This window comes from Macrosteles quadrilineatus, unplaced genomic scaffold (assembly GCF_028750875.1).
Source record: "Macrosteles quadrilineatus isolate MER2022 unplaced genomic scaffold, UCM_ALF_1.0 Scaffold_7__1_contigs__length_78375512, whole genome shotgun sequence".
Taxonomy (NCBI): domain Eukaryota; kingdom Metazoa; phylum Arthropoda; class Insecta; order Hemiptera; family Cicadellidae; genus Macrosteles; species Macrosteles quadrilineatus.
Genome location: NW_026542600.1, coordinates 77435165 through 77579343, shown reverse-complemented (window position 1 = coordinate 77579343; position 144179 = coordinate 77435165). Strand labels below are relative to the sequence as shown.

The following is a 144179-nucleotide window of genomic DNA, read 5'->3' as shown; positions in this document are numbered from 1 at the left end:
AACTGGACAACCATCATCTTCTTTGAATATAGCAGCAACACCATTGGAAGTTGGTCGATTTAGCGTGTTTTAATGTGTTGTCTGTCAGTCAGAGTACATGCCCAGCATCAGCAACATTCTCACGAAGTTCAGTGGAGTTTCTCTTAATACCTGTCATAAAGTTTTGAAAGCTTTAAAGTATGGATTTATTTGTTGAAATAGGTTATATAACTCTTGTATAAGATTCGGATAACGATTTTCATTTTCTCTTATTTGCCACTCCTGAGTAATAAAAATAAACTTGACCGTGGCTACTGTAATTCCGCAGGTATAATTCCAGTTCTGTGATGAACTTGACCATAGAATACATACACAAAAGGCCCTTCTCAGTGTTTGGTCTAATATTGCCATTAAGACTTACCATAGCAAATGAGTTGTTGAATCTTCTTATTTTTGACTTGAAATGCTTTGATTGTTGGTGACTTACAGTAAATTAACTTTATATAATTAAAGGTATAAGTTCGTTTGTGTAACTGGCAACGTAACCTTGCCGTTATGACAGCAAGAAATAAACAATCTATTTGCATTTTTTCCCAATTGAAGAAGAGTGAGTAACCAAACGACTCACATTGTACAATAATTGGGCCTAGTCCCTAGCTATTTCGGGTTTATATTAGTTTTACCTATTACTGTACATTATTATCACTTTTATTATTACTTTTATTTACACTTTAACATTTACACGTTTACACTATTTTACACTTTTATTTTATTATCACCTGGTGAATTATTAGCCGGGCTCAATATCACCAAATCCCTCACTGAGTCCCCTCTTCTTCTATGTTGAATTTTAACATTTCCACATCCTTGCAATATCCATTTAGGTTAGTCTTAATCAGTTTAAAGCAAAATGAAATAAACATGATTTAAGAACCATAGCTTGAAGGTTAAGGTTAAAAGGTTATTGTCACGTCATTTTATAAAAAGGAAGGCACAACTCAATAATCTTCTCTTAATCTAAATTAATATACTGTATCACAACAAAATATTAAATCCACCACAAATTATTAAATTAAATCATAAACAAATTACAAAATACACACATAAGAAACCATTTACTCTATTCACTATAAAATAAAACATGTTTTCATTCGTTTTCATTAGGAACCCTCGTATTTCACATAATAAAACAATGGGTCAGCTTTGATATGTGCTAAATGTAAACAAATCATCTGATCAGCTGTTTTATTAAAACTGCCATTTATAAACAAAACAGAAGCAATTTAAACACAAATGTATTCCTCCATGTTAACCTTATGGGAGAAACCCCAACTTTGATTTAAGATCCTTTCCAAACCAATTAAGATTTTAAAAAATGAAAACCACTTTGTAAAACTACAGATCAGGGCAATATTTGACACTTTAATCATCAAAATCTGTCTAAAAAATGATAGAAGAGTTGACAGAAATCTGCTTAGCGTATTATATATAGATATGATAACAACAATGGAAATTTACGTTTCGTAGTTTAATGTTTTATGTTGTATAATGTTCTGTTAGGTGATTAATCCGTCAAACTTATTGTAAAAGTCGGTTACCAATGAATTTCTAAATATTTTATTTAACTTGTACTGCGAAGTCGACAGTAAACAATTTTGTTGTTACATTTTGTATATAGGAAAACTGTGAAACAGGTGATATTTGAATGCCTCACTTCTTGCCAAGAGGGAAGATACACTGAACGTCTCCTTGGCTTTCAAATTGTATAAAATCGCAATTCCGTTATGAAATTTTTGGGGCGAAACAACGTATGATTTCTAATCAAGAACCTCTTACTCATGGAAGACTCAATACCTCGATGAAAGGGGTGAGTAGGCAGTAGGATATACAGCAGGAAGACGTGTTAGCAAGTTAAAGACACGAGTCAAGAAGCATTAAAGAGTAATAAGAATTTAATCTATACCTAAACCTGACTGTTGTCCTGCAAAAAGATCATATGCGCAAGAGAAAATGTTCACTTATTTTTAAATTGATCCAAGAATGAGTTACTTTACAACAATACAATGTGGTAGAGTTAGAGTTACTGTAATATTTTATAGCTTCTTCAGTCAGTGCAGAGATAAAATATATACAGATGGTTACCGTTTTATAAAAGAAAACCCCCTTTCAGTTCATTGTACTTTAGTTACTTTGTCTTATAATCATAAAATAATAAAGTATTATTGAACATCTTTTTATTTTTTACTTAATTTCTTTTCATGTTGGTATTGACCAACGTCATAAGCCAGTTAAGTCCAGTTTGTCAAGTAGTTTTTAAAAGTATCCATAGTTTGTTTTGTGGAAACTGGGCAGTCTACCAGGAAGTGGCATCAAAGGGCAATCATCAACATTATGGATCTATGTCATACTCATTTCAGCTTCCTCCAGTTTTACGCACCTGTGTATGAAAAGTTTTGAGCTTTTTGTCCATTACGACCATTTCGAATGACGTGTTAGGTGCCAGAAATATATTTTCACCCTGGAAAGACTAGTGCGCATAGTGATGAAAAGAACTGTGATTTTGAGGCTTCAAATGACAACCTCGGTAAATAAGATATTTTAATGAGGGTTGATGTGTTAACATTAATTTGTATTATTCTCATATTCAAATGAATGGGTATCTAAATAGTGTACACGATATTGTTCAATTCCTTTAAGAATACTTCTTCGGTGTCACTTAGAACTATACTGTACAAACCCGGACACCAACAAAGACGAGTTTGATACTACTCTCATGAAACTTTATATGCAACTAGTATATTTATGTATCAATTATGACCTAGAATATTATCTTTAGGCTTCCTTCTTCAGGGATTACTTCAACTTCTGAAAAATCCACCCAGGTCAGAAACTCTAAGACCGTCACTGTTAGATGAGCTGCTTACTTAATCACTGGTGGTTTTCATAAGAAAGAACACATAAGGGAATTAAGGGGTCAGGAAGAGATGTGACTTGGAGAGAAGAGAAAGAAGGGTGGAAAGAGAATTAGAAAGAGAGGGAGAGGGTGGGAAGAGAGAGAGAGAGAGGATGACATTGGACCGACATCCTGATTCATGTTCCAGTTGAATTGACTGGTAACTAGGTAAGTTATTGGTATCGGCTGCGGCGGTAGGGACCGATAGGCTCCCCACTTTCATTACAATTCATCTGATGGAACGATACCGTGTATAATTGATCCCATATCACAGCATTATCTCCCAGATCCTCCCTAAATGTTGTTTCTATTGTGTTTCTTATTGGGAGGTTTAGTTTTGCTCTCTGAAACAGCTTTGCACTGATCAATAATGTATCGGTGTTAGTTTAGTGTAGATAATAATGTGTTTTATATTAGGATATTGCGTGGATTGGTAACATATTGTGTACACATTACTAGTAAAAATGTTTGAATTTGTCAAATAATGGCAAGATAAGTATTATTTCTTGTTTTAGTGTCTTCGCCGTGACAGTTTCTTTTAAGACATTTTTGTTGACAGCTGGGCAGCAGTCATTAAAATTGTTATGTAAATGTATCCCCCATTGTTTGTCATCTAACTCAATCCCGTAACTCTCACACTCGCGTCCAAGTCATACCAATCCCGTAACTCTCACACTCGCGTCCAAGTCATACCAATCCTGTAACTCTCACACTCGCGTCCAAGTCATACCAATCCCGTAACTCTCACACTCGCGTCCAAGACATACCAATCCTGTAACTCTCACACTCGCGTCCAAGTCATACCAATCCTGTAACTCTCACACTCGCGTCCAAGTCATACCAATCCTGTAACTCTCACACTCGCGTCCAAGTCATACCAATCCCGTAACTCTCACACTCGCGTCCAAGTCATACCACCAATAGACTAGGAACGTACACCAACATTTTACTCAGATATAACTGAAAATCAACAATTTGTTTTTGCTAGATTTAATTAGAATTTTTTTTTTTAAATTTGCATTTAACGTGAAATTACAATTGTCTTTAAATGGATAATGTTAAAACGTTTAAAACAAATCCTGTCTTAAAATTGAAACCTTTCTTATTATTAGAATGAAGAGGGTATTCAGACAACACTCACGATCCATTACGTATTGAAAATGGTACATTTGTTGTTTTACAAACATACTATTTTAAAATCTGATGTGTATTTTTTACCTCATCTTTATCGGTAAAATTTTCAACTATAAATCAACTCATTTTGGACGGTATTTCTAAGGACCACTAAGAAAAAATTAAATAGAACAAATAATTTATTAACTTAAATTAATAACATTTATTAACAATGTACTAACAAATTAATTAAACTGTAACTTGCATTAACAATGTAAAATCAGGAGTATTATAAAATGTCAAAGAGGTAAAATATTTTTGTCGAAACTCTGAAAACTTTTAGATTTTAAAAATATAAGGAAACAGTAAAGTAGTGTTTAACAAAGAAACACAATTGCGATTTTCATTAGGTAAGCATTATAGTTCTCTTGTATATTTTTAAACATACAGAGACATTTTTTAAAATCTATTCTTACAAATTTAAATTCTCTCTAGACCCCCTTAGACCAAATTTGAGTGAAGGATGAGTACAGAATTGAGTGATACGTTCTGATTGTAATCTTACTAATTTATAGTCAAATCCTTACATTTTTTACTGTTAATGTATTGATATGTGTTTAAGGATTTGTTGTCATTACAGCGAAACCAAATTAAATTGTTCAATGAAAGAATTCTTGAGCCCAACATAAGCCTTGTCGGTGAGCGCTGTGACCACCCCGCATCGGGCCCAGCTTGAATATTTCATTTGTTAGGTGTACACTCTCTTTATGGTCTTGAGGTGTAGAAAATTACATTGAGGCCAAAAATAAAACGTATTTTTCAATTCTGGCCAGATTAAATTCACATACAAATCAACCATATATTTACTTAAAGAATTTCAATTCGCATTTAGAACTTAAACTATTGACTTCACCTAGTTTCAAATTTAACATAATTCCTAGTTCAAATCCCGTATGTAGCGTATTGCAACAATTTCGAGATTTCATTATGCGCCAATTTATACAGTTTTTTTGTTCATTCCTTAGTATTGCTAATACATTACATCTTAATAGACATTTTTGTCAAACAAATTAATTCCCTGTGATATTAAATGTAATACCCCTAACGCAGCAAACTTGCAGACTAAGCGAATTTCCATTTACCTACCTAGATTTCCACTAAAATACCCCATAAAATTGTGAGATGTATTTCGTATTTCTACAACGGATATGTGTCCTGGCACTTCCTAACTTGGACTTTGAACCTTGTAGCTTGAAGCTGGTAATACCAAATGACTGTAGGTGCACCGACCCCTTCGCCCCCCTCCAGCAGGTATTCGGGGTTGGGATATTCGGACTTCAAAATATGTACTGTACGACATTAGCATTTCCAAATTACCACAGGTTATTCTAGGGGTTGCATTTGGACGGGCCAGTGCTAGGTTTTTCGTGGAAATTAGACGGGTGAGAGATCTAGAGAAATCTACTGTCGCGATTTCAGTATGGGTTAGGGTTATGATCGTAACAATCGTGGTATTTTCAGTACGCCCGGTAATTGTACAAATACTAATCAGTTACATATAAGTAAATGTCTTAAAACTATAAGATCGTGTATATTTATCATGTGTACCACGAATGAGAAACACTTTCTAGTCTTCTAAAGTCACGGAAACTATGTGATTCATTACCTAGAGCAATTTTGGCGCTCACCACGCAAAGCTACGCTTAGTAAAGTAATTTAGCGGTAAAGGGAGACTGGGCAATGGCGAGGCGGAGTAATAATTTACGAGGAAAGTAACAAACTAAGATGTACCGAGGTGTAAAATTAGGGTTAGTTTTTATAGCGGGCGGAAAGCAAATGTAATGGGATTACGATGTAAGTGAGTGCAGGCTTATAAAAGGTGCAGGGATTTACCCCCCCCCCTCCTTCCACGACAACGGTGACCCGGGCAGGTTACCAAGATATTGCGGTCGACCAATAGGGGCCGAGGACACGCAATGGCGAGGGGAGGGGGCAATCGATGTTGGGGCTTGTCACCAGAATCTTGGTCTGCGGCGCGGCGAGCCAAACACAAAACAAGTCTAATGGCTTGCCCAACACGGTTTATTAGGAATAATATCCCTCCGCACCTCACCACAGGTGTTAAACAAATCAAAACGTTGTACAGTTTATCTAGGTAGAATTCGATCTCAGTTTATAAACCTTTTTTGAACAATTGTTATTCGGACGTTATGATTTTAGAACTACAAGTATAAAATGAAATTATGTTGTACTGGTAGAGGTACTATATGACCCTGGAACTATATTACAGTATAATATATTTTAAATTACAATATTATAAGTGCATACAAATTCCTTTTTAGAGTGTCTATTGTTCTAATATACACAATATTGTTTTAAAAACTAACTCAGGTCAAAACGACTTCACGTATATATACAAAAGACAATATTATAATGGGGAAATGCAGACAAAATAAATACAAAAGAAAAAGTATTGATGTTTTAAGAGAACATTTTTTTTTCAATTATTAATATGAGATTGTGAAAGCTAATTAACCTTAGATTTCTGATGATATTTAGAGGGACGCGTCTATACAACCCCGAGCACAAATGGGAAAAAGGTTTTTCCTGAATGCTCGACCACAGTTATGCCTTATAGAAGTCCGGCCTCCGTTGGGAAGAGTCCTTCGCCCTGTCTCTCGGGAAGGTTGTTTTTCCTGAATGCTCGACCACAGTTATGCCTTATAGAAGTCCGGCCTCCGTTGGGAAGAGTCCTTCGCCCTGTCTCTCGGGAAGGTTGTTTTTCCTGAATGCTCGACCACAGTTATGCCTTATAGAAGTCCGGCCTCCGTTGGGAAGAGTCCTTCGCCCTGTCTCTCGGGAAGGTTGTTTTTCCTGAATGCTCGACCACAGTTATGCCTTATAGAAGTCCGGCCTCCGTTGGGAAGAGTCCTTCGCCCTGTCTCTCGGGAAGGTTGTTTTTCCTGAATGCTCGACCACAGTTATGCCTTATAGAAGTCCGGCCTCCGTTGGGAAGAGTCCTTCGCCCTGTCTCTCGGGAAGGTTGTTTTTCCTGAATGCTCGACCACAGTTATGCCTTATAGAAGTCCGGCCTCCGTTGGGAAGAGTCCTTCGCCCTGTCTCTCGGGAAGGTTGTTTTTCCTGAATGCTCGACCACAGTTATGCCTTATAGAAGTCCGGCCTCCGTTGGGAAGAGTCCTTCGCCCTGTCTCTCGGGAAGGTTGTTTTTCCTGAATGCTCGACCACAGTTATGCCTTATAGAAGTCCGGCCTCCGTTGGGAAGAGTCCTTCGCCCTGTCTCTCGGGAAGGTTTTGAGACTCAAAAAGCTTGGGTATGTGGATCAGACGACAGTCCTCCTCTATTCGATTATTTCGAGTAGATATACGCATCAAATGGCTTATTGTTAAAGTATAACGTTGCGGCTGAATTTGGGATTATTTGAAGCCTACCAATGTCCTCTTTAGAGTAGTTTCTTTTTATTTTCAGGAAATGTGCCGAATGTTCACAAGCTTTAAAATCAGTTTCTAAATTTTCCCAGACCAAAAAATTTGATAGGACAAAATGTAGAAAATATATCGCCAACGATTAGTTGCGACTTCTATGGCAAATTAACAGTTTTCGTACATCATACATAACAAACAATACAAACAGGTAAATGTTCAAATAATAATTTACTATATTTTTCCGTCATAATTACTGTCATGTGTTACGGCCAGTTTCGGGGCGTTTATTCTAAACTATTTTCGTTTGTAAAACAGGATGTTTTATAGAATTTCCCATATAGGTAATAAGCTTTTTACCGTAGGTCTCATGGTAAGACCTGGACCTGGGACCGATTTACTTTTTCGTTTTGACAAAATGATCCGATTTCCATGAAATTTGGTACAAACGCGTAAACCTACGTTTATTCGAACGAGTTCGCAAACCAACGTTGTCAGACTATGGGAACAGGGGTTTATGGGGGGATTTATTGGGTAAAATGGGGTTTTCTCATTGTTTACCCTCAAAACATATAATTTTCCAATTTCTCTCTAAACCATTTTCAAGAGCTTAAAAACAAATAATTTAGTATATTGAAGTGTTTTACGCTTATTAATTAAGGAGAAAACTAAAAATAATTGTAAATTTAAAATTGTTATGTTATTTATATGGAGAATAAGTAAACTTTTTGCTTGTTTATGGATATACAGGATGTTTTGTTGTTTAAAACAACATATGCATACAACACATATTGTTTAAGGATATTTTGATCAAACATGACAAATTTATTCATTTTACACTAAGCTATTTTACTAAAAAAACACACTAACTTAAATTACCCTCCCTGTAGCGAAAAACCTATGTACTCGTTAAACCAAAATTAACAATAATAATTAAGCTTATCTTAATTTTTGTTATTGAAATAGATTTAATTTCAAATCAATTCAGGCAAATAGAGATTCGCTTGGTCTGTAGGTTTACTGCGACATGGATATTTTTTTACAAAACTCACACAATCATTACAAGTACCATAAGACACTGTTCCCTGTATTCTTTATTTCATTACCAATTAGCTGATGTGCATTGTTGCAGTTATTTATGAGTTTTAGTGTAATTTGGAATTAATTGTAAATAAGTCTCGATTGGGCGTATTCACAAGCTCTATCTGAGCATACGAAAACCCCATATTACGTCTTAATTCCAAAAAAATACCAATAACACTAAACCTCATATACATATATATACAGGGTGAGTTTTAATTGTCCCCCCCCCAACTTTTTTCTACATTTTTTCAAATATCAATCCCAGACCACTTCCAAACATTGTTAGGTAGTAAGTACTTCATTTTGACAAGGTGGTCATTTCCGGTCGCCATCTTGGATCCGCCATATTGGATGCAAAATTTTTTTTTCAAATGTAAAGGTGGGGTTGTGACCCATTATTTCGAACTAGATTTTTACCCTGATTACAATGCCGCAAACTGTTTTTAAAAATCTTGATTCATTATAAAGTTATGAGGGCTTTTTAAAACTTTATTTTTAGCCCATTTGAACATTGTGCATTTACAAACTAAGACCATAATCTCAAAATAGTGCTAGATAAAGATAAGTATACACTACCAGTAATTGTTGACATATTTTCACTTGGTTATGACTGATGTATTTTTTTCGTTCGCCATCTTGGATCCGCCATTTTGAAACGTGATAAATTATTTTAAATATGAAGGGGGTGTTGTGACCCATCATTTCGAACTACTTCTTTAAGCTTAACTCAATGCCGCAATCCATTTTTTGTTATCAAGTTTCATTTATGAAATATTGCAATTTTTTTGTAAAAAATGTCAATATTTAAACATTAAAAAAATGAAAATGAAAAACGGATCATGGAATTAAATTCAGCTTAAAAAAGTAGTTCGAAATGATGGGTCACAAAACCCCCTTCATATTTAAAATAATTTATCATATTTCAAAATGGCGGATCCAAGATGGCGGACGAAAAAAATACATCAGTCATAACCAAGTGAAAATATGTCAACAATTACTGGTAGTGTATACTTATCTTTATCTAGCACTATTTTGAGATTATGGTCTTAGTTTGTAAATGCACAATGTTAAAATGGGCTAAAAATAAAGTTTTAAAAAGCCCTCATAACTTTAGAATGAATCAAGATTTTTAAAAACAGTTTGCGGCATTGTAATCAGGGTAAAAATCTAGTTCGAAATAATGGGTCACAACCCCACCTTTATATTTGAAAAAAAAAATTGCATCCAATATGGCGGATCCAAGATGGCGGCCGGAAATGACCACCTTGTCAAAATGAAGTACTTACTACCTAACAATGTTTGGAAGTGGTCTGGGATTGATATTTGAAAAAATGTAGAAAAAAATTGGGGGGGGACAATTAAAACTCACCCTGTATACTTGGACAATGCATATGAGCTGATTGGCAATAAAGTAATGGAAACAGGTATACCATCATGTGAGCTGAGTTTGTTGTTAGGAAGTGTTTTATTGCAGTTGAAATTATCTGGGTTGCGTTAAAAAACCCCCTGTATATAATGTAGCAATCACACACATTTGTAAGTCCGGTTGCAGTAACCACGGCATTGTGAGAGGTTTCGTTATTAACAACTTTTTAAAATGCCTCTTTCAATCAGCACTTTAAGACTAGTCTTAAAAAGTCAAACTCTACTTTAAGAAAGTGGTGAGTGTTTAAAGTTTTTATCATAAAGTAATGTCGGAAATGTTTTTAAAATAGTTTAACTGATGGTGGCTGAAATTTGATTATAGAGCTTGTGTGGTGGAACATATCAAGGCAGTTTTAAAATCCAGAAATTATTTCCTCGTCTAAGACCGATCCATTTCCCTTTCTCGATTGATCGTTCAGGTAAATGTGAGCTCCAAACCTTCGGATCACGGTTTATAAAAAAAATCGTAGTTAAATGCATTGGCGATTAACGGTGTTAGAACTTAAGAAGGACGTTCAGGACCTAACCCGATCCTGAACGATCTATCGGGTACGCTAGACCACCCGCGCCCTACACCTTTATGTATAATGTTACAGTATATGGTTTTTCAATAATTCATAAATTATAGTTGATTGGTTTTTTATTCCTAGTAAAAGATTTCTTGCCATCTTCAAATGATACTGTAGTGATTTGTCGAAGGGTTGGTAATGATGTAATACACTGTTAGTTTTTTTTTTTAGTTTAATTTAGTTTTTTCAATCCTCAAATTGGCTAGACATTTAATTTTTAACTGTGAAATAAAATGTACTTTCGATCTATGGAATCGATTCCACAAGGATATGCTATAAAAATTATTACAAACCATGTATCTGCACAATCATGTCTAATTAGTCAACAATATCTGACAAATCATATTTTTTTATTTCCACACTATTTACAAAAAGGTGAGTGACATATACTGTAGTCATACAACTGAGTATATCACTTAAATCAAAAAGATTCCTTAACTGACCTTTTCTTAAATACCAGATTCGCTAAAACTATTTTCTGTAACTGGGATTTTGCTTTGTTACGATTAGATGTAAAAAACATTAAATGTTGGTTGGTTAAAAACACAACTTAGAAATACACTTCAATCTAAAAATATATCCGATTTCATTCTTCTGATTATAAATGTAGTGCTCAAAAACTTTGTCACGCCAGTTTTAATTGAGTATATTTTAATACCATATATATTCCATCACGAATGTCGTAGGAAAGTATCAATTTACTTACACATAGTTTTTACATTTTAATGTATATAATTTCATAACAATATAAACTTTTCTCTTTGAAACCTCTCTGCTGGTAATAAACACATACAATCCCTCAAGATTTAACTATCGAAAGCTTTATATTACTGCAGTTCATTCTACAATAATTATGTTGATTTCAGTTACCGTATATTGACAATCTACAATGTACGATGGAGCAAGGTCTATTGTATTATTCTGGCTCCTATACATGTATGGTATACAAATATTAGATTTATAAAAGACATCAATACTGCTTAGTTGAATTTAAAATACAGTGTTTCCGCCCAGTCCTATAACTAGCATTGGCGTTTGTTAAGTACGAAGGCGCTAGACGCAATATTGAAGCTGTGGCTAGATTGCCGTTTACAGAATGCAGGCGCATTGCAAGATTTGACTCAAAATAGTTTCGCTATATTTTTTTGTTGCATTTAGATTCGCTGCTGTAACATTCTACAATTCTTTACAAGTATATTTCAGCCAATTTTTACTTTCTCCTCCTACACATAGTATATGGAGAAAGTATTGTTTTCGTCAAAATGTTTGAGTTGGTTTGAGACCCAAAAAAGTGGTTTTCGAAGTGATGTCTGTGTGTGTGGATGTGTACAGAGCTACAGACCACACTTGTAGTCAGATTTTGATGAAATTTGGTATTTAGGTACTAATCCTTGGTATCTCAAGGCATTTTTTTTTTATTTTTAATTTTTATTTTTAATGGGGATTTTCCCATTAAAAACCATAAAATAATGGGAAAATAAGATTTTCTCGAAAATTGCCCGAACGATTTTGATAAATCTAAGTATGTAATAGTCCTTTAAATTCTGTACACATTGGTAACAAATTGGTAATTGGTTATTTCCGTAAAATACGGTTCAAAAGTCATTGTAAGTTATGTTATTTTCCCATAAAAATCCCATAAAATTACAAAAAATCTGATTTTGGGAAAACCCCGGTTTTGATTAAAACTAATGTGTTGTGGTCCTTATAATTATAAAAAAATAATGCAACCCCCATTACTGTAACAATTACGGTTCAAAAGTTATTGAAGCTTTTATGATTTTTCCTACAAAATTATCATAGTTACTCCCACCGCTTACCCATGATACAGGTTGTTGACAAGCTTATGGGAGAAAGTATGTGTCAGATTGCTGATACAGTTTATTTTATGGTTGTAAATATGAGTTATGATTTAAATACTGTCTATGTTTAACCACAAGAACTGTTCTCCCCTTGGTTTGAATGATACAAGAGACATATGAAGCTGAAATAATCTTCTATAAATAAGTTTCAACATTAATAAATATTCAGAGTGGTTGTAAAGTGATCATTAGTTGTAATTGAATTACTGCCAATAACACAAGGCCTATATTTAATTAAATGCTTGTAGATTATTATTGTAACTAATCGAAATCAACACAGAGAACTGCTAGGTGCCGCATTGTGTGCCAAACATTCAATGGCTCGTGAAAATTAGGTCGATTTCTGACAGTGCTCGGACTTAATTAAGTTTTCACTTTTTCGTTAGAAAGTTACATTTATATGTGGTGAAATAGGTTTTTAATAGTGTTCCTTGCTTAGGATTTCGGTATATAATTACGAAAACTGTAGAAAATAGTTTTTTTTAACTTTCGTCTTTTGTATTATTAGACCTTCACATTTATATGTAGTGAAATTGATTTTGTAAAACGTTTCTTTCTTAAGATTCTTCTTAGTTGTATCAGCTTTACTGCCAGGGCAAGGAATGGACTGTAGAGTATTACTTGGATCAGCTTTACTGCCAGGGCAAGGAACAGACTGTAGAGTATTAGTTGGATAAGCTTCACTGCCAGGACAGGGAACAGACTGTAGAGTATTAGTTGTATCAGCTTTACTGCCAGAACAGGGAACGGACTGTAGAGTAGTCTTGCCACGGATGCGAGGGAGCGGACAGTAGGGTAACGGTATGGGACGCTCGGTTTTACAACCTACCCGTGTTTATTGGCCCCTATATTACCAACATGACAAGTCAACTTAGTGGAGGGTTTTGACAGATTCCGAATTGTAAAGAGTCCCCTGCTAATGGTAGAAGAAGCCAATAATACGGCTGGGCTGCCGGGCGGCACGACACAGACAGCTGTAATGCAATCACTGTTATCTTTGTTGGACTAACTGTTATGATTTCATTTCATATATGCTATTCAATTCATTTTTCTAATACAGTAGGTTTTTGATGAAATAAGGTATGCTACAAATTCAGTTTCGTCATACAGATATTAAAAGTTAGTTCGACATCTAGTTAGCACCAAAACATAACCACTCTAAAACTGGTTAAAATTTTAGCGATATTTATGTGCACAATGTGATACTGTGCAAGACTTTTTCACGATAAATGAAATTGGTGTATATACCTGCTTCGTAGTAATCTTGATTGTTGCTAGTGTCACGATAGTTTCGATTTTCTACAAAGTTATCTTCAGGCGTCAAGGATGTCAAAAGGGTGGTCACTACATGAAGGTCGTCATTACACACAATGTACATAAACACACGAACACGAACATTAAAATGGTAAATACCCCCGCCGCAGGATACCTGCAGACTAAGCGCATTTTCGTATGCCTAATTGGATTTACACTAAAATGTCTCCTTAAAAATATCACAGGGGAGGGTAAAAAAGCCTTTTGGTAAAATGTTAATAGTTAAGTATGAAATCAATGCATTTTCCAAATGTGATCAAGATATGCTCATAAACAAGCAAACAAAAACAGTTAACGAAAAATAAATCGGTTCCGGGTCTAGGTCTCTTGCCATAAGTACTACGGTTATAGCTTATTCCCTATATGGGAAATTCGCTAAAACGGCACATTTAACAAGATTAAAAAACGAACAAAACGGTAACCGAAGTAAAGAAAAAACTTGGATTAGAAAACATGACATTTGGCTTTTTAATAACATGAATGATGTTTCTGAAAACTATCGTTGATTTTTTTTTGCATTTTGTAGAATGTTGTTAGCCTCCGGATCACTTTGACAGTATAAGTATTTAAGCCATTATTTATTTTACAGAATTGGCACAGGCCCCTTGTAGATGTTCTAAATTACGCAAAGTTAGCAACCAGTAGGATACGTACTTTCCAATGTTTCGATACAGTCCTGAAAGTTTTATTATATCATTCGTGGAGTTACCCTGTTACATGTAAAACAACATACCCAATAGCAGCAATTTATTCACAAGCTCAATTTCAATCTATATTACTATTGGGTTGTGTTAGACTGCATGATACGGCATAATCGCGATAACTGCCCCATTAAAAGACCATAAAACATTTGGCCCTACCCATAACCCCCCTTTGTCAATGAATGAGCCTGAAACTGCTGTAATTGTGAGTTATTTTCCTATTATTGGACCGCAGCGGGAATGGCTCGGTTAATGCAGTGCCTTCAGCTCAAATCGCAATTTAACCAGTGAATTGCCAATTTAGGCTACTTATTTGTTTAGGATACTCATCGATGTTTCTATCGATGATTGTTTTCAAAATATAGTTGCCGTGCCACAATGCTAATGGTACTAAGGTTGTATAACTTATGCAGAACGTTTATACATTTATAGTTAACAAATCTGCAAGTAAAAATAATTCCAAACAGATTGTTAAGATATTCGCATTTTTATTTACAGCGTGATACGTTTTAAGTGTAAGGGTTTTAAGTAGGGGATCATAGAGCAGTAAAACCACACATACATATTTACCACGCACGTCTACATAATTATTACCAACCACTTTTTTTGAAGTTCTGCTTATTGTGGTGAGTTTATGTTAGGTAAGAGAGTTGTAATAAAACAATACTTTCAATAGGGTATACAGTAATTTTTCATATTGTATTTTCTAAAGTTTTCCAAACAACAATTTTATGTTACTCTAAATTATATGTTACTTAATTATATGTTACTTAATTCTGTGATTCGACAGGGTCACTACACCAACCTGAATGTCACAAAAACTATTATTTTGAGGGTTTGGTTGTATAAAAGAAAGTTGTACTGGATAAAATAACACAGTTAAACCAATCCAACCCGTAATAATCCATGATTTATAAAATAATATTCAACATACATTGGTCAAGGTTTGCTTTACAGCAGGTCTACTCCACGAGCAACATGTTAGTTCCGTCGGGCTTGTGTAGTAGGAGCGGTCAAATATAAAACAAAATGAACCTATAAGATCACAATACATTCAAACTAGTCCTACAGGTAATAATCAATCAACCAGAAAATAACATTCGTCATACACATACTACGGCTAAGTTTTTCTTGAAGTGGGCTGAAAATTAGGTAAAAGTTACAACTGCGCTTACCGTACATTTAATTAGAGTATTCAACATAACGCTGGTCTTACTTTACCTAATAATACGTTGTATGATTGCTACAGCAATGTATTCCCTGTGGCATGTATTCTATCCGACAAATAGTAGTAGATATAAAACATACGCAGATGCACCCCGTAGAAATCCGGATGGTGCCAATCAACCACAGTCAATTGATCAAGCTATCTGGGTGATGAATCAGAGGCCTAATCCTGTGTCCAGTAATCGGTCAATGCTATGGAAGTGTGCGGTTAAGCGGGGGAGGGCCATTGCCCATTGCCCATTGCCCATTTACGCGATGCCGATCACAATTGAATGGCCCATTACCACAGGCCCAGCTGGCGAACCGCATATGTTACCTGTTACCTCTATCTATTACCTACCCCATAAAACATTTTAATTAGTGACATCTGCGCCCCTGTGGGGGTGGAGCCTCAATTATCACACCCTTTATTGTCCTGATTGACAATGTTCTGTCGAGTTGACGGGTATCGAACGGTGGTGGTTTGAGGTTTCTAATTTTTGTTAATTTAATTTTGGAAATCGAACAATGAACACATGAAGTATACGAAATGTGATGTCAAATGTTTTTTAAATAATCCTATTCTACAATGAGTAATACAATATAATATTTTAATCTAATGTTCATCCGTAACCAATACATATGATCTAATGTTTCATCGTGTACAACTGTAGACGCAAATATATAAACTATTGTATTATATGTACATACAAGAAGTAGCCTAATATACGATACATACATTTTTTGTATATCCATGAGACCCAAACAATATACATACATACAGACTGCAGATAAAAATTATTGTGTTAGTTGTACACGCGAGAAGTAATAAATGCTACTGATAATTGTGTTCGTCGATTTTTAACACTATCTTTAAATATTATATGTAAAATTATGTGCAAGAAATTAATGTAGTAGTTGTGCATGCAAGAAGTAGTATTCAATATTTAAATGTCGTTTTCGTCTATGAAAACAAGCTAAATAGAATATACGCTAGTAGGAATATAATTATTTAGGACATATTGTATTATAGTTCAATATTTATTATACAAATCATAGTAGTTGAAGCAAGCAAGGGGTGATATTAAATATTACAAAAATGTTGTGTTTATATATTTAAACAACAGTGGAAGAATGTATGTGAGATTTGCGGAATTATTTTACTAGTGACAAAATTAGCACAGGGGTTTTATGAATTGTATGGACACATTATAATCTAAGATAATATTATCTTCATTACTGAATTTTTGAATTTAAAATTGTTTCAAACGTTCATATTTGTAACTTTAAACTCAGATGAATTGCTGGAGTGAATTTTGTTCTCATCAAGCCAAAGACAATATTGAATTGGTTCCTGACCTTATAAGGAAAAACCTTATGTAAATTTCCAATTTCACCAAAAGGAAGTTAAAATAAAGAATGCAATAGACTATCTACCTCAACGATTGGAGAGTTTAATCGCTTTTAGCAATCATTCAAACGATTAATTAAAAGGATTTTGCCTATCACGTCTCAAATAAATAGTTTTCTTTCATTTACAGGTACAAAATCAATTATTAAATTCACATTTTCAATTATCATTGCAAAGAAATAAGAAAATTATAACATCCCCTGATTATTGTTGATACTGTACTGTTTAATTCATGATCATATCACAAACATAGCTATTTAGCTATCTGATGGAATTTGCGTAAAATATCTTGTATTATGTCCAACAGTTTAGGGATTCAACATATAAACGCCCTTTAAGACAATCTTTGCTGGTAGATAAGCAAAATTAAATTTCCTATCTTTTGAATATATTAAACGTTTTCAAACCTCTCTCAGGAGAAATTTGGACCTGGCTAAACACATTTTTAATGTCAGCTACAAATACATAGATTTTTAATACATCACAGCTAGAAACCAATTTTCAAATGCGTTTAATTAATTGTACAAATCTATCCGTCGCGTTTTAGAAATAAGATACATTTTATCGAAGGAAAGACCGCGTGTAGTTGGTTTCGCAATTTACAAAACCTAAATATTATGGCTATACTGTAAAGATATTTTATTAGTGAATTTCACAAAAAGGGAATAAGCTATTACCGAAGGTCTCATGGTAAGACCTGGGCCCGGGATCGATGTTTTTTTTAGGTCCCCAGAGGCCAAAAACACCATTCATTTAAATTCATATGTATACCTATTTATATGTGTGTCCGTTAGCACGACAACTGGAGCAAAAATGGCCCGATTTCGATGAAAATTTGTAAAAAGTTGAACGTAAAATTCATCCAAGCATATGGAAACGCTAAGGCTACATGTTTGCTGCGGCGGGGGTATTTTATCATACAGCTACAAAGGTAAGCATGATCAAGGTTACTCGTAACTTATCGCTTGTACAGTCATGTCCAAGACCTCATGGGATTTGAGCTTGTTAATCTTCCCAGTGATTTAACTCTAACGTTTCAACAAGTTGGCGGTCTCTTCAATTAGATATTTTCAGATTTTCTATAGAAATTCCATTCCTATACAGGTTTTCAATGAATAGATAGATTTTACTTGTAATTTATCTTATTGATTGGCCAAAATAAAACAAAATCCTAGTGCCTTATCTCTACTTGTATCCGATCGCCGAAGTGAATTTTAAATATAAAGATATATAGATGGTAACAAAGATACCACGATGATGATACCATTAAAGATATCATTCTTGAACTTGATATATACCATACATAATACGTGTAACCAATGCATATGCTATTTTATTCCCATTAAAAATGGTCGGTTTTGATTAAATGTGTAGTGTTTACGGATTTTAAGACCTTTGATCCAGTTCGCGAACCAGCTCGATCCAAAACACACTAAATTAAATCAAAAAGAAATATTTTACCGTCGCTTTTATTTATATTAGTTCGAATCTCGCTACTCAGACAATTTTATTTTTATTGGCGCGTATCTATGTATTAACATCCTTTCATTATGGACCTAGCTTAATACAATTTTATAAATCAGCCTAAATTCACTGTGTTTGTAGGTATGCTGTGACGGGGGTGTTTCGTATTGCTATTTTACACTAACTTGTTGAACCACATTTCTCTACAACCCTGGTGCTAAGAATTACAACAGCTATATCGTGACATGTGACATTAGCTAAACCCTGTGGATGTGACATAAGCAAAGTGCACGGGGTGAAGAGGACAGATACAGTAGGGTTTCAGTCGGTTGGAACTACACGACAATGGCAAAAAAGTGCAGATGAAAGCCAAAGTCAGCCGAAATCATCCTGGATTTTGACAAGTTTCGCGTTTCTCGACAATAAAGTAAATTAGTACTCTAAAAACTCCCTCAGAGGAAATCACGTTTTATTGCGCTTATTTTTGGCAAATTAGGGGTGTGACTGACCTTCATCCCCTAGTGCAGTAGAAAGTTGGGAAGGCCAGCCTTTGTGCGGCAGGTAGGCGGTTCTAGGAAGAACAGGCTGGGCCTCGAGTTTAGGGCATCATATTTCCAACATGACAACCTCCCCAAGCCTTGTAAAGCTATTGTTTGTAAATAACACAGATTCAATCCCTCTGCATAGCTACTGTCCATTAGACACAGCTAAACACTGTGAAATGTTTGGTTGGAGTTAAGTTATTTGGGTTTGGAATGAAAGACGATGAAGTTTTGTGTAGTGCTTGGAGTACAACCGGAGACTGATTTGTGTATAAATTCTTAACCTTTTTTAAAATATGAGAAACATTTGTGCACCAAAAGGTTTCAAAAACGGCTCCAACTATTTCCTCTAAATTGTTAGAAATATCTTAGTTTTAGGCTAAAAACAATATTTATGCTAGGCTGTGTTCTGGGAAAATTCGTGTTTGTTAAACATTTATATGAAATTTTAATATTTGTAACCATTAGTCCCATGGATTGCCAAGTGGCCATGATAGTTTTACGAAAATGCAAACAAAGGAATTGTAACATTATGCATATACCAAACATCTACAGTGCAGAAGCAAATTATTGAATTCTGTACAAATGAAATAGCCATTTCGATGAATAGCATTGAACTTATAATACACTAATATAATATAATGTGTATTTATGTGAAATGGAATTAATATAATTGCTCAATACTTAGAGTATTTACAGCAAAACATTATACACTAATACTGAACTTAAGAGCTGTGAGGAAACGACGATACAATTTTCGACAGCGATTCCAGTGTTGCGACATTCCGCGATCTCAGTGACTAACGCGTTGCCAACAGACGATAAATATAACTAAAATAAAAGTTAAATTTAACTAAATTTGTTGTAAAGTTTTATTCTTGACATCTTACCGAATTTCCCATATAGGGAATAAGCTATTAACGTAGTACTCATGGTAATACCTGGACCCGGGACCGATTTACTCACAATCCAACAAATTTTACACAATCCGTTCAAATGTGTGTGTGTCCGTTAGCACGACAACTCAAGCAAAAATGATCCAATTTCGATGAAATTTAGTATAAATGAGTAAACCTACATTTATTCGAACGAGTCCGCGAACCAGCATGATCGGACTATGGGAACCCCCGTTTATGGTAGGTTTTATGGGCGTTTATGGTAGGTTTTATGGGGTAAAAATAAGGTTTTCCCATTTATGAACCTGAAAAACAAAAATTCATAATTTCTTTCCAAACCATTTTGTAGAGCTTAAAAAACAAATAATTTAGTATATTGAAGCGTTATTATGTGCCTAATGGTTACGGAGAAAATTCCAAAAAATTGACAATTTAAAATTCCCATGTTATTCTTATGGAGAATAAATTAACTGTTGTAGCTTGCTTGTCTATGGACATATTTTTATGAAATTTTGTTTACTTCATACTAAGCTATGAATATTTCAATAAAAACCCCATATCTTCTTACCTAAGTACTCATCAAAATTAAAGATATGTAGGCTAAATAAGGATAAAGTATAGTGGCTTTGTAAATGAAGTTTGTCTTTGGATATGTTTTGTTTTTATTTAACCATGCTAAAAAGTTCTTTGCTTTTTGTACGACCCACGTAAAATATACAAGCAGGCGTTGTTATAATACAAGATTAATAGATTAATTACAAATAACTGCCAATACTATACTATGAACTTACCGTCAATGTGTTCATATTATTCTTATGGAGAATACGTCAACTGTTGTAGATTGCTTATCGAACATATTTTGATCCAATTTGGAAAATACATTCATTTCTTACTAAACTACAGTATTAAAATTTTACAACAAAAAACACTTTTTTACCCTCCCTGTTTCAGCAAACCTAGGTTCTCGTCAAGCTAATTCTATTTAAATGGGGAATAAATCTGATATTTTTTAAGAGACATTTTAGTGTAAATCCAATCAGGAAAATGGAAATTCGCTATGTCTGCAGGTTTGCTGCGGCGGGGGTATTAAATATATGTAGATAGCTCGTCAGTATGAAAATGTTTGTTAGTCAAATAAAAAATGAAGACAAATATAAATTTACTCTCTAACTTTATTAAGTAAAACTGAACATGAAGATAATTTACTGGAAAACCCAATAAATTATATTTTTTAAATAAGTTAAAGCGTTCCAATCTAGTAATTTTATGTTTTTTTATATTTAGATTTATTCTTAATGTGGGTCAGTATAAAATCTTATCCTTCGACACTATTGTAACCAAAACACATAGCCTCTTTAGCTAAAAACATTTGTTGCCTCGCAGACCCTCAAATTTAGGCTTTGAAACTATATTTCCTAGCCGAGACCCATATCTTAGAGTAACCATGTTTAAGAGCAGTATTTAATAGGTACTGTAACTATTTAGAATTTTATGTTTATAGGTAGCCTACTAAATATGTATATTTACAAGAAAATATTTATAATCAGAATTCATTTGTTTCGAATCATTGTTGTTTCGAATTCATTTGCTCCTACGACCTTCCAAACAAATTAAACACCTCCGCTCAGGTACTACAGTTTTGTACAAGTACGAGTAGTATAATTCTCAACAATGGAATTACCAATATACATAATATTACCTTTACCTTAAAATCATTACGCGTCAAACAATTGAGACATAATTCCAATTTTAGGTAGCCAAAGTTGTATAAAATGGCATAACAAAATGAGGAATGTCTTCAAATTTTTTTTTTTTTTTTTTTTTTTTTTTTTTTTTTTTTTTTTTTTTAAAGAGGTTGGTGGCCTCTTCGCACATAAACGGTTTTTATGAATATTTTAATACCAGCACTTTAATTCGTTATATTTTATTTGTTAAATATGCATCTATTATAACATTGCCAAAATAATATTGACAACTTTCAAGTAATTTCTAAATCATTAATCACTTAAAGTGCCATACTGTTTACAATTATCTGTTCCTATTGAAAGAATAATATATAACACTTATTTCTCTGAAAATGTAAATGCTTTCGGAAACTCTTGAAATTATCTGAGTATAACTCTGCCTCCAATGATATAACTTTTGACATTTTGCCATCTTCAGCTTACTGACTTATACATTCCATTCCTATATTTCTATGAGTTTCTCCATTGCCAGTAAAAGAAAACTACAACTCAGCGGTATTAAAAATTATTAAAAGTATTTTTTTAAGATGCATATTATAGTGGGTTTTGTTAATTGTATGAAACTATAAAAACACACCAAGCAACACTAATTGATCTTAAAATAATCGCTATGTGATTTAATCAACAACCATTTATAATAAAAGTGTTAAAATGAGTGAAACTATGAAAATAGGTTGGAAAGATTAATTTGAAAGATTAATTAATTTTTAACTTTCTACAAAGATATCAAAAACCAAGTATAAATAAAGGAAGTAAGTTTTCAGCTTGCAAAAAAAACTGTGCCTTATGATTTAAAACTGATTAATTATAAGTTTTGTCAAGCTATAAAATTCAATAGTTTTAACCACTAAAATTATATGTTTTGTGTACAATCCAGAACCAACTAACTTAAATTAATCAGTTTGAATCAACACAATGGGAGAATTTAATGACACACATTATCTAAAATGTTTAAATTCTATATTTGCTTAAAAAATACAAGGAAACACATGATATTTACACGTAACAATACTAAAGCTAGTCTGACAATTTCATTAGGTGACTAAAGAGTTTTTAGAACCCAATACTGTATTGCACTTATCTTTGATTATACATATTTTACATAACTTGTAAGGGTATTTATTATCAGCAACACTACAAGTCATATCAAAATCACACATAGAATTGTACACTATCTACACACGTCTTGGTAATTCAGGGGGTCAACGAAATATCACACTTACAAAGCAGCTTTTGATTTAAACATTCAAGTCAGGCATGTCCTAGATTTATCAATATATCAATTGTAAGCCATATCAAAACAAAGATAACAAAAATAAAATTCTCAAGAGAATCCAGTATGTTTAACAAATATTGTGCAGTAAAAACAGGTCGAACAATAAGTTGTTTTTGTAAAGACAATCATTGGGTAAAAGTATTTAGTGATTCAATTTTGGAAGGAAATTGTACAAATATTTTGAAGCCAAAGCATCCACATTAACTATATACAATAAACAACAATGGGAAATAACTCCAGGAGTCATCATCAGCTGTTCGTCATAATAGTGAATAACTTCTGTATTAACATTATATAGTTTTCCACATTTTATCTAAATGTGAGCAAATGCCTGATTTTTAAAATCAAGGTTGTTAACAGTTTTAAGTTTTGAGGAAATAAATAAATATTCAATTCGTCCTGGAAATATATATAGCCTATATATATCTAATGTAAAACTACTGTACTCTTAAATTAGCTTACCACAAGAAAACAAAGAATGTAATAAGTACAAATCACCATGGTTTATAAAACTTCAGTACTTTTTACACTCTTAAGTCGAAGGGAAATCAAATATTCAAAAAATTAAAAAAATTAAACATCATGTTATTCAAATATGAACATTTTAAATACCATTAACTCATTAAATTAAAACCGGAGATCATGTAAAGTTAAGTAATGTGCCTTACAACGGTGAATTACAATTCCAGCCAATTTGTGATTTTCTGTATTTTCTCAGTGGCAAGAACTATAAAATGGAGTTTTTGTCACCTTTTTTAGTAGCCTAAGTTCTTGTAGGTTTTTAGGTGTGATTTTTAGATGAACCACCTAAAAAGCTTCTAGAATAAAGGCTACTAAAAAAGGCAACAAAAATTCTAATTCCAGCCAGTTACTCATGGACTTTGCAAAGAATAAATGAATGGATTAAATTAGCAATAGAAACATATGATTACTCGATTGACAAATCCATTACATTATAATAATTGCTTTAGCAAATTACGATCTCAGTGAATATCACATAGTTTGAGTATGAATGAAATAGGTTTATTACAATGTGTTCATACGCAATAACAAATTCTTAACTCAGATAATATAAAATTTTATACTAGCTACTGCAATTCATTTCAACAGTTATTGATCGTTTATAAAATATCTTAAAGATATCAAGAGAACCAAATTCAAGAATTTTTACTGACAAGGTAGAGTACGAATAAAATAATTTTAAAAGCATTAATAGAATAAAAATATATATTTTTAATAGTGTAAAATTTCGTACCAGCAACTGCAATAAACATTAGAACAGGGATTCGACGTTTTAAAGAGATTAACACTACAATTGTAACAAACGGGTTCAAGCCTTTTCACTGAGATCGTTTTTGTATGGTTGGAACAGTTTCCTGGGTTGTTCCGATAGTTTGAGCGTGTCTGATGGGACGGAGGGTGGGGGTAGCGACGTCGGTACAGGGGCTGGAGCTGTAGGATATCTCCCAGTCACACAGTTGATAATACCACAGCGGCAACTAGAGGAGCCGTCGCAGTTGTCGGGGGTCGGACTGACGCTGGTGTCGGAGTGAGAAGGGCTGAGATGACAGAACTGCGGGGGCGGCAGCAGCGGCGCCTCCATGTCCGGCATAGGGAAGGCGGGCCGCGGGTAGGGCGCGTACCTAGGAGGGTAGTAAGCTGGCGGGTAAGGGTAGTTGGCTGCGACTGCGGCCAGACCGCTGGCACTAGCCGCTGCGGCCTGCAGGATACTAGCGGCGAACGCTGGGTCTGTATAGACCGCATAGGGCCATGCCATCGCCATCCGTTGTCGTTTGTCCTTCATACGACGGTTCTGGAACCACACCTAGAAGGAAGAGAGACCAGACATCAGTCAAATGTCACAGGATTTTAAAATTATATCTAAAAAGTTTGAGATGGGCTGGGATAGTAAAAAAAGACAATAACTTCTCAATGACGAAACCAGAGGAAGGCCACAGTGAAAAAGGTAGAGCCAAGTTAATGCTGATATTGAGAAAATAGATAGGCGGAGGGGTGTTTAAGGTTTGGACAAATATCTACAAAGATATACGTAGCCATAGGAGTAAGTAGAAAGTTTCAGGCTTTTAATAAAATATTTCTGGTGTTAAACTTATTCTTAGAGACCCAAGGGTAAGAAAACACTTATAACCGGTGTTTCGAGGCTACATCGCAAATGCTCCACGTTGTAACGGGGTAGCGGATTTTTACCCCCCTGGGCAAACGTGATGTTGTGAACCAGGGGGTAAAATTCCGGCCGCGAACTTTTGAGTTTCGCGACATCAGCTCGATGGATTAAACGCGGAATTAAACAAATATTTTAACGGTTGTGAATTTAATCAGATCACATAAAATTATAAAAACCAAGAATGTACGGTCCGGATTTTTACCCCCGGAATTTTATCCCCTGGCCAGATATATAAATTAGTGAGAATGAATAATTATCTTCATTCAGTTTGAATTTAATAGTAAACATTTTATTATTAAGTAGCCTATCTTAATTTATTCGTAACATTAACTAATCGAACAGGTTTTTAATTTTAATTTTGAGATTCGAGTATCAGGATTTGATTTTGAAGCCAACTGTTGGTTAATATGATCAAAATAAAACCGCTAATTCTGTTTACTTAGTTGAGATTACAAAATAAATAAATAAAGATAGGCTAGTAAAATAATGAAATGTTTACAATTAATTAAAAACAGAAATAGGAAAATCAATCACTCAATTTCTAAAATCGGCCAGGGGGTAAAATTCCGGGGGTTAAAATCTGGCCCGTACATCTTCAGTTGTTAACATTTAAAAATAATACACTTTCTGTTATTTTCTGTAGCACAAACCTAACACATTATGCTATTGAAATAGTAAAAAAAATCTGATAATTATAAGTGAATATTTTAATGAAAATCCAACCAGGTAAATAGAAATTCTCTTTATCTACTGGTTTGCTGCAATGGGGTATTTTAATATACAGTATAGTATCTCAAATGTGTTAAGCGATACTTATGCAATTTTTCTGAATATGCTCACTACATTGTTGATTTTTTCAGGACGTCCTTCTAATTAATAGGGATGAAGTAGAAACCAGCAAATAAGCTAGGGAGAGACAGAGAGAGGGGGGAGGGAGAGTGGGAGAAGATGGTAATGCAGTCGGATGGATGTTCATTTCCAATGACAAGATCCAGACACTGCGGCTGAGTGTAATGTGTCTTTGATATACGCTAATTGGCTATTAGAGCAGCACTCACTTCCTACAGAGCAGTCAACACTATCGCCACTCACAACCCGACTTTATGATCCAAATAAAAATATTTAAATAATATAGATTATTTTCATCATATTCACAGAAATATCTCTGTATCCAGGTCCCTCAAAGTGCCAAAAGAGGTCAGGAAAAGTGTGATGTTTTCGTACCGAAATTACAGTTTAACCATTGAATATACACAGAATAGACTTCACATGTAATGTAAAAATTTGATGACAAAAACCTGGTGCAATCTGTTGAGATGGTCACCAACTAATGACAATATTCTGTGTTAAGTGATAAATCAATCAGCTGTTTGCTGTGATACTGCATTGGTTTTAATTAATATTCAACCCAATACACTTGTAAACTCTGGTGAGATGGTCCTGAACTTCATCTATTTTCTTGGCTTCCAATTTTTATATCTCATGGGAAGGTTATTCTGTGTACAGTAAGTCATGGTTTAACAAACGTACGTTACGAATCAGTGAAAATTAAAATTGGTCATTTTACCAACTAATTGCATATGATCAGATAACACTAAAAGTTTGTAAATCATTATTAATTTGAAATTTTCTATCTTCGGTGATTCATTTTATTGTGGTTTCTATTGTAAACATATAGCATTTTTGGGTCAATAAAAAAAAAAACTTAAGCTAAAAAATGAAGATAGGAAAAAAATATAAACACTAAAATCTAAACGTAAGATTACCTTTTAAAATGCTATTATTTAAAATTAAAGTAAAACTGTTACAAACTTCCCGAATAATAGTAGACTATTTTAAAATACTATTATTTATACATAGTTAAAGTAAAACTGTTACCGACTTCCCGAATAATAGTAGACTATAACTGCTATTAGAAAATGTGAACAAACTCTAGAGTCAAGTGAAGACTTAGATCAAGGATCAAGAAGTATATTTTACCCTATTTTATTAAGTAACTAAAAATAACTTGTAAAAATGTATCTAAAACCGACAGTCCACATTAGGATGAACGTCATGCGTTTATGGAGGGTGCACGTAGTAATATTTTCAGTGGGCAAACAATGACAAAACTCCTTGAACCATATTTTGGGCATTATCGAAGTTCTTTAAAAACAAAAATGTTACAATTGTCATCTGTTGTAAATGCAAACATGTCTGTCTTAAAGTTATTATTTTTCTTGTTCCAGGTACTGCGTACTCCCAGGTTTTATTTTTTGCGTACTTAAGGCACAGGACGCAAGGGTTTTCACACATTTTATCAGGCTAAGTCTAACAGAACATTATTATTTATTGAGGTTCCCGTTCATTTATTGAACAGTTTTTTTTTTTTTACTTTTATCAATGCATTAATGGATGTATATATTTATATATATTGGATGTGGTTTTTTTTTACAAATTGAGCTGTATAAAATCCAACAAAGATGGTCCCTTTGACCTGGCATTCGCCCATCCACATATGCCTTGGGTGTGTGAGTGGATCGTATCCAGCAAAGAAAGAGGTAAGCTGGTACAGTACAAGAGTGATGAGTACTCGGATGATGGGTTCAATCCCCGGCACACCCACAAAAACTGCATTCTCACGTCGACCTATTGTAAAATGCCTCTGCGTAGAAAAACAAGAAAAGACAGGAGTACTGATGACATTTACCACCGCGTCGCGCTACCAACTGCACCACCGACCTCTCACCTTTAAAATGTAGTTTATTCTCAAGACCCAAAACGTAGGGACATTTAATCCGCAAGGAGTATTTTCGAAAGGTTTCCCAAACATAAACCAATTGATAAACAACGATCATATGCTATGCCGAGAGAAGTGCAGGAGGGATTGGCGTTGAACAGAGATGTCTGCCTGTCTGACTTGAGGTCACTGAGGCACATGCTAATAGAGCTGCATCATCGTCCGGTAGCGGGTGATAATAGCTCGTGTGATTCGCCGCCACAGACCGGCATAGTAAACAGTAAAATCGTCAGCTTACCTGCTATAAACCGCACGCATGCGCTGAGCCGCCGCGCCGGCCGCCGCGCCGTCAACCCAGCTTGCAGATATACTCGTATACAAATAGATTGTCATCGACTCAAACTTTACAACAGTACCATTCTTGCAAAATTCACAACATAACAAGGTGTTCAGTTCAGTTCCTGTTGTAGTTCTATTAGAAACGGAAACTGGCCAACGTTCAACAAACCAAAACCTCTTAAATGTACAGAAACGCCGATCTAAAGATGAATTGAACTTTAAAAGCCAAAGTCACAAGTATGGGGGATTGCTAAATCAAACCATACTGTTACGCATTAAACATTAAGCATACCATAACTTTGACTCCTAAGTTCCTATTATAGCTCTAGAAACGAAACTCTAGCAATGTTAAACTATTTACAGCGTCGTAAAAATCAGTTTATTTATTATGTATCTATCTATTGCAGTAGCTAGGTATTTGATGATTCGGCGGGCTTAGAAAACGTTTTTGTAAATTTGACCACACTTGTTACAATTCTTAGGCAATAAACTAGACTACTTGTTAGACTGTACAAGGAATATTAGTGCAGAAACTGTATGGATCATAAACATAAACCAATGGCGTCGCTGACTCAAAAGTAAGCATGCTTTTGTTAGTATTTTAATGGAACTGTCAAAAAGTATAAACGAGCTGTTAATGCTATTAGTAAGACATTCGGGTGACATGATTTGATGATTTTTGTATTTTTATGATCCATGCCGTTTCTACTCTAATATCCGTGGACTGTAGGTATTATTAATCACCATTTACCTCTCAGTCATCAACATCCATGCGCCATTACTTTAATAAAATTAATATTGTCGCTGCTTTAAGTGTATTTTATATAAATAAGAGTCATTAACATCACTACCATTAATTTGAGACGGAAATTCAATTTTTTTAGCCATCTCAGGTTCAAGAAACGGATTATATTTTAGTAGTTATTAAAATGTTTGCCTTTGTTCTCGTGTAGTAATCTGTGTATTACCAAGAGTAACCCGGCCGTGATAAACATGTAATGATGACGTATGTTAATACTCTTATACAGTATAAACTGTTAGTGAGCCAACATACAAGACGATCAAGAATCACTGGCAACAATTGGGCAAACTTGCTGGTGAAATGTGCATAGGATGATGTACAAACTACTACTCAAAAACAAAGCCAACAAAAAAGGTAATACCTACGTTAATAGAAACACGATGCCGAGTACTTTAAACTAAATATGCGTGGAGAATGTAGAAAGTTGCGGAATGCTTTGTGAAGCTTATTTGATTTCTGCCTACGAACAGCTGTTTCTTCTGGATTCAGTTTAGAACTACCTAAAGCCCAAGACAGATTGACTTTAGTTACCTTGATTGTAGACTCTGGAAGACTGAGCTGGACAGCCAGCTCACACCTCCTAGGCCTACTGACGTAGTTCTCTTTGGTGAATTCCACTTCTAGCCTGGCGAGCTGTTCTCTGGTGAACGCCGTCCTGTACCTCCTGATGTTCTGCTCGCCCGTACCTGTCGGGGTCAGCGGCTCTGCCAACATAACGAGGATGTAAGCAGTGAAGAGGGGTGAACTCGGGAAACAAGATCGTGTTAAACAAACACTGAGACAACAATGTACTTTAAAATACTTTCAACAAACCACCAAGTAGGAGGCTTAGAGTACTTCAACCCCTCCCGAAATTTCGAGGAAGTTAAAAACCGGGTATGCCAAATTGTTTAGTCATATGTAGACTTAAGCTATGTTTTTCTTATGTATATTCATGTTTTCAATATGAAACCGGATTTACCTTCAACGCCTCTTTTCTGTACTCAGTTCAAGTTGTTTCAACCCCCAAGTTTATAGGCAATATAGGTTTGTGAAATATAAAGCACAATTTAATTCCATGAGGTAAACGAAACCCCCTAATTTTAACGTGTATTCAAACGTGGTTTTTAATTACCACTTTGCTCCAAGTGCTACATAGAAAGCCATGCAAATATGCATAAAACATTATTTTAATCTTTACGTAAAATATAAAATCTACATTTTGGCTCTGGTTACTGCGTTACTGCTGTTCCTGTCCCTATAATCTGTAAATAACTGTAATAAAAAAATATTTTGGCTGTTTTAGAGCTGTATGCAAATATGCGTGCAGACCTCATAGTTGGATCAAAATAAATAAATATATCATGTATAAAACTCTTCGAAATTCCCCACTCTCTTACAACGGATAAATTGAGTTTGTATAGTACCTTTATATACAAAATGACCTAGCATATATGAAGTTTACTTCCTGATTAATTTTTAATTGTGAAGTTTGACGAATGTATCAGTATTAGTTTTGCATACTAAAATGTAATCTTTGGATGTGGCCATTTTTGTTGTAATTTATTAAGAAGTTATTGAACGCCATGCTTTTATAAGACAATCGCTAAATGTTCGGGATCGCTTAGGCCACCGATCGACCATTGCAGTTTTGCCGTTTCTACAGTAATTTAATTTTGAAATCAGTTATCATTTTAACCTTTTAAGATGATAAACTCGATTTGTAATGTATGATATTAAAGTTTGTAAGTAAAACTACTAGTATGTAAGTATGTAGTAAAATTATACTTGAAGAAAATTAGTACAAAACTGCGGGTCTACATAAAACTGAAAGGACAGTAATTTTGAAACTGTCTACCATTAAACTATGTGGAAACTAATATTAAGAACTCGATATATATTGTACATTTTAATCAATTAATGTCTCTCACATAGCCCCAGAGAAATAAATCGCATATACCGTAAGGTCTGAGGAACTGTCTTAAAAACTAAAGGCTGGACAATTATCAGACAAACTATTACCATATCTTAAGACACTGAAGGTTTGTTCTTCAATTATTTTAAAATCAACTACTGAAAGTAAACCAAAAGGCATACAATGAACAACTAACATGTGATTATAAAACTTAAACTATCTTTAACCAACTGTAAGTCACAGTTTCGTGGAACAAATATTAAGTGATTTATATGTAATCAAAACCTGATGAATATTTTATGGACACCCGGTATTTCATAAAAGTGACCTAATGGGAGAAGAACTCAAATTTTAGAGACACCTAACTAAATTAGCAACTACTGAATACACATGATCACCGTTTCCAACCCCGATATGCCAAACTATTTCTTCAATTCAATTTCAACGACAAATAAATCACGTAAAAGTGTATTCCCGACATCTATTGATATTATATCTGCCAAGCCATTCTAAATCATGCTTTTTATAATTAGACCGACTTAAGATTAACCCAAACGAAAAAATCTAAAAAGATATTCGGAACCCAACACAAAATTGACCCTTGTGAAAAAATCAATAGCTCAATCCATTAGCAGTTACAGAGGAAGTTTAGACTAGTCACAGATAAGGAGTCAGTCGACAGTCTGTGAATGGAGTACTTATGAATGGCGAGGACATGTAAAAAACACACTACAGAGACAAGAGTAGAGCTGCAAGAGGGTGTTTCCGGGCGCCTACTAACGTCTCCGTCTGAGAGGTTAGGAGCCTCTAGTCGCCGCGCCCGTGCGAAACCCCTCAGCACATCCGGACTGAGGGTAGTGAACTTCGCTACGTCTAGGATACAGGGTGTTTAAAAACTGTTTATGTTTCAAAAAACCTTCTAGATTGTGAATGTTTAACCATCCACCTACAAAGTCATGGTTTTTGGGCTAACATGTACCAAAACGGTGTCTGGAAAGTTGCGAACACGAGGTATTAACTGCTACCTGACAAGGATTTTACTGGCCGGAACATTGCGCACATATACATCTACGATGGGGAAAGGGTGCAAGGGCAGGCCACGGGTAGTTTCTACAGTTTACAACTTAAAACGGGAATACCACGTCGGGAGGCCACTGGCGCTTTTTAGTTTGCACCCAATACCCGATCAAATAAATACAACAACTAACTATTAAATAAAAAACTGCTATTTTATTGGTTGTTAAGACAGATACCTTACTTAACACATACGTTTGACTGTCAAAGTGATAATTCAGATATTCAACTAACAATTCTAAGTTTCTGGAACATCCTGCTTTGAAAAAATGATTTAAACGCGTTGGTTTACATTAAAACTCAGATGTGGAATGAGGCACTTTGAGCAGAATTTGACCCAGTCAAACTCAAACAGGGGTTTCGATCTGTTACGATGGAACAAATCAAATAATCCTTCAGAAACTAGATATTCTGAGCTTTATTTTATATACATAAAACATTGTCGAGAAATTTTTACGCTGCAAGGATTTTTTGCATACGTTTTTGCAGTGCTTAAAAAGTGCAGAGAAAACTGAATGATTTTTTCAAAATAGATAACTTTGATGATTTCTCTAGATATTATTTTTATTACATTAAAAAGAAAACCCCCGCTCAATATATAGTCTGATGAAAGTTTTGCGATTGGAATTACAGTTTACATGTCATGATTTATCTACAATCATTAAAGGGTCAATAGTTTGGAGTTTGCAGTTGTAGGAAATCGGTATATTTTACTACGATACAGAATTTCATATCGTTGGCAAGACCTAGAGTTAAAAATTGTAATACCCAAATAGCATTTTGAACTATTGGTTTTATTGGCTGTCGAATCCAAACTTAAAAATACCAGTGGCCTCCCTACCCTGGTATTACCGCCATCGTAAATTGAAAACTATTAACTAACCTATGGCTTGTCCCTTGTACCCTTTCCCCATCGTAGGTGTATACCTATGTGTACAATAAATACACAACTTTTACGATTTATCTGCGCATCTTTATCCGAGATAATATTTTTTTTATCTAGCAAGAAAATATATCCCAAAACTATTTTTTTATTAATCATTTCTCAAAACATGCAACACAGGTTACCTAAATGGAACCTACTTTTTATATATGTAATCAGGCATATTGTACATGCAATAATTAGGTTTTATTCTACTTCAAATCGTTCCTTGGTATCGTCAATTCGTAATTTGAACATTAAAACATAATTAAATGATCAAGATACTCTTTATAAATGCATAATTATGGCTTTATAAAAGCCATAAAGAAACGAAATTGGGGGGAGGAAAATGTAATCATTATGTTAGATTAATAATAACACTTTGAAACAGCTTATGATTTGAAAAAGTGTAATTTACCATTAACTACTGTAGTCGGGGACTCACTGCGAGCAATTCTGTAGTCAAACAAAATAAACAAGGGCTCTACATTAGACTGTCAAAGCTACAAACCGACGAAAACAAACATTCGTCTACTCTGATGCCACCCCTGCTGTATCAATATAACCACTAGACTCTACTTAAGACAATGACCTAACCTTTTTATCTTAATACAAGCGTGATTGAGTTAAGAGAATAATCGAAAAAAAAAACAGTTACACTACTAAGTAAAAAATTACTCAGTTAAAAATTACTAAAAAGTACTTAGTAAAAAATTACTTACTGCTCTGTAAAATAACAAATAATAAACAGAATGGTAGTCCTATTAAATTTCGTAACCGACTGTAGAAGAAAACTGACAACTCGGTCGTTTGTCATCCGATTTTAACAAACAAGGTCTCATTTGATTTGGATTTAATTCCCTATCTTTTGATCTTAAAACAATTTCCTTTATATTTACAGGTTTCATGAAATTTGCCATTAAGGATTTTAAATGATCGCAAAATAGAAAGAGCTTGAGATATTGGAACGAAACTTTGTAAGCTCTTTTTACCTTCTAAGATACGCATTTATATTAATTTTGAAATTTCTATCTTCAGAAATGCTCAAGATATCAAATAATTCTTAAAAATCATAAACAGACTGACAAACAGAAATCTAGGCATTTTATAATCATACTTATATGTCGTTTTATGTTTGTATGGAGCAAGTCCATAAAAGATCTCCAGGCAATTTGGAAACACCCTGTACATCACGGTGACATAATAAAAACATTACAGCCTTCCAATGATTTCTAATTTTACACCTTGCTCTTGCGTTTTATCAATATCCTGGTGTAAATTCGCACTTTACACAGCTTACTCTTAAATGGTTTTATATATTTTCTGGTCATAACAGTCTTGGTTGTAGTAAATGCATAAATCACAATTGCCTTATAATGATGAATTTATACCACATAGGCCTACTCTTTAGAGGTCTTATCAATTTTCCCGTGCATTACAATTGTGATATTAATCAATTGATGTGTGCAATGGTTAACTTTAATGGAGCTATCAAAGTTACTAAGCCTGGTCTGAAGATGCTCTCCTGGCTTTTCACCAGCTCCGCTCATCCTGTTTGCACAGTATTCAATCATTCATAGATTAACTTGTTGTGTGATTAGTTTAATTTATGATCAGTCCAATTGCTCTCTTGTCATTATGATGCGTATGACCAAATTAGGAACTATACACACTTATATTGGGAAACTGTCGGAATCCCCACACTTCAATGGTTTGGTGCTAATTTTATATAATTTGGGACTTGTGAAACGTTTATATATTGATATGTCGTGTGGTACAACAAAGATAAAAAATATTGTGGTTAGGCCTACATCCCAGTAAAGTGATACAGCAAAGGGGACACAGTGTGATATTGTGGCGAAGCAGCAGAATTACTACAAAACGATATCGTGGTACTATCCTGACAATTGATGTGGTTTGTCATCCAATGGAAATCTATACGAAATTGTGGCGATATTTTTAAAAGTTTTGTGTCATAAGCTATGAAGTACAGTGAAGGAAAAATAGAATAATATTGTGGTGATGTCACAACAAATTATACCGTGTAAATTACAGCCACATGAAAACGAAACCATAAATATTGTGCCGAAACAAGTCTTGTAAAAAGTAGGCATACAGCAAATCTAAAACAGTATGGCATTCAGCACGGTGATTTAAAAAATATATTATCTAGTCCATGAACTGATTAGACAAACTAATATAAGGTATCCCAACAGGTTTCGCCTATTTAGGCATTGTCAAGTAATTTCGTCCAAGAATGTTTTATCACAGACAATAGACCATTAGTTATATAGTCTGTGGTTTTATCCAGTAATTTACTCGTCAATTACATTCAAATAAATACACATATAGGACATAACACAAAAAATGGACTGGAGGCAGCAACCGGTTAATAGTAGGCCTACTTTAAATACAGGGTGTTTTTGACGCGCAACCCAGATTATTGTGATTCACACTTAAATGGCAAAACAGCCTTATATTTTGGTATCCCTGTTTTCTTTACTTCATTGTCAATCAGCTGATATGCATTGTTGCATTGTTATCTGTGAGGTTTGGTTTTATTGGGAATTTATTGTAAATAATACACAACACGGCGTTTCCCCAATCTCGAAGATTAAGAATAATACGTCTAAAGTAAATCATTGGTTTTATGCCAAGAAAGGTTTTAAACTAATTGTCCAGGCGTTTATACAATTACCTAATAAACAAACTATTGACATATACAAATGTAAGGAAACCTAATCCGAAATTAAGGCAAAATAAATCTCTAGATTTAAGTAAAAGTCAAATCAGGCAAATGGAAATACACTTAGTCTGCAGGTTTGCTGTAACGGGGGTATTTTTTTGTTTACTACGGATTCGGTTTCCTTAAATTTGTACTATTATTGACACGTACAAATTAAGGAAACCTAATTTCAAACCTTTTTGCATAACAAACCAGTTATTGTTCAACAACAGTACCTGCATATACTCACACAACATTGCCAAACACTTCCTCCTTCCGTTACAAAACCAATTGTGAACTTTCAACGCATTCCCGTGTTGTGTCTTATTTTCAATAAACTCCCAATAACCTCATAGATAACTATTGAGCAACGCATATACGCTGAAAACAGGGATACCAAAATATCAAGTTGTTTTGTTACTAAAATGTGTCTCAAAGTACTTTTAATTAGGGTTGCGGTTAAAAAAACCACCATGTATATGTTGTTTTTTCATACGTTTTATCTCCTATGTATGTATTTATTTTAATGTAATTGACGAATCAATTATTGGATGACACATTCTTGGAAAGGAGATGACTTGGCGAAACATGTTGGGATTTTGAACAATAATTTGTTGAACTATTGACGTGAAGTACCTTATAACAGTTCCACAAACAAATGAAAGCAACGATATTGTGATGGATGGTAGATGGTAGATGGTACAACAAGATGATTTGACATGGGTGATATCCAAAGTGGTGACTGTCGCGCGGCTGCTACTAAGTGCAGACTGAACGATATTGATATAGTGTGCAACCACAACTAATTGCTAGCCGTTCCCGTGGACCCAAACAATATTCGTCAGTGGGACCAATGTTTTTGTTGAGGGTGCCTAACTGATGGGTCTAGGGAGTAAATAGAAAACGCACTCGTCCTAGGCGGGGAAGATTTGTTTCATTTTGAGTTGTTCTGAACAAATTGGGTTTCATCGTTGAAAATAGAAATTTTATAGATTTGTCTTTTTAATTTAAGAGAAAACTAGTTATCTCATATCTTTTATAAATGAACAAATTTTGTTTGTTTTTCAACGTTGACATGGGAATTTTTATTTTTAACGATATAAAAATTATCCAACAAATGTTGGTTATTCGTTTTTGATAAGAAATTAAAAATACCTTTAATTGTTATAGAAAATAAATTACATTTATGTCATTTTGAGTGTCTTGTGAGTCATTAAATTCTACCTATCAGAACCCTGTCCATGATGATATACTAACCATACGTTGATTCCTGCTTAGCAGGCGATCAAGAAACAAATTGTTAGGGAAATCAAGTAATTGATTCGTAATTACTTAAAGATTTTATGATCAAATAAAATTAGTCAATAATTCAGTGATTCATTGTAAGCTTATTTGTCAGTTGTTTATAATATCCATTACATGTACATGTTAGGACTTGCCCGCATGTTACTGATGTTCATATCGGCAATACGTCTTATGACCGTCAGGATTTTACGTAAATTAAATAATAGTAAGAGAATTCAGATACTAAATTGAATTTTATATACAAACGTTCACCTTGTCGGTTACTTAATATTAGAGACACTTGGAAATCAGTATATTGGGGCCTATTTTAAACTTCTTAGTTTAATTCTTCGTTTTGTTAATGTAAGGTGTTTAAGGATAGCCTACATCAACTACCTCAAATTTTAGTGGGTGACATCCTTTTCCTAATTGGTCCATAAACATTTTATCTGTGATTTAAACGGACGTAGACTCTTGTATTTCCGAGTAGGTGTTTATTTCAAAGTTAAAACTGTAATATCCCCTGCTAAATTGATAAGAAAAAAACAGTAATGTGAAAGTCATTTCTTCTTAAATCTATCTCTCTCAGACTACATGTATGATTAATTATTCCAATTAGGTATAGGCCCTACCTGTTGTTTTTATACTTAAGACAAGGGACATGTTTATATTAAAGTTAAGTTTGAAATTGCTGTTTCAAACATTTATCATACTGTGTTTACATATTATTTAGATAAACCATTCAGGGACTTGTGCAAGCCAAAGTCCGTCGTGCCGACGAGAGCCAAGTACTCGTCCTATTTGGGATCGTATCTTATCATTTCATACATTATTATAGGCCTAAGTTCACTTACCCTTAGATTGTTCCCCTGGAGGGCTCTTGGGCAGATAGACTCTGTCGGAAGCTTGAGGACCGGCCTCTGTCAACACACGGAATCCCTGCATCTCACCCGGAGACGTCCGTCCACAAAATGTCACTATAATCTACTGACACCGGAAAATAATTTGTTGATAAAGACGGTCCCCCTCCCGATGATGGTCGTGATGCGCTTAGGGCGGCCCTATTGGTGCACAGGGCCCGCTCGTCGCCTATTGGCCCGGCCGCGACTCATCGATTTTTTTCTGGGCGGAGCTAAGGAGGCGCCGAGGGAGTTTTAAACGTCTTTTTCACCCCCTCGTTCAGTACCGCTCTCATCGGACTGTGTCATTGGTCCGCCTCGGTCCCGCGCCCCGATCGGATAATATACGGAATAATTAATATCACGTTCCCCCGGGCCCTGATGCCGGGTTTATACTTTCCTCCTCTCACATTACGACGTCTCATCACACGGGTTTATACCTCCCTTTATAACAACGGGCCGACAATGTTGGCGAGCCCTTTATAGCTCCTTGCATTTCTAACCAGCTCGCTCTAATTAACTGTAAACTGTTCCCCCACCCTTCGTCCGCTGCATGTTAACTTTGTACCCGATTCACATCATGATATTTATAAGAGGTCATTTAATTAGTTTCATAATCTCCTGTTTTTCTGGGTTATGTTAATAACTTTTGAACATAATCCTCTGTTACAAGGGTTGATCGTCTTATTATTGCGAGTTGTGATGCACTTATTTTGAAACTTATAAGAAAATATGCTTATATTTGCCAAAAACAAATTATTGGGACCTTTTGGGTTAGTGTTACGTTGTAGTGTGGCCTTAATTTGACGTTTGATAAGTTTAAAATATCGATAGATTAGAATAATAGACAGGAAAATAGTAATTTATTGATAGTTCAAATATGTCATTATGTATGTTTTTGGTAATATGTGTAATATCTCAAATATATTTAGTATTTCTACATAGATATTCACATAGCTATGTAAAATTTCATAATATTCTTGAATAAACAAAGATTATTTTTAACCAAAGGCTTTGTATCTGCTGATATGCTGCTTGATTTTTAGTAAAAAATATTGACTGGTATAAATCGGAAGTCTAGAAAGTACTACGGTGAATTAATTTAGCTATACCAAAGCCACACACACGACACACACACACACACCTAAATATAAGGAAAAAAATCACCCAGGTGGATATATGTGTCACACTGCACAGTGTACGTACATATCAGTCAAACTTAACATTGATGAACAGTGTAAACTCCTTCAGTTACAATAACAACACGTTTTCTTTGAGCAGAGCTCGGCTCTAGTACGCTGGGTGGTGTACATCCACTGCTTACAGTTTTCCTATTAGAGCTGTATTTCCGAGAATACTTTAGTGTAAAAATATTTAACGTCTGCTGTAATTATCCAACACATACAGTGTGTCTCCAAAGTATACCATTCTCCAAAGTATACCATTTCATTCACGGGTTTAACTCTTCAACCCTAATAATAACAGGGTATATATGTATAACAAATTAGAGTTTTGTTTTGAAGTAGATGGTAAGAACGTAAACCAAGTATTTAACTTCTAACTTGTAACATATATACACTGTAATTTGTTGGGAAAGGGAAAGTAAAAGAATCAAAATTAAATTATTTAAGCCTACTCTTGCTACCTTCTGACTAGTGGTCTACATCGACAACATTTTGTAGACCTTCCTGTAGATAGGTTAATTAGTGTTAAAAACCGTGCCATTGATTCTGAAGTCGACCTTGAATAAGACCGTTGTATTTGGTTGATGTGACTAAGTGAGCAAAGTAGACTACAATGAATAGTATCCATTGCTAGTATACAGTCCAGATAGCATTTGACTCACTTGCAACAGTGATGTCACTTTGGGTTGAATTGCTGAATAAGTCATACAATGAACGAGTGCTCTATACAGGCATTAACAGGTGGGCTAGCTTGACTCTAACTCAGCTAACGCAGCACTAACTTAGAGTAGAGTTATGTCTGTTTGGTAACTTACTCCATACGTTTAAAGCACGTATACATCAAACATTGCCAACATTAGGATCCCTAAGGTCAATGAAAAAGTTCTGTCAAATCCTGGTATTCCGGAGATGATTGTTGATTAACGTGGATAGACCAACGTTTAGGCGACGCGGTTATGCAGTACATCGAATGCCAGGATTTGACAGAATGAACTTTGACCGTGAAAGCCAGGAAGCCCACCATCAAAATGAAATGTTTACTACGTTAGCAGATCAGATAAAGGCTTCACTTACCTACATTGTTTTGGTCTTCGGGTTAAACCCGTGTTATATTACTGATAACTTTAGCTGAAGCTTAGGGCTTGATGCAGAAGTACCGTAGTGGTTAGTTGGTGTGCTTTACTTGTAGTACAGTATACAATAGTATAACAATAGTAGAACACTACTTCTGAAGCAATGTCGAAACATCAGCTCAAATGTTCATCTGAAGAACATGACAATATAATGATCGTGGTTTCAACATTTGCTACAACAAGGGATAGATCGAAAACACACCAGTGATCGTTCACAGGAAAGTAAAAATCGCAAACCTATTAAGATAAAACAACAGTACTTGAACAAGACAAGACGTGGTTGACTACAATAAGTGGAAATCCAAAGTGTTATAGATATGCGAACTACGTGTCACAGGTCGGTAACCTGGGTTCATAATCCTCCCCCACAAAATACCTAATCATTCCAGGACCTAATGTTTGGACACAGCTCATAGTTCGCATCGATGATGCGTTCTCTAAACTTACACTTTCAACTTTATACTTTAACGAGGTTTCATGGGGTAAAGATAGGTTTTCCCATTGTTGGTCCCCAAGACATAAAATTCCGCAATTGATTTCCAAACTATTTTGTATTGCATAAAAAACTAACAGTTTAGTAGAATGAAGCGTTTTTGTACGCCTAATGGTAATGGAGAACATTTAAAAAACGTTTAAGTTTAAAATTCACTTTTTATTTCTATGTAGAGTAAATAAACTACTGTAGTTTGCTTGCTAAGGGATATATTTTTATACAATTTGGCTAATTTATTTATTTCATACTACTGTGCTATCAACATTTCAATTAAAAACACTCCATCAACTTCCTTGTAGCAGCAAACCTAACTGCTCATTAAAATTGAATTGTAATCAAAGCTGACAATTTTAAGGGATATTTTTTGTGTAAATCCAACCAGGTAATCTGCTTAGTCTGCAGGTTTGCTCATTCCTGGGATGGGGATATTTTAGTAATTGATTCATGGATACATGTGTCCAGTGATTATGCTTCGAGTCCATCAACAGGTCCACGAGTCAAATAATCAGCGTGTCCAGTAATACAGGTGAGGAGAATAGTGTCAGTTTCTGTAATTGACAGTTCAAACAATATTTTCCAGAAAAATATCGGTATATTTAAATACATAAACATCGGTCTAAATTTGTAGACGATAAATTCACTATCAAGTGATATCAGAAGAGTATGACGTCCTCTAGGGGTCGTTATTACAGAGTGTCCAGCGCAAAACGCCTTACTTCAAAAGCTAAGTGACCGGTGATCAACAACCAATGGGTAATCAACACTAACATTCTTGTCTAATTCCCTACTGCCCGTGCGGTCACATATCGTAATTTGTAAACCTTGAAGTTTTCCATAACAACGGCTTCTTGGCAAGACAATGACAGTTCCTGAGATGGAATCTAGGACAGACAGGAATCAAGGACGTGTAAGATTGTTTGTTGTCGTCGGGATTCCCCGTCAAAGTCGCCGCCAAGCCCCCCGGGGCCAAGGGCCATATATCTGTCGTCTTCCGTCTGGTAAGGTCCGGTCGTCCGGCAGCCGGACTACCTAACTCGCTTTTGTGTCGCTTTCGACACGTCTAATGCCATTTAATTTGACCATTATATTCTGCTTATGGTGTTAGAAGGGTCTCGTTGCCTCCAGGAAAACAAACAAAGAAGTCTTTTGACTTCTCGTAGGCGGCACGGTAGCAATATAGTGCCGCTTGTTCCGGGGGCTAGCCTAGCTCAGGAAGTTCGAAAAATATGTCCGCGTGAAATACAAGGAAAACTATGGATGTATGAAAAACTCACACCATAAGATATAATGTCGTTCCAATCAGGGTTTAGTACAGAGATGAAGTTTATCTTCTTTCACACCAGTGCGGTTCTGCCCCAGGCTGCCCAGGAAGGCATTTTCACTTAACATGACGGTTTAACAAAAATGTTTAAAATAGTTACAAGATATAATAGTTCTTATAGTAGGTACATTACTTTTTGGAATTTAAGTCTCGAAAATAAATAATCAACTAACCTAACTAGATATAAATTCTTCCAACCAATCTCCAAACCAAAGTTTTTTTTAAAGTCTCCGCTATCCCACGACATAACACAAACATTACATGAATATAGGACGAAACATTAATAATCAAATTGCTGTACAGTAAAACGTATGAACTTTTCATTTTACAAACAATTATATGACGATATTTTAGAAATTAACATCACAAAGACAAGATAGCCTTTTTAAGTAAAATACTGTACTACATCGGAACTTAATACTACAATAATCATGTCAAACAAGTTTCTGTACGTCTTTGTTCTTAGTTTTGATATTTTTCGTTCACTTAATGGTTCAATTGTAATTACAGCTAATATACTGTGGTACATACGATACTATTCCTTCCTCTTTTAAATATTATCTCTCTGTCCTTTTCTATTCCTCATTTGTCTAATTTTCTACAAGGTTGGTAATGCATTTCTACGTAAAGAGTTCAGAAAGTCTTCTGGTCAAAGTTATTTCATGGGTTTCTATTTTCTTCGTTGGTATCCCTGAAGAAAATACATAAAACAGCTTAGACGGGAACAACACCACTCCACTGCAATGTTTTGTGTCACACTGTTCGTTCCCATATAGCTTGGAAAAATGACTGATTTGAGTATTTGAACTAACATGCATTTAGTTACATTTTTTCGCAAAGAAGTTAAAGCAGTTTAGTTGAGATGCATTTCCAAAATTTCATATCCTTATCCCCGCACGATCCCCCTCCTCAAAAAGTGTTTATCACTTTTCCATCGGATTTATTTTTCTGATAAATATTTATTGAGTTCCAGCCCCTTGAAGGGGTGGAGAACATTATTCATCTGTTTTTCAATCGTCTCTCCCTTATTTAATGATTCCCACATAAAACAGTGGAGACTCGAGGGACGGGGAAGGTCTCGGAGCAGCGATAATTACGGAGAGGGGGTGAGTGAGCTTGGCAAAAAGGTATCACTCCATATCATTTTAATATAGGAAGTTTTATTGCTAATTATCAGTTGGGGAAACTTTACACACGCTACTCTGTGGTGTTAGCTTGCGCTCGGAGAAATAACCTGCCCGAAATAACGGGGATTTCACATTTGTTACTTTGTTATTGTCAATACAATAGAAGTATGATGTGCTATTTAAGGGTGGTTACAGATTTGTATCTTTATAATCCTCATAAGACACGTAAAATGGTTTAGCCAAGTTTTTCGTCGTCAATCCAGTATTTATAATCATAGATGGGTTTGGAGAGTGATTTATCGATTATTAAATCTGATCTTCGCAAAATCGTGAAATCAGCATTTGTTTAGTTTAAATGTGTATCGTGAAACGTGCTTTTCGATGTCCTTAAATCGTTGCATCGTTAAACACAATGTCCACAATGTACGTATTAAATTATGATACAAATACATTTGTTGTCAAATGGATCTCAGGTGTGTATTATTTCCTTAAATACGTATTTTCAGGCGAGTAATCCATGTAATGTTATTATTGTACTTCCCCAACTATGTTCCCGAAAAGATCCAATATAAGAATATTATCATAGGATATTATAAATTCTAATACATGAAACTCTGAATCGTCCCTTTACTATCGATTACCATTATTCTGTTAAGTTTCCTCTACAAAAGAATCTCTTCTAACCTTCAACGTTTTTATTGTTGAATCGTTGGAGCTTTTAGTGAATTTCCCATATAGGGAATAAGCTATTACCGTAGTACTCATGGCAAGACCTGGACCCGGGAAAGATTTACTTTTTTGTTTTGAGGTCAACATAGAGGCCAAAAACACCATCCGTTCAAATTCATATATATTATTGTGTGTGTCCGTTAGCGCGATAACTCGAGCAAAAATGATCTGATTTTCATGAAATTTAGTAGAAACGTGTAAACCTACGTTTATTTGTACGAGTTCGCGAACCAGCATGATCAGACTATGGGAACGGGGGTTTATAGGGGGGTTTTGGGGTAAAAATTGGATTTTCCTATTTTTTTACATAAAATTTAGCAATTTCTCTCCAGACCATTTTGTGGAGCTTAAAAAAGAAATACTTTTGTATATTAAAGCATTTTTGTTGCCTAACGGTTACGGAGAAAATTGAAAAAAACTTTAATATTAAAATTACCATGTTATTCTTTATGGAGAATAAATAAACTGTTGTAGTTTGCTTGTTTATGGATATATTTTAAACAAATTTGGCATTTTGTTTATTTCATACTAAGCTATCAACATTTCAATAAAAACACACCTTAATACCTTCCCTGTAGCAGCAAACCTAGGTAATCATGAAAATTAATGTTATTTAAATAAGAAATGAATCTGACAATTTTCAGCGAATATTTTAGTAGAAATCCAGCCAGGTAAATTGAAATTGGCTTTGACTGCAGGTTTGCTGCGGCAACTGTTGTAGTTTGCTTGTTTATGGATAAATTTTAATCAAATTTGGCAATTTTGTTTATTTCATACTAAGCCATCAACATTTCAATAAAAACACACCTCAATACCTTCCCTGTAGCAGCAAACCTAGGTACTCATAAAATTAATGTTATTTAAATAGGAAATAAATCTGTGAATTTTCAGGGAATATTTTAGCAGAAATCCAGCCAGGTAAATGGAAATTTGCTTAGTCTGCAGGTTTGCTGCGGCGGGGTTATTTACCAATTTACATGGAGTTCTGAAACTATTATCATGTGTCTAAGAGATATCGTCATATTCACATTTCTTTCTAGCAATTGTCCAGGCTTGCTATAAACATATTGTATATATACAATTTTGTATCTTTACTAGTTTGATGATTTATCCATTTATCTATTTATTTATTTATTTAAACCATTATTCCTGGGTCTGAATCAGGCATTTGATGTTTACTCGTCAAGTTGGTTTGTTGTACACAAAATATTCTTGTTTACTTTTACATTGAACATATTTAATAGTTTAAAGGTTGTTATGTAACGTACATCATTTTGTCTGCATCTAGGCAACATCCAACACTGGTCCATTACGATATTTTATTTTATAATATTTATTTTTATTTGTATGTTTCTACACCAGTAGATTTTTTTACGTTTCGAAAGGGAACGTTCCAATCTCCAAACCCTGGTCTTGTAACTGTCTAACGTCGACCTTTTTGTTACATAGCATCATTAATTCATAGCCCAATGGCAAATGACATTCTGATGATATTCTTGATACGAGACTACTATTTATATGCAATAGTCTACCATTAATACGTTCATAATATATTTTAAAACTATTATTTTATGCTTCTGCATCAGCAGCAAATATTTCACAAACTATGTCAGCTACATCTCGGAACCCTAAATTTACATTACACTACGCTATAAAAATGGTCAATAAAACGTTTAGTTCTTCAAACTTAAAGCTCACACTTATACGACTTTAAAGTAGTAAACCACCAAGATTGCACAATTGTAATTCAAAACATCCAGTTCGATAAGACGTCTAGAAAGATCCAGTTTATAAACTTATCCGGGGTTTTAAATACATGTGGAATGATCGAGCCGATGCTGTACAATCATTAGAGATTGAGGACCGGAGACGAAGGGAGGAGAAACGATCGACCATCTTGGCCCAGGAATGATATCCTTGTTGGCATGGCAACGCTGTTTATTGCGTTACCATGGAGACCAAGTGATGAGGGTGAAGTAATGTAAGAATCCCCGACCAAGCTCGACACTGTCTTAAACGATCCCCCAACTCCAACCTACCCCTCCTACAATCTTCTACCCGCTATCATCTCTCGGTTAACGTAACTATACAAAGTTTAACGGATCTTGGTAAACGATGTTCATAAGTTCGGCGCTAGGGGGCGAGATTTAATATGGGTAATAAGAGAGTTTAATCAACTGCTGGGACGGGACGTTCAGTCGCTACGCAAATAAATAGTTATAAATGCGATAGTGTGAAATAACATGTTTATTTATTTATTGACGGAAAATCCATTTTTACAGGGTATACATTGTAGTAGTACTACATACAAAATAATAAATACTAACAAACATCAAAAATGCGTCTGAGGCGTCTAGTAAATACAGTTAGACTGGCTTAGAAAACGTGTTGACTTGTATTGCTTGGATATTAATAATAGGGATGGTAGTCTAAAACAAGTCCGACATCGGGTAGAAACAGGTTAGCCTGGCGTTGTACACGGACCATTGTACTACTCAGTTCATACAATGTACGGTGGTGAAGTCTGACAAACATCTCTTTCGATTTCATGTAATAATTTAAACATAAGGAATAAATTTAAACTTGACGCTTTATTCAACGAGAAACGTCTATTTGAATTTCTTCTCGAACTAACTTGGTGCCATGGAAGGAGTTTTGGATGGTGATTGAACAAAAACAAACTACTTATGTTTTATCATATTTTCACCAAATATTTTTTTGAAAACTAAAAAAATACGTTTTATCAATCTCTTTGAAAATCTAACTAATTATTGTATCAAACTATTAATCTACGTCTTTGGATTACCTCAGTATTACGAATATCAGTGCTGAACGCTGCATATTGTCTCCCAAGTTTTGCTTCCGGGGGTTTAAATTGACTGCTGCATTGCTTGCTGTTTGACGAATAGCCAACACATATCAATCTTTCAAAGTAAATAAATAAATGAAAATGTCTTTATTATCCAGCGTTTCTCTGATACATATCAGTTTTTCAGAACATCTTTTGTCATCAAACTACTATACTTACAACTAAAAAATCACTGTAACTAAACAAATGAAAACAATTCACAACACGGTCTTTATTTGTTAAGGTGTATTATAGGCTCATAAGGTCAAGTTTAAAAACCACCATGCATCTGTGGGTAGGTAGGTGTTTGAGGTGTTTAGGGTAAGTTTGAGTAAATAATGGAGCAATCCCATTAAAGAATAATGCACTTATTTGACTTTCTCTTTGACGTGTAAAGTTACTTTTGAGGATTCAAGTAAGAAATACGGTGGAAAGCAATAACATAAACACAGTATACAGGGTGATTGGTACTCAGTGAGACAATTAATTTTTTGTGTAAGTACAAAGTAAATGAAGTGTGATGATGCATATCAAATGTTCCAAGTCTAAAAATTAGCTTCCCAAAAATTATTTTATGTTTTTCAAAAATAACCATGTTTTTAAACTTACAGTGATTTCTCAATTACCTGTATATGGATTTGAGTAGATAATGTCATTTTCGTGTTCTACATTAAATTTTGAACAAGAATAATAGAAAATGTCGGAGGATTAGTTGTAAAAACTCCATTGCAAATAGATTCAAAGATAAAAATTAAGATGTTTGGTAAAAATTTAAAAAACAATGGTCTATTGCATTTTTCACATCCTGTATACAAGAAAGTGTCGGAATATGTTAAAAACTGCGGAATTTTATAAGTTTTCCAACCATATGCTACACCATTGAGGTTTAGATATTTTTTGTTTGTTTTAGTGGTTTGGATACCAGAAAACAGGGAACTTTTTTACTGTTTTTACTGTTCCAGCTGAAACAAAAGTACACCTTTAATACATGCCGACTTTCCATGTTTTAAATGTTAAAGACACCATGCTTTGTAGTCTTCAAACCACTAAAGCGTACATAAGCAGACATAAAGCTCAATGGTGTAGCATATGGTTGGAAAGCTTATAAAATTCCGCAGATTTTAACATATTCCGACACTTTCTTGTATACAGGGTGTGAAAAATGCAATAGACCATTGTTTTTTTTAATTCTTATCAAACATCTTAATTTTTATCTTTGAATCTATTTAAAATGGAGTTTTTACAATTAATCCTCCGTCATTTTCTATTATTCTTGTTCAAAATTTAATGTAGAACACGAAAATGACATTATCTACTCAAATACAAATACAGGTAATTGAGAAATCGCTGTATTACGTTTAAAAGCATGGTTATTTTTGAAAAACATAAAATAATTTTTTGGGAAGCTAATTTTTAGACTTGGAACATTTGATATGCATCATCACACTTCATTTACTTTGAACTTACACCAAAAAATTTTGTCACACTGAGCACCAATCATCCTGTATAACGGGTCATTCTGAATTTGATCGGTCTCATTATTGGAGTTTGAAATCTATAAGGTAAACATTATTCCTTTGGCACACAATGTATTTTGATTATTTAATTAGTATATTTGTCGTGTAACGAGTAAATCAATACGTACTGCCATTGACAACGTACCATACTGCGAACCCAGATTTAAGGTCAATTCAAACCTTTATTAATTCAATATTTCAAATATTTTATATCAAAAAATATTTCAAGATGAAAATTTTGTTTAAGTGTCTTGGAAAAAATGAAAATTATATTATTATTTAATCCCTAGTTGCACTAGAAAATGACAAAAATTGTAATGTTCGACACATTGATCTGTTTTAAAAGACTAAAAATAAGTACAGTTTGACCTAATGCCATTATTTTTACTTCACGCTTAGGTCAAAAATATCGTAGGCATAAACAAATTTACATAATCTAAATCCATACTGTTTGAATTTGTTAGAGGAAATTACGTACTCTGGCCACCCCAAGCCGTTGTAGTTGCGACGGCCGCTAACAGGGTGCGCTGGGGCAGGCGTTATTTTAAAAACATCTTAAATCTTTTTAAAATCATTAGTTATGATTCATTGAAAAACCACAAAATTTGTGTTAATGCTCTATTACAGTTTAATGAAATCATGAACACAATATATCAGCAGTATGTGGTTTTAAACAGATTTTCCCATGGTCATCATGTCAAAGTTGGTAATGAAAATTATGAGATTTTATATTTTAAAATGTTATCTGTAAAGACTATGTCATTCCTTACAATATAACATATTTTATTGCATTTTTAACCTAATTGTAACATTACAAATTATTTTAAATTATGCAAATTATTATTAATTTAATTCTTAACTGAGTGTGGGTATAAATGAGATAGGATTTATGAAGACGAAATGCTCTAGCGCATTTGGAACACTATATTCCTCTATACTGAATAGTTATGAATGTGTAAACAGTTTGGTTCTCGCAGGAAAGTTGTGTCTTCGAGCAGCGGTATATATACAGCCGGGCTCAAGTGGTCTAGCCGGGGGACCGATGGTTCTAGGTGACAACCACCACATAGCCTATCAGAGAGTGCGGGCGCTGGACGCCCCCCCTGCTGGAGCATTTCACCTCAGAGCCGGCCTTTGTTCCCTTTTGCTATAATATTTTATATGTAATATAAAATAATTATATATAAACAAATCAATGTGAATGTACGTCTTATATTTTTAAACACATCTACATTTATAATTTAGGTTTCATGAGCCATTTTACGAGTTTACTGAATACCAAAACTATTGTGTTTAGATGCGTAACACGAAAAGATTTATATAAATCACAGTATTTCACCTTATAATTGACTTTTGTGAAAGCACAAAATTTCACAATTTCTTCCCAAACTATTTTGTAGAGCTTAAAAAACAAATATTTTTGTATGTTGACGATTTTGATGCACCTAATGGTTACGGAGAAATTTCAAAAAAATGTAAATTTAAAATTCCCATGTTATTTTTATGGATAATAAGTCAACTGTTGAAGTTTGCTTGTTTATGAACATATTTTGATCAAATTTGGAAAATACAATATTCATTTGTTCCTAACTACAGTATTAACATTTTACAACAAAAACACTTTTTACCCTCCCTTTTGCAGCAAACCTAAGTAATCGTTAAACTAGGGAATAATGTGATATTTTAAGGAGACATTTTAGTGTAAATCCAATCAGGCAAATGGAAATTCTGCAGGTTTGCTGTGGCGGGGGTATTTATAAATTTGTATTTATATTTAAAGAACATAACACCTGATTTTACACATTTATAATTATAATTTGTTAATAGTGGATTTTGTAATCTCTGAAAACAAAATAAATACCTATTAATTTTATCAATTCATCTTTAAAAATGTCTATCATCCAAACAATAATTAACAATACTCAATGACTACATAAACAAAACTGAATGAAATAGGCTAATCTTTTATTAAAAAAGTATAAATACATAAAATACTCTAGTACAGAACTTACTCCTTGAAAAATACATAAATGTGAAATGAATGGAAAAATAAAAACAAATATAATTATACTTATTTTATATAACTACAGTATAACATAAAATCGATGCTAGCCAAATGCGTACAACTTTATACAAATGGAATAGTAGCCGATACGGGCAGCGAGCCTGTGTGTCGACTGAGTTTTGCTTCCACAAATTTTACTGTTTCTTATATTAGAAAAAAGATGAAGATTTTAACTGAATGGAATAGATGATGAACCTTTATTTGCAATCATAAACAAAGAACTGATACGTTTACAAATATTGTATAGGAACATATGTTAATTAGTTTTCTTTTAACATTCTCCCACACCAAAATAAGAAGGATATCAAAAACTAATTAACATATACAATGTTTGTAAACATATGTTAATGATGATTAGCAAAACATATTAATGAACGGACTATATCCTGTTATTTCTCTTGAAAAATCCTTAGTAATATCACAGAATGGCAAACAAGTACGAGTGAGCTTAGATAGAGTGAAGCCTGCATGTGTGTTACCCCTTTACCCGACCAGTAGTAATCCAACAATGACTCAGTGGACAAATAATTATTATTTTATTAGAAACTATAGTAGTGTTGTGATAGTAGTTTACGCAACGATTGCGTTAACACTATTTACGCGAGTTGCGTACAATACTTTACCTACGACCGTTTTTTAAAGTAGCCATTTCAGTACAGTTCTTAGAATTGAAAAGTTTCACTTGACAGCTGTTTACTTTCATAACAGCATAGTTTTTCTCATAACAACACGGGCAACGGACCAATGAGGTTCAAGGATTAAGAGAAAATAAGTACAATTGTAATACTTCGAACGTCAACTAATCAGCTGATCAGCTGATCAGTTGACAATTTTAATTGTTGATCCGGCTTGTTCCTGTTGATACTCGCGTATTCTTAACCTAAGTTGGTGGAAGTTAAATGAAGGTTGATTTTAAAATATCAGTTAGTGAAAGTGATGTTGACGATATGGAAATGAGAGCACAAACTGTTTGTGCTAATCTTTTGCCACCAAAATCAAAACAAAGGTAGGCAATTACATACCAGCAATTCATTAAATGCACGAAACAAAATAAGGTTAAATTTATAAATGAAAATGTTCTTCTGGTTTATTTTGAAAACACCAATTTTTCACCCAACTCGTTGTGGACCACATATTCGATGCCGAGATTAACTGTAAATTAACTGTTTCACTATATTATTCAGTTGTCCAAAAATATATGCAGTATTTCCCTAATTGTACCTGATACAGTATTTATGGTAAGAATGCTGCTAGCAGAGCTTATTGACTGAAAAAGTAACGTATTATTTAACAAAGTTTTGCAAACACGTAATTACATGAAATCAGCTGATTATACAATAAGTCGTTGCATCACTTTCAGTAACAATGACAATAAACGAAAACATAACCTCCCTAGGAAGTTATGAGTAGTGATTAATAGTAATAAAAACCAGATTTTTAGTAATTAAAAAACGGTCGTAGGTAAAGTAGTGTACGCAACTCGCGTTAATAGTCTTTACGACACTCGTAGAAGTTTTTAATGCACTCGCCAAGGCTCGTGCCTTAAATTTTCTACTCGTGTCGTAAAGACTCACTTAAGGGTACAGTTTCTTAACTGAGCTATGCTAATATTGATTGAAACTATTGAATCGATAAGTAAAACTTCATGCGATTGTTTCACTATCAGCAAGTTTGGTTGGTTAGATTAGGTTATGATAGTTTAATTTAATAATAGATATATTTAAAAATATCGATTATTAATCAACGTTTTCAATTCGATAGTTTCAATCGATATTAGCATAGCCCAGTTAAGAAACTGTACCCCTTCTAAGAGAGGCTGTTTTCGTTTATAACCTCTCATTGCCACTGACAGTGATTCAACGAAACATTGTACCAAACACTGATTGTACAACTCAACAATTAAATTGGCCTGAACAGCTGAGTAGTTGAAGATCGAATAATTTAAATTTTACTTTTTCTCTCTCAATCCTTGAACCTCATTGGTCCGTTACCCGTGTTGTTATGAGTAAAACTATGCTGTTATGAAAGTAAACAATGCTGTAATGGGACATTTTTCAATTCTAAGAAGTGAACTGAAGCGGCTACTTATAAAAACTGCCGTAGGTAAAAAATATCCAACTGCTTTTGTAACGTTACCAAAAGCTATATCCCTTAACACGTTGGGTGCTGATGACGGGAATTCCCGCCATTGCTTAACATTAAAATAAATGCAATTTTCATGTTCAAACATGTCAACGGAACTTTAAGTGCATTTCACATCGGCTACGTTACTACTTGTAGTCTTGAAAATAGGTGTTTACCGGACGAGTGTGGTTGTTCTTGACTTCGTCTCGCACGGGATTACCATATGAGTCCGGTAAACACATTTTGGACGAGTGACGTACGATATTTTACGCCATACTACTAAATCCGTACAAATCCTCATATATTATAACAGACTAAAGGACTAACAATCACTAGTCATAACCTCTAAGAAGGAATGATTGTTGCATTCCCTTAACAATCATACTATAATTAAACCCCATTTGATTAAGCTGACGGCAAACAGCTGTTTTCTGGACTAAATCCTTGCGTGGGAAGTAGGTCAACGATGACAGTGTAGTGGCGTAAAAAATTTCACGAACTTAAGTTAACACTACTCTGGTGAAGGTTGGGTTAATCTTTTTATGGTTCAAGCAATACTTTAATCAAGTATTAATTTGTTTAACGATAAGTGTGAGAACTCAGGAAATCAATCAGTTAATAACTGAAACTGATTAACTTAAATAACTTAAGAAAGCCGTTTTGTAGGAAGCAAATTGGTAAAGTTTTTAGTATGTCGCTGTTCTGTTTGTACAAATGTTAGGAAACTGAAATATTCACAACATAATTTCAAACCCTACTTTCTACACTGTGTGTGGTTTTAAAGCAGTCGGTGCATAAGTAGACTATTACAGTACCAGTAATTCAAATGAAAAGTCTAAAACCTCTTCGTGAGGTCCCCTCTATGCGTCTATGATTACATTATTGCTTTCAGCGCTGTCTTGTTGCAAACGCCGAAACTACGACTGCCCTGAGAGAAGAGAGAAACTGCTGTTTTTTCACATGGAGAAAATAAAATCTAAATTGGATTAAATAATTATTTCACACTTAATTTTTTGACAGTGTAATGAATTAAATTTTGCACCTCTTGTAATCATAATTATTCTTTAAATAACTGTCCTATTACACCTTAGATTTATTTACTTTCGTATCATTTTCCATATTGGTTTCTCTATTTTTTTTCAGTTTATGTCTAGAGGCTGAATTTATTGGTAATATTTTTAAGTAAAAAACGTTTAAAAAAACAAATAATTTAGTTTATTGAAGTGTATCTGTATGATTATTGGTTACGGAGATAATTGTAAATTTAAAATTCCCATGTTAAAGGGAGAATAAGTAAACTGTTGTAGTCTGCTTATTTATGGATATATTTGGATCAAACCTGGCAAATCTATTTATTATATACCAAGCTATTAATATTTTACGAAAAACACACTTTATTACCCTCCCTGTAGGCAGCAAACCTAGGTACTCGTTAAACCTAATGTTATTAGAATAGATTTAATTTAAAATCAAATCAGGCAAATGGAAATTCGCCTAGTGTGCAGGTTTGCTACGGCGGGGGTATTTGTCATTTTTAACCTTTTAATAAATTATATGTTTTTTTTAGTTATTAAGCTTTGAAAAATTGAAACGACCGCCATTCTGAAACCATACAGAGTAGAAACTTGATACTTTACGAAAAAATAGTTCCTATTAGTTATCATACAAATACCAAGTTTGAAGCTGGTACCTTTAAGTGGTTCCAAAGTTATGGGAAGTTATGTAAAAAATACATGCACACCGACAGACGGAAGCGAGATAGGGCATATGTTTATATGAAGTTTACATTTACTTCATTTCAGTTTTCAAATATATTACTTTTGCATATACTCTACTGTTTTAATTCTATTTAAAATACACAATAGATAATCTCCGTACACGAAGAAAGTGTTTTTCCAGGGCGAGTTATCTAAGGACGGTAGCAATAGCATGTGTCCACTAGCTATGATACCTGGTGTAGTGGTGTACCTTGTCACATTATGCGGAAGATAGGAGAACCAGTAGACCAGAACAGTGATAGTTCTGCTGAACCTTGTCAACAATCAAGCCTTCAGTAGAATCACTGTGAGGTTGAAGAAAGAGAAAAATAACCAAATGAAAAGAAATGTGGATCAAAATATAAATCTTAAATTGGCTTCAGACATTCCTATAGATAATACCAAGTGTCTCTGGAAGAGTTCCCTTTATGATTGAATTTAATTAAATTTTGTAAATGTAGACTCACAGATTTAATTTTTATTGTGACGTTCTGCTGCTGAACAATATTCACTCTGTTTGCTAACTGTTTAAATTTCTAAGACAGTGATCAGAAATTATTTAAATTTTAGTTATTTTACTGAATTTGTTTAGTTTAGCGTGACACTTATTGGTGACGAGATCATTTTTTTTCTGCTCCCTTGGTGTTTACAGAATACTTCTTTGCAATGAATGATCAACAGTGAGACATTGTATGAAACCTGTTAAAATACAATTGCCGTTATATGCATTAGTCTTTTTTATTTTCAGTGAATAAGTATGGGAAGTTTTCCTTATCTCAGTTTAATTTACAGAATAACTTCTTAACAATAAGGCCAAAAGAACGGAACATATATTGACTTTAATGGGGAAATTTTGTTAATCTCTATAAATGCTATTTAGTACCACCATTTAGATTAATACCCCTACAACTTCAGACAATATTAGAACTGTATAGACCTATAATTTTACGAAATATTACTTTCAATATTGAACATATTGTTTTACAAAAGTAAAAAAAATAGCTAGCATTTCGTTCTACTAATAAATAAAAAGCATTATCCAAAATTCAAAATCAAATCTTTACACAATCCTGCATGGCTTGAACGTCTTATGTGAAATTCTACGGTAACAACAATCTTTCTTTAATTTGCTCGATCAATATCTACACTAATTATTATTTTTACATTTACAGAAATGAATTGTATAAGTTATCTTGTAAAATTAGTAGGACAAAATTAAGTTCACCTTTGTGAAGAAAGATGTTCCTTTTGTAGATGTTAATTTACGCTGGGATGACAATACTAATTGACTTATATTAAGCATTGATTCAGAAACCTGCATGTTTTGCTGAGTAACTATAATGATCCAAAAAGAGAAATTTAAACAATCTTAACCTCCCTATAAAATTGAAATAAAAAAAAAACACTTAAAACATTCATATGAATGTAGGAGGTGCTGATTGGTGCTGTATACATTATCACACATTTTACAAGTGTAAAGACAAGATAAAAAGACTACTACATTACTAATTACTTTACAATTATAATTTTTGAACTACCCATGAAATTCCCTGTTTTTTTCATATTGGATATAGTATAATAATCAAATCAAAATCTGTTTTATTTCACAAAAATTGTTTGTTTACAATATATACATACAAGATACGAAAAAATAGTCCCGCATAGGCCGTACAAGACCTGTGCGCGGGACTAGCTCTTTTACAAATTTGAAATTAATCTAAAAATCAAAACTAAATTAATCAAAATATCATGTACAACTAAGCTATGAGACAGCTACAAGAACAGTTAAAGCTAAGTAACAAGTAGTCGAGTGAATGGAGTTGCAGTTACTGATGTCTGTACGCTAAATATTGTTTGGTGTACTAGTGTATTAATTATTGTTAGGTATTGTATACTGAACTGAAGTGTCTCGGACTGATCGAGCCCAATCTCCGACAGCCAACTGCTTACCGAACGTTTATAAACTGGAAGAGATACCTGTAGATTTCTAATCTCTGATGGTATATTCCTATACAAAATATTCGCGATGTAAAAAACATTGGTAAGGTTTGCAGATTCGAAAATTCTGGGCACCTGCATACCTACATTTACAGCTCCTCTGATGAGATATTTATGCGTGATTGGAGTCACTATCGAATCTTGATTGGAGTAGGTATATACAAGTAAAGTTTTTATAAAAAGTTGACGCACCGAAAGTAATTGAGTGTTTTTTAATAATAAATTTGTAGTATTTGTGTGTTTTTGTGTATTTGTACACCTGTTGAATTGAAAAGCTATTTTAATAATTAGTATTTGTATGACAAAAAATGGATGGTTAAAAGCTGAAACTTGGTTAAATTTGTTTTGAATATTGAATAATATTAGTCTATGAGCTAGTTGACTTTAAAATACAATTTCAGCTCTCAAGCTGAGTTTTTACCAATACTAAGTAAGGCCTGTGCAGGTGTTTTCCACAAGAACTTTGGAACTTTCGCCATTTTGTAACGGATGAACCTTTTGAGACGCGTTAACCTTTTGAGACGCGGTTTCCGACAATGAACTCCACTTGACTAACCCTTAAAAATGATGTACATATCAGCCTATGCTTACATTAAAGATTATGACCCTACTCCTCATAGGTTGTCCCCTGGTGAAGGTCAAAAAATGGTAAAGCTTGGAAAAAGTAGTTTTCATACAGTACATATAAGTTGATGTGAAAGGTTTGCATTTTATAACGGATTTAGTTAAAAAGAAATTAAGCCGTTTTCAGACTTTTTTGTCACCCTGTATATATAATATGTGACCGTTAGCGCAATAACTTGAGCAAAAATGACCCAATTTTGATTGAATTTGGTACATATGTGGAAACCTACATTTATTTCCGTACCAGCATGATCGGACTATGCGAACGGGGATTTATGGGGTAAAAATTGGTTTTTCCAATTTTTTACTCTAAAAACATAAAATTTCACAATTTCAAGTTTCTAAACCATTTTGTAGAGCGTAAAAAAGAAATAAATTTGTATATTGAAGTGGTGTTGTATGCCTATAACGGTTACGGAGACAACTAAAAAATTTTAATTTTAAATTCCCATGTTACTCTTATGGAGAATAAACTGTTGTATTTTGCTTTGTTTATGGATATCTTTTAATCAAAATTGGCAATTTTGTTTATATATTAAGCTATCAAAATTTTAATTAAAAAAACACATGTCAATACCTTTCTTGTAGCCAGCAAACCTATTCATGAACATTAATGTTATTTAAATAGGAAATAAATCTGACCATTTTAAGGGAATATTTTAGTAGAAATCCAGCTAGGTAAATGGAAATTTGCTTAGACTGCAGGTTTGCTGTAGCGGGGGTATTTTTTTATTATAGTTATTACATCAATCCTGGACGCAGAATTAATTAACATTTCATATAGTATTTTTTAAACTCTCAATATCATAAAATATTAAATCATCTAATCAATCTGCTTCCTAGTATAAGATATGTTTACAACAGTTGTGTTTACAAGGTAACTACTGTAAGTAGATGCATATCTTTAGTAGTCAATGAACCTTAAGGTTTATGTTGGCATATCATGAGTGACGCCCCCTGATAGGCTAAACATGGCCTATATAAGCTAGCCAGTGGCTAAACATCCCACAGTTGGACTACCATGCCACATTTTACCTTCTTCCTCCTGCTCTCAGGTATGTTTTTTGGGAAAGTTTCAACTAAAGTTTTACTTTTCAATATTTTCTTTTACAGTCGGATGAATTATGCCAAGTTGCTATAGTACCTAATTTTTTCCAAGATTTAATCGGAAAAATAGTGTTTATGCGAATTGCATTTATTCCTTACTCAAGTACATTGTAAAGAACTTTTTTCAACTTGAAACATTATCAAAGATATTTAACAAATTTTAATAAAAAAAATAAAACTATATACTATAAGTTAATTTTTATATGCATTATTAGTTGTTTGTGCCACGTCTTGAACATTGTGCAATATCTAGTCTAGATCCAGGGCCAGTTTACTTTTTTGTTTGATGTCCCCAAAGGCCAAAAACACCATTTGTTCATAAATCAAATAAATTCATAAATGGGTGTCTGTCTGTTAGCAGGATGACTTAAGTAAAAATCATCGGATTTTGGTGAACTTCAGTATAAACAAGTTAACATACATTTATTCTAAGTTTTTTGTGAACCAGCATGATCGGACTATGGGAACAAGGGTTTTTTGGGGACTATATGTGGTAAAATTTGGGTTTTCTAATTTTTGACCCTTAAAACAAAAAAAAATCACAATTTCTTTATAAACTATTCTGTGGACCTAAAAAAAAATTAGTATATTGAAGTGTTGTTCAATAAAGGCCTATAATGGTTATGGAGTAAATAATATAAAAAACTGTAAACTTAAAATTTCAAAGTTATTTTTATGAATGATACATAAAACTGATGTAGTTTGCTTTTTTAGGGATATATTTTAATTGAATAAAATTTTGATAAATCTGTTTATTTCATACTACAGGTACGCTATTAGTATTTCAATAAAAAAAAAACTCTACCCCCCCTGTAGCAGCAAACCTCAGTGGTACTCATTAAATAATTGTATTTAAATAGAAAATAAATCTGACAATTACATATATGGGAATATTTGACATGTAGTGCAAATCCAACAAGGTAAATGGAAATTCACTTAGGCTGATAGTTTGCTTTAGCGGGAGTATTTTGTATTTAAATTATGTTCCAAAGAGTTATGCTTTTGGTGTTGCAGATTATTATCCACCTCACAGTATAAAAAATATTATTAAATTTTTAAATGCTTAATACTCTTACTTAATAAGAAATGAGCTTTAAATTGATCTTCCTTCAACTGTATTTGTATGTGGTATGTACACTGAAGAGTTGAGGTGCTAAATGTGTTCAGTGGTACGATATTGTAAATTTAACCACTATGTTTCATAGACCTGATTTTGATAGTTACTTAAAAATATAGAGATGATTTTAACTAAATTTAACAGAGTTTTATGACATCAAACCATTTAGAACATTTAAAAGTACTTTACTTATATTTAACTAGTATTTTTATTACTAATATTGGAATTGTTTCTTTCAGGCACTGCACTGTCAGCCTTCGTCTGTGTTCAGGTAACTATTTTTTCCAATTTAGTTTTAGTTTTAGTTAAGTTCAAAGGTTTATAAGGGTAAAGTTTAGTTCAGAACAGCATTTTTTTCATATTAGATAAAAAGTATTTCCCCCTTAAATATCTTCTTGTTTACATTAGCTATCAAACACTGCAAAAAATTGTTCCAAGTCATACTATTAGTACCAGTTTGTAAATTGATCAATAGAAAGTAAATTATGTCTTTAAGAAAACATACTAGATTTATTTTATAATCTAAATATAGCATTGCGAATATGTGAAATTAAAATGAGGAGAGTTCAACCGAATTAATTTTATGGATTTCAAAAATAAAAACAAACTGATACAATTATGTAGGTACCTACTCTAAAACAACCAACTGACTCACTTCAATAATTTAAAGCCCTGTTTACCTTTAAAGATATTAAAGACAGTGGGAACAAATTTAGTTTTTATAGTAATAAGTCAAATAATACAAGTCATATATTTAACCTATTATTAGTAGACTGTTTTAATTGTCTACCTGCCTGTAACAAACTACTTGAACAAATAAATGTAAATTGTGTTTTGGTTTATGCAATTTTAAAGGCCTTTTCACACCAGCGTCCTGGACGTCCGCGACAGTCTCAGTTTTCTAAAACGTCCATACGCAGTAGACACTTCAAAACCTTGTTTGTTAATCCATGGAACGGAAATCCCAGGCTCACACCAATGATCTTGTGGATAAGACATATTTGCACTGATAAAACAAATGCACTAATAACATTAATGCACTAATACACATAATATATAGGCTATATTATGTGTCCATACACTAGTAGTAAATGATGGTGTTACTGTTCTGACTCCAAATGAACAAGTGGAGGCTTTGGAAGTTTCTGTGCGGTGTCACAGAAAACATATTAGTAGTATGTTTTCTGTGGCGGTGTGGAAGAACCACGTACTGGACGTCCTGGCCGTCATTACGCCGCCAGTGGGAAAAGGCCTTAAGCTGTACCCTACTTTATTATAGCCTATTCCCCCCACTAAAAGCACAGGGATTGCTTCATGTTGTTTCTTGTCTCAGGATTACTGTTTTTAGATTATAAAATGTATAATGTTACCTGGATCTGCCAGAGTAATCCAAAGGCTGTCTGTCGAGACTACGCGTTTCGAAGCATTAATAGCTTCATCATCAGGTCTTCAAGAACACTTATCACTCATCAGAGGTCGTCAAATAAATATAATTTTTACAAACATACATACTCTGATGAGTGATAAAGTGTTCTTGAAGACCTGATGATGAAGCTATTAATGCTTCGAAACGCGTAGTCTCGACAGACAGCCTTTGGATTACTCTGGCAGATCCGAAAACATTATACCTTTTATAATCATAGGGATTGATCATGACATTGGGAGTAACAATCTATGGAAAGTAAATGAAAGATACATCTTATAACACTTAAAACATATATTTACGCTTATACTGTTACTCACAAGATGGTAAATATAATAAATACAATAAGTGGTAAATACCAAGAAGAAGAAGAAAAAAAATATTGGACATCATTTAAATATTTTAAAGTCCAATATGCAGAATGACTATTGTAACTTTAACTCACAAATCTGGATTGTCTGTTCAGCTTCTTGATTCCAGTGCTCTGTAATGTCTAAATGTACAAGAGCTAAGTCCCAAGTCATACTTTTTGTTTATTTTATATAACCTTTATCTTGAAAATTTCAACTGTGCCAATTTTGGATTGTCCTGGGGTGCAGTCCCAATTGATCCAGAGGGTTGGATTTCTACTGTACTGATGCTAAAGAAAATGTAGTAATGTGGTTTAAATGTAAAATATTAACTGCTATGGTGTTTGAGCCTTCTTAAACATTCCCTTTAAAATGTTGTTGCTTGAATTTTTCCATTCTAGAAAATCTATGTTATTACGCCCTCGTAAAAGACAATAGTTTTGTTGATTAATAGTAGATTACATTTCTCAAAATCCAGCTTAGTATTTTTATTAATACATATAAATATCTAATCTTGAGTGGATACAGCATAGTCAGCCCACTCTTATTATTTCAGTTTCATAAAAAAATTTTAATGATATAAAAACTTGGAATAAGAATACAGTAGCAAAATTTTGAGACTGTATATTTTACAAAATAAACTATTTTGACTATTTAATTTAATCTTTATTCTACTCAAAGGTATTATATAAAAAGAGTTTTAAATATAACTGTTCTGATTCAAGATATTTATTTTCAGGGTAACACAAGGGCAAAAAGATCAGCTGACAACCCATTGTCATCCTTTGGTGATGGATGGCAGAGTCAAATAAGTGAATTCACGTCGAACCTTCCTGTAAAAGGACCTGAATCGTTTGGAGTTGGGAACTTACCTGGATTGAACCAGGCTTCTGGAGCTGCTGCACCTGCTGAGAAAGCCAAGCGATCAGCTGACAACCCATTGTCATCCTTTGGTGATGGATGGCAGAGTCAAATAAGTGAATTCACGTCGAACCTTCCTGTAAAAGGACCTGAATCGTTTGGAGTTGGGAACTTACCTGGATTGAGCCAGGCTTCTGGAGCTGCTGCACCTGCTGAGAAAGCCAAGCGATCAGCTGACAACCCATTGTCATCCTTTGGTGATGGATGGCAGAGTCAAATAAGTGAATTCACGTCGAACCTTCCTGTAAAAGGACCTGAATCGTTTGGAGTTGGGAACTTACCTGGATTGAACCAGGCTTCTGGAGCTGCTGCACCTGCTGAGAAAGCCAAGCGATCAGCTGACAACCCACTGTCATCCTTTGGTGATGGATGGCAGAGTCAAATAAGTGAATTCACGTCGAACCTTCCTGTAAAAGGACCTGAATCGTTTGGAGTTGGGAACTTACCTGGATTGAACCAGGCTTCTGGAGCTGCTGCACCTGCTGAGAAAGCCAAGCGATCAGCTGACAACCCATTGTCATCCTTTGGTGATGGATGGCAGAGTCAAATAAGTGAATTGACGTCGAACCTTCCTGTAAAAGGACCTGAATCGTTTGGAGTTGGGAACTTACCTGGATTGAGCCAGGCTTCTGGAGCTGCTGCACCTGCTGAGAAAGCCAAGCGATCAGCTGACAACCCATTGTCATCCTTTGGTGATGGATGGCAGAGTCAAATAAGTGAATTCACGTCGAACCTTCCTGTAAAAGGACCTGAATCATTTGGAGTTGGGAACTTACCTGGATTGAACCAGGCTTCTGGAGCTGCTGCACCTGCTGAGAAAGCCAAGCGATCAGCTGACAACCCATTGTCATCCTTTGGTGATGGATGGCAGAGTCAAATAAGTGAATTCACGTCGAACCTTCCTGTAAAAGGACCTGAATCGTTTGGAGTTGGGAACTTACCTGGATTGAACCAGGCTTCTGGAGCTGCTGCACCTGCTGAGAAAGCCAAGCGATCAGCTGACAACCCATTGTCATCCTTTGGTGATGGATGGCAGAGTCAAATAAGTGAATTCACGTCGAACCTTCCTGTAAAAGGACCTGAATCGTTTGGAGTTGGGAACTTACCTGGATTGAACCAGGCTTCTGGAGCTGCTGCACCTGCTGAGAAAGCCAAGCGATCAGCTGACAACCCATTGTCATCCTTTGGTGATGGATGGCAGAGTCAAATAAGTGAATTGACGTCGAACCTTCCTGTAAAAGGACCTGAATCGTTTGGAGTTGGGAACTTACCTGGATTGAACCAGGCTTCTGGAGCTGCTGCACCTGCTGAGAAAGCCAAGCGATCAGCTGACAACCCATTGTCATCCTTTGGTGATGGATGGCAGAGTCAAATAAGTGAATTGACGTCGAACCTTCCTGTAAAAGGACCTGAATCGTTTGGAGTTGGGAACTTACCTGGATTGAACCAGGCTTCTGGAGCTGCTGCACCTGCTGAGAAAGCCAAGCGATCAGCTGACAACCCATTGTCATCCTTTGGTGATGGATGGCAGAGTCAAATAAGTGAATTCACGTCGAACCTTCCTGTAAAAGGACCTGAATCGTTTGGAGTTGGGAACTTACCTGGATTGAACCAGGCTTCTGGAGCTGCTGCACCTGCTGAGAAAGCCAAGCGATCAGCTGACAACCCATTGTCATCCTTTGGTGATGGATGGCAGAGTCAAATAAGTGAATTCACGTCGAACCTTCCTGTAAAAGGACCTGAATCGTTTGGAGTTGGGAACTTACCTGGATTGAACCAGGCTTCTGGAGCTGCTGCACCTGCTGAGAAAGCCAAGCGATCAGCTGACAACCCATTGTCATCCTTTGGTGATGGATGGCAGAGTCAAATAAGTGAATTCACGTCGAACCTTCCTGTAAAAGGACCTGAATCGTTTGGAGTTGGGAACTTACCTGGATTGAGCCAGGCTTCTGGAGCTGCTGCACCTGCTGAGAAAGCCAAGCGATCAGCTGACAACCCACTGTCATCCTTTGGTGATGGATGGCAGAGTCAAATAAGTGAATTCACGTCGAACCTTCCTGTAAAAGGACCTGAATCGTTTGGAGTTGGGAACTTACCTGGATTGAGCCAGGCTTCTGGAGCTGCTGCACCTGCTGAGAAAGCCAAGCGATCAGCTGACAACCCACTGTCATCCTTTGGTGATGGATGGCAGAGTCAAATAAGTGAATTCACGTCGAACCTTCCTGTAAAAGGACCTGAATCATTTGGAGTTGGGAACTTACCTGGATTGAACCAGGCTTCTGGAGCTGCTGCACCTGCTGAGAAAGCCAAGCGATCAGCTGACAACCCACTGTCATCCTTTGGTGATGGATGGCAGAGTCAAATAAGTGAATTCACGTCGAACCTTCCTGTAAAAGGACCTGAATCGTTTGGAGTTGGGAACTTACCTGGATTGAACCAGGCTTCTGGAGCTGCTGCACCTGCTGAGAAGAGCAAGCGATCGAGTCAAGAATATTCATGGACAGACAAACTAAAAAATCTGTTTACCGGTGGTGAAGCTTAAAATAAGCAAAAAAATATATCAAATTACTTATTTGTATTTAAATTATTAGGATTGTGCTATTAAGATTAATCTTGTGTTTTTTGTGTGTTTAATAATGTGTCATGCTTTTAATACCGTACCAAATAAATTGTTATACAAAATATTACCATTTTTTTTTTTTTTTAAAGTTTATCTCATAATTAACTATATGGATTTTATACTTATTCCAATAACCGTACAAAAACACTTAGTATACTTAATTATTTGCGTTTTTATGCTCTTCAAAATAGTTTAAAGAGAAATTAGAATATTTTATTTTTTGAGGGTCAAAAATGGGAAAAACCAATTTTTACTCCACAAAACCCTGTTACCAAGGTCCGATCATGCTGGTTTGCAAACTCATTCTAATTTATCCCGTCCTACAACTTCAATCCAAATTTTATCAAAATCGGACTAAAATTACTCAAGTTCAAGTGGTGGAAGTGTGGTGGGTGTTCATGGACACATATACAGTAGAACCTCTTTAATACGAACTAATTGGGACTGGGGGTAGTTCGGACTATTGAATAGTTTGGATTACAGAACATATTGTTGCCTTACATAACAATAGCTGAAACAAGGCTAAAATGGATTGTAATTGTTACTGGAAAAGTTAAAAAATGCTTACAGTGTTTATTTAATGCAGTAGTGAACATAGTGAATAAACAGTACTGAACATTAAAAACAGTATACAATATAGAACTTCTGTACTGTGTATAAAGTACAGCAATGAGGTGTTTGGATTAGTGGACGTTCGGATTACGGGGGTTCGGATTAAAGAGGTTCTACTGTATAACAATTCGTACATAAATTTTTTAGCTTCTGGGGGCATCAAAATGAAAAAGTAAATCGGTCCCTGGCCTGGGTCTTAGGCGGTCGACATACGGGAACACTGAAACCCAACAAAAGATGAACCAACTGTTTTGTAACGCGATTACGATTGCAGTTGCGTTGGTTAAATCCACACGTGGGCGTAGGTAAATGTTTTAGATTAACGTTATTAATTAATGTACCTAGGTAAATCACAAGACAATAGCTTTGTTGTTGGATAAGATCAGCTAGTTTTAGCTATGGCCACCTTTCATAAAAAATGGTAACAAACAAGAACGCCTGGAACCATTTAGAACCATAAAACTCCAGACTTTTTAAAAGTACTGAAAGACGTAAAATTAGTATTAATTAAAGAAAATTATGAGGATAACCCGTTGTTCTACACTAATAGCCTATGATAACAGAAATTTACAATTTGTATTTATAGGCCAGTAAAATCATTATTTACAAAGTAATTAAAACAAATTACAAATACCCTCGCCGCAGCAAACCTGCAGACTAAGTGATTTTCCATTTACCTGGCTGGATTTATACTAAAATATTCCATAAAAATTGTCAGATTTATTTCCTATTTAATTAACATTACAGTAATTTTAGTGACTACTTAGGTTTGCTGCTACAGGGAAGATATTGAGATGTGTTTTTTATTGCAATGTCGATAGCTCAGTATTAAATAAACAAAGTTTTCAAATTTGGTTTAAATATATCCATAAACATGCAAACTATAACAGTTTATTTATTCTCCATAAGAATAACATGGGAATATAATTTACAATTTTTTTAATTATCCCTGTAACCGTTGGGCATACAACAACGCTTCAATATACAAATAAATTGTTTATTTGTTTAAGCTCTACAAAATAATTTGGAGAGAAATTATGAAATTTTGTGCTTTTGTGGTCAAAAATGGGAAAATCAATTTTTACCCCATAAAACCCCTCATAAGCCCCAGCTCCCATAGTACGATTATGATGGTTCGTGAACTCATCAGAATAAATGTAGGTTCAAACGTTTGTACCAAATTTCATCGAAATCGGATCATTGAACATTGGATATTTAACATTTTTTTTTTGTCTTCATTGGTTTCTCCATAGGATTCCGCCGAAGGAGTAAATACATTGCAGCCAGTGTCAAGTTTGATGAAACAATGTCCCTCATCTTGCCATAAGAACACTTTCTTGCAAATGAAGGAAATAAACACAATCTGATAACCATGAATACTCAAAGATTGAAGAAAGAAAACTGTGAAGCAAGCTGCCATGGATTCAGATATATAGTCAATGATTCAGATACTACTATCGTCATGCAAGCCATCTAACTAGTTCAGCAGTCAGAACGTGTTATTATCGTGGGGGGAAGATATTGACCTCCGTGTGCTCTTAACTACATTTGTTCCCAAATCAGCCACTATATATATACCCCTTGAAACCTGGGGAAAGGGAAGTCCAGCAATACGTTTTATTCCCCAGTGAAATTCAAATATTCTTCGACCTTAAAAGCAATATCCAGTTTCTACGTGCATTTGGTGGCTGAAATTGCTTACTGATTGGGACTGGAAGTCATCTAAGCATGGGATACTTCCAAATCCAACAAATGTTGAAGCTACACCACCAGATCTTCTTAACAATATCTCATGTAAGTGTGCAAAAGGGTGTAAAAGAGGTTGCACTTATCGGAAGAACGGAGTCAAATGTACGATGCATGTTTTTTTTTAAAGTTCTCTGTTCCAGCGCTGTGATTGGAATTTTGTAGAGCTTAAACGAATAAACAATTTATTTGTTTATTTATATTACGTTGTTGTATGCCCAACGGTTGCGGGGATAATTAAAAAAAATTGTAAATTTGAATTCCCATATTATTCTTATGGAGAATAAATAAACTGTTGAAGTTTGCTTGTTTATGGAAATATTTAAACATTTGGAAATTTTGTTTATTTAATACTAGTATCTACATTGCAATAAAAAACACATCTCAATATCTTCCCTGTAGCAGCAAACCTAAGGACTCACTAAAACTAATGTTAATTAAATAGGAAATAAATCTGACAATTTTTAGGGAATATTTTAGTATAAATCCAGCCAGGTAAATGGAAAATCACTTAGTCTGCAGGTGTGCTGCGGCGAGGGTATTTGTAATTCGTTTTAATTACTTTGTAAATAATAATGTACTTGGAATCCATCTTCTAGAAGAAATATAAATGTAAAATATGCAATGTTCAATAATTGTTAATAAAATAACTTTATTTAAATTACTATAAATAGCTTAATATTGGTTCGATATTCATCACCATTATACTCAATGGATGCGGAATTTTATGCTCTACAATTCCTTTACTATGTGTTTTTCTGTAGGCTGGACGGTTTTTTGACGTTTTAGTAAAAACTAAAAAATAACCCTAAATTTCAAGGTTTTTGTGGTCCCAGGTCAGAAGCTCACCTGGAAAAATGGGACAAACTTCATATCCTTATACTTCTATACAAAACAAAAGGATTAAAACGATTTCCAGCTTTCCGAGAATTATTTCTAGGCACAGCCAATTTTTTAACTAATTTTACTGACCTATTATGCATGAATAATTTTTAATACAATCCATACATTACCACTTATAATGTATTGATTAATATTTATTTAAATTCAATAGCTCTATTTAAAAATATTTTTAACACTACTACCATGCATTTCTGTAACGACGTTTGACGTGTAAATTTTATCGGGAAGTCAATACTCACAATTCTAGGCATAGGTCTACGGCAATTACTGGAGCTTGTTTTTAAAATATCTAATTGTTGGTTGCCCCGAATAGGATATACTATTACAATACTGCTTCAATTTTTGTAAATAGATTATATGTTTCCTAACAACATAATGTAACAACATTTAAATTCCTTTTCTTGGCTAATATAAATTAAAGACACAATATTGTAATACATTGTTAATGTTTTAGAATTCCGTTATTAATTAATGTACCTAAGTAAATCATATATGTACCTGTTATACAAAAATATCGAAACTATTTCATTTGTTTACTAATACCATAGATAAAACATACTTTAACACATAGACTTGTGTTGCTTAGTCAATGCTAATACTATGAATCGGAATTGTTTCGGTTAATAATACAGAAATATTAAGAAGAACCAAACTAATGTTAACACTTGAACGACAGATATAATAGGCATTTAAAGAATCAACAAATGACCGACTACGAAAATAGATATTTCATAACCTGTAAAAAGATACAAATTAAATGTACAGTACATTTTTTTACATCCCAATAAACTACTATTTAAGTATGAAGACCATAGATAAAATATACTCCCTTATATTAGTATATTTCTCATCCTTTTGGATCAGCTGAGGACAGTGTTATTGTTAGTTCTGTCCGCACTGTCTGTAGAGGTCATCTTTTGTTTACAATTTTTTATTGTTTTCAGTCATTTAAAACCGCGTTCAACCAAATAAAACGTTCTAATCATTTAACTCGTCCCCTAGTTATATAACCAAACAGTAGAGAACAAATCATGAAGTTAACTATAAGATAATAGAAACACAATTGTGTCACCGGACAAGAACTAGACACAAAAAACGAGCTTCAAAATTTACAATGGGATGTGAAGTTTACTTGTGTTGGTTAGTCTATAATGCATTTTCCACCCTAATAATAATCACAACTCACAAGAATAATAATAAACATACTTTTGAATATATATTTATTTTATCGACTACATTGCTCTTACTCCTAATTATGCGTAGGATACAACATTATGGTACCAATACGATCGTAGGTACTACACTTTCGGCAACACTGGCCAACAATCTTTGTGCTTGGCTACCATTGGACGGCGCGCGAGGCTTCTGATTGGGAGTTAGCGAGTTCCGCCAAGGGACCGAGTTAGCGACTTCCGTACTAGGACGGAATTTGCAAACCCGGCTCTAGAGCAAGTTAGTGGGTTCCGGAGTAAGCCAATTCCGAAGCCGAACAAGGTAGCGAGTTCCTCTCATAGACCAAAAGTGGAGATAGGGCGTTTAACATGGGGTAAGCGAGATCAAGAGTTAGCCAATTCCGCGGACCCATGCTAACTATGGTAATAGCTACTTCCCTATATAGCCCAGTCAATATAGGTTTTGTGTCGGAAGTAATTAGGGGAAAGCTGAATTTTCATATGCTGTTTCACCATGTTGAGGTGTGTATTTCCCAAAAGTCCCCATTTCTTCCCCTTGTGCTTTCCTCACACCCACCCTGTTTAGATAAATTTACAGTCTCTTAGAAAATTGGCTTTAACTTAAAAAAGGGTAAAGATAACACTACAATCTTTTGTTAATCATTTTTGCAATAAGATTTCCTACAAAAAATGTCCTTACCATGTTGGCCTTAATATTTATACGTCATCAAAAAAGTAACATAAACATAAAAAGTTATTTTTTACAGTATAATATTATGGAACTTTCCCTTGTTGCTTTTGTATATGAGGTTGTACGACAAAACCTTGAAAAATGATATATAGTTACTACTAGTTAGTTTGCACATAGTGTTAAAATAAGTAGTACAGTAAATGGATAAATCAGGACTCGAGCTTTTTTATGTGCCGCACCACAATGAAATCAATTTGCGTATATGGTTGTTGTATTTGAAGCTTCATGTAGAAAAATATTCAATGTTCTGTCGTTCCATTAATACACACACAGACACTGTTGCAAATACTTAAATTCATGTGAGAATTATGGATGTGTTACAATAGCTAAGGTCTTCTTATTCCGAGGATGATCTGAGATTAAAAATTATATTTATTTTGTGAATAGGCTACTGGTATAAATGACTAATGCTTTTGTCAGAATCAGATTTTTACATCACTCATCATCCATATTGTTTGCTATTTTCTAGGGCTTTTGCTGCAGTCTAACTATTTTGACTTATTATTACCATAGATGAGGAAAAGTAATGAACAAAACTCAAATTATTGAAAAATGTTTTATAAAACTTAAAAACAAACAGAAATTTAAATTACGGCATCTTGTTCTTTTAGGAGAAGTTATTTTTATTACAATGGAAATATCTTTTAAAACCTGAAAAACTAGAATTAGAGGTATTCAACATCAAATCACCAGTTGAATTACTTTTAAAACAGTCTTAACATCTGAATAATACAAGACACCAAGTCCAATAAATACTACAAATTTATTTTAAAATGCAGAAACTATAGGAAACATTTGGAACAGGAAAACTATTTTAAATTAACTAACAGTCTCGGAGATTCACACACAAAATCCATTCCCCTTATTCTCACTTCTTAAAGTCACGTTACAATGGAATGTACAATTAGTTTCCTTCATAACCTCTTCAATACTTATTTAATAATAACACATCTTTCACAGTTTCACTTCAAGTTAGAAATTAGGGCTGGGACACTAAAATTATTAGTATAAAACAAGGCCAAAAGAATCCATATGTCAACAATCTTCTAACTTCTAACAAATTTGAGTTCCATAATTCCACCTTGAACAACCATGATTAACTAATCCTATGAAATTTAAAAAATATATATAGACAGTATCCCTAAGAGATTTATTACATAGCTATTAACAACAGTTATTTTTTAAATTTGTAATAAACAGCTCAGTTTTTTTCTTTTTTTTAAACACTAGGCTAGGAATATATTAAAGAAGAAGGAATGGATACACAAATAACTTATCCAAGAAAATAGTTCCATGTAGTTGAAAGCACATAATACGTCCACAACACAGTTAACTTGATATTTCACCCCTACAAGAGGCTTCTTTTAGTTTTTACTTCTTTCTTATGAAGAAGCCTTTGTAGGGGTGAAATATCAAGTTAACTGTGTTGTGAACTTATTGTGTCTTTCAACTATCTGAGACTAATTTCTTATGTAAGTTAGTTGTGTATCCATGCCTTCTTCCTTGATGTAATTTATAACTCAATAATGAGCACAACTGGTAATGAAATTTCAATAGTTAAAAAATAAAACACATATCAACCCAAATAAATGTTACTGAACAAACTTTGTATTCTATCATAGAAAGGTAGAATTGAAAACTTACTTAATGACTTATGAAAGAGCAATTAAGTAATGTGAAGCTTATATGTTCAAAACCACTATTTAAGTGGAAAACCAAAATGCTAGTGTAATTTTACACAAATACAGCTTATTTTAGTTCATCATGCTTTCAATTTTTGTATCCACCCAGTTTGTTTTTATTAATATAAAAAATTAGGTTTTTTCAAGTCAAAATTTATATGGTTTACATGCCATCAAGGAATTTCTATATCACAACTACAGCATCAAACAGTTACATGCAAATAAAATACTATGACAGAGAACAGAACACAGAAAACAAATAACTTTCACAATAGATATTTAATACACCACCCAAAGTATTATGACTGCTATTACATAACATATGTCCACAGCCTTACGACCTGAAGTAACAAGTAACGAAAATAAACTAATTATACTAAATTAACAATAAAATAACTTAAATACAACAATACTACAATGGCTGGTGTATGGTAATTCCAATTCCTCGATACAAAAAAGAAATTACTGATATTATTGCACAAAACATCAGCTGCAAAATGGAAATTCATCATTATTACCCACACCTTTATGGGTAGAAGAACATTTTTCCCAGCCCTAAGTATTCATTATATATTCAAACAAATTTTAAACTTGCCTAAGTAAAATTTACTCTGAGCCACACTTGTACAAAGGCTCAAATTGACTATACTTTGGAATTCAATGGCTGCTCAGTCTGTAGCCAATCAAATAAAATCATTCAGGAATTTGGAAATCAGTAAAACTTCTTGGCTTGTGCTTCTTTATTGTCCCTGCAACAAACAAAAGAAAATGTTGTATTATTGTACGACAGGAACAACATTCATTTAGATAACATTGTAAAATAAAATACCCTTGCTAAAAAAAAAATAGTTGCCACCATGTTGTCAGATAGAGGGCAATGTTGCCAGATTGGCCCCATGGTACAAGCATTGAATATATAAATATAATACAAAGTGTATATAGGTAATTGTGCTAGTATAAATTGTGTGTTTTTTTAACTCCTGATAGGCTTTATGTACATTTCATTAACAGCTAAAGAGCTTGATAACTTGCTGATCATAGTGTATAATATCATTGATTATATATACTCACAAAGTGTGTTTATAGTCAATGATATTATTGGTTGGTCCTTTAACCCTCTAAGTGTCGCCCACCTAAAATCAGGCGAGTTTGTAGGCACTAAGTTTTGTTCGTTATTTTTGGTCCATGAAGCCCACGGCTTACTTATACTAACTGAGCTTCATGGTGACTATTGGAGACTGTACATTGGAGACAGCCGTTTAGCGATGTATTTTTATGGTTATATGTTGGTTCTCTCTGACTGAACTGAAACAGCTGTTGTGACTCGTGAGTTTGCGAATAATGAATTGTTTATGTTTTGTTGTTGATAGTGAATTGTTCAAAAATGGGTTGATCTCCGTTCCAGTGATGTGATGAACTCCATGACTTTTGTGTGATTCTTTAAGTAATTAAAGAACTTTAAGTAAAGTGATATTGATTATGACAATATTGAAGATGACTTGGACATTCAATGTAAGTTAGGCCTAGATGTATGATTGCTTATGCAAACAAAAAACGCAGTGAAAATTTTAGGCCTAACTAAACCGGTGTTTGTTGTTTCAATTTAATTTAATAAAATATGTTAAAATGTACTGTCCGCGAGAGTAAAGAAGTCCCTTGAGCCAGAGCGATACGCAGCTATTTTTGGAGGGTATCACACACTATTTGCAGGCGCTAAGCATCTGGGCGCCTTGCCTCGATGTCTGTCTGTAAACATAATTACTCATATCTTTGTTTTGGTAAGTGGATTATCATCATGTGTCACGTCATTTGATTCATTGCAGTCTCGTGTGTGCGCGTAGTGAGTTCTGTTTTGTTTTGGACAGTCCTTGTAGCTATGGATTTAAGAAAACGTGGTGCTACTATACATAGTGGAGAGAGGGATTTAATTAGACGGGTGATCGAGTGTTGTGAAAACAAATGTAAAGACAAAAATTTATTAGTGACGATAGAAAAGGCAACAGAACGTGCCGCAAACTAATGCAAAGTGCCAGAAAAAACTATTAAACGAATTAGAAAAGCAGTCAAACAAACTCCGGATGAAAAACTCTGTACAGCCGGGAAAAAATGCAAGAAGGCTGACCACCATAAAGTACAAATAGATAGCTTTGATAGGCATGTAATTGTAGAAGTAATACGCGATTTTTACAAGAACAAAAAAATGTCAATACATGTAAAAAACTATTACCTGTTTTGAGAGAAAGAATTAATTTTAAATTGAGCGAATGGGCACTTCGGCGTCTCTTAAAAGATATGGGGTTCAAGTGGAAGAAATTTGGTCCTAAAAGAAAATGTTTGATTGAAAGGCCCGACATCATTAATTGGAGGTTTAAGTATTGCGAGAGATAAGAAAGCTAAGGGAACAAAAAAGGAAACTTTTCTATCTGGACGAAACTTGGATAGACAGTAATTTAACCTTCCAGAAATGTTGGAAAAAAATGACGTCAATGGCGTGTTACCTGACATGAACGCGTCGAACCGCGTGATTTGTCGTAGACATTGGATCAAACAAAGGGATTTTGCTTGTTTTCTTGATTTTTTGCTTAGGTTTATGGTAATAGGATTAATAACTTTAATAATAAGTTGTTTATTGCGATGAATGCTATTGAAACTGCTGTACTCGTGTACTTATAATATTCATGTACCAGTAATATGCATTCACCATAAGTATATTCATGGATCAACTAACTATTTGGGATTAATGCTTTCAAACTCGGATTTAAAAAGGATTTTATTGTATTGTATTTTATTGGTATTGTTACATTTAACTGAACAAAAATCATAAAGTAGAAAGGTTATTAATTTGCCTTAGTAACACTAGAAAATGGGTTTCCTTCAATTGTATGACTATGCAAAAAAAAATTATGACATAGATTTATAAAAATCATACAGATATTAAATTAAACTAGCAGAGCAGCGTGAAAACGGCTCTACAGTAATTGTCGCGCGAAACGTTCAAGCATAACACCTTCAAACTACGAATAGGCCGGAGCTCAGGGGACTTCTTTACTCTCGCGGACAGTATGTCTTCTTGAAATATCTTATTTTCCTTATAGGCTAACAACCTAATCTATGTAAACTTATTTAATTCAGTTAAGTTATGTTTGTATTTAGATTAAATAAAAATAAAACATGCTCCTTTATTTATAGGGATTGCGAGAAGCACACATATATGTGTTATTAAATGAATTTTTAATAGGCAACGGTATCGAGTGCGGAATCAAGACCAAAACCAAAGTTCTGGAATCGGAATTGACCAAATCTGGAATCGGCCCATCACTAGTTTAAATAATAGTCTTTTATTTTTATATTTCTATTTTGTTATAATTTTACCCATTCACTCCTGCCATTCTTGTTGTAGGCCATATATACATTTTATTTTATAACAAAGTTTAAAATGGACCCTGCAAACATGTAATGCATGTATTGTATGTATGTTGTTGTGTGTGTTACAAGGAGTTATACAGAAATTCCAGCTTACCTGTACATCGAGTACCCGATGAAACACAATAGTTGTGCAACCGTGACAAAAAGAAATATGGGGAGGGAAACACAACTGGCGGAGGGGCAGCTGGTAGCAGGAGGAGCCGAGAGTTTCTGTGCGGTGGTAGCTGCATCTCGCTTGACTGTGTTGAGTCCATCACGCAGCTCATGTACGAGGGAGACCATGTCATAACCCACACTCTGTACTTGGGCCGTCGGGGCTCGAGCTTGATTGGAGATAATATTGTCTGACTTGGATTGGACGTCCACAACGTAACCTCTGACATTACAAGCAAAAAAATAATAGCAGGTTATCAAACGTCAATATCAACAATTATTGATGGTGATGGACCACCTGTTTGATACATTAATGTTGCAACTTTGACTCGTCTTTGTAGTGACCCTGGTTTGAACAGCTTTCAAAGCATTAAAATAATCCATTTGAATGCACTATTACCGACAAACACGGAAGGTTCCTCTTTGACTGATATTTTCAGTAAATCAGAGTCAGCCACTCGTTAGGCCAATACCATTGACTACCTTACTCTACTAACAGCTTGCCAGCTTCTTCCCATCAGCTTATACGTTTCAAAGTTGCTCACTGGGTATCACCACTCAACAGACATAAAAGCATTTTTTGGAAGAAACGTGTTTTTGGTCAGTGCTACTGGCCTTCAGTCTTAAAATGTTTTAATATAGGACAGATAATCCAGGCAGCGGGGACAACTGATGTGAAATTTATCTCAGCTACTTTGCAAAAGCACCGCAATCAGTGATGCTGCAAACTCAACTGTTTAAGACCCCAAAAGTCCAATCGCCAAAGCTTAATATTTACTGTCCCTTTTATATCTTGAGAAACATGTGGTGTGGTTTAATAAATGCAACTTTATAAACTCCCTGATAATACAGATTGTGAGGTTGTTCCTTACCTGATTTCCCGAGCCAGCATAAGCAATGTGTTCTGGTTGTTCAATATAGAGTCGACCTCGTGGCGTCGTATCGTATCTCCTATCAATTGGGGTTGGCCTCCTGGAGCTGTAGAAAAACACATTAACAGATGAATAACATAATAAAATAACACTTAAACTGAGTAAAAATTATTAAATTATTAATATTTACATAAAACTTATTCATCTTCGTCAAACATTGTGAGAAATATTTTTTCCCTGTATTGAGCTACGAAATAGTATATTACGTTACTAGTCCTGAAAATAAGTGTTAACCGGACGATTGTGGTCGTTCCCGTGCGAAACGAAGTCAAGTACAAGATTACCATACAAGTCCGGTAAACACATTTTGGATGAGTGACGTACGATAGTTTACGCCATACTACTAAATCTGTTCAAATCCGTGTATATTACCACCAACTACAGGGCTAAAAATCACTAGTCATAATCTCTAAGAGAGGTTATGTTTTTGTTATAACTACTCATTGCCACCCAAATACAGTATAATCAGCTGATTGGTGTCCGGTAAAACTCATTACAGTACAGTAGTACGCAATGAAAGCCCATTTGATTAGGCTGGCGGCAAACAGCTCTTTTCTGGACTAAATCCTTGCGTGGGAAGTTCGTCAAAATAGTGTAGTGTAGCGTAACCACATGTACATGTAAACTTTAATTATCTTCTGTATACTTTGTCACTTTCACTTTGTTCATAATCCTTGTATGATAAATTATAAAGATCTTATTGCCTAATAACACTGTTATTTCATTAGGTATGACATTAAGTATCTATGACATATTTTCATCCGCGGCCTTTGTAAAACTCAGCAGGACTATAGTTTTAAGACATTGTTTTCCTATTTACCTTAAAATTCTTTAAACTGTACTGATATGTCTTGGCTCTTGTAATTACATGTTTTTTAGTTATATATTTTATGAGACAACAAATTTTAATAAGATTTTTTACTATAATTTGATCAATTATTGCATTGATGTTTTCTGGTTAAAAATAAAATTAAGTGTCTCATACAGTCAAACCTCGCTATAACGAACTACAATATAACAAATTCTTTGATATAACCAGTGTTGGGAAGTAGCGCGCTACAAGTAGAGACGCTACAGTAGCGCGCTACTTTTTTTGTAGCGTTAGCTGTAGCGTCGCTACTTTTAAGATTTTGTAGCTTTAGCTGTAGCTAGCTACATTTTTAAAGTAGTTGTAGCGGAATTTTAGCTACTTTTCTCGCTACATTAACATTGTTTGAGATAGTGATTTTTACCATAACCTCACCCTAAACAACATCTTTCAAACTGAGATTTTCAAAACAATTTTAGGCCTACTTTATTGGCTTCATACAGCTGGTTGCAGCCGTTTCATTCCCTATTACAACGTTGTGTGAACATGGAGGCCATTAAATGAGTGTTATCCACATTTTTAGCTCTCATTTCCTTAATTTACTACTCTATGATTACTGTCAGATAAAACAAAATCGCTAGATGCAGACGACGTTTAAATAAAGTTACCGGTGACAAGAGAAGCTATTGAATGCTTGCAAGTGATTGACAGGGAAACTAGAAATCAATGTAGTTTCTTTGTTATATTGATAGTGTTTCAACTAGGGTTTTAATGGAAACCAACTCTAAACCTTAAAATAATGATAAAACTGGTCTATCAACCTTTGCTTCAGCTGTTGATTGTGGTTCATCGTCACAAGCCCTTCCTTGGTTAGATTACAAAGATTTTTCAAAGGTTTACTAAATTAACAAAGAGGAAATTACCTGATGAGATTTAAGATATGCCTAGATTACATGATAATTGTAATGAAAAAATCTCCATGTAACATGAAACTTACATAAAAAATAGCATAGTTTGCTCCTGCTAACAGCTCTTGTATTGGACTATTCCTAGGCTATGCTATGGTTTAAGACGAATTCCAAGTTCAATTATTAGGAATATATCTGTTTAGTCCTTACAAGAACAAAGCTACTATAGCCAACTTGTTACATAGCCAAATAGGCCTACATGTTAATTTTACTTTACAAATTTCAACATGTTTAAATTAAAAGCCGATTTCAGGATAAGTTGCTGAATACTGTTTTCTGTACCAACTAGGTTGAAGCTCAATTTGCCCTATGCATAATGACAATAAAGGACGATTTCTTGACATTGAAAAGTGTTATTCATAGAACAAGTAACTTATCACTATGGTTAAAAGTTATAGCAATGTCGTTTTTAACATTAAAAGTAAAGAAAGGCAATAAACTCCAATTTCAATAGGCTAGCGGCTAGGCTCTGTAACACAAAAAAGTATTTTTAAATAATCGTTTTACAGTTTAAGTGGTCTTAATTGTTGGTATAAGACATCTATATTAAAGAAATAAAATGAGCTTTTAAAATATAGTTTGGTTGTATGTCCTTTAAACTTAATGAAATTTACATATAAGATGCTTAAAAATAATGCAATATTTAAAAATAAGTACTAAATATGATGGGACACCCAACTATTTGATGCTGTTGTTGTAATGTTAGGTTTATAATGCCAACAAATTAAATAAAATCTAGGAATAATTTGTTTTTCAAGTAATGTTAGATACAATACTGACATTTTTTGTTTAAATGTTTGTTCAATAAAAATGTTGTTGCAATTAATTTTACATTTACCTAATGTGCGTGGAATAAAAAGTAACGTCTTTGGGAAAGTAGCTAAAATTGTAGCTGTAGCTACATTTCATTGTAGCTGTAGTTGTAGCTAGCTACTTTTTCGGAACAGTAGCTGTAGCTGTAGCTAAGCTACTTTTTTGGAAATGTAGCAGTAGTTGTAGCTAGCTACATTTTAAAAGTAGCTTCCCCAACACTGGATATAACTATAATTATAAGTTTTGAAATCTCCATAAGACACAATGTACATTTCACCTCTACATAACAAACAAACCATATCAACAACCTTACAGTTGTCACTGTTTGTTTTGTTAGTTTAAAAATTTTTTACTATACCGACTAATATAAGTCACCTCAAGATACATTACCAGATCTTCTATATTTAACCTAATTTAACCTCTACTTAATGAATTGCCTGTGTCTTTCCCTCAATATAACAAACTCCCACATCATTGTCATTGGAAACATCACAGCTCTTTTGATGAAAATGGAATGGAAAGATGACGTCAACGCTTGCACATATTGTACAGTATCATTAGCTTCGTTTTACACATCTGTCACAACTGATTTCTTTGGCTGAGGACTGATGCATAATGCTTAGGTGATAAGTAAGCATGGCAACTTTAGTAGCCTGAGTTTGGATGATATGTGTATTAACTAAGGCGACTTGTTGAATAATTGGATGTAGAACAAAGAAAAAGAATAACCGTTTTACATTGTTATCTTAAAATACTTTTACTCAATTTTTGTTTTTATTAAATCTTTAAATATGATTTTACACTTTTTTATGACTTATCTAATATTTTTATTGTTTTCAATATGATTTGTTTTCAACTATGAAAACACCAATGCTAGTTTATTATTATTATCAACATTCCTCTGTTGTGATACAGCATGTACCTGTAGCGTGTCGCCTTATCACGAGCAGTACTGTAGCTTAAAAAACTTTTTACTGTTTTGTTCTTTACATGATTTATGCTATACACGGTTTGGTTAGTTTGAGTAAGCTGTAATTTTAAATTTTAAAGTTTGTATAACTGAACAAAGGTCAATGAATTGGAATGTCATGATAACCCAATACTAATGATCGTGCAATATTGTATTTTGTTGATATATAAATGGAAATTGTGACTTTAATGGCTGTTTACACAGTATTAGTGTTTTTTATAAGTTTGTCATCTATTTTTATACCATGTTGGGTTGTAAGTGGTTTTCATTATCCGTGTTCTCCCTCCTTCTTATTTCTGGGATAATCAAGGTTCTACTGTACAGTAGCCATAGTAGTATTAATTTTGTTAAGAAGCTCAGGGTGTCTACAACATTCTGGATAAATAATTCATGGACAATTCATGAAAGTTCATTATACATTTAAGGACACTTTGTCGGATTGTAACGGATCAAAAATTAACGTGGGGTAATATTTCACGGTCATCCTAAATACGTTGATTTATTGTACGAAAAGGCCGCAACGAACGCTGGACATAGTGACCTCATGTGGAGGGGATGACCGTAGTTCTCAACCCTGACACCAGGGGCGGTAGGAGAGAACCGATCAACAAGCGCCCCCGGCAGTCAGTCGTACTTCAGCCACGAAATTAAGTACAATTCCCAGTTTTCCCGGATTTCCCAGACACCCTGTAAGCTCATACGTGGACCTATATTGACCGATGATTGCTTTCAAACTCGACTTAGTGAAATTCCTGACCTCGTTGAAACAAAATCCTCGATGTAACAAATATTCAGTTCAGTTCCTTAATATTCGTTATATCGAGGTTAGACTGCAATTTGATTTCTGTAGCTTTGATAATGGGTCTTTGAACCGAAATCAGTGACTTTACATCTGCCAGTACACATTTTGACAAGAGAATTAGTATATTTACAGTACATATACTGGATACATATAATGAATTTAAAATTAAAGAATATTTTTATATTGTCTGCAAACCTTGAACAATCTGGGCCGGAGGTAAGCCAGCACTCTGGATGGATGAAAGCATGCTAAGACTACGCTCCTGGCGACCAATCACTTCATCTAGCTTCTGACTCAGCACTCGTACTTGCTCTATTACCTGAGGACAGAAGTCGTTGAGATACAAAATGTGTGTTGCAACACTAGGAACGAAGAATTGAGTTGAATCTTCCTCCCTCTCAATGTATTTCAGAAGTGTTGTGGATGGATACATAAGACTAGATTTACTGAAATTGTTGGACTAAAGTTTTGTAAAACTTGGCGTATTGGACAGAAATGAGTGATTGACATCAGCAAACTGTGTTGGTGGCTCCGTTCAACTTCATACATTTTTATTTGAAAATTGGCTACAGCTTTAACATGGAAATAGTATGTCTACTCCTACAAATAGTCAACATTTCTGTTCTATCCTTATGGATATGTACAGAGCTACAGACCACACCTGTAGTCCGATTTGGAAGAAATTTGGTATGTAGGTACAATCCATAGTACTGTATCTCTAAGTTTTTTCCTTTTTTCAAAATTTTTATTTTAATGGTGATTTACCAATAAAACCCCTATAAAATAACAAAAAAAACTGATTTTATAAAAAAACTAGTTTCGACTAAAATTACTATGTCACCATCCTTTAAATCTTGAAAAAAATGTTTCCCATTTCTGTATAGTTACGGTTCCAAAGTTGTTGTAACTTATGTTATTTTCCCATTTAAAAAACCCATAAAATAACAATAATCTGATTTTAGGAAAAAAACCGGTTTGATTAAAATTAATGTGTTATGGTCCTAATAATTCTAAACAAAATAGTGCAACCCCCATTGCTGTAACAATTACGGTTCAAAGGTTATTGCAACTTTTGTGATTTTTCCCTATAAAATATCATAGTTACTCCCACCGCTTACCCATAATAAAGGTTGTTGACAAGCTTACGGGAGAAAGTATGTGTCAGATTGGTGATACCGTTTATTTGAATAGTATTTTTTTTTTATAATTAACTTTTAAAACTACTGTACATAATAAATTATATTTCTTTGAATAATCTTTCTCTAATTGGATGGATTTTGTACAATGTCGTGTGTATAAAATAGTATCCAGGAAGTATGGAGAAATGTCGCTAATAGTTTCGTTGGAGTTGTATTATGGTGGGGGGAGAATGAGTACGAATAGGGGCGCACGGGGAATACTTGCATTGGGGTACAGACAGACTAGTTATGCCACTGCGACGATCGCGCCGTGAACAAGAGTAATTTCGACGATCACGCCATGACCGCGAGTCACAAGTTTGTATACCTGTAAATTGTTACCCATTTCTTGGTTTTTATAGATCAGTGCCACAAACGGTAAAAACTGTTTTTGTTTGTCTCTTTGGTAACTGCAATATTCAAGAATATTAAAACAACCCTTTTTTATGCAGAAGAAAAAATCCCGTCCCGTCCCATCCCGAAAATTGGGAAGGACATAAAAATCCCGTCCTGTCCCAAACTAAAGATTCAATCCCGTCCATCCCTAGTTAACAGGTTCATTACTGGACGTCACACCCTCTGTATGTGTAGTCTCCTGACACCTGTAGTGATTGTGTTAATTCTTTTACATGATTTTCTTATAACCTAAAATTACAAAATATTATTTCCATATCATATCAGAAAGAATCTAACAGAAATCCCTAAATGGGAAAGTTACCACTCTGGCACAAGAAACAAAAAAATCCAGTTATAAAGAAAATAGTTGTCATTTTGTGTACGTCCGGAATACTTTTGAGGCCCTTAGTCGCAAATACCAACCGTAGACATGTATTCTACAGTGAATCATTTTAAGACTTGGTAGGCACATTAGGCCTATTGTATTACAATGGATTCTGAGATGTTAAAGGTGTACTAGCTGGGAAAATAGTTTCATTATAATGTTTTTTACAGTTGAGTTAACATCACTAATATTTATTAGCAATGCATAAATTACTTAAAGCTATACAAAACGCTGCAAATCAAATAGTAACATCCTACATATTCCTCCAAAGCAAAACAGTTTTAACTTTGATTCTTGGTTCATGGATTAAAGATTCCAGTTTAATTACTGCTGAGAGCTAATGATAAAACTTACTTGAAATTTTTAACACAAGAAGCATAAAATAATTGTTGCTGCTGCAATAGCTTACCTGGCTCTGGCCTGAGAAGATCTGACGCAGCTCTCGCTGATTGTCTGACTCGTACCACTCATCGAGATCTGCATCTGAGTCTTTTGCAACTTCAGGATGTTCTTTACGATAGCTGCAAAAAATATACATTTCTGTGATGAATCTGATTTGGAAAGCATTTGGTATGATACCAACCATGATACCGGTACCACCATTTACATGGCTTGAATGGCATATAAGACCAATTTCAGAGGAAGAGTGAGTGGAATTTATACATTATTTTTTTTCATGTCCCACCTTCACATAATAGGACGCTAGGCCCATGACCGTATTACTTCAGGCTAGGCCTAGTGGGAAAATCTAAATCAATTGGTGATTGGGCTGGATTTGAGCCCAGCCCCTAGGAGACCAGAATCCCACGCTCTTTCCCTGGTGAGTGGAATGTAGGCAGTATACACATTGAACAGCAATGGTGCAAGTACCAATCTCTGCAGCAAGCCATCTTAGAGTCATCGTCGTCGTCCCCGATCGTGGCAAAATCATGAACATCTTCCGCGGCTGAGTAGATATCATCATCGTCTTCCGCGATCGCGGACAACTCATGAACATCTCCCACGGCCATGTAGGCATAATCGACTCCCGCGGTAACGGAAACGTAATAATCGTCCGGCAAAATCGTGACTATCTTCCACGGCCATGAAAACATCATCATCTGGCACGATTGGGGAAAAATCATGATCACTTTTCCCACGGTCACGAAAACGTGATCGTCGTCTGGCGCGATCGTGCTTTAGTCATGAACATCTCCCGCGCCCGTGTAGACATCATCATCGTCTCCCGTGATCACTGAAACATGATCGTCGTCTTTAGCGGTCACGGAAACATGATTGTCGTCTAGTGTGATCGGGGCAAAAAATTTTCGACTTTGATATCAAAATAGTACTGACTTCTAGACAACCTGAAAGATCCAAATACTGGAATGCACAACAGCTGCAATTCAATGGCCCCTGATATAACATTAAGCAATTAATTTTTGGTTGGATTTCCAGGCCTAAAATAATAAAAAATTACATATCCGTAGTTCTGGGTTTGTTGTAAGATATGCTGCTGAAGTATTTTGTCCTATTCATTGAATGCTAAAGTTTACTGCTATGATTGGCACTACTCACTCTTCTTTCTGCTGATCAAGTTTCCTTTGATAGTCAGCGTACTCTTTGGCCAGTTTCTCATGGTCCTCAGGACTGACTCCTGCTTGACCAACGGTTGCTCCCTGGGGTGAAGTTCCGGGTGGGTACAGACTGGTGGTCAGGAAATGCAGTACATCGTGGTCATCTGCAACACAAAAAGCAGCAATTAATATATTACCCTTACTGGTCATCAAGAGGTCAGCAAATCAAGCTAGGAGGATCAGTGGCATCACGACAATGACTGAGTCCATGCGCCTACTTCCAAAGCTACGGTGGACAATTCTCGTCACCTGGATAATTTGTCAATTGAATTGAATTTTACTGCGGTTTTGGATAAAACGGGGTTTTACTTTACAGGGTAGTTATGTAAACATAGAAAATATTTATGGATTCCCAACAAAATAGTTGTTCAAACCCTTTAAATATATTTTTTTTTTTTTTTTTAAGGGGTTGGCGGCCTTTTTTAACCTTGCATTTGCCCGTCCACATAGACTACAGATCTGTGCGTGGAACGTATCCAGCAAAGCAAGGGGTGAGCCGATACAGTACAAAGGTGAACTGTACTGATAAAAGTTTGTGGCAGTGACCAGGATCCGAACCCTCGACACTACTGCCTTGGGCCCGAAGTCCGCGACGCTACCGACTGAGCCACCGACTCACCATATGGTGAGCTTTTAGATAAAATTTTAAAAACCCTCATGCTATATGGATAATGCCTACACTCACAGAACCCTTTAGAGATTTTGTGTGAGTTTACAGCTACACAGTATGGCTATATAGTGATATTTTCCTAGAATTTGTAAAGAAAATCTAAAACTTAAATTACAAATTAGTAGTCCTTTTGGTATGCCAATATTTTAAAATTGCTACGAAAAATTACAATATTGACAGAAGTAGTGACATTATAATATTCTTTATTTAGTTGTAGTTTACCTGCTAGTCCCCCAGTGGCTGCAGAGAGACCAAAATGTCCGCTTGACGGCAATGTCACCCCCTCCACTCTCAAACATACTTCCATGTCAGCCTCATTGTTGGTGTTTCCATTGTGGAACATGACCTACATAACATATAGGCCTTATTTTAGTCTAAATAGCAGTTTCGGGGCTACAACAATGGATTTGGATTCTAAAGAATAAGCGATGTTTTTATGTTATTGTTATAATAATCTTATTTTACGACTATTGTCATTATCTATCTTTACAAGTACAGTACTATGATTTTATTTTATACCTTTTTAGGAGTTATCTAATGTTTTTACATTACTAAATTCTTCTGTCCTGAAACAGCACGTAGCATCAATAGCCTATGACTAGCAGTAGCTTACTAGACTTTCTGTTCTGTTCTTTACATGATTTATTGCTGAATAGTGTTTGGATTTTTTTGTTTAGTTTTAGTAAGCTGTGATTTTAAACATTACAGTTTTTATTACTGAACCAAGGTTAAGACCTTAACGCCTAATCACATCATGATTGTGCAATAGTTTACTAATTGTATTTTGAGGATGTAGCCTAATATCATTGACTATTGGATACAGAAGAAGACAACCCATCTATATGGATCAGCTGTCGCCAATTTTTTACTAAAAAAGAATGTAGTTGTGTGAGCCAGTCACAGATTGCACTAGCATCTAAAACTCTATTTTGTACCTTATTTTTCGTTACTGACATAGTTGCTGGGTCACAACAGTTGCTATAGCTCATAATAAGTCATTCCATCAGTTTGGCTTGGTAAAAGCCATCATGTAATTGACAGAAATCAGTAATTTAGATCAGCACAATCTGTAGGTGGTTCACATCAACTAAGACAAATTGTATTAAAAACCTGGCTACAACTTTAACATAGGGATGGAATGTCTAGTTGTTGTATTATAATAGTCAAAGCTAATATACAAATTATCACATTAATGGCCTATAGATAGTAAGCGGTTGTATTTGTTTGTAATGTATGTTTATGTAATGTCCAGTTAACCGTAGTTTTCAGTTATCCGTGGTCTCTCTCCCCCCTTTACCCGGGAATAATCAAGGTTCTACTCTACATAGGTTTGTGTACAGAAACGTTAGTTTTTAGTATTTCTACAATAAATCTTATAAAGGGTTGTTTAGCAAAATGTTAATGGCTGGGTATGAAATAAATAAATTTACCAAATTTGATCCAAGCCTCATAGGAGTGGGGATATTAAAACAAAATACCCCTGTCGCAGCAAACCTGCAGACTAAGCGAATTTCCATTAGCTTGATTACATTTTCACTAAAATATTTCTTTAAATATGTCAGATTTATTACTTATTCAAATGATATTTTAGGTTTAATAAGTACTTAGCTTTGCTGATACAAGGAATGTTTTAAGGTGAGTTTTAATAGCAAAATGTTAATAGCTGAATACAAAATAAATTAATTAATCAAATTTGATCCAAATGATATATTTTTAAACTAGCCAACTACAACAGATTACTCGTCCTTCATAAGAATAACAAGAGAATCTTAAATTGCAGTTTTTTGGAATTTTCTCCGTAACCATTTGGCCTACAACAACACTTCAATGTACAACATTACTTGTTTTTTAAACTCTACAAAAAGGTGTGGAGAGAAATTGCAAAATTTTATGTTTTGATTGTCAAAATTGGAAAGCCCAGTTTTCAATCCTAAATCGCCCTTATTTCCTTATACGGTGAATTTTCTAAAATAATTATAAAACTATTAATCACTCTTGCTTAAATATTTTAGTTGTTAAAACATCAAATTCAGTTTAAAGTGTATACTTACCAATACAAATCATACACATCTAAATCACTCAATTTATCAAGTTATTTTTTCTAAGTGATTATATAATCATCTTGCAGTGATATTTTTTTAAGTGTCGTTAAATTAGAACTTAAATTGGTTGTATCTTTTTCAGCCTGTTCATCGTTAGGATGCAAACAAAGGCTCAAACTGTTTAAACCAAATGAATCCACAGGTAACAAATATTTACTTTCAGTCTGTTTGAACCATGCTATCAATGTGATACAGATGTGTGATGATTAATGTATGTTAACAAACGCCAAACGTCAATTGAAACTCGACTTTCAAACAATCTTTCAATTGTGTGTTTGACTGAGTTTTGTTAAGTATTGTTAGTTTTGCGTTAGTTTTGCAGTTTTAGCGAATTTCCCACATAGGGAATAAGCTATTACCGTAGGTCTCATGGTAAGACCTGGACCCGGGAACGAATTTTTTTAATTCTTAATTAATTCTTATTCTTTCAAATTCATATATATATATATATATATGTGTGTGTGTCCGTTGGCACGATAACTTGAGCAAAAATGATCCGATTTTGATGAAATTTGGTATAAACCTACATTTATTCAAACGAGTTTGCGAACCAGCATGATCGTACTATGGGAACGGGGGTTCATGGGAGGTTTTATAGGGTGAAAATGTGTTTTCCCATTTTTCACCCTGTAAACATAAAATTTTGCAATTTATTTCCAAACCATTTTGTAGAGCTGAAAAAACCCTAATAATTTAGTATATTGAAGCATTGTTGTATTGTTAACGGTTACGGAAAAAATCCCCAGAAAAGTGTAAATTTAAAATTACCATGTTATTCTTATGGAGAATAAATAAACTGTTGTAGTTTGCTTGTCTATGGACATATTTTAATGAAATTTTGAAATTTTGTTTACTTCATACTACGCTATGAATATTTCAATAAAAAAACCCATATCTTCTTCCCTGTATCAGCAAACCTAAGTACTCATCAAAATTAATGATATGTAGGCTAAATAGAAAATAAATCGGACAATTAATTTTAAGGGAATAATTTAGTAGAATTCCAGCCGGGTAGATGGAACATTGACTATTTTTGCCTGTTTGCCCATCTAGGCTAGCTTGATGTAGATGTTTATGCACAGAATAAAACTAATATCTTCTCTGCCAGAGGATATGTGTATGCCTTAACATGTACATATAAGTTACCTAATCAAAATTAACTCTGGAATTTTTGCATTATCAAAAATGTCTCTTTATTGTAATTTGAATGCCCCAAAATCTAAAAAGTATATATTTTGCTCACATTCACTCTCATCTTTCATTCCGTTTAGCATTGTATGGGTCAACAAAATATTAAATATAGATAGAGAGAGAGAGAGAGAGAGAGAGAGAGAGAGAAATCTTTATTTTACAATCATCAAGATTGAAAATGGTGTCATTACACAAAATTAGAAAAGAGTATTATGATCTTGCTTTACACAGAGTCATTCTTCCAGTTCTTAAACTCCTCGATGTTATAGAATGGGCGTGACAGCAACCAAACAGACAGGATCTTCTTCAGCTTATCGGGATTAGTCCTCTTCACCTCATCCGGCAGGACATTAAAGAGCTTTGCTCCGGCGTAGGTAGGCTTCCGTTGAAATCTTGCCGTACGATGTGCTGGAAGGTTGAAGTTTGAGGCATTCCTAGTGCGGTGGGAGTGGACATCTCTGTTTCGTTGCGGATCTGCTGAGACAGCCAAACAGATCACCTCCAGTAAGTAAATATTTACCACAGTTAGGATCTTCAAGTCTTTAAAGGCCTCTCTGCAGCTGTCCCTCCAACCAAGACCAGCAATCATCCGAACCGCTTTCTTCTGGATGGTGAGCACACGCTTTAGATTGCTCTGCGAAGTGGCGCCCCAAAGAACAATCCCATAGCGCAGCCGGCTCTCAAACAAAGAGTTGTAGGTTGTCATGACAGCTTCCGGAGTACTTATATTTTTCACTCTTCGGAGAGCAAATAGAACACTACTAAGGCTGCTGCAGAGCCCATCCAGATGTCCCCACCAAGTCAGCGCGCTGTCGATCACCACCCCCAGATGTTTTGTGGCCTCAACCCGTTCAATATCGGGGAAATCAGACACCTCCTCCCTCAGCGTTCCAAAGTTGAGCTGCTTGGTCTTGGATTCGTTGAACACTAGGTCGTTCATATTGCAGAACTCAACAGCCATGTTTAGGGCAATGAACGATTCAACTTCAAGCTTTTCTTTATCCTTGTTTGATGTGATGAGCACCGTGTCGTCAGCGTACATTACCATGTTGCAGAAAGGACTTGTGTAAGCGGGAAAGTCGGCCGTGAATAGAACAAACAGCACAGGGCCTAAGACTGATCCCTGAGGGACACCTCTATTGACTGCAAGTTTGCTGGATCTCACAGCGGTGCATATATTGTTCTTGGTTTGCTTGATTTCCACAACTTGATCTCTACCATTTAGGTAACTTTGAAACCATGCAAGGGCTCTCTCCTCAAAGCCAAGGGCAGTGAGCTTGGCCAGGATCAGACTGTGACTGAGGCAGTCAAAGGCCTTACTTAGATCGAGAAATATGCCCATGACGGTTTGGCCCTCCTCAAGCTTGTCTATCACATCCTCAACTAGAGAAACCAAGGCGGTAGATGTGGATCTATTGCTGATGAAGCCATGCTGTTTATCCAAGATGATGCCATTCCTCTCCAGGTGGTCAACTATTCTGGACAGAACCACTTTCTCCATCAACTTTGAGAAAGTTGAGACCAAGGAAATAGGCCTATAATTGCCCAGCTCGTATTTACTTCCCGACTTGTGAAGAGGGACCACTTTGGATGACTTCATTTTCTTGGGGACGTGGCCTTGGTTGAAACTAAGGTTGATAATATGGTTTAGAGGCTCTATAAGTTCCTCATGACATCGCTTCAACATCAACGAAGACACCTCATCCAGCCCGGAAGAAGTTTTGTTTTCCATGCTGTTGATTATCTTGACAAGTTCCTTCTTCGATGTAGGAGTGAACACTGATGTTGGATATTCAAACTGCCATTCATGGGATTGGATGTGATCCGTTTTCTCAGTCTGTATTTTCTTAAGAGTCTCTTCTGCAATAGACGTGAAAAAGGCGTTGAACTCATTAGAGACATCAACAGGATCATCAATGACTGTTTCGCCTATGTTCAGATGTGCTGTGTTTGAAGGTTCTCTCTTTGGTTGCCTTTCACTGTTAATAATTTTCCAGACCGCTTTACTTTTGTTGTTGGACTCTGAGATGTAGGTTGCATTGGCTGCCTTTCTTAATGATCTCAGTTTTAAGTCATAGGACCTTTTTAACTCATTAGCTATTTCCCTGTCTTCATTTCTCCCACTCAAGATGTAGATGTTGTGCGCTTCGAGATACTGTGTCTTCAGTAAGCCAGCCTCCTCATCAAAAACATGTTTAACAGTACTGCGAGGTTTCGCTCGGGATCTCCTAACAGGGCAAGCTGAGTTTAAAGCGAGCGTCACAGTCGTGATGAAATTGTCGTAAGCTTCTTCGACGTTGCCACATTGTAGCACTTCATTCCAATCTTGTTCAGCAAGAAGAATCTTCAGATGTTGTAAAGTGTCATTGTTGATGTGTCTTAGGGTTGCCGTCATAGGCACACTTTCTCTGATTTCAGGCAATAGGTTGAACAGTTGTCCTGTGTGGTCCGAAATTCCAGTTTGAGCCACCTGAAAATCCACTTCACCCAAGCGCTGGGAGGAGATGCAGAACATATCGATGGAAGACGATGTGTCCTTGGTGATCCTGGTAGGAGGAAGTTCCAATCTCTGAATGTCATAGGTCGCTAGAAGTTCATTGAGAAGCGTCCTCTCATTGGATGGTTGAAGATGGTCAACATTGAAATCCCCGATGATAACGGTAGTGTTGTTGGCTGAAGTCCACTCGTCTAGCACGTTCGAGAGTGTCTGCAGAGCAAGAGAGAAAGATTCCTTATCATTCTTGGGAGGGCGGTAAACACCCAGAACATTCAAGCGTGACTTCTTGTTTATAACAAACGAAATGGCTGTTACCTCACAAATCAAAGGGGTGCTGAAGTGCTCAAGGTTTAATGAGATTATATCATTGTTTATGCTATCATGTTTGTATATGGCCACACCTCCCTTCATCACATTGTTCCTGCTGAAAGCCGAGACAAGACTGTAGTTGATAAGCCTGGTATTAGCTATGTCATTCTCGTTTTGGCCATGTTCGGTGATCACTACTAAATTTGGATTCGTTAAGTGGAGTAAATGGTTCATTCTTTCAATTTTATTACTGATCCTGTCTGTATTTTGGTGGAAAATAGTTAAACCTTTGGCATTTTTCTCGCTGAATTTATAAAACTTCTCTTGAACCCTGTTGGGTCTTTTAACTTTGACTTTATCTTGTGGCTCTGTCCTAAAAAATAATGATTGTCTTCTACGATTTCGACTGCTGTGTCTAGATTGGATTTATCTTTCACTGACGGAGATAGAACTAGTGGGAGTTGATTTTCTTCATATTGCGGCTGCAGTAGTTGTGTTTCTTTGCTGGGAAGGACACGAATTTCTTCTTTGATTTGTTTTAGAAATTCTTCAATGTTATTGTTGAAAAAGTCTTCAAATGTCTCTCCCTCAAGAAGAAGCTTGGCGCTAATTGGCGGCTTCCTAAGAGTTCCAATTGCAATCTCTTGCTCTTCGCAAATAGGTGGTGTTTTACAAATTTTGTGTGGATTGACACTTTCATAATCTGTGCAGGAAGATTTTTTAGTGTTTGCTTCCAAGGTTTTATAGCAATCTGAAGCAGCAAAATGAGGCTAGCCTAGTAGAATTATGCTTACTTAAGCTTAAACGAGATGATTCAGCAAAAGAACATTTTACAACAGTTTTACATTGGTACAAATTTTTAATCTTTACATGCAAATTTTCACAGTTTATAGCAACATATTCATTAAACAATTATAATCACAAAAAAAAAGAATCAAAGGAAGAATTAAATTGAAAATTCATTGCGTTCTTATAATTTCAGGAGGGAAAGGGAGTTTGTCCAGCCTCACAAATTATTTTTTTTAAACCCCCTCATATGCTGGGAAAGTTTTTTCTAAATTTTGTCCCTAAATTCATAAAAAAAGAAAAAGCCCTAACATTTCAGAAAGTTCTAAAAGAGCATATAGTAAACTAATAAATTTAGCTTTATATACTTTTTATGAGTTTTCCACCTCCCAGAAATAAATATAGTACTTTTATTTTAAGTATTTTGACACTATTTCATCAATGTACATTAGTTATGATGAATAAAAATGTTTGAATATAATATAACTGACTGTAAATTAAATTACAATAAAATGCGGTCAAAGCAATAAAGGGAATACATATAATTTTATGAGTACTATTGTTCATATAGAAGGGTCTTAATATTGACCAATCCCCATGATGTATTTATATGAATTTGTGATATAAATATAAACTATACAGGGTGAATTTTAAATGAGTTCCCCCCCTACTTTTTTCTACATTTCTTAAGATATCATCTCCGGACCACGTCAGATCATTGTTGAGTAGTAAGTACTTCATTTTGACTAGGTATACATTTTTGGCCGCCATCTTGGATCCGCCATATTGGATACAAAGTTTTTTTTTCAAATGTAAAGGTAGGGTTGTGACCCATTATTTCAAACTAGAATTTTACGCTGATTACAATGCCGCAATTAGTTTTTAAAAATCTTGATTTGTTCTAAAGTTGTGAGGACTTTTTATAACTTTATTTTTAGCCCATTTTAACATTGTGTATTAACAAACTAAGACCATAATCTGAAAATAGTGCTAGATAAAGATAAGTATACACCACCATTCATTGTCGACATATTTTCACTTGGTTATGACGGATGTAGTTTTTTCAGCCGCCATCTTGGAGCCGCCATTTTGAAATGTGATCAATTAATTTAAATATGAAGGTGGTGTTGTGACCCATCATTTTGAACTACTTTTTTATACTGGACTCAATGCTGCAATCCGTTTTTGGCTATCAAGCTTTCTTGATGAAATATTAAAATACTCTTATTTAAAATTTCAATATTTCAAAATCCAAAGATGCAAATGAAAAACGGATTGCGGCATTGAGTTCAGCATAAAAAAATAACTCAAAATGATGGGTCACAACACCATCTTCATATTTAAATTAATTGATCACATTTCAAAATGGCGGATCCAAGATGACGGCTGAAAAAACTACATCCATCATAACCAAGTGAAAATATGTCGACAATGAATGGTGGTGTATACTTTTCTTTATCTAGCACTATTTTCAGATTATGGTCTTAGTTTGTAAATGCACAATGTTAAAATGCGCTAAAAATAAAGTTATAAAAAGTCCTCATAACTTTAGAACGAATCAAGATTTTGAAAAACTAATTGCGGCATTGTAATCAGCGTAAAATTCTGGTTTTGAAATAATGGGTCACAACCCTACCTTTACATTTGAAAAAAAAAACTTTGTATCCAATATGGCGGATCCAAGATGGCGGCCAAAAATTTATACCCAGTCAAAATGAAGTACTTACTACTATACAGGGTTAAATGATCTCTAGTCAAGTCTTTTCTACTAAACAATGATCTGACATGGTCCGGAAATGATATCTTAAGAAATGTAGAAAAAAGTAGGGGGGGAACTCATTTAAAATTCACCCTGTATATAGCCTACATTGATAGTTTGGAAATCCTACAAAATGTTAAGTGAAAATTTTAACCTGATTTTTGAGTGCTCAAAAAGTTTTTGGGACTGTAAGGGATTAATCCATATTGATTTTATGTCATGAGGTGCAACAATAAACTCAGAATCCTATTGTGAGACTGACAACAACTCCGTCGCATTCAAAACATGAGATGTTGAACGCTGTCAGCCAAAGTCTTTTTCATTCCCGACAATGCCTGGCCTTATGCTTCAACACGAACGTGGCAGGAACTTCAAAGTCTAAAGTGGACAATCTTTCATCATCAGTTACAGCCCTGACCTAGCACTGAGTGATTTTCACCTTTTTACAAAGTCAAAGGCATTTTTTTTGGGGGGGGGGGAAACAGTTTGGAAAGGACGAGAAACTTAAATAAGAAGTGACAACATGGCTAAAATCTCTCAAAGTAATGTGGGACCAGGTTTTCTATTCCGATGTTGTATTCCATTACATTACATTACAACAAGTGTCTTAACTAACAACAATAGGGATTACATAGAAAATAAGGATAAAGTATAGTGGCTTTGTAAATGAAGTTTGTCGTTGGATATGTTTTGTTTTTATTTAACCATGCTAAAAAGTTCTTTACTTTTTGGACGACCCACGTAAAATATACAAGCAGGCGTTGTTATAATATAAGATTAATAGATTAATTACTAATAACTGCCAATACTATAATATGAACTTACCGTCAATGTGTTCATGTAGTATTCAATTTTAGCTCTTGTTGGGAAAGGCTTGTTTCGGAAATCACGCAAACATCCACCGATCATCTGGCTTCCTCCGTCACTGTAAAAGTTGTAAGTTGAAAATCAACAAAAGTGGAACAGTAATTATTTATATTCTTGTCGACAGCTGATTAACTGGATCATATAAATACACTAGTCAATAAGAACACAAGTTTACCAATACACAAACAAAATGTTATGAATGTGCCTCCACACTATGATTGCATTCATCTGGGGCTCAATTGAAATAAAACTGTATACAGCTTATAGCTCAGACCATCAAGAAGATAATGCCTACATTGTGGACGTTTCATAAAAAAATTCACATCAGTACCTGAACATTACAAACTTTGGACAGCCATAGGGTTTTACCTCAAAATGGTAAACTAGTAAGGAGGAGTATGCAAAGCAGGATATGACATATATATGACTTTTAGGTGAAAAATATTGATTTTCCATAATACATTAGAAGAACGTGTATTGTTGGAAATATCAGTGAATAGCTTGCCCGTTTCATATGTTTTATGTGAAGCATTATATTGTTAAGCATGGCACCTATTTTACAACTAAAGATATGTTTAGAGTGAAGAATTAAAAACCTTGAAAAGATTTATACTGAACATTTTAATTTGCTCACACCGGTAGAATAAGAGGGTGGAATGAGACCTACAAACTATAAGACTAAGTTCAGCTAAGTTCACTTAAAAAGTTTTAAACAAGCTTAAAGAGTTGTTTTTAAATTGTTTTGTATAGATTAGAAAGTTATGTTAAGACTTCGCATTTTAAAAGACGACAGGAATCAAGTTAGATTTCCTTGTCCATATTATGAGCAATTTATGCCAGTAAATAGGCTAGTAGTTCATTTTTGACTGTTTTAGATATTATGTTACTATTGCTAAGTTCACAACCCGTTTAATGCATCTAATTTTATCTTTAAATGTTATGATAGGCCTACAATTTAATATTTTGAAGTTACCCTGGCCAAACTGTTGAAATTTAAAACCGTGTAATGTATTCGCCTATAGTGTAAAATAGTATATTGTTAGTAATAAATATTGTCAAAAGATCTGAAACTTTCAACAAAAATGTTTTAAATCATTTATATTTTGTCAGAGTGTCTTTCTATATCATGACGTATGTTATAGTTTTGTGAGATGATGGTCCATACACCTGTATTGTTAATGTGTAATGTCACCCAGCTATTAGATTGCATCACTAATTAAATAGCCCAATAACTGGGTATAGAATCAACATAGGGTATAGGAACTGGCTATAGCATCCATCCCTCATGGGATCCTTAGGATACTGTTTGAGCACTGTTAACTCGGCTACTCAGCCACCCCTAGAAATATGAAAAAGCAACAGTAGCCAAACATTTTCCGCTAGCCACCAGTCTTGATAGTGGTATGGCAAACTTATAACCAACTCTGGGAAATCCATGTTTTGATGAAACCAGATTGACCATTCACAATCAATCTACAAAGACCATGGTGGGTTGTGTTCTGTTCTAATGCTACAGTTTTTTTTTTTTTTTTTTTTTTTTTTTTAATAAACTGCATTTATTTCTTACTTAGCATGGTCAAACTGTCGGGTTCCATCGTTGATGACGGCCATGATGTATGGGTTATTGTGTTTGTTATCATTATCAAAAGAGTCAAAGAAAACTCCGAGACCAACCCATTTGTCCGAGCTTCCGAACACCTCTCCATCATAATCTCCTTTGTTCTGAGTGAACCAGAATGCCTGAAAGAAAAATCGAAAATTAAAAACTACTGGGAAACAAACCCAAGTTAACTTAGGAATTGCCACAAATGTGTTACCGGTAATAGAGGTAGGACTTTGCTCATAACTCCCATACTTGTTTTAATACAGTTCAGACCACCTGAACCACCTGTTTGGGTCTCCAGCTTGGGTAAGTACACATTTGACTGCTTTACATTTCGCTTAAAGGATCGCTTTGTAAAATATGGTAAGCCAATTTAATGATAGCCCAAATACTCCATTCCTTATGTAGCGATCCGCTACAAGACACAAGTCCAACGCGTAAGGTCACGTTACGCAACTAGACTAGGTGAGCACGCAGCCAAAAGATTCACCCGCGCAAAGAGACAACGAAGTAGTGGAATGTAGTGTGTGTGTGTGTGTGTGAAAGAGGACATCTTCATATTGGATGAGTACCAATAGAATGAGTAGATATTATAGTAGGGGTTGGGGAAGGGTGTAGGCTCGACAATAGACAATAGGTTTACCAAATGGTCGTGGTCTGGTGATCAATATTCCAAATTTATGCATTTAATATTTGATTCACGTTAGCTATATCAAGTTACTATTACGAATCAGAATAAGTCCATTTACACAATTATTTCTCTGTTCACTATATTAATTAGATATATTAAACATCACAAAAGCTGGCTGTGATAGGCAGCTAAGGTGTTATTGTGCAATTTGACAAAGTAGTTATCTTCTATCCAATAGAGTTTGAACTAGGACAGGAAATGTTTGTGATTTAGTGATGGTTAGTGGAAGATATATTGGAACCAGGTATCTTTATTAACACTCATACTACTGCATTTCACAATACTAAGTAACATTTGGTCGCTTAAGATGTGATAGCTCTTATCTACTTTGCTGATTTATAACCACTATCTTTTTAAATGTCCTATTATTATGCCTTAAAAATTTTAGGCTATATCTTTTAACCCGATATAACCATATTAATTCAAAATAAGAGCCCAAAAAGAAAAACCTGTGTCCTCATCCTCATACTAGTGTTTAAAAAGAAGCAAAAGAGGGGTTGAGTGTAATCCTTATTAAAATCACTAATTCCATCAACTTCCAAATATACTGTAAACCTTTCATTAAGGTGGGCTCTTTCACCAGCTAAGCTAAATACTAGTAAGACATAGATTGCACATGTGCAGGATTTGAATCTGCCCATGTAGAAAGACCTCAGCCCTACACTCGTCACTGCAACGCCTTAGTCAACTGAGCTACCATCAGCAGACAGGACTGAGTGAAACTGAAGCCTTTAAACGACACTAGAACTTACAGTTGCTACTGAATTAGCAGTACAGTTATTGTGCATAATGCAAAATATGTAGATAACTATATGTGCATAACTTTTTAAGAGACAATTTGACAAACACTTTTATTTTGAGTCTTATTCTGGTATACTTCCAACTAATTTTGAAATCCTTACTTACAAATTAAAACTAAGATATAGGTTTTATAAATATATTTTTTGCTCCCAGTAGTGCATCAAAAAGTCAAAAAGTAAAGTCAGATAATAGAACAGAAATCATTTGAAATTAAAACAGGACCTATTGTGAAATCAGAGTATGTTAAGAATTAATGAGCTATGATACATAGTAGCAAGGTTGTTTGCTAAGGTTGGCAACTTCTGTTAACTTCAATCTTTCCTACCTGCGTTATTTGTCTGCCAAAATAAACAATCGTCTTTTAAACTACAATTGTATGATTGTTTTTTAACACTTTTTAATTATTACCATTACATGTGTCAAATGTGTTATGAAGCTAATTGTGAAATAAAAAACTTCACTAATTGTAGTTATAAATTTTTGGGATTAAAAGTTCTATCCCTATCTTGTCTCAACCAACTCCATTCTGCATATTCCTACACTTTCCAATTTTGTTTGACTAATTGAATCTTTAACTATGCATACCATTAAACATGACATAACTCAAAGTATCTAAACAGCCTAAGGTTCAACTATAGAAAAATTTTTGAGAACTCGGAAAACTTACCAATCCATCAGCTCCAATCCGACCTCTGCCAGTGATTCGGAACAGAATGTCAACTTCCCACCATTGAAAGTTGGTTTTTAGCTTTGACCATATTGCACCTAAACAAATAAATATGTTGATTATGATTAGTTAGAGACCACAAAGAGTTTTAAAAAGGAAAACTTTGCACTGTTATATTTTTGGGCCAGCACTATATTCCAGCTGACATACAAATAAACTTAATAGCCTACCTATATGAGAAATGTCTAGATATTTAGATTTGTTATGACAAAAGTAATGTGAATGTTGCTTATTGACACAAATGTGAAATGTGTCATAGTTACTATGGATATGACAATACTGAGCAGATATGAACAATTGTTCTATACAGTTCAGTTATGTTGTTTGTTAATTCATTTAAATAGACAAATACTATTCATTTCGGTATTTTAATCCATTTGAATATAAAAGTTGATCAGTTTGTATTTAAGACAGTGCTTAAAAGTGTAACTTTTTTTGGCAATTTGACAATTTTTTACAAGACATTTCTTATGAAAAATAAAATTTATTGCTTCAAATAGGCTATCAGACAACACCTGTCAAGTTTTAAAATCTATGAGTTGTACCAAAAAGGGGTTTTCCTAAGATAAGATTATGTCAAAAATACAATTATTGTATTTTTATTAATTTGAAACGCTGATAGGCAGGCCTAGGCTATATTCAATTGTAGAACCACTTAAAATTTATTTTGTTCTTTATTTAATAGCATCATGCTTCTAGGAAAAATGCCGGCATTCAGAATATAACTATCCTATCTACCTATATAACTTATAACTTACCTATATATAACCTATATAACTAATCCTATATAACTACCCTACAATTATTTCAAAACAATTCTCACCCTTCTGGCTTCTTAGTGATGGCGCAACTCTCACATTTTGTGCACTGGCAATCGCATCTGTAAATAGTTTAAATTAATCTATATTCTATAAACTTAACAAGAAATAATCTTTCGGTAAATACAATCTCAAAAGGGATGTTTAAAAAATTATGATATTTTCAACATTTGGGTGCTTCATCAAAATGGTGAAAAGATTTCTAGCAAAAATCCAATGAGTCTATAGGATAAGATTGGTTTTTTCCTAGCTAGGCATAAACTCGGAACTAGTTTTTGCTATATGAAAATGTGCATAATAGCAATCCTGCTACTTGGTGATGGGGATAATGCTTGGGAAGATATTATAAATTAGATACGGCCAATTATATTGATTTATCTTCTAATGATACTTTCAATTGTATCAAAACAATAAGACCTAAACACAGGATTGTTTCCTTCAAGTTTAATTTTTCAACCTTTTAGGACAATGTTTCACACTCTTAAATTTAACTTTTACACTCATTAGGAAGAATCTACAGAAAGATAGTATTTATTTGAGCAATCCAAACCAATCAGAAGATTGTATACAGATTTATCTTCTGTGACTATGATAAAATAGTTTCAAAGAATATCTGTATAATGTTTAATTTACTGTTATATGCCTATGGCTTAATTTTATCGTCAAAAAAAAACTTTGTATATTATAGTTATCATACTGCAATTTGAGAAAATAATTTTAATTTGAGATATCATTTGCACAGCCAAAATTAGTTTAACACACAAATGAGCATTCTAGCAGAAATGTTTACAGACTTTTTTTTTACAGCTGAAATATTACAATTTTTAGTTGTAAAATGGGGCAAACCTGACTAGCTTCTGCCTTATTCTACCCCATTTTACAACTAAAAATCGTGAAATTTCAGGTATTTCTTATTCGATCTTTTTGAACTTGGTATTGTTTGATAGGGAATTAAAAATGCTAAATAAAAGTGTACTTGACATTTTTCCATAACATTAGCCGTTTATGAGTAATTTAAGTTTAAAAAATTAAAATGGCCACCATTTTGAAATTTTAAGTTGAATCAAGATGAATCTTTTTTCTAACATTGGTATTTTTTACCTTAACCTACATACCAAGTTTTATAAAGATCGGTTGAAACAATTCAAAAATAAAAATGTTTATATAAAATATACAAAATGGCGGATATCTGGTTAACGAAGCGATTTTGGAAAAAATGTTATTCTTGATTTTCTCTTCATTTTGACTCATAGAACCATTTCCCGGAGTTTGGCTGTTTACTTACGGGACCCCCTGTATATAATTTTTTTTTAATACCACGTTTTTTAACGCACTAAAAAGTAGAAAATAATTTATAAATAGGCTATGTGTAGAGAAAAAAATACTTGTAAGATTGAAAACAAAAATGTGGGGCGCATGCAATTGATAATCTGTAATCAGATCTTTATCTTTACTTTGAAATTTTGATTATTTTTTAAATCTCTCGGGAGCAGAAACTGTACCTCTTAACCTCTGCTCTTTGAACAAACTTTCAAATCATAGTATTTACAGCTGACTTCAGTTGATATATTATTTACATTCTTCCAAAATGTAAACATTGAAACTTCGGAAGCCCATGGTGCTTATAGCTCAAGGGAAATATGAAAATAAAATGATAAAATAAAACCGGACAAGAAAGTGAGCTAATAAAAACTAGCTATGAAAATAAAATGATATAATATTGCATTGTCATTCATTTATGAGCTATGTGTGAAGTTTCAAGTCTAGCTCATCGAGAAGTTAGTTTAAAACCGATTGCAAAATTAGTACCGGACAAGGCTTTTAAAAAGGTAACTGACTGGCCAAGTTATGACATAACGCTCGAAATAGACAACATAAAGAAAATACAAAAGCAACTAAATCTCATTTAACATGGTTTGACATGGGGCTAATTCTATACCTATATTAATTCTTGAACAATCATTGAAAGAGCCGATTTGTTTACTATGGAAACATAGGGAAGTCATTGAACACCCTCAAGTAGAAAAAAATAGAGATAATGTTTTTTTTTTTAAGAATTTACTATTAATTGTTATTAGCCTATATAATGAAGAAAATCTACAATATGAAGATTCCTACAAACGATGAACGAGGATGTTAGCCGAAGTGCTACTATTTTTGTAGGAAACGTGGACTTAACTTTGTGATCATTGCAGAGGAAAGCCCTTCAAGACTGAATAAAACTGGTACACCAAGGACATTACATATATGTATCCATAAAAGTCAAGTGATTTATTAGAATATGACTGCATCCAAGAAACCTTTACTAAAACCTTCATTGAAGGTTTCAACTATTATTCACAATTAAGGGAAACAAAAGACCATCGGAACAACACATCAGGCCTTTCAACTCTGCATTTTTTTCAGGTCAATATAATTTACGTTATATATAACAGTAACTAACCAAATTGATGCCAGTTGAAGCAAATAAAATTGTGACAGAGAGGTTACGCAGGAAATCAGGTAGCTCTTATGTAATGTAAAAAAAATGTTTTCACTATTAAAAAATTACTGAAATTTGTAAATGTACTGGCGACAATGGGTGGTACCATGCACGGTACATTATCATTGACGAAGATCAACATGGACAACCTAATGCGGCTATAAGTGTGAAACATTTGTAGAAAATATGAAAAAACCATATCAGATTTTGAAAAATGATAAAATATTTACAAGAAATGTTGATTATATGGAACGGTTAATACAGTACTGTATAAACCCATTTTTTCAATTTTGTTCCAGGTCCAGGCCACAGTATTGATAGCCGGGCAAATGCAGTTCCACCGGTAATAATTTTTACTGCCATGTTATCCGATTTCTTGGTTATCCTTGGTAGTCTTGGTCACGTTTAGCTTGGATAATCGGAGTTCTACTGTACTGTGCCGCTAAAAAAAAATCACAATTGCCGATCCGGACTAGCGGGAGTCCAGACAAGGCCGATACAGATGAGCGAGAGTCTACAATTGAGAAAAGATTACCTACACTGAAGATTACTCGATATAGGGGGAAATAGTTCCGATCAAATACTGATTATATTACTTAGCCCTCTCACACCAAAACATAATCCTCGAAGTATAGAGGCATTCCAAGTATAATAATTACATCTGGGGGTTTAATTGGTATACAGTAGAACAAATCTGTGCGAGAAGCACTTAAACTAAGCATGTCTGTTTACGATATCGTCCGATTAAACCCAATTAACCACAACCGAGCAAGGCTCGATCTTCCGGTACTAAGTAATGATTGCAGAAACTTCACATTGCATCTCAATAGTGATTGCAAACTTTAAAATCCCGATGTTATTGAAGTTATACTTTTTATTGTAAAAATAACCATAACAAAATTATGGAAGGACTAATTTGAGTCAAATGTTTGTGTATTACCATTTATTAGGTTTAATCATATTTTTTTTACGTTATCGATCATATTATTCACTGAATGGTAAAAGCCCGAATATAATGCTTTGACTTAGCCATTTATCAAGAATTACGATATGGGTCAAGTGACAAATATTGTGTCTTTATAGTTATCCAATTCAAGGACACAGTGAGCCTTTCTGGGGAATTACACCCGTCCCATGTCCTAATGGGCAGAGAAACAGGTTGGCAACACTGACGAATATCTCCTCGGCGGTGATAGTTCCATCAACGCTCGCCAGAGCGTCCTTCGTACAGGGGTGTTTTGCAAACAACCCTCACAAATTACTCAATTTATGAGTTAACTATTGGTTTTTGTCAAGTTCTACCAAGGGGGAAATTATCTGCAATGTCTAATAAGGGTTTTAAAACGGAAAAACTTCTAATTTTGTTTAAATTCTTAAGGTTTATGTAGAAGAAGATAACCAATTTTCATTGCCTTTAACCCTGAATAAAATATGTTTCGTAAAAATTAAATACTTTAAAATATGTTAAAAACCTAGTTTATTTCATTAGAAACATTTTCCCATTCACTGAAAGTCGATAAGTGCTTTAATAAGCTCAGAATTTGAGTAATACGGAGGTGGTCAGGTGGTGATCAGTCGTTTGGTAAAGGTGTAGAGCCCTCTTAAAGTAAAAACTTTTGAAAATAATGAAAGTTCAATTCTTTACGGAAAAAAACTGCAACACAATTAGCATAAAAACACATTCACACATTATTTAAGCTCATTTTTATGGTATAGCCTCTGGATCACTAATTTTTACAACAAAAGGTTTAAATTACCTGTATCCGTCAAATGATCCTGGTTTGTAGTTGGTTGACTACAGCTGTTTCATGTTAATATTAACACATCTTCATGTCAAATTGTTGCATTGATTTATTCCATAGAATGGTCGTCATAAGGTTTAAAGTTCAAAACAAGGTAAAAACAATTTAACCTGAAGATGTCTTAATATTAACATGAAACAGCTGTAGTCAACCAACTACAAACCAGGATCATTTGACGGATACAGGTAATTTAAGCCTTTTATTGTATTATTTAAGCAATTATTATAGAAACTGTAACGATTTGATTGTAAATCTATAAATAGACAAAATATATTTTACCTAAATATAAGATGCAGTCCCTTTATCTTAAATTAATATGGATGATTGACAAGGCATGACTTATATGCTTGGTTCTTATCTTGTTGATTAACTATTTTTCTAAAGTAGAAAAGGATTAGTTAAATATTTATGGATTTTAGACTATGACCAGTTTTTCCATTAACTTGAATGATAAAACAGGTCCCAGTCTAAGTAACCCATCTATTACTGATTAAGCTATACTCATTCAAATCAACTATGACTCACATACTAATGTATAAGTATGCCACATACTACATCAATGCCATTCGATAAGGACTCTTCAATTTGACAGTATGCAATTATATACAGCATAGATATACTGCTATGTTTGATAAATAGGATGTTAGGGCAAAAAATGTTATTTCTCACTAACATCAAACCTACCTACCTACTGTATTTTGATTAAACCAAGATTCCATATCTACTATAAAGCATCTTAGATTCTAAAATCCAGTCTAACTGGGGTCAAGTGATTTTGCAGTTTGAAAGTCTCCTTCGTCATGATTGAGGACCTGTGAAATAATAGAAGAACTAGAGAGCTTAAATATTAGAAACATGAAGAACCATTGCCGTTCTGCAGTTAAAATATATAATCGCTTACTAAGTGAGGAGATAAAGGCATGATAAAGCAAAAACACCTTCCAGTTAAAATTGAGAAAAAAAGAGGTTTCTTAAGCTTTTGAAAAATCCAGAGTAGAAGTTTATGTAAGATCAGGGACTTACTTTTTATATCAATTTTTTTCAGTTCAGATAGTTTTAACTGGCTTAGTTCTCAGATAACATGTTTTAACGAAAGATTTATTAACTTTACAGCTACTTTACTGGGACAGCTGAGAGTAGGAACATAATGCAATAAATTTCCAAAGATTAATCATTTCCATTTCATATTATTAATACAGTAGGTTAATAATTATAATAAAGTATTATTAATAAAGTATGGGAAATTATTTAATAAATCAAAAGCCCTGCACAATCTGGACAGATTCTTAGGTTGATTTGTACTCAAAATATAGAAGCTCCTATGTCAAGTCATCAAGGTCAGTTTACTTAGAGTAGGCCTACTAGATGTGACAAAAAAAAAGTCCTGAACTATGTTTTTAAGAGTGAACATTTACCAATGGAGAGGCCTTCAGGAGGATTAGGCTATTGTAAAATAAGCTGTAGAATACACAGGAAACCACGGTCGCAGAAAGCGTCTACAAAGAATGTGCAATTGGAAATTCACGATTTTTGCTACAAATAGGTGGGTGATAATTTCACTACAGGATACGTTTGCAGTAGGCCTACAGGAGACGTTTATAATTTCACCATAATCTCAGGAAATAATGGACAATATTTTATGACCATTTATGAGTAATGTTATAAACATTTGTCTTTTTTTAATCATCTCTTTTTAAATAAACCCAATTTCAACCTGGGACCCAAGGGCCAAGATGTTTGATGTGACCCCAGCAGAAGTAAAAAAAACCTATATTTTTGGTTGAGTGACCGAAAATAAAATTAAAGCAGCTCTGCAGCTACTAAGTAAAAACTCGCTCCTATTATTCCAATATATTGACTATCAAAGTTACATGTAACAAAAAAATCATTTCATAGCTTATAACATATATTCAAAGAATATTCAAAATAAATTGAGAACAAATTTTTAAACAAGCCTGAAATGCTCAAATATTTCCCCAGAAATAATGTTAAACTTAATTCACGTATAAAGATTTTGAGATATAATTCAAGTCCATTGCAGAAAGTCCCAAAACCAACACGTTGTTGTGGCTTTAGGGGCCGAAATACAAAGTTAATGTGTGGACAGTTCAGCACTTTAATAGGAAATCAACACATTTTAAATAAGCCTACGTAGAAGTTTAGGCCTGAAAGGTCCCTACTCAACTACTCATCATTTAAACTGTTGATGTTGCTTGCTGAAATTTTGGCAATGCAGTTTTGACACATAGAAGTACCAGTCCACCAAGACTTCAATTGATTTACAGCACTTAGCCTAGCAGAGACCACTCAATGTAAGATATATGGCTATCATTATCAGAAAAATACAAGATGGTTCAAAAATATAAATAAGGGGTTATTTTACTTTGATTTTGTCTGATGACTCCTAAAAATATTACAAGGTTGGATGACGAATCGTTTCCCCGTCTTAAGATACTTGTCAAGAACTCTCTCATAGCTTATTGAGGTCGTCAAAACATTTAACAGGCACATATGGACATTGAGACAAAAAAAAAAACAATGTCCGAAAAATGCTTAAACTGTTCCAAACAGTGCTGTACCTGTGGCAGTTATCAAATATTTAATTTAATCCTGTTGAGTTTGTGTATCGGGTTGATATAAGTCAATTTAAGGAGGGGGTTATATTGCACATTTTATGACTTGCTTTGTGGTAGGCTATCAACTTTTTTTTACTCTCTTTAACTTTAATTAGGCTATGTTGTAAAAAAATACTCCCGCCGCAGAAAACTAACTGAATTTCCATTTGCCTGATTGGATATTCAATCAAATATGTCCTTAAAAATGGCATAGCCTATTTATAACCATATTTAAATAGACTATCTTTAGTTTAACAAGTTACTTAGGTTTGCTGCGGCAGCAAAGATGATAAAGTGTTATAGCAAATTTCCCTACAAGTGAAGTAGATATTACCGTAGGCGTCAAGGCCCGGGACCAGTTTTCTTTTTCATTTTGATGTGCCTAGAGGCCAAAAACGCCAACCGTTCAAAATGTTATATATGTATACCCTATGGATTTATATATGTGTCCGTAAACGCGATAACTTGAGAGCTTTTGTCCCATTTTGATAACATTTGGTTTAGGTAAAGGTGTAATGCGGGATAAACTTGAATGAGTTCTCAAACCAGCATGATTGGACCATGGTAAAAGGGTTTTACAGAGGACTTTATGGGGTAAAATTGGGTTTTCTCATTTTTGACCCTCAAAACACAAAATTTCCCAATTTCTCTCAGGACCTTTATAAAGAGCTTCAAAAACAAATAATTTAGTATATTAAAGACTAAAGAGTTTTTGTACGGTTATTGGTTACGGATAAAATAAAAAAAAAACTTAATATAAAATTCCCACCTCATTCTTCTGGAGAATATTGTAACATGTAGTTTGCTTGTTTATGGATAGTTTTTGATCAAAACTAGCAAATTTATTTATTTTATTCTAAATTATTATTATTTTACTAAAAAACAGTTTTTAGCCTCCCTGCAGCAGCAAACCTAGGTTAAACTAATGTTATTTAAATAGATTTAATTTAAAATCAATTCAGGCAAATGGAAATTCGCTTAGTCTGCAGGTTTGCTGTGGCGGGGGTATTTTAGTGAAATATCAATAAGCCTAGTTAGTTTAGTTTACAGGCCGGTTTAAGTTTACATATTGTCTAGGCTACAACAATAACGTGGGAACTTTAAATTTACCGGTACAGTTGTTTTTTTCTACTTAAACCTGTTAAGCGTAAACGCTTCAACAAACTAAATTAGCCTATTTTTTTAAAGCTCTACAAAATGGTTTGGAAAGAAATTACAACATTTTATGTTATTATAGGGTCAAATAACTTAATCCTATAGGCCTATTAACTTATGTGTTAAAATAAAGACAGTGTTAAAATAATTTAAATGAAAGAAATACATAAGTTAAAGGTATTTACAGGGCCGCCCCGAGGGTAATATACGCCCGGGGCGAGATTTAAATTTTCGCCCCCTCCCCAAAAAAAGTATTTGGGGGTCAATAAACCCAACGTACGATATATCAATATCGAACGTTTTGCAAGTATTTTTTATAAACCCTCTACATACAGTATTGAGTTTGTTTAAATATATGAAAGGGTCCATAGATGGTCAATGTAGCCTAAACCATGTTAACTTAACTTAGTAATGTTACGCTGTTAGCATATCATCAAAACCACGTCTATATTCACAGTTCAAATTCGCACAACACTGAGCTAATCGTAACGTAACAACTACACTGAACTAAATTACTAAAAACATTGAATTTATGACGACTCACAACGGACATCAAAAACGACTATGAGTTGACGAAAGAGTTTGAGCTTTGAAGATAGAAACAAGCAAGTGTAGGTGAGGCGTGTGGGCGAATGCGCAGTGTGTGTCCCGGACTCGCAGTATTGCCAACAAGTCACTTGCCAGATGTAAAATTAGTAATATAGTAACTTACGAGTAGTATATTAAATAACGGTATTTATTTAATGAATAAAACGAAGCTATAGATTGCCCTTCTTTACAATAACTTAGTCATTGTAGGCCTAATTGATAAGGTAAATGTATACAAGTTTTCCGTAAAATATTCATATGCGGTTTGCCGATAACATTGTTAAATTTTTTACCTTCCAAAGCTGCGGGCCCTGGGTATTTATATAGTAAGTACTAAACATCACCGTTACTGCAAATAACAATTACAAACTGTAAGCACAATAAAAAATTCAAATGTGTTCCATGGATAAATGTTCTCGCCAGACCACACAACTTTTAATGGGCCTAAAATGAGTTCATAGGCCCTAGGCCTATATAACTGTACTACAAAAAATTTAAAGTTATTTAAATTTATTCAAGTTATATAACCTAATCAAATTTAAAAAAAACAAAAATGAAAATAAGCTATAGGCCTAGCTTAAGTTTGTTGTATGAGTTAAATAGCCTAGTTTTTAATAAGAATAAGAAATTTATTGACCATTAAGTAAATACATTGTTTACAATAGATCTCGTCAAATTAGTCTAAACAAGTGTCAGGCTTTAAAGCTAATACTATTTTCTATTTAAAGCTATGTAGGATGACAGCATATTCAAATAACTATTTCAGAATTTAAAAACTCATCAATCTGGTACATTGGGTTTTCTAGGAGCCATTTATACAGAATTTCAAAGAATACCTTATCACTAGTAATATCTACAACGTAGTTTGGCAGTTTATTGTAAAGCTTTAAACCTAGAGTGTGATGATACTTTTGTGTTCTTGTCAATCTACATCTAGATATGTCAATTTTGTTCCTAAACCTAGTAAAGTGATCATGAACATCAGTCCTAGACATATAACTTATTTATCAATATCTTTTCTCACTAGCCTTATAACTTCATAAATGTAAAGATTAATCACAGTCAAAATACCTGTTTGCACAAACAAAGGCCTACAATGTGCCGGGAAAGATGAACCAGTTATAAGTCTAACTGCTTTTTTCTGTAATATCAAGACATCATCGATACCAATGCCATTACCCCAGACAATATTATAAAAACCATATACCAAACCATACCTCAATATACTTTCAAAGAATGCATAATAAGCCATCTTTAAATAAACGTCAGGTAACATTTTTCTTAACTTACACAATAAACATATCACTCTTGATAATTTTTTACAAACTAATTCAATATGATTCTTCCATGACAATTTACTATCAATAGAAATTCCCAACAGTGTTACACTACTTTCCAGGTTTTGATTTGATCTGTTATTAGTCATAGACACAAGCATGTTTTTAGTTTTCTCTTCATTCATAAAAAGCCCATTGACAGTAAACCAATACACAGCTCTTTCAAAACTATCTTTGACCATATTACTTAGTACATCAGGGTTATTATGATAAGAGACCAATGATGTATCATCTGCATATACAGTAGAAAAACAGTCCAGATTAAAGCTAACATCATTTATCAATATCAAAAATAAAATGGGCCCCAATATTGACCCCTGCGGTACACCATGCTTGACCTCTGAAACTTAAGAAACATTTCCCCTAATATCTACCAACTGAGATCTGCCTGTTAAATATGACTTGAAAAAATTTAGATCACAATCTCTAACACCATCGAATTCAAGTTTCTTAAAAAGAACATCATGTGAGACACAGTCAAATGCCTTTAAGTACTCAAATCACATAATGTGATTTGAGCAAGGCACCTACTTTCCAAAGCTAAATACAATTCAGCGACAAGCCTATCAACCGTCTACACTTTCATCTTGACGCAGTTGGCCTCGGCCTAATCAGACGGATCAATGCTGTAGCAGTTGGCCTCGGCCTAATCAGACGGATCAATGCTGTAGCAGTTGGCCTAGGCCCAATCAGAGGGATCAATGCTGTAGGCTATTTATTATTTTTTTTTACTTAACTTATGTTTGAATGAGTCTCGCTTTAACTTTTAACCACCACACTGTTTTCCTAAAGATGATTTTTGGTCATGTGAAGGGATTTCAGTATGTGATCCAATAAAAAGGAACAAGAAATAGACTAGGGCCTAGGCGTAGGCCTACAGATATTTTTTAAATGTTAAAATTTAATTGGTAAGCTTGTTTTAGGCTTATTGAGACCCGAGTAAAGGTGTATCTATTAACCCTCCGAGCGTCACTAGTCGAAAAATCGACTCACGACACACTTCGTGTAGTGTCACTTGTCGATTTTTCGACACACGAACATCGTTTACGGCGAAGGCTCTATGACTGACTGAATCGGATTGAACTGGATCGAGTTAGGTATCGTTCTTTTTGTTAGATTCAGAGCTTTCTCCGGAGGTCTGTCTCTAAGCGCTATTCATTTTAGTTCCGAAAATATTGTAGCAGATAGCTGACGTGTGTATTTGTAAACAGCTTGGTTAACCTCGGACCGATGACTGATGTGTTTTATTACTTTTATCATTGTTTTAGTGTTAAAAATCAAAAGTAGTGATATACGTGGTGCATTATAAGAAGATTTAAGTGATTTTGAAGGGCTAGTTGATGATCCTGAAGAAGTAGGTTAGTGATATTGATGTAAATTATCAGCCAGATTCCTAGCTATGGTTAGGCTATGCATTCTTAGCTAAACGCTATGTACTGAAATCTGTTTTTTGCCCATAACTTATTTATTTGCAAATCTACTTCCTTATATTACTATATATTTGTAATCCTCATAAAATTTAGAACAAAGTGGCTATTTTCAAATATTTATAGGCCTATAATTTGTACAACTTCATTGAGCGCAAACTTATTTTTTTTTTTAATTTTCCAAAATATTTTTTTTACCTAAAAATTTTGTTGAAACAAAGGGTACAGTTTCTTAATTGGGCTATGCTAATATCGGTTGAAACTATCGAATTGAAAATATTGATTAATGTTCCTTATGTTTTATGTATAATATTGAAGCCCATGATTTTCCAAACAAAATGGTATATAGAACAGTAGAATTAATATTGTTTTAAGCTTCGCAGATCCGTTTTAATAAAACCTTGCAAATGCGCCAAAAATAGGCGGACATTAAGGCCTAAACTATGGACACTCGGAGGGTTAATATAAACATGACATTTTAATACCAGTTACAAGTCGATGGAAAAGCTGGCAATATGTCAGAAGTTGAGGTCGCACCTAACATAGCACATTTGGTAAGTTAGGCCTAACTACTAAGCATATGTAGGCCCTAGGCCTGAAGAAAATGTGATCAAAGTTACATTCCTAAGAAAATATAACATTTAAATATTTAAGTAATGTGTTTAGGTTGTACATTATATACTTACTTCCTCCATATTCCCAAAACGGCACTTTCCCATCTTTTTGTGCTAAGTAAGGAGGTTTAAAACTAAATTTGTACTCAAATCTAGAGAATGGAGCATTACTTAAAATGCCACTCAACAAACAAAGTAGTAATGCACTAAAACACAACCACCTCACTTCGGCTCCCATTATAACTAATATCAAATTTAATTAGTAGAAAAATAAATAAATTGTAGGTATCTTAGCTATATTATGTTGTGGTTATGTTGAGTTGAGTAAAATAGGGCCACACATGGATTACATTTCAGTTCCAACTTCCAAGCTTTAGTTTCGATGATGTTGACAATGCCAACCAATCAACTTGGTTCGTTCTGATTGGTAAAGTGAATATTTCAAAGAACACTAAAGAAAGTAACCACCTATAGAAAATATCCAACAAGAACGTACAGTATAAAATGTATATAATGTAGATTGCATTAATGGAATGCAAATCTTTTTCTTGCCACTTAACTAAATTCAGCATAACAACACAATACAGTACAACGATGTATTTGAAAGCTGGTGCTTAAAACTTTGTTTCTGGATTTAGACATTTACTATTAATACAGTTGATATAATCATACATATAATATACCATAATATACTGTATATTAATAGTTAATGGTTGAGGGTAAAGAAAGTTTATTAACACAATTTTTACGATAAATACATAAGCAACGAATTATATGATAGTATGAATATTTGAATATTTTGAAGATGAACAAACAGACAAAAACACATTTCTCTTATATATAGGTTTTGAAACGTCAAAAAGTTTATTAGCAGTACCAAAATGAAAAATAAATCATCAAAATTGGATTAAGTGAGGATTACATGGTATATTAAATTTAGTTATTTGAAAGTAATAGAGAAGCTACCCATAGAGATAATAACACCTTATCTATGGGGAAACATGTTTTTTTTTTTAGTTTATATAGTTTTTTTTTGTATAAAAAACATTTTAGCGGGAAACCTTTACGAGCCACTTTCTACGGTCTGACAACAACAACAGTTTGACATTGACAACCATTGGGAGAGAACTGAGACTGGGACTGGACTGGAGACTGGACTACTGACTGGACTGGACTGAAGACTGGGACTGGACTGAGGTCGTGTGAGGAGACAGGAGACCTGCTGAACCTGGGGCTTTAGAATTTTTTAGTTTAATATAAGTAATATTTTTAGTTTTAGGACGATTGGGCACAATTATAGCCACCCACGGTGGTGTTCTATCGTGAAGGTCTCGTCTGAGTGACGACTACAACTAGTAGAGGATTGAGTATTATAAGCCAATCATCGGTCTCAGGTAAGAGACACGACTCTCGGCTTTTAAAACATTGATTAGATATGCATGCACATGGAGGCGGAAGAGAAAGTTAAAATGGTTCAGAGCAAATTGGGCAGGTCATGTACCAGCTTCTACAAAACCAGAGCGAGAACTGTAAATTAAATTCCACTCAGAGGAGATACCTAGCGGCAGTTAAGACGAACTGTTGCGAACGTCAAAGCGCGCCAACCACCAGCGCACCTAATGGCGAGGCGACTAGATGTGATGATGAACTGTTGAGTGTTGGTTGAGTGAGGTGAGATGTGATGTGATGTGAATGTCAACTGTCAAGCAAGACCAAGACTGGCTTGGTGATGGCGTTAGTCTAGCCAAGGCTGCTAAGCAATTTATTTTCTCTCAATCTTTTCGTTTCGTTTCGTTGTCACACAAGTTAAGTTGATTACCTTATTTCAGTATCCTAATAATTGGTAAGTACTGCACAAATTGTATTAAGAGTTTACCGATAAAACTATTTTTTTTCTTGGTCGGAAATTTCACAGTTTGACAGCCAAGGGTTTGTCGTCTCCTCTGTAGGCCCTAGTCTTTACTATTCAAATTCGAAGTACAGTAGGACTACACTGTACAGAAGGTTTAGCTACAGTACAATCATGGAAGGGTACAGTTTCTTAACTGGACTATGCTAATATCAATTGAAACTATCGGTTCGATTAGTAAACCTTCATGCGATTTTTCACGATCACCAAATTTGGTTGGTTAGGTTAGGTTATGATAGTTTAATTTTATAATAGGCCTAGATATATTTAAAAATATCGATTATTAATCAATATTTTAAATTCGATAGTTTTAATTGATATTAGTATAGCCCAGTTAAGGAACTGTACCCGATATAAATGCTCTTAGCCTATCTGAATCTTCTTATTTAATGTGATTCTCATATCGTCAAATTAAATGAAATGAAATGATTTATTGTCGTCGTACGCAATTAGAACTTTGTCACATCAATATTGGTCAATATCTATGCCGTAGATTCTATGCTGATGTCAAGTGTACAAAACCTTATTGTTAGGCTACCGGTACCTTAAGTTATTTACAAAGGCTAAGTAGGTACTTTTTGGCCAGCATAGGCATACAAGTCGATTCACACATATCGGTTCCGACATGCCACAGTACAGTCAAATCAGTCACGTCACAGTCAACAAATTTATTCTTTAAAGGTCGATTCACACATATCAGTCCAGTCACAGTTGCATCCGCAATTTCTCTGTCAAACTCTTCAGTCATTTGATTGCAGTCACTCTTCCGTCCCTTTATTTACAGTGTTGTTACAGTCAGAAATGTTTAATTAAATCACAATATATTCTATAAGATTGTCACGTTTGTCTTGTTGATTGTTACAAACATTACTTAAAATATACAGGGGTGGTAGGCCTGACCTACCGATTAGTCTGCTAGTTAATGTGCTGAAGGAATTTTTAGTTATTTTTCTTTTAAACGACGAGTTTAGTGAGTAAACAACGATCTGTATTAGCTACTTATTTTTAGATCTTGATATACATTAGCTAAATCTTATTTTCTCAATAGACATTAATAATATCAATGAGCAATAATTCTGACCGTTAGGATAGGTTAGACAGGATTTCAATATTATTGTAGCAAGATTGCCGTTGAGTTCAAATTCGAAATCCGCGCATGCGCATTAGAGAGTCAGGTTTGCAGCTCAAGGGAATCTGCGGTAAATATTGTGGGAGCTTGCAACACGCCATAAGTACACGCTCACGACATCTCTCAGCAATCGCTGAAACTCAGTGTATGATCACCGTTGCACCTGCAAATACAGATAGGCAGTCCCGCAACACACAACTGTACTGCACACAGCCCGATAGCAGTTCGAAGGAGCTAAGAAAATGACTGGACCTTTGACGCACCGAGGACGTGGAAATTTATTGCGTGAAGCGAAGAAAGACCTCAGCAATTTAAAAGAACAACTAGTTAACGATGAAGTAATCGACTTTGCTGTTAATCTTCGAGGGACACTCTCTGCAATTTCAGATAAATATAGCAGTGATGCTATTGTCGACCTGATACCTGACATTACTGGAGTCCTTAATAAATTAGATGCTTCAACGACTGTAAATATTGATCTAAAAGAAAATCTTTCTCAGCTCTCGGAAGAAAATAAGCTACTAACACGACTTCTAGAAAGTGAAAAGCTTAAAAGGAAAGAAAATTTTGAGAACTCTTTATGTTATGAAGAAAACGTTGAGCAAGAAATTAAGCAGTTAAAACTTCAGATAGAGAAGATGGAGGCGTCTCTGTGTCAACTGAAAGAAGAAATCAAAAACAAAAACTCAATAATAAATTTAATTCAATCTGATTATCTTCGTCTACAAGAAAAAGAAAAAAACAAGTTGCCATCTTCGACCTTATCTAAAGACAGAAAATTCATCACACCTAAAAAATCCTTTAAACCAAGTAAAACTCCGGATCAATTAAACTCGACTATTGTAAACAACAGGTTTGCGGCTCTTGCAACTGAATCCTCGCCATCTGAATCTCGTGGTCACCTGGTTCAAGTCCAAGCTCAGGTCCACAGACCGGCAACACCTGAATCGGTGCCAGTAACATTTGAGGCTCATCCCACTGTAACTTCTGTAACTAGAAGGAAGAGAATTACAATACTGGCTGACAGCCAAGGAAAAGAGTTTGCTAATTACCTGGGGGAGTTAGAGAAGGACTATGAAGTGTTTGTATATGCAAAATCAGGCGCCAAACTGAAGCATGTGATTCATGACGGCCTGGGCATGGTTAAGGATTTTAATGAAGACGACTTTATCATTATTTTGGCTGGTACAAACGATCTGCATTAATTACAAAGAACCATCCCAGCTTACTATTTCACAGGGAATACGATCACTCCTTTCACTTAAACTCAAAACCAACATCCTCATCAACAGTGTGCCTTATCGTCACGATGACTCCTCACTCAATAACAACATATACTTCAGTAACCACACTCTAGCAAATGCAATAAAAAACTATACTGGAAACCTCAAACTGTTTTATCATGATGTAAACACCGTCCTTAAGAGACAGGATTTTACAAGACATGGACTCCACTACAGCCGGCGTGGTAAACAGAGTTTAGCTAGTCACATCACCAAGTTCATCAGGCGAGCCAAGAGTCAGTCATCTACCCCAGCTCCGGTTGTAACTGATGGTCTTGTTACACCTTCCAGGATGTGTGAAGCTGAAAGAGGTGGTCCATCTGCTGAGAGAAGTGCCCCTACTGCCGTAGACGCCTTATTCAACACAACCTCTCTTATTGAACCTTACCCTGATGTGACATCTCAAACTTCACCACAGCCTTCACCTTCCTCCCCATCATCAGCAGAGCCATTCAGAGAAAGCCAGACCCCTAACATCAATAGTTCCTTCAGAGAGTCCACATTCTCTTCCAATGATAACTTCCCACCGTTGCCAGCAATTGCAAAATCTCCGTTTGAAAATGATTTTTTAGAAAGGGCACTCGACTCAGACTTGAACCCGACAAATTAACGTCAACTGATTTTTGTATTTACCATCTCAACATAAGAAGTGCACGACACAAAATAGATGAGCTTTGCGCCTCCTGGAGCCAGCCTCCAGACATACTGTGTCTCTCGGAACACTGGCTGCATGAGGACGAGCCTCTTATTGTTCCTAATTTTACTTGTGTCTCTAAATTTTGTCGAGGTTCAGGTTTGGGTGGTGGTGTTTGTATCTACTATAACAACCATAGTATGTTTAGTCTTAAAGTGTCAAATAGAAATAACATGGTTCAGAAGCTATGTAAAGCCAATTCCTTCGAGTTTTGCGTTGTAAATATTAAAATTGTAAATAGTATTGTTTTTAATGATGACTTGAATTTTTTAATTGTTTGTTTGTACAGACCTCCACACAATAATGAACAAGAATTTATTAACTAATTTGAAAAGATAATTCATCATCTATTGAAAAATAATATGTTAATTGTACTGTGTGGAGATTGGAATATTGATTTTCTTAATTCTGTTAATCCAAGTATTGAGAAGCTAAGAAATATCTTCTTATCTTTCAATTTACGTGAATTAGTTAATCATGCCACTAGAATCACTGACACCAGTGAAACCCTCCTTGACAATGTTGTTACCAATTTAAACACTGATATAGTTTCATGTCGTTCATTTATAAACACATTATCAGATCATGATTCTCAGCTAGTATCAATAAGAACCAATTGCAAACCAACAGAATTATTTGTTAAGAAACGATCCTTCTGTAAACGTAATATTTCTAATTTTAAGGAAATTTTGTCTCAGGTAGATTGGAGTAGATTGCACCAGGTCAATGAAGTAAACAGTAAATTCGAATTTTTTCATGGTATTGTCCAAACATGTTTTAATAGATCATTTCCTTTAAAGAAAATTAAGAAAAAAAGGGGGAAACACAAAAAACCATTGAGTAAGGAGTTGAAAGATTTTGCCAATAGTAATGTCGATTTGGGTATTCTCGTCCGAAATACTAAGGATCCAGCCTTGAAAGCACTTTTGAAAGAGAGAAAAAAACTGTTCAGGAGGCTTTTGATTCAGGAAAAACGTACAGATATCTCATGTGAATTAGAGAAAGCTGACTGCATGCAAAAGGCCCTTTGGCATATTGTTCGTAGAGAGACCTGTGAGTTGAAACCTTCTTCTTTACCCATCTTAAAATCCCAGGATTCATTGGTTCAGTCACCTTCTGAAGTAGTAAATCTTTTTTCAAAACATTTCTCAGGTTCTTTTGTTGGATCTACATTCGGTGAATCGTCTACTGCAGTCAATCTTGTCCAGCAGACCCCTCCAATGCATTCTTTGTTTTTGTCTCCAGTTACTTCCAGAGAGATAGAGCAAGCAATTCAATCGCTTAAATCAAAAACATCTACAGGCTCTGACGAAATATCCAGCTCTCTTTTAAAGCAAATGTACACATCCATTTTAGACCCTTTAGTTTATCTGTTTAATGCTTCCATGTCATCCATCAGGTATTTTCCCCGATATTTACAAAACAGCAAAGATTGTCCCGGTCTTCAAGAAAGGTGACAAATGCGATGTTAACAACTATAGGCCGGTTGCTCTTCTTCGCACTTTATCAAAGGTAATGGAGAGGGTTATGTATTCCAGGTTAATGAATCATCTAGACATGAATAACATTCTCATACAAAACCAATATGGCTTCAGAGCGGGTCGCTCAACCACTCAAGCAATTGTTGAGTTTGTTCAGGATGTATTATCCAACCTTGAACAGCGCAAACCAGCCCTGAGTGTATTCTGTGATCTTTCGAAAGCTTTCTATACAGTTAATCACAATATTCTTTGTGAGAAACTGGAAAAATATGGTGTTCGAGGAGTTCCACTAGCTTGGTTCCGATCGTATCTTTAAAATAGAATGCAATTTGTTGAGATTTCAGGATTTCGGTCGCATCTCGCTGAATGCAAGTTCGGGGTTCCTCAGAGTAGTATTCTCGGACCATTGCTTTTTATCGTGTATATTAATGATCTATCAGCACATCTTCATTCAGCTAAATCAATCTTCTATGCGGATGACACACCCTTACTGTTTGGAGGTCCATGTTCCAATTTGCAATCTCGAGTTGAAGAGTCAGTTAGTTCACTTTTAAGTTGGTTATCGCTGAACAATCTTAGACTAAACTCCGATAAGTCCGTTTTCATGCAATTCCTAACTCTCAATAAGATCCCTGAATCCGTCTCGTTGAATAAGTTCGAGATAGAAGAGTGCTCTGTTGTGAAATTTTTAGGTCTAACTGTGGATAAAATGTTGTCATGGTCCAATCATGTATCACAGCTTTGTTGCAAGTTGAACCGCATCTGCCATGCACTTAGGACGTTGCAACCTCTTCTTGACTGGGAAATGTTAGTAGCAGTCTACTATGGTTGTTTTTTCTCAGTCATGACTTATGGTATTGAAGTCTGGGGTGGTTCTTCCCATGGTGGTAAGGTCTTTACCGTACAAAAAAGGGCAGTGCGTATCCTCAATTGCTTACCACCACTCCATTCATGCAGAGGAGTCTTCCGGGAGAACAACATTTTAACTTTGCCTTCTATATTCATCTACAGAGCAATAATGTCTGCAGTAAATCATCTGAAGGATATTCCATCGGTTGGTCAATGTCATAGATACCCCACTAGGCATGGAGGAGATCTTCGTACTCCATGTCATCGTCTGACCCTTTCTGAAAGGAATGCAAATTTTTCGGGCCCTTTTTTCTTTAATAGGCTTCCTGAAGAAGTAAAGCAGTGCAGTTCAAGGTTGGGTTCTAATGGTTTTGGGAAACTACTGAAAAATTATTTGGTGGAAGGTGAGTTTTACAGTACCGAAGAATTCCTGTCTGCTTGATCTCATTCAACATGGCATTTTTATTTGACTTATTTGTTTAAATCTTTAGAATAAAATAGATTTAACTAATTATTTTTCGTTTTGATTTAAATGCTACTAGACCATATAATGTATTTGACGATTGAGATTTACATTGTATAATTTGTACCCAATTCATGAATAAAACATGTCTATGTCTATGTCTATAAATTTGATCATTTTAATTAAAAAAAGTACTATTTTCCAACCTCAAACACGTCCCTCAGGCGTCCGAACAATCCAAAAATATCGTTGAAAAGAAATCTGAACTGCAGAGCTACTGACGGAACTGCAACAGGTGAGTGTAGATAGCGCTATATAAAACCCATTAGGCCTAAAGAATATTTTTGTTAACTCTGGAAAGTGCCTGAAGTGACTGGACTGCAACGTGCCGTGACTGATGTGTGTGAATCGACCTTAAGTTAATGGAATTTCTATTGCGTTCTATTTTCTAAAGCTTCTTACCGATATTTTTGGATTGTTCGGATGCCTGACGGACGTGTTTGAGGTTAGATAACTTAATAGGCCTAGTGCTTTTTTATTCAAATGATCGTGTTTATATTTTAAGTACTGTTTGTAACAATCAATAAGAGGGACAATGAGAATTTGATAGAATATTGTGTTTAGGCCTAAATTAAACGTTTTTGACTGTAACATCATGTAAATAAAGTGACGGAAGACTGACTGAGACTAAACTGTGCCAAAATTGATTTGTGTGAATCGACCTTAAGAACTGGATAAATTGTGTCAAACATGCAACCTGCAGAGCAGGCATAAGGGATAGGTAGGCCTAAGTTAATCTATTTCCATTCCAGTTTGTAAGTTACTGTACTTAAAAATATCTTGAAATGCTGTTGTATTAAGAAGAAAAATTTTCTATTCCAAGTTAAGTTTATGGGGGAAAACTATAGCCTTTTCAATTTCTACATTCTCCAAGTTATCCTTTTCTTTTGTCAAAACACAAGTCGATTTAACCTACAGGTACATATAAGAAGAGTTAACAACTTACTCTATCAATTGAGATGGAGACGCTACTTAGGTGCATGTTTAAATCCAAATACAGTATGAGCGAGGGATGAGTGTAGAATGGAGTGAGTTGCCTTGTGTAGCTTTGATGCTGACCAAGACCGGCTGTCTCATTAGTCAGTAAGTTACCATTTACTAAAAAGCCAATAATTAAGGACAGCTTGACCCAGTTTGGAACCATTTAAAATCTTCTAACATTTCTCAAGATTGAGCCGACGATCTTTTGATTACCAGGCGAACACTATAGTCACTCAGATACACAGCTATGATTTTCTGTATAGTATTTTCTGTAATGGAGGCCTAACTGATTTTCTACTTTACTAAGAACGACCTTAATTTGCCTATTATTATATTCTCACGATAAATAATGGGTACAGTCTGTTTTTTAAAGATAAAGAAGTAACAACTTGGGTAAAATTGCTGCTGTAGGTAACAAAAATTGGGACCAAGCCTTTGTTTACTGCGTGAAATTAGGGCTGTCCAGTATTTGATTTTTTTCTCTTCTAGCTTACCATCGAGAGCTTAGCAGCAGATTTGCTGTGTCTTTGTGGTGTCACCAAACTTGCTGTTTCAGATTATGATTCTTTATTGATCATGAAACATATACCGGTACAGTGCAATAACTTAGTAGTCTACTTGTCATGCAATATGCAATTTACAATAAAAAAAACAAAGCATCAAAAACCAGGGTCTGCAAATGCAAATTACTGCAACAAGCGAAGTAGAAACCAGAGAAATTTTTTGAGAACTTAAAAAGAACCACACAATGTGGAAAAAATACATTACATGAAAACAGGCCTAATCAAGCATGAACAGTATGTAACCTATGCAAAATATTAACAAACTTCTAAATAAAAATAATAGATTAAAAAATCATAATCAGTAAAAGATTTAAGATGCTTTAAGCAAATCACACCTTTCTTCATTAAATCAAAAATATTCAAGTTGAATGATCAGAGGTTAGTAAAAATACCCTTAAGCATTTTCAATTTTACATAGCCTAATTGATTGCCAAACTTTTGAAATTGACTTTAGCTTAGTAGATGAAGGTACTTTGAGGAGTTCACATACTTAATCTTTCACGTTGCATCATCAGACCACATAGGCTACCTCATCAGAGTACAGTATAGTATATGACAGGTCATTTGTTGTAACTGCGTGCTGTTTTTGGAACAATCTACCTCCATCCATAAAAATACATGATAGTCGTACCCGATTTGTAGTGGCGGACGCATTAAAAAAATTGTACTTCGAGCGTATGGCCTAAAGCTGGTACGTCCCAGGACTGTTTTAGCGCTTGCGTTTAACTACTGACTGAGTGTGTGTGTCATTTTGTAAGATAATTTTTGTTATTTAAATATTGTTTTTTTGTAAATAATGTTTTATATCTAATTCTATTAAGTGTAAGAAAGGGCCATGTTGCCCTGAATTTGCTTGGGTTATGAAACTTGGACTTATGATCTCTCGGTATTAATTTTACTCGGTACACTTTACTTGTTAATTTTTACGCTTGGGGTTATGAAATTTCATATTTTAAAGTATTTAGTTTTATTTAAACTTGGTGTTATGAACCTCACCCATTCAAGTTCTAAGGCTACATTTTCTTTATTAACAAAAAAGTGATACTAGGTTAATAATTTAACAAGCTGCTATACCCGTGCTTCGTAGCGGGAAGAAAACGTGGAAATGAATAATGTTCTTTAGATCTTCTGCTGTATAAAATAGTTACACATCTATTATTCATTTAAGAATAAAAACTCAATCTTACCACATAGTGAAGTAAAATTATTTTCTTCATATTTAGATAAGAGGTTTAAACTTCCTAGGCAGCCATTACAGTGTATAAGTGGTGTTTAAAAATGCTGGAACTCTATGATTTAATTTGAAAAGATAAATTGATTTACAGTAAAGTGTAAACCTACTTACTTTCAAACCTCTACTATTTATATCAATAGATCCAAAATAATATGACTACATACCTTAGTGTAACAATAACATAAATTACTTGATATTATTGATGCTTCATGAATGAGATGTTTTAGAATTATTTTTCAATTTTAGTCAAGCCTCTTTACATGTAGGCCTAGCTTACTACATAAATTGCAAATGAAACTGTGAGCAAAACTCTAAAAAACTTGTACTACCAAAATTAACCCTCTTACTAAATAACCCACATATTTCCTCAATCTAAATAAATCGTCACAGACATCTTTTTCGAGTAAATAAACAAACACCAGTTAATTGCATTGACCAGCTGTTTAATGAATTGAATTAAATCATTTAAACTTTAGAAGCATGTCAGGCACTCCCTTTGGAAATTGGCCTGTGGGGCAGAGCCCTTAAGACACTGGTCCATACCAATACTTTTCGGCAAATATACACACTCTAAGCTTAATTTTGATGTGCCATATACCTATATTTTTATTTGATAAAAGGCCTTAAGCGTTTGTACAAATTGGAATGTATCACTTTAATAATATAATGGATTTCTTTACCTGTTCTATACAAATTCATTCTTTTGTTCTCTGAAATTAAATAATCAATTCTATCTTATTTATGTTTATAATTTTGCCTGACTACTGTACGTTAATTGATTTACTCCAGGCAATTGATAAATACACATTTGGCATAAGACTGTTCATGTACAGTACTTGTAGAGTGTTTATTTTTTAACTGTTTAGTATTAATGCACACCCAGTAAACTATTTGATGAAAATGTATTTCACAAATTCATGCTCATGAGACCCCTCTATAATTGTGATGTTTAATAATCAAGAAACATGAAACTGATTGGATTCCTATAGCAAAAAGGCATTGCATAAATTAACATACGTGCTTATTTTACAACATCAAACTTTCCTACCATGAACTGATCAACAGCAGAAAGAGTGGTAAATATTATTTTTATTTTAACAATATTAATAAGTTTAATATTTTAACCTTTTATTTCAGGACTTCCTTCCATTAAAAAAAAGTTCAAAGAGACGCTAAGAAAAAAATGGCTGCCGATCGAGATAGTCTGTCAGAATATGAACTCTTAAGATTGAAAAATATCCAAGAAAATACAATGATGGTAAGTTTAAAAATAATCTTAATTAGAGCTAGATGCAATATAATGTTACATTGGTTCATATTGGTTCTTTATTTAATCTAATTTCATTTCACATTTTTGCTGAAATATTTATTATTTCTTGGTAAATAAATTGTTACTTAAACTGTTTGCTGACATACCTTATGATTGTATTGTATTGCATTCAAATTAAACAGAATCAATACACAAAAAATAGGCTACGGTACTTGAAAACTGTTACAGTCTCAGCATACTGATTTGTATTTGTTTTTTATTACACTAGGCATTGTTCACTCAGAGTTTGTTTCCCCAGGATGAGAACCTTCTATTTAGAAGTTTTACGAAGATTGCACAACAGCGTTTGACAAAAAAGACCCAATCTGTGGCACACAGGAGACTGGTTCTTTCAAACCTGCGCACACAGATATCGATGTTCGCTCGTTGTTGGTTAAAAATTAAATGGTTGTGCTACCCCACGCACCTTATTCACCTGACCTTATTCCGTGTGACTTGTTTTATGTTTCCAAACACGAAAAGAGGTATGAAAGGACAACAGTTTGACACCTTTGAAGGTGATAAGGTTGAAGTGTGAATAATTTGTAAATACAGGGTGTTGAAAAAGTCTTAACACACCCAAAAATAAACTAAACGGCTTAATATAAAATTTTGCAACTTCAACATATCCTTGCATTATGACTTTTCTAGCTTTTTGCAAGAAATAACAAATTTGCCCCCCTCCCCGTTTTAGGGCAGAAACTCAAAGGGGGAAGCTCAAAATTTTCAAATGTGAAGGCCCATGTTGTGGCCCCTCATTTTAATGGTCTTGTTAAAAGAAGACGTTTGGTGTGATTTAAATTTTTTTACAACTATCCTGTACATAATGGCAGCCTAAAACACTTAATGCAATGTTAAAAACGAATGTGGTACACTGGATTACAAATAATAGTGAATAAAATTTGGCAACTAGAGACAAATTTAACAACTCGTTGGAATCTCAACTAAAAAACAAACATTAATTTAAAAATCAAATAAAAACAATTAAGAACAGCTGATTTACCAAAAATATTTACAGTAACTTACTTTTAACACAATGCATTGTTGTTAGAAAAGTTATTTTTGAATCTCTTTGAACAGACGTAGAAAATAATCATACTTTGAAAATTAGTCTTTAGAGTTTACGTTATAGTATTTATGAGTCTTTTTTAGTGTTAAAAACAATGTTTACCTACATAAATTGGGCTACAATAAACAAACAATAGACTGTAATTTTACCTTGCATTTTTATTCCTAATAATGGCAATAAGAGTTCAGATAAATGTTGAGAAAAACTCACATTCACATCAACTTCTGTACAACCTAAAACAAAACATGATTAAATTGTGTATCTGCAATGGACGTTGTTAGATTTTTATTTCAAATCCGTTTTAAAGCATTTAGGCCGCCATTATGTAGGCCTACAGGATGGTCGTAAAAAGTTTTAAATCACATCAATTGTTTTTTTTTTTACAAGAATTTTAAAATGAGGGGTCACAAAATGGGTCTTTACATTTGAAAATTTTGAGTTGCAAAACGCTATAAAAGTCATCATACAATGATCTGTTGAATTTGCAAAATTTTATCTAAGCCATTTCTTTTATTTTTGGGTGTGTTAAGACTTTTTCAACACCCTGTATATATACCATGTGTTTTTAAGAATCAAAGTTTTTTTGTTACCCCTTCATACTTATATAGTCTATAGCCTAAAGTATGTATACCAACTATTATGTTTACAAACCTCTACCAAAACCACCTATATTCCTTAATAGCTCGGACCTGTTTCTACTATATGAAAAATTTCATATAGGCCTCAATTATCAGTGTCTGTATTTATTTTTAGATGATCAAATTAGGAATCTTTAAAGCCCAGGATCAAAATACAACCCCAGTCAGTCACACTAGGACAAGGAGTAGTAGACAGCCATTGCCTAAAAAGTCCATGAGGATCAAGACAAAAGAAAACATATCGCCACCCGTATCAGTCAAAAGGAGGCGATCAAACAGAATAGCAGAAAAACAGCTTGAAGGAGTAGAGTTTGCAGATGAGTAAGTTAAATATCAGTTTGATGTACTGTATTTTCAATAATATACAATGTATTTTATTCCAAGTACAGAGTTTGAAAATAAAAATTTATATTAAATTAAATTAATTTAGTTTGCGGATGAGTGAGTTAAATTTCAGTTTTATCTATTTTTAATACTGTACAATGTATTTTATTCCAAGTACAGGTTGTACAAAGTAAGTTCTATGTTGTCAACCTCAGTTATTTAAATGGAGTTATAAAAAATTTTTTATTGTTTTGGTTTCAGTAGTCTTCCATCTTGAATTTGTAAACATATATGTTGGTAATTGTGTATATAAATTAAACAAATAACAGTATAATTACTGTTTTATAACTGACTAATCAAAGTGTATACTTTGTTCTAATTGCTCCGAGTCAATTTGTTCATCAAATTACTTTTTCAGTATTGCAACACTGATTCTTGGAAATGAAAATATCTGCTTTGTAAATTATGTAAGTACAGACATTTGCCCTTCAATTATTATAATTCCTGTAGATGCTTAGTTCACTTTAAACCATCTTTTAACACGTACAGTGCTGACTACATCAATTGATGTAGTCGCGCAACGGGCGCCCCAACCGGCCTACATCAATTGATGTAGTTGCGCAATCCCCACTACAATAGTTCAGTATGAGCTCAGCCATTGTCGGGGAACGATAAAACCGTTGCTAGCCTGTAGCTTAGAATGTAAGCTTTATTTTGGTGTAGGTTGGTACTAAAATTTCCCGTAAAATCTCGTCTGACAATGCTTTTGTCCCGGTTTCGAGGATTTTCTCTCTTCAAGCCATATTACAAGGCCACTGACTACTGATCCAGGCAGAGCTGCTACCTTTGGGTGTTTTAGGGAACTACGTCCAATCTCGGGGTAAGGTAGTACAATCACCGCTGCTCTATTGTTATTCGTCAGATGGAAATATTTGAATGCCAATTGTGTTTGCTGTTACGTTGCCGCGCCGAGGCCCGCCATTGGCGAGCGCCTGTTGGAATGCCTGCTGCACTGAACGTGTTAAGGATAATATATATTCTTTACCTTAGTTACCATTTTAATAATAATAATTTGGATAAAAAATTGTATGCGAAACTTGAGTTTTGAATGTCGTTATACTCATGGAAAATCACGAAGCCTCAGACTCACCTGCAGTATCAGTTAAACTTGAATAAATTGAATTACTTTAATTTTTTAATGCCTGGAGTATTTTTAATAATACTCCTGCCGCAGCAAGCCTGGTTGTTGTTTCACAAGAATTTTTACTTAAAATTGGCAGATTTTTTCCTTGTTTAAATGCATTTAAGTTTAAAAGTACTAAGGTTTGCTGTACAATCAAATTACAGTAGAGTCCCGCAAACTCGGCACTCGATAACCTGACAGTCTGGATAACTCGGCCATTACCTGGCTCAGAAAATTAGTGATTATTTGAGTCCTAGTTCAACATGTACTCAAGCCAGCTCAAGTTAAATCCCTCGCAACTCGTACCAAGGATTTGTTGTACTATATCTGATGACTTAACACTGACTTGTTGTATAAATATATACAGGGTGTTTTTTTAAAAACTTGCATCTTTATTTATGTAAAAACCGCAATAGATAGAAATATGCAGTTTGCGGGAATCATCTATTGACGTAGGGGGCCCAATTGTTTTGAATTCTACGTTACATTCACATTCCCCCCCTTTCCCCCCCTGCCCCCAACCTATTTTTTTTAAATAGCAAGGTACCCCTTGTGACATATCAAATAAAAGAGCATAAAAAAATAAAATGTTAGATGAAAAAAAATTTAAAATCGGTTCACAAATTTGCGAGATATTTCCCCCTCCCCCTCCCCAGAACTTAATTTTTTTTAATAGCAAGGTACCCCTTGTGACATATCAAATGAAAGAGCATGAAAAAAGAAAATTTTTGGTGAAAACAAAATTAAAATCGGCTCATGAATTTGTGAGATAATCCCCCCCCCTTTTCCCCTACCCATAACTTGTTTTTTAATAGTAAGGTACCCGCCCTTGTGACATATCAAATGAAAAATAAATTTCACCAAACATTTCCTTTTTTCATGCTCTTTCATTTGATATGTCACAAGGGGTATCTTGCTATTAAAAAAAATAAAGTTCCGGGGAGGGGGAGGGGGAAATATCTCGCAAATTTATGAACCGATTTTCCAATTTTTTTTTCATCAAACATTTTCTTTTTTCATGCTCTTTCATTTGATATGTCACAAGGGGGACCTTGCTATTTAAAAAAATTAAGTTGGGGGCAGGGGGGGAAAGGGGGGGAATGTGAATGTAATGTAGAATTCAAAACAATTGGGCCCCCTACGTTAATAGATGATTCCCGAAAATTGCATATTTCTATCTATTGCGGTTTTTACATAAATAAAGATGCAAGTTTTTAAAAAAACACCCTGTATAAAGAAGGCAGGTAAAAGGCTAAAAAAATGTATTGTTTTTATTTTGAACCCTAGTTCCCGATAACCCGACATTTCACAAACTCGGCACCCTTCCAGTCCACATTACGACGAGTTTGCGGGACTCTACTGTACAACATTTTACTTTTTATCCTTAAACATAAGAATTTTAAATTTACAGTTTCTTGAAATTTTCTCTGTATAGATATACTAAATTACTAGAACTTTGGCCAATGGTACTTAGCCTACACACTGCCTCCAGCCTTTTCCCGGCATGTTCTTTATTTATCCTAGTCTCCTTAGATACTGGTGTGTTTGGCCCTTCCATATTAGTTTCGGCCTGCCTGGAGGCCTTCTGCCTTCTGGATTGTACCTTAAGAAATTACTGATAGCAACGTCCACATCTTGTCTAAGTATATGACCTGCCCACCTAATCCGTCTACTCCTTACTTCAGTTGTTATTGCCAGATCTTTGTCCAGTTGTCTTATTTCGAAATTCCGTCTTCATGGATTGGGCCATATTTTTTCTTTGGAGGGTTTTTTTTTCAAAATTCACCAGTCGTTTAGCTGTAATTTTGCCTAATGCCCAACACTGATCCATATGCAGTCTAATTATTGTTTTCAAACTCTTAACTAAATAAACTAAGGTTGTACACTTTGGTAAGTTTTCAATTAAAAGATTCTGGAAGTATTCTCTCCAAACTTAACTTTTATCCCCTGTTTTTATTTTACCTATATTATTTTGATATTACAATTTGTCCAGTCTTATTTTTGATTCCCTGGGGGTGAAGCCTCTTTTGAACAACCAAATTGAGCGGTAAAAGATTATGGGCTATCTCGTAAGCTAGATTATCTAGAAAATTTGAGGTATGACTAATTTCAGTGAGATGAAACTATTACCCATTTACCAAAAACAACGTCATGTTAATTTATTTTTTCCACATAGCCTACTGAAATATTTTTCACAGAGTTATTGTGCTAACAGACACACACACAAATGACTAGTGGTGTTTTTGGCCTCTGCTTACATCAAAACAAAAGGAAAAAGGAAATCAGTCTTACTATGAGACCTACGGTAATGGCTTATTCCGCTGTATATTTTATCAAAATTTACTAAAAATTAGTTTTCACTCAATTCAATATGTATTTTTCACACAAATAATTTTAGATAGGCCTAACTCTTTATATATTGCTTAACTTGACTTGAACTATTTACAATTTATGGCAAAATGTAAGGAAATTAACCAACTTTATTAAATAATAAGAATAACATTACTTAATGAGAGTACAATCATTGACTTTACACAGAACAGACTTCCCATGTAATGTAAAATACCCCCGACACAGCATACCTGCAGACTAAGCGAATTTCCATTTGCCTGATTGGATTGACACTAAAATGCCTCCTTAAAAATATCACATTTATTTCCTATTTAAATAGAATTAGTTTAACTAGTACTAAGGTTTGCTGCAACAGGGAGGGTAAAAAAGTGTTTTTTGTTGTAAAATGTTAATACCGTACTTTGGTAAGAAATTAATGTATTTTCCAAATTCAATCAAAACACATTTATAAACAAGCAAACTACTACAACAGTTGACTTAATCTCCATAAGAATAAGATGGGAATTTTAAATTTAAATTTTTTTGGAATTTTATCCATAACCATTAGGCGCACAATAATGCTTCAATATACTAAATTATTTGTTTTTTAAGCTCTACTAAATGGTTTGGAAAGAAGTTGTGAAATTTTGTGTTTTTAGGGTCAAAATGGGAAAAGCCTATTTTTACCCCATAAAACCCCTCTTAAATCCCTATTCCCATAGTCCGATCATGCTGGTTCCCAGACTCGTTTGAATAAATGAAGTTTTACACGTTTATACCAAATTTCATCAAAATCGGATCATTTTTGCTCGAGTTATCGTGCTAACGGACATATACAGGGTGTTTGGTACTCAGTGTGAAAAAAATTTTTTGGTGTAAGTACAAAGTAAATGCAGTATGATGATGCATATAAAATGTCCCAAGTCTAAAAATTAGCTTCCCAAAGAATTATTTTATGTTTTTCAAAAATAACTATGTTTTTAAACTTAATAGAGCTATTTCTCAATTACCTGTAAATGGATTTGAGTAGACAATGTCATTCGTGTTCTACATTAAATTTTGAATAAGAATAATACAAAATGACAGAGGATCAGTCGTAAAAACTCCATCGTAAATAGATTCAAAGATAAAAATTAAGATGTCTGATAAAAATGCAAAAAACATTGGTCAATTGCATTTGTTCACACCCTGTATACAGGAAAGTGTCGGAATATGTTAAAAACTGCGCCATTTTATAAGCTTTCCAACCATATGCTACACTATTGAGGTTTAGATATTTTTTTGTTTATTTTAGTGGTTTGAATGCCAGAAAACAGGGAACTTTTTTACTGTTTTTACTGTTCAAGCTGAAACAAAAATACAACTTTTGCTTAATACATGCTGACTTTCTATGTTTTAAATGATAAAGACGCCATGATTTGTAGTCTTCAAACCACAAAAGCGTACATAAGCAGACAGAAAGCTCAATGGTGTAGCATATGGTTGGAAAGCTTATAAAATGGCGCAGTTTTTAACATATTCCGACACTTTCTTGTATACAGGGCGTGAACAAATGCAATTGACCAATGTTTTTTGAATTTTTACCAAACATCTTAATTTTTATCTTTGAATCTATTTACGATGGAGTTTTTACAACTGATCCTCTGTCATTTTGTATTATTCTTATTCAAAATTTAATGTAGAACACAAAAATGACATTGTCTACTCAAATCCATTTACAGGTAATTGAGAAATAGCTGTATCAAGTTTAAAAACATAGTCATTTTTTAAAAACATAAAATAATTCTTTGGGAAGCTAATTTTTAGACTTGGGACATTTTATATGCATCATTATACTGCATTTACTTTGTACTTACACCAAAAATTTTTTTTCACACTGAGTACCAAACACCCTGTATATGAATTTGAATGGATAGTGTTTTTGGCCTTTAGGGGCCTCAAAACGAAAAAGTAAATCGGTCCCGGGTCTAGGCCTTATAATGAGTACTACAGTAATAGCTTATTCCCTATATGGAAAATTTGCTAAAATTAAAGCTAATAAAATAGATAAAGTTCAGGACCATCTCACCAGAGGTTACTAGTGTGTTGGGTTAAATAATAATCAAAATCAATGCAGTATTATCGAAAACAGCTGATTGATTTATCATTTAACACAGAATATTGTTATTAGTTGGTAGATCTCATGCACCCTTGTTTTTTGGCTTCAAATTTTTACATTATATTGAAAGTATATTCTATATAGTTAATGGTACAAAACTTGTATATATTTTTAATATTGATTTAGCTCGGATACGACGCATGTTTTACAGTTTCGTGGGCCAAACTACCAGCGCCCGGCAGGAAAAATTAGTGAACGTGTGTGCGCAGAGTCAAAAAATTATCTTGGGCGTGTCTATTGCGTCACCCACGCCATTTTGTATTTTTCACGTAAACATTTTCATCTTTTGATTGTTCCAACCGATCCATATGAAAATTTTAATGTATGTTAAGGTAGAATTAAACTATCTTGATCCAATACAGAATTTCCAAATGGTGGCCATTTACATTTTTTATAAAATCAGCCATTCTTTGGTAATTTAAATTTTAAAAAATTAAAATGGCCACCATTTAGAAATTTTGTATTGGATCAAGATAATTTTTTCCTCTCATGGGTCAATTCTACCTTAACATGCATACAAAGTTTCATAAGGATCGGTTGGAACAAACTAAAGATAAAAGTTTTTATGTGAAAAATATAAAATTGCGGATATCTGGTAAACGAAGCGATTCATCTTATTTTTGTAAGTAGCGGGTTCTGCATAGCCCGCTATGGGTTTTTGTGACACCCTGTATAATAGTATTGCAATTTTTGGTACAACATATAAATAAATAGGTCATAAATGTAGGTTAGGTTTTATTACAATATAAATGACATAATAACTCTCTCTGTTTCTTCCTGAAACAAATTATACAATATTCATATTATAACGTTCTTAAAAATATTTTTTATTAATTTTTAAAATTAACCATGCAACTACAGCAAAATATGCTAGCATGTTAGCGAATCCAACAGGCAGTTCCAGGGTTGAGATATTTTTATACAAGGGAGCCCAGAGTTCCTTTATTGTAAAGAAGGAATTTTTATCTACAACTGTTTAGAAGAATTTGTTTTTCGTAACAACTCCTAGATGTCAGCCAGGGCCAGGGGAAATTCGAAATTCCCCCTTTTTACCAACTGTTTATTTAAAAGCATTCCATTATTGTTTTGAGGTAAAGAATCGTTTATTGAAATGCAGTCCATAACTGTATGGTGGTAAGGAATCTTACTTATAAGCGACGGTTATGCTCATACCTCATTAACTTTCTCTTTAATAGCTTGTTTATAATTGTACTGAGTTTATAATTGCTTATAACTGTACCGCAATTATTTCAGTGCTCCGATGAGGAAGAATCTGATAATGACCGGGACAGAGTTGTACAAACTACCAAACGGAGAAAAGTAAACTCCACAAATAACAATAGAGCACCGCGTGATATTCCTTCTGTTGACGACATCACTGAAGACGACCTGAAGAGAGTTGCAGAAGGTGTCAGAGACAAAGTGTATTCCGAGGATGGCACCACCTGTCACCAATGCAGGTAGTTAAATCCTTTTTGATAATTTATCCTTTTAACCTGGCAGAGGTCGCTCTGAATTTAAAATGTGAAGAGACGCAACACAGTCTTTCTGACCAGGTATAATAAAAACCAAATTTCAGTAGGAATCATATTTTTACTGTATAAAAACGTAAAAAATAGAGTAAAATATTTATTTAATATTCAATGAATATGTCCTTTTAAATACGCTAAAGATAACAAAACATAAAATAGTTATAATAAAAACATAAACAGTATAGTGTGTTTCGTGTAAACTGTTTCTGATATAAATCAACAATTACCCTAAAACCTTTGTATATCGATGAATGGTAAAATATATCTAAAACAACTGTATGATGATAATTAGTTGTCTCCTGTCTAGCTGTTGACTGAAGCCAACTGCCTGAAAGGAAAAGGAGAGAGTGACAGGGGCACTCAACTGCAAAAACCTTCTAAACCGTAAATAAGTTGTGAATTTTGACAACCCCAAAAAACTTGGAATAAGCCATGAATTTTGCAGTCACTCTAAAAAAAGGAAGCACCGGTTTCATTCCTCAATTCCAAAAAAAAACTTGAGATACTGTTGGTATCAAGAAAACGTTGATCCTTAATACTTTGTAACTTTGGATTCACGTTCATGGTCATCTACAACGATCACAGCATCATGAGCATGACGTAATGTTTATTTACTCCCACGATGGCGATGACTCGTGAGTTTTTTACCTTATAAACTAGGCCTTAAATATTGCAATCGCTATAATATCCTGAGATTTTCATTTAAAAAAAATATTAAGATACCATTATCAGCATCACAAAAAATATGCAAAAATGACTGGGAGAAACAACGAAGTTCATTTGTAAGTTCGAAGGGGGACCCTGAGTGAGCTTGCTGAGATGCTGAAACGTTACCCAACCTGTAAAGCTGTGTTCCTCCTGAGCCCATGACACGGCTTACCATGACTTATGCTACCCAGGAGAGGCTGTGGTAAGGCTGAGGCGATGGAAGTGCACACAGCACGCACTTACGTGAGATGCCACAGAAAGGTTGCAGACCAAACTGAGTTGTTGCCACTGAAGCAACTAACAATGTCTGATTCTATAGGTAGTATGTTACCGAAAAGAGTATTTACTTTAGATTTTAAACCCCTTACATTCTGATGGTATATAAAATGGTTATTCATTACCATTGATTTAAATGAAAACAAATTTTAAAAAAAATTATAAAATCACATACACAAACAAATAAGCAATGATGTTTAAATTGATACCATATACTGGAAATATGGTGAGAGTAGATCAGAATCAGAATCAGAATCAGAAAAGCTTTATTCAAGATTTATACATTATATACCTACATGAAATATATGCATAAATACAGAATGGCGTCAAAACAGCTTATTACTAATTAAAAATACTTTGTTAAACTAAATAAAACAGGAAAATTTAATTAATGTAATTACATGTTGTAAAACTCTTCAAATGAGTAAAATGCTCTATCAATTAGTAACAATTTAAGTTTTTTTTTAAAAGACCTAATGTTTTTTATATCAAATATTTCTTTTGGTAGATGGTACAAAAACCTAATACCTGCAGCTGTTGGTTTCTTGTTATAAAACTCCAGTTTGTGTTGTGTTACGGATGGATAATTTTTATGCCTAGTATTATATCTATGATTATCCCCCAGCAGTGGCACCTTGTCTTCAGAAGCCCTCACATGCATAATAGTGTGCAATATATATGAGCTGTAAACGGTTAGAATTTTTAATTTAGGAAAATATTTTTTGGCCGATTCTTCATCATCCAGATTTAACATGATTCTTATTGCCCTTTTTTGAAGGATTAGAATACTTTGTAAATTTTGATTACTTGTAGCTCCATATAACTCAATACCATATGTAATGTGTGAGTTGATATGTGCATGGTAAACCTTAAGCAATATCTCAAGGGAACAAAATTTTGAAGGGATCATCACTACAGGTCCTGCAGCTTCTGTCTGGAAGTAACATGGATGGCTGGCTGACCGTCCCTCTTGCAAATCAACACCTTTCCCTTTGCCAAACCTGATGAACCTTACTCAGCCATCAGGCACTGCATACTTGGCGAGATACAGTAGTTCCCTGTGGGTCTTTGAGAGAGACGGATTGACGTAGGCTTTTCTCAGAGGTGACACCGAGTTCGGATACAGAAAATCCACACTTTACCTTTGCAAGACATAACATCTCATCGCAGTCGCCGTGTTGAACGAACTTGAGAATGATGCCCCGCAGTCTCAATGTGTCGCTGCCCCCGGCGAGTCTTTGTACTGCATCCACCATCTCAAACTTCAGGTTAACATCTGCCACTTTCTTCACAACTTCCATAACATTCTTTGACCTGGTCTCGGGGATGCCCTGTGTATTTACAGTCTTTTTGCACGAGTATCGCTGAACCTCACAGAGCTCCTGCTTCCCCTTCTCCAACTCACGGCGTAGATTGAAATTTTCTTGGGAATGATCGTCAACTGTGTTCAGACATCTGTTAATATCTTCTCGCTGAGCATTAATTAATACTTTGACTTCATCAATCTTTTGGTGAGTTAACTCAATTGACTCAAGAATCTTCTCACAGTCCGAGTATTTCCTTGAAAGATCATCCATTCGGCTATTTAAAGAACTTAAAATATCACTGTCAATCATTGACCTGGTCTCCACTGTGGTGGGTTTTTCCGGAGGAGCCATGACATTTGACTTGAGCTGTATGGGCTCACTTGAGAAGAAGTATAGCCTAGGTGGGCTAGAGAACACACAAGACACATAAAACACACAATATTTCATGCCCTGGGGGACTTCTATGTGTTCTGTGGCATACCTGTACTTCTAAGGTAAACTAGTAGCTACTCCCTTTATTCTACAATTCAAAACCCGTGCCGATCAACATTTAGATCTATTTTTTGTAAATATAAAAAAAAAAAAATAATTGTTAAGTACAGCGCCTGTAGTGATCATTACTTCTTTAAAAATTTGCTGAAGTTATATTTTTATGGCAGTAGTAAAAATGTAATATCTTTCAGGCAGAAGACTCTAGACATGAAAACTTATTGCCGGTCAGAAAATTGCTACGGTGTTCGGGGCCAGTTTTGTGGTCCATGTTTGAAAAATAGATACGGCGAACTCGTTGTCGAAGCTCTGAAAGACCCTGTAAGTATCCCTTTGATTGATTTGAAGATGAAACTTTGGTTAATAAACTTAAATCTGATAGACAAATAAAATAAAGTATCAATTTTTTATCTAACTTTGATAGTTTGTTTTAATTTTCATTAAGTTTTTCTTCATTTTAACTGATTGTTCAGTGTCTTTCATATTATAATAGACTAAAACTAATAATAATTATTATTCAACCTTTCTAATAAGTCCTATGCTAACAGAAACTAACTCTTTGCCATTTGATTCTTGTTTAACCCTATTCACTCACAATTAACATGTAATATCTGAATAGCTCCAGTTAATTTATTCAGCATTGCCTCCAGGATTGATTTATGACAATATAAATAGGTTAACATACATTACGTCGTCAGCCCTAATTTAGTCTCAGGTGACTAGTTTCAAAATAACAGTTTTATTTGCAAGCCTCTTGTCTTCTGCCTGTTGCAGAAATGGTCCTGCCCTCCATGCCGTGAACTGTGCAATTGCTCTATTTGCCGAACTCAAAAAGGCAAGACTCCTACAGGTCAGTTGTTCTACCTAGCACAGGAGAGAGGATACAAGTCTGTGCGTGATTTCCTTGAGAAGGAGACTGAAATCGATGAAATGTAAATCTTCACTCCCTATTTCTACAGTATGACGACCAAAGATTTTTGATGACTGTCCGATAGTTTCGGGATGAATTTACTCTAATGTGCCTTGTGTTAATGGCAAACTCAAACAATTCTAGTGGTCAAGAGGACTTTGCCTTCATAGCTGTTATTTTTACTGCTGAGACTTGTCTAGCAGATTAAAGTTAAGGAAGAGAAATGATTCAAATTCACCTCTGAGTTTCCTTATATTATACCAGAGAGTTTCCATTCATTATGAGTAGCTATTAATAACCCTCAATACTAATGTGTTTTGATTGTTAATATACTAGTGTTCTGGTTTGTCACAATATATTCTGATTTTATTCTGTACTAATTATGGTTAAGTCTTATGCTTATGATATCCTTTTACTGTACCAAGTCCTGGAAAGTATGAAGTGTTGGCCATATAGGTAGAGCTAAGTTTTTCTGTTCACAAGCTCATTCACTATTGTCTTAGTTATGTTATTATTGTATTTGAAATAAGACTGGCTTTTTACATAATATTTTTTAAGCGTTTTATAAAATAAAATAAAACCTTAGTATTCAACTATTAATTTCATGTATATTTGTTGTTGATTTCTTTCAGTGAGAAACTAAAGTATTATTTAGGTTTAACACTATTGTATCTATTTATTAAACAGTATATTCGTTAAGATTCCATTTGTCTGTGTGACTTTCTAAATACAGTTTGTTTGTATTATAATTTGTGGCTTTTCAATTAATTTCAATTAATTATACCTTTTTAGGTTTCTAAATTCCTTAAATTAACCTAGTTTTGTGTGAATTGTTTGTACAAAGATGCTAATATTTTTGCTAAATTTGACTTGTGATTTAAGCCTCAATCAAATAAAGCGTCAATTTACTTGCAGCGATTAAATTAGTGCAGTGTGAACAAAACATTTGTAACTAGTGACTTAGCTCTGCTAGTCACATGACTTACTAGCAGAAGTATATTAGCTCATATCAACTCAGCCTGTAAAGAAGTTCTTTATAGTAAAGTCCCTCACGATGGCAGTCCTATATAAAAAAATGCTGCATCATCTGATTCCCAGCAAAGAGCCACATTGCGATTGATTACAAAAGTGGCCCATACACGATCAGTTTGAATAGTCAATTAAAACTGATCAGTCTTAACTGACCGCAATAAGGCACATACAAATCAGTTAAAAGTTAAAGTTTGGTTAAAGACATGTGATGGTGCAGTCCTTCATTGTTAGTACTTCTACAATTGTTTCGGACTAATGCAGTACAATGTGTGTTGCTACGGAAAGGAAAAAGCAAGCCAACTAACTATATGGGTGAATGATTTCCTTTTAAAAATTTAAAAATACTTGCATGTGAACATCATATACAAACTAAAATTCTGTCTTAAAGATTGGCTTAATTATTCAAAAAAATTACAAGGAAACTTGTCCAGTAATGCAATCAGCTATCACTCCCCTCGAAATAGTAACAACTACTCTTCAATTCCTTGCAATTGGCAAAACCCTCGAAGATATTTTCAACCATGATTTTGTTCCTGTATTAGGATTCCACTGACAAATTGAACCGACTCCTCACAAACACAGTTCAGCATGACATCAGTTACAGGTGTAGATCTTTCATGGTTAAATAGTGAATTTCGACAGTTCTTTATTTAATTTTCACCTTAGCTCAGTTCTCACTAACGGGTAAAACTGAACTAGTGTAGTGGCCGTAAAAAGTAGACCAGCTACTTGGGGAGGGGGTACATTATCATGTTTAAATAAATTGATTGTAGAGTTTTGAATCCGCTGTATCAGTCCAACGTATTCTCTAGTGATAATGTTACCATCAGCAGGAAAAATTATTAAAATACCATGTCAGTGATATCATTAGTTGAAGTTTTGATACTTTTCACCTTGGGAAACATCCCTCTAAGGACTCTGTCCTCTTGGAGTGATAGACAGAACTAACCTTTAATTCAAATTATATTCAGCTGATAAATAAATTTAAAAAGATAACTGGGAGGGTGCTTGATATGCTGATGGTGCCTTTAATATTGACTACAGATATTTCAACAAAAGCTATAAGAATATGAATCTCTTTTCAGCCTAAGCTTATGCTTGAAACTACCGATTGATAACTTTTTTTTATTTTAATTCTGTTTTATATCCATAGATATCAGGAAATTCTTATTGTAGTAACATATGGAATCAGCAATCTGACACATACTTTATCCCATTAGCTTGTTAAAACCCCTTAAAAGAGGTGGGAGTATACCCACCTATTGTAACTATGGTATTTTATGGGTCAAATCACAACAATTGCAATAACTTTTGAACCACAATTTTTGCAGCATGATGTAACATTTTGTTTAGAGTTTTTAATCAATCGTTTCTAGCAGTGTTTATGAAAATCCTATATTTCCGTTATTTTATGACACAATCACCATTTAAAATCAAAAATTTAAAAAATGAAAATAACGCCTGGATATTCCATGGATTATTTATAAAGAGGATAAGAAGTTTATTGCACTGTTTGAATGCAATGATAATACGGTATATTTTTTTAAATAAACTATCAAGGTGAACTTTGATTTGGCAATGTGCAAGGTCTCTGAAGGCTCGCTTTCTACCTTTGTTGTGAAATGTCCTACTATAAAAGCTGCAATTGAACCGTGGCAATTTTAACTGAAATTAATGAAACCCTAATAAAAATAAACAATAAAACAAACAATAAATATAAAATATAATAAAATAAACAAACTGCAGGCTCGCCGGCTCCGTAGCCGTCAGACGTAGCTGCGGACGGCGACGTACGTACGTATTAATACACCGAATACGTCTGCACTGCAGACTTACCACTGAGCTACTGTTAGGAGTCACCACTCTGTGTTTAAAAAACGTAACACTGTTTTGCTGTTTTTTTTAGTTTATTTACTTTACGAGAGCAACCCGTTTTAACAAGGTCATAAATAATACAACACAGATGGTTCAATGTAAGTTAAGTAGTTGGGCCTGTAGGGCACAACGATATCATTGGTAGAGCATTGACAAAAATAATTAAGCTAGACATAATAAAAATAATTACCAGGAAACTTGACTATTTTCACTATTAATCTAGCTTGAAAATAAGTTAATATTTAGTATCAAAAACAATTGTATCAAAATTACTTTAAATACACAGGTTTTAACGTTCAATGACTTAAATAAGTTGAAGTCCATCAAAAACGGATAACCCCAATCCAAATAAATAGCATGGTTAGATTAGTTAGAATGCTGAATTTGAAAAAGCATCCCACCAACCGATCACAACGGCCAACACGAAACGACGAAACACCGAAAACAAACCAGCAAAAACGCTAAAACACAGGGGTACGGGGTACGTTTTTCTCTAAATTCAACGGGAGTAGTGACTCCAGTTATGATCTATTTATTTATCTCAATGAGTGTTACCAGCTTATTTTCAAGCCTACTCGTACTACGGTACGTGCCTAATAAAAGCACACTGTTTGGTGTGGTTTGAAATGAAATAAATGATTTATGAAATGAAATTAATGATTTATTGTCGTTGAAACTAGGTTAAAAAGTTCACGACAATCGTCAAAAGAAAAACAAAACAATCAAGATGGCACTGGCATTAAACTAAAACTCGAAACCAAAGTACCCTACTCATGTTTGTACAGGCATGCCTGGACAAACATGGAGAGTACTTTGGTTTAGAGTTTTATGGTTTTAGTTATTTTAGTTTAATGCCAATCGCCAGTGTCATCTTATTGATTGTTTTGTTTTGGTTGATATCCTGGAGTGCGGCAAAAGTATAAGTAAGTGCAGAAATTAACAACTTTGCGTGCTATAATCAGTGCAAGGAACCCCACTTTGTCAGGTAACTGTAGGAAAATAATAATTTCGCTAAAAATATCCATACTGCAAAAAAAATATTGGTGCATTTACATCTATGTCAAAAATATCGAATTTCGGCCTCAAAATATCGATATTTACGATATATTGATTATCATCGATACCTAACACTTCATAGATAAATCATGTACGATTCACAATGACACGGGATTGACATCATATAACCTCGGGAAACTCAATTTATTATAAAAACAAAAATCATTTTCCTACAGTTACCTAACAATGTACATGTTCTCTCACTGATTTGAGAAAGCAAAGTGGCCAATTCGCTCATCAGTGAGACAATGTTAACATTGTCTCACTCTAATTACTTTGTCTCACTCCAGATTTGCAACGTGAAGGCACGAAATAGTGAGCGCGTAACAGGCAACGTCGTATGCGCGCGAAATACGTTGGCAGCACTGGCTGTAAATCAGCTGGTCAGCTGTTGTACTGTTGTATTTGTCACTTCACATTAAATGTTATATTAAAAGTTCACTTTTGTGTAAAAATAGGTTATGTTTCTTCACCAATTTATTTGTTTTATGGTAACTGTAGGAAAAGTATAATGTGCAACTCGAGTTCAAAGTGCATTTGCCTCACTCGAGAAACCATTCCTCACTCGCCTACGGCTCGTGAGTAAGGATTTCTCTCGAGTGAGTCAATTGCTCACTTTTCTCATTAGTTGCACAAATAACTATTCCTAACTAGCATCATGCTTGCATTTTGAAATAGCCCGGGAAAATTGTATTGATATTGATGAAATAGTGTGGCTACATGGTAGGTAAACCAAGCCAGCCTTATTGAAGCAAACTAGAAAAGAAGAAGAAGACTTCACATGCATATGATACCACGACGATATGATTATGAACATGAACACTGAAGACTGAACAGACAAAAACAAAACAACATAATAACAAAAACACTTGTCTTCGCTCATGTTTCATATTATAATTTTACATTATTATCAAATACTTGGATTAAAAACATCGGAATTATGACATAAAAGTTAATATTTTGGTTCAACCAATTCTTATTGTAAAATTGTTTCATTTTTGTTGAAAATAGGTAGGTGATTAGTTCGCATATTTGTAGGTTAGGGCTATGTTAACTTAAATAGAACGAATTTTGATGATGGTAAGGCAAACGATGAAGTTTATTTTTATGTCTAAAATACGAAATATTTATTGATTCAAACTAACATCCAGTTTCAGTTTCAATATTATAAAATCTAGTACCTAACTTGATTAAGGGTGGGTACCTAGGCCTATAATATAGCCTAACATTAATATTTGTAACTTTATGAGTGGATATATTTCAATCAGTATGTAAGTAAACTTCAATCAGTATTAATGTATTGTTTGTAAAATGGTGTTTGCCGTTGAGAATAAATAAATAAATAAATCAGTGTAACAGGGAAATAAGCATTTATTCCTTTGTGTGTATTTAATGCCTAATCCGGAACCTTGACAGTTTTTAGTTGAAACAGGGGTAAATATTTAATATTTATTTATTGGCACAAAACGTACAGAATATTACAGGATGTATGTACAGGTGCTTCGTCATAAATAAAATTGTCCTTATACAAGTCGTCTCTTTCCTTCTAGGCTAAACACATTTTAAAATCGTTAACAAAAAAATAGACTATGTTTATAAATGTCTACCGTGTTATGTAGCCTATGTGTGTTTAATGTATATTTAAGAAAATTTGACAACATTCAATGAATGGAATATTTTAACTTTCCGTTTTGAAAATGACTACTTAGTAGTCGAAACTAGTCAACGGAAGTTCGGATTGTGGAATTGTGGACGTCAAGGTACTTAACCTGTTATAATTAAATGTTTAAGTCAGTTAATAAACAATAAACAAAAATATATCCTTGCAACTGTAAACATGAACCAGCTTATGAAATGAAAATAATTTTAAAATGTGCAATTTAACTTACACTTGGGACCCCTTGTACATTATTAAAGAGTTATGGAGATACTGTAGTTCCGTGATCACTCAAAAAAGCCCGGGAGTAGGCCTATACAATTAAACGGGATATATATGGGTTGAAGGGGGGGTGGTCGCCGATCTCGCCCAGGGCGGCAAAGTCCCTAGGGCCGTGCCCTGTGCCTGATCAGAGGAATAAACAATGTTCTTATTCTCATCTTGTTTGTTAGTTAGCACTAAATAAATTACGCTTAAGTTGGCGCTCATCATACCGAGTGCAGGCCTAAGTTATTCTCTTAATAAATGAATCACGATTGTATCTACATAACTGTCATTAACTTCCAGGAAAAGAGTAATGGACGACATTGTAGATGCACATTACTTCATGACAAGGACTCAGGGAAACGTTTATTCTTTAGTGCCTTTAAATTTGACCAGTGGAGTAAGTCTTTTTATTGCTGCCAGCTGGAAAAGAAGTATTTATTCGTTTGGTTACTGCGGAAATCCTGAAGGATCTATGAAACCTACAGTAAAAGAACACTCATTCACCTACATACCAAGTAAGTTATCTTAAGACCTAAAAGGGTCGCTAAATGTAAAATTATTTTGATAGTTTTACCAATTTATCTGGCCATTTAAATTATTTCTGTGAACATGTTTTAGTTTTTGTTCTCTTTACCCCATTGAACATCAAATGATTTATAAAATCATATGTGGAGCGATTAAGCACATACAAGTAGCGATTAAGCACATACAAGTAATAGCCTAGACCATGTCAAAAGTGATAGATGCTAATGAAGTTTTTCACAATGGTATAAACATTCTTTGCTGAGTAGCAAGAGTTGTATGTCAAGTAATCTTTCGTCCTCTTCTGAAAGAGTGGTATATTTTTATACACATTTAAACTTGATGTTGAAAAATGTTAGAGACTTTCACAGCATACAATTTGGAACATTAAGATTACAGTATTTTTAATAAAATTACGCTTTTTTGGACTTTTGGATTGGTATAGGCTAATGGGGCTCAATAAGAATAAGAAAAAGACATATTTATTGATCTTTATAAAAGAAATAGGACACGTCATTTGTTATACATAGTTTACAAGGTAATTCAGTGTTTACAGTACAATATATCTCAAATTTAAATAACTAGGCTACTTACATGAAAACGAAAGCTTTATTTTAACTTAGTCTTCAAAATCTAATATTTATTTCACAACTAGATGGATTTTTTTAGCCTTCTAGTCATACAGTTCATTTTTTTGAATACTGTAAGAAACTAATTTTGCTTCTTCAGGCAGCTTACACAGAGGCAGCTTAATAGTATACTTACAGTATTGGTGACACTTCACCACTACTATAGGCCTACTTACTATACTTGTACAGGATTGGTAACAGAAGAAATTTGAAATTGAAATACCCTCGCTGTAGCAACCCTACAGACTAAGCAAATTTACATCTACCTGATTGGCTTTTCACTAAAACATTTCTTTCAACTTGTATTTAATATGAATAAATTTGCCAAATTTAATAAAAATATATTAATGAACAAGCATACAATGAAAGTTAATTTATTCTCCGTAAGAATAAAATGGGAGTTTTAAATTAACAGTTTTTTTTTCAATTTTCTCTGTAACCGTTAAGCGTACAACAACAATTCACTGTAATTATTTGTTTTTTAAGCTCTACAGCTTGGTTAAGAAAGACGCTGCAATATTTTTTGTTTTGGCGGTAAAAGATGGGAAACCCAATTTTTATCCTCTGTTTCTGTAGTTCGAGCATGTTGGTTCCAGAACCGGTTTATACCAAATTTCATCAAAATTGGGTGCTTTTCTCCTGAGTTATCGTGCTAACGGACATATATCTGAATATTTTGAATTTTAAAGGATGGTGTTTTTGGCCTCTGAGAACATCAAAACAAAAAAGTAAATCGCTCCCGGGTCTAGATCTTACCATGAGACCTATACCAATAGCTTATTCCCCATTTGTGAAATTGGCCTAAAGGGATAATAATGCTCTATGCATATAGGCTTACATGTTCATATTTTTGTGACTAATTAAGGCTTGTTGTCAAAGTCATCAGCTGAAATCTTCGCAAAAGTGTGCTACAGGGTGTCCACATTCTGGAAAGTCGGGGATAGTCAGGGAAAGTCATGGAAAAAAATGGTCATTGAAAGTCATGGAAATAGGCAAAAAGTCATGGAAAGTCATGATGGGTGGATTTGAGGGGACCATTCAATGCTCTAGTCGGCCGTAACCCCTACTGTTGTAGCATTTTTAAGGATTTTTCACAAATGTTCGACAATTCAATTTATTACAGTTGTATTATTTTATGAGTTTTGAGTTTGTTTTTGTTCATTGTTGTACCTATTGTACTCCATTGTTATCTGTTATTACATATTTCAGCATTTTCTCCAAAATAATATGTCTAGGCAGTATTATTTGTGTGTGTATGTTATATTATAATTTTCGAGTAAAGTTCGTGAGTCATGGAAGTAATGGTCATGGATAGTCATGGAAAGTCATGGAAATTAATGACAAATTTTCTGTGGACACCCTGTGCTACAATTGTTGACACATGCAATATCCATCTGATAGTGTTGGCGCCAATATGTCTTACCTTTTACCTTGGTCCCCTTCACCGTAGTTGCAAAGACTAGGGAATCATAATCTTAGGTCTCAATAGGCTACATATCAATCTACTGTATTGAACGTGAGGCCTTGGTGGACGGAAGTTCATGTCAATCTAATTATTTATCCACCTTATGTAAATCAAAGTTGTTCATATGCACATCATCTACATCTATTTGTTAGCCTGCAATAGCCACCACTTTGATTTTAGTTTAAATTATTTCCTTCTTTTTGAAATTAGTTATTACATAATCTAAAATAACTTTTTTTGTTGAGTATTCTAAAATATATACAAACATATTTTGTTCTTGTCAATGTATGTTTTGTTCTAGGTGGTGCAGAAATAATTTCAATTGATGCCTTTAACAAATCATCAACGTGTGACGATTTCC

At 34.3% G+C, this 144179-nt stretch overlaps 5 protein-coding genes across 7 annotated transcripts in view; 3 read left to right on the top strand and 2 right to left on the bottom strand.

The window, feature by feature from the left end:
* Positions 1-24310: 24310 nt before the first annotated feature.
* LOC128999093 (segmentation protein even-skipped-like) lies at positions 24311-37869 on the bottom strand. The gene is made up of 3 exons (XM_054425449.1): positions 37779-37869; positions 29557-29729; positions 24311-24805 (listed from the first exon to the last, which is right to left on the bottom strand). Exons 1-3 carry the CDS (start codon positions 37867-37869, stop codon positions 24311-24313), a joined length of 759 nt encoding a protein of 252 aa, XP_054281424.1.
* Positions 37870-57762: 19893 nt separating this feature from the next.
* Positions 57763-64345, top strand: LOC128999130 (uncharacterized). Of its 2 annotated transcripts, XM_054425494.1 has the most exons (4): positions 57763-57798; positions 59207-59238; positions 61480-63757; positions 63923-64345. In XM_054425494.1, the coding sequence occupies exons 1-4, from the start codon at positions 57765-57767 to the stop codon at positions 64201-64203; spliced, it is 2625 nt and encodes an 874-aa protein (XP_054281469.1). In that variant the 5' UTR covers positions 57763-57764; the 3' UTR covers positions 64204-64345. The 2 variants fall into 2 exon arrangements, with proteins under 2 accessions (XP_054281469.1, XP_054281468.1); XM_054425493.1 differs by having other exon boundaries at positions 61480-64345.
* A 5662-nt stretch (positions 64346-70007) lies between these two features.
* LOC128998051 (protein ERGIC-53-like) lies at positions 70008-110824 on the bottom strand. The gene is made up of 12 exons (XM_054424011.1): positions 110508-110824; positions 98421-98477; positions 97538-97635; positions 95343-95515; positions 93734-93833; positions 84487-84610; positions 83536-83698; positions 82388-82499; positions 80215-80338; positions 75599-75704; positions 74668-74949; positions 70008-71896 (listed from the first exon to the last, which is right to left on the bottom strand). The coding sequence occupies exons 1-12, from the start codon at positions 110671-110673 to the stop codon at positions 71860-71862; spliced, it is 1542 nt and encodes a 513-aa protein (XP_054279986.1). The 5' UTR covers positions 110674-110824; the 3' UTR covers positions 70008-71859.
* Positions 110825-112153: 1329 nt separating this feature from the next.
* LOC128998342 (cell division cycle-associated protein 7-like) lies at positions 112154-136038 on the top strand. The gene is made up of 7 exons (XM_054424445.1): positions 112154-112278; positions 122219-122339; positions 124213-124418; positions 124840-124888; positions 131348-131553; positions 134600-134726; positions 135180-136038. Exons 2-7 carry the CDS (start codon positions 122265-122267, stop codon positions 135339-135341), a joined length of 825 nt encoding a protein of 274 aa, XP_054280420.1. The 5' UTR covers positions 112154-112278; positions 122219-122264; the 3' UTR covers positions 135342-136038.
* Positions 136039-140129: 4091 nt separating this feature from the next.
* Positions 140130-144179, top strand: part of LOC128998476 (KICSTOR complex protein kaptin-like) — a 13729-nt gene continuing 9679 nt past the window's right edge. The window contains exons 1-3 of one of the 2 annotated variants that reach the window (XM_054424612.1): positions 140130-140289; positions 141503-141717; positions 144120-144179. The exon at positions 144120-144179 is cut by the window's right edge and continues 23 nt beyond it. In XM_054424612.1, the coding sequence (XP_054280587.1) occupies positions 141513-141717; positions 144120-144179 (265 nt within the window). In that variant the 5' untranslated portion in view covers positions 140130-140289; positions 141503-141512. Of the gene's footprint in view, positions 140290-140378; positions 140475-141502; positions 141718-144119 lie in introns of those variants that run through there. The other variant, XM_054424614.1, reaches the window with a different exon arrangement.

What these genes read in the sequence shown, in the direction of transcription:
- LOC128998051 (XM_054424011.1), bottom strand. Translation starts at nt 110,673, where the DNA reads ATGGGAGCCGAAGTGAGGTGGTTGTGTTTTAGTGCATTACTACTTTGT. An exon ending in ATCACTAAGAAGCCAGAAGG is followed by an intron (nt 97,636 to 98,420) that starts GTGAGAATTGTT and finishes TTATTTGTTTAG; the next exon opens with GTGCAATATGGTCAAAGCTA. An exon ending in CTTGATCAGCAGAAAGAAGA is followed by an intron (nt 82,500 to 83,535) that starts GTGAGTAGTGCC and finishes TATTTTTTGCAG; the next exon opens with CTATCGTAAAGAACATCCTG.
- LOC128998342 (XM_054424445.1), top strand. Translation starts at nt 122,265, where the DNA reads ATGGCTGCCGATCGAGATAGTCTGTCAGAATATGAACTCTTAAGATTG. An exon ending in ATATCTGCTTTGTAAATTAT is followed by an intron (nt 124,889 to 131,347) that starts GTAAGTACAGAC and finishes CAATTATTTCAG; the next exon opens with TGCTCCGATGAGGAAGAATC. An exon ending in ACCACCTGTCACCAATGCAG is followed by an intron (nt 131,554 to 134,599) that starts GTAGTTAAATCC and finishes AATATCTTTCAG; the next exon opens with GCAGAAGACTCTAGACATGA.
- LOC128999093 (XM_054425449.1), bottom strand. Translation starts at nt 37,869, where the DNA reads ATGCAGGGATTCCGTGTGTTGACAGAGGCCGGTCCTCAAGCTTCCGAC. An exon ending in TCCAGGGGAACAATCTAAGG is followed by an intron (nt 29,730 to 37,778) that starts GTAAGTGAACTT and finishes TTATGTTGGCAG; the next exon opens with AGCCGCTGACCCCGACAGGT. An exon ending in TTCCAGAGTCTACAATCAAG is followed by an intron (nt 24,806 to 29,556) that starts GTAACTAAAGTC and finishes TCTTCCTTCTAG; the next exon opens with GTGTGGTTCCAGAACCGTCG.
- LOC128999130 (XM_054425493.1), top strand. Translation starts at nt 57,765, where the DNA reads ATGCCACATTTTACCTTCTTCCTCCTGCTCTCAG. An exon ending in CTTCTTCCTCCTGCTCTCAG is followed by an intron (nt 57,799 to 59,206) that starts GTATGTTTTTTG and finishes TGTTTCTTTCAG; the next exon opens with GCACTGCACTGTCAGCCTTC. An exon ending in CAGCCTTCGTCTGTGTTCAG is followed by an intron (nt 59,239 to 61,479) that starts GTAACTATTTTT and finishes ATTTATTTTCAG; the next exon opens with GGTAACACAAGGGCAAAAAG.